The sequence below is a fragment of the Lampetra fluviatilis genome, chromosome 16, assembly GCF_964198595.1.
Source record: "Lampetra fluviatilis chromosome 16, kcLamFluv1.1, whole genome shotgun sequence".
NCBI lineage: Eukaryota > Metazoa > Chordata > Hyperoartia > Petromyzontiformes > Petromyzontidae > Lampetra > Lampetra fluviatilis.
In genome coordinates this window covers 11,879,986-11,982,206 of record NC_136290.1, presented here as the reverse complement: position 1 = coordinate 11,982,206, position 102,221 = coordinate 11,879,986, and the positions used below count along the sequence as shown (strand labels likewise).

The following is a 102,221-nucleotide window of genomic DNA, read 5'->3' as shown; positions in this document are numbered from 1 at the left end:
TGGATTGACATCCATGCAAAACGGAGTCTGTTTATTACAGGGGGAAGTAGCGTGTGACTCCAGAGCCAAATGCGGCTCATTGAGGAATGCGTCATGGCGTTGTTCGCCACGTGCATCACGGCTCTTGAAATATAAAGTTTGTTTTTACCGAATTCGACATTTTTTTTATCTTCTTGATATGTTGTTTTGCCGGCCTCTGGTTTAGTATAGAATATAAACTCGACAGAGAGTTTAATAACTTGTTTCTTCAATAGTTATTTAAAAATACGGACTCTTTTAAATTCCATTCGTGTTTACATTTCTACACACTGTTATTTGCATAAAGTAAACCAAAGCTGTTAATATGTTTTAATGTTCCCGATGTTGCACAATTTCTAACTGGTTAGTATTGGCTCACATCTGATTTGCGGTATTAAGATGCAGGGAGTGTTTAATTTCAGGCGGAACAGTCCGGAACTCTGTTCTGGCAATTATTCTGGCACAACATATCCATCTCGCATTATTTTGTCCTCGTAATATTACTTTGACCTCACAGCATTTTAGAAATATAGTGTACGATCACATAAGTTTATTTTTCATAGACATAACATTGCTTTCGAGTGGTAGTGCCTTCTTACAATAATCCCTACTCGAAGCCAGCCGAGCAGCGTTGCTGGAAAATATTGAATGAAAATATTAAGCCCTGCATGCAGCACAACCTATTCAGTGGCATTCGAGAGGAAATACATGGCTTTGTGAGATTCACACAATTCGCCTGTGGGCAATTGTCAGTTCTTGAGCCATTGACTCAAAAGTGACATCAGTACCATTAAAATGCTTACAATGATTTTTTTCTTGAAGCATTTATCTTAAAATCACGAATAAACATCATAGCAAGATGGCTGTGGAAACTTTTTAAATAGCTACCAAAGTTTTCTGTTAAACATACGATGACATAAACGTGATATGACACGACAAACGTGATATGGCACATCTACAGAACATGAAAATAAATAGGAAGAGTGTCGATAAAACAGACGGTATGTACCCGAAGCTGTGTTGCTCATCGTGGATACTGCTCGTGTTGACTTCTGCTTGAACTTGCCACCCAACGTGGGTATGAACGAACCCGTTGTCTCTTGACACACCGTGTTTTGACAACGCGCGGAAATGCTGGCGCTCCCCAAAAAGTAGTTGAGAGTTCATAATAATTAAAATAATATTTCGTTTTATCTTTCACGTCGTCATCGTTCAATACAAATTGCCTCTCGCGATCGCTAAGGGACCACAGACAAGCTGGTGAGCCAGTGCTAGCAACAGCTGTCCAAGCTCTGCAGTCCTATCTATATTAAGATGTTTTCAGCCAATTAATGAGCGTTTAATACATGTGGGAGAAAAACTCGGAGCACCCGGAGAAAACTGACGCATGCAAGGGGGCAACACTCAATCCCGTACAGAAAGGACAGATTATATTCATCCGCACTTTGTTGTTCCGCCTTCTCAAGGCAAGCTATGATGAGGCACCTCGACGCCCCATAGGTAGGGACTTTCACAAACATCTGTGTGCTTCACCAACCCTCACACCTCCTCCACAGGAGTGGTTAACAGGTGTGCCAACACCGCTCGGCTATCCGCAAAACCAATAACGAGCGGCATTCATTTAAAGCGAGCAGATGCTGAACTGATTTTTCACCCCCTGTGAGTCTCATCAGCCGAGTCAGGTTTGTTAAACAAATGTAAACAAGCAATATTGTAAAAAAAAGAACGTTTTGAATGTCGAATATAAACAGCGAGATGTCTCAATTTGCCCAGCTCATACAACCCCCGGCAGGAGCCATTTGTTGTTTGCAAACGCAGGCGCGCTCTGCGTCGCACGCGGCTATTATTCGTGGAAATGAGACGTACGCCGATTATCCCATAATTTTGTCTATTTTTACTGCATCAGATGCTAGAGCAATTGCGGTTGAACACCCACCCATTGCAATTATGGCCTTGTGCTGTTGTGACACAGGCGCATACACACACTAAGCTTCCTACAGCGGCGATTGTGAACACAGATATATTGCATGCTGGAGTCATTTGTGATGAAGCTGTCAGGACCATCATTCATTTGGGTGTACAATTCGTGGTTAGTTTACATGTGTGACTACGACCATGTCAGTTTGGATGTGTACATCAGTTCTCAGCAGGTCTCGGAAGCTAAGCAGTGATGAGCCTGGATAGTGCTTGGATGGGCGACGACCACACATCAGCACGTGCTCTCGGCTGCGGGGCCATTTGGGTGAGCCCCAAACGGCGGTGCTGCAAAATCTCGGATTGCACTGCACGTCTCTGCTGCCTGCTTTTACCAACCCATACTGACCCGCGCGGTGAAGTATGGGTAAAATGACTCTGCACGACCAACGCGTCATGGGGAGGCCCTCATCCAGCAGTGGATGAACCTCAAGGGGCCTGTACATGCACTTGTACATTCTTAGCACACGTATTGTGTCGTGCTCCTTCATCATTGGCTCGAGACTCTTTGTCGGATGGAACTAGTGGGGTGCTATTCGTGATCGCAGGGGGTAAATCAGTTACACGATGGAGTTGAACCGATGAGTACCTGGGGAGACAAAGGCGGCCGGGCGTGGTGTTGGTCACGCCCATCCGTCACGATTGAGTTGAACCAATGTAACACGTTGCGACTAAAGCGCCCTAAGCAGCCTAAAGGCCTGGCTAGTATTTGGATTGCAGACTGCTTGAGTCTACCCAATCAGCAATGGATTCGAGTTTTGAATGCTTATACATAGGGTTTTCTCCGGGCACTCTGGGGTTTCCCTATACGCTAAATACTCATTAATTGACAGTTACCCTCTAAATAACTCAATTGAGGCTTTCAATTGGAAAGTCAATTACCTTACATGTTGTTTTTTAATTGATTTGATTTACAGCCCTACTCCCATCCACTGTTGGGTAAAGCCCTCTGAACGCTGTGTCAGTCACGTGGTCCTCTGACCATACTTCACTGCGCTGGTCAGTACGGATTGGTGAAGGTTGAGGTGGGGTGCCGATAACCGGTTCAGATATCACTGGCCACTGATGTTAGCCGTGGTCAAGAATCAAACTCAGGTCGCCGGGTTCGTAGCGCAGTGCGCTAACCGCTACTCCACCGCTCTCCACCCCAGCACCCCCCCCCCACCCCCTTATTATTACTCACACAAATTATTGTTGACTCCAACTCTGAACCGTACAAGCACACACCACCGCACGTGACAAACACCCAGCAGCACAAGTCTGGGAGGTCTTGCCAATAGAAATGTGAGAGAGAGAGAGAGAAAAAAAATCCCTGCATTGCTGCCCGCACGGCGTCCTTAATACAGAATGTCATTCATTTCAGTAGTGGACGTGAGGAAATAGGGGGTGGGTGGGGAGGGGGCAATAACAACAAAGATCCCCCGTATAGGCTTAACAAACTGTTGGGGCAAGTGCTGTTAGCGAGCACCTATGAAGGCCGGCACGGTACACGAGGGGGTGGATGGCTAACACCACGCCCGGCCGCCTTTGTCTCCCTAGTGACGATGTTTACACACCACGTACTCATTTGAGGCTGAGTCGACCTAGGGGAGGCCCAGAACCAGTTCATATAATCGTCACTGGTGTTGGGCGTGAGCGGGAATCGAACCCGGGTCGCCAGGTTCGTAGTGCAGCACGCTAACCGCTACACCACCGCTCCCCACTGCAATAACAACGCGCACACACACACACACCGTCCCTCCCGTGTGCGCTCAGGGCCCTATGCTGCAACTGTTACTCAACAAAGGCATCGGCCACCTACACCCCCTTTTTTGGGGGGGGGAGTAAAGCCATCGAGAGAGGTGAATGCGTGAATCAGTGAAGTAGATGCAGAATTACAGACGCTACTTTGACCGTTAAGGAATATTGATGTGCGCACTATTGGTCTTGAAAAAAAAACATAGTCATATGGACTCATTTTATGTTAGAATTTTACGTGGAAATATGAACGGAACGTTTTTTGGTTCTAATGTCATAACTCGTAAACGCCCCGCGCCAACGCAGGACGAGACATTATATTGACTCGGGGAAACGTAAGCGGACTTACGCAAGACACGTCGCTGGAGAGAGAGAGAGAGAGACGGTCGGTGGTCGAGACTAGAGAGGCAGTGGGAGCCACGTCCGTCTGGAACGCTCTTCCTTCTGATATTAGGACGCCACTGGAGCTATGCACTTTTAAATCTAAATTCGAAAACTAATTTCATTAAGAATGCATTTTTGTGTTTAGTTTGTTGTCCTTCTCGCGCACCTCCGATTAGCATGGGTTGGCTATGTACGGCGTGAAAGAAGTTCAACGTACACACAACACAACCACGAGGAAGCCCACTGTGGAGATGGAGCGATGAGATCATCTCATCTCGTGTGCAGGTGCGAGATGGATTATTGCGTCGCACGACCGTGAGAGACGGGGACGGAACAGGGATGTCTTCATCCCCGCAATGGATTAATCAAGGCCGATGATGATACATACACCTGTTTTTTTAGAGGTGATATCGTCAGCATAATATAGTGCAAGCTGGTGATGGTGTCACCAATTTCATATGCTTGCATCAACTCGAATCCTCCTAAGCCTTCACCGCTCTGCTTATAATTATGCTAACTCCTGCAGCCTATGATGACTGACACAGCCACTTTAGCCAAATCCACATTTGCTTTCCTTTATCCATGTCCAGCCCTGTGACCATATGACAAAGGCCACAGATCCATCAGAGTGGCGTAGTTGGCAGGAGTCCTAGCTCCACACCTCGGGCCCTGCCATTTGTGGGCTCCGGCGCAGTTGCACCGCCTGCACACTCTGCAATTATGCCACTGACATCTTACACCTCCATCAGAGTAGCTGGCGCCTTAAACGAGCACGGAGATATGCTCATCCCCCTGTTCACTGTGTTGAACGAGTGGTGGAAATGCCATGTTCCTATGGACGGGAATAAGTCACTCCATGGGACAAACCAAGTAATTACATCTGTTGCCCTTCAAGTACCCAAGAAAGCCTCGCCGAGACACGAGAGGGTTTTTTTTCAGGGTGGTGGGGGGGGGGGTCCTGCTTCAAAATGTTTGGCCAATTAAACTCGTGAGTGGCATGTGGGATGAAACTGGAGTAACCGGAGTAAGCGCACACGTAAGAGGGGATACATCCTCTAAGGTCCAAACAGACAGGTGGAATTACCCACTCGGTTTTGTGAAATCTTCTGGCCACCTCAAACCGCGCAGTGTGTTTGGGGACTTCACCAAATCTGCGCTGGTCCACCAACCCTTGCCTCCAAAGTTCCCCATCACGAGCGTGCAGTCCTCCACGCCTAGCGCTTGCTCCGTTTCGAGGATGACACTCACAGCTCCGCACAGATGGATTCAACGTCCACGTTGCGTCTGGAGTCAGACCCTAGGTGTGGCTACCACGCCTATCGAGTTGACCGGAGAACCGAAATGAAGCGAAAACAAGCAGACCGAGTGTTTCAAACCACGTCCCATTACAGCCGCGTGCTGTGCAGGCGGTGTGGGGGGGGGGCGGTGGGGGGCGGTGGTGGGGGGGGGGTAATAAAACGCGGAGCGGAACTCCATGTTCCCAAGCCGGGACTTTGTGCAATCGCGTCGAGCGCTTACCACGGCCCGCCACCGCCACCGCCGCCGTCACTAACCTCCCTCTGACCCCAACCCTCGTCTCAAGCGGCACGCGCACGCACATTAACGTCACTCGCGCAAATCGGTTTCTTTTTGTTTTGTTTACCACCGACATAACGCAATGCTCCACCGCCGCGTCTGTACACAGTCCCAAAATAATCCGTGGGTTCGTTTCGTTCGACACCCCCAAGCCCCAGCCAACCCCCCCGCCGCCGCCGCCGCCGCGCCAAGCACCTCTAAGTTTGGCCCATGGGCTCATTCTAAATGAGTGGGACGTGTAACGAATCTGTGTGTGGGGGAGGGGGGCATTCCGGTGGAGCTAGCAGCGGGGAACACTCCGCATAAAGCCATCAAGGTGGGCTTAATGCCTTAAGTACAACGTCGTAGCAATGCACAATTTCAGGCAGTCCGGATATTATTTTGGCACGCTACATCCAACTCGCCTGACTTTGTCCTCGTGGTATTAACCCGTTCGTGGGATTCTAGGGATACAGGCAGGTAAAATAATAGAGGATTGTTAGAGACAAGCGTACTTTGTACTCTAGCGGTAGTGCTGTACGCCGATAATTCATACTCCAAGTCAGCCTATAGGAGCGTGCTGGAATACATCGAGTGGGAAATGTAAGCCCAGAATACAGCGTCGCATATGTGACCGTCACACGTATCCACACTGAACTATTAGCCGCAGTATTTGTGCAATGTTTAACCGTCATATGTTTATTTAATAGACGCTCACAAATCCAACCTTTTCACGCCCAGTCGTGTATTCTCAATCTCGCGTGCATTCGCTTAAGTTCAAAGTACAGAAAAGCGTTCGCCCATGTCGAGAGCAGTTGCACTTTGTTTTTTGTCCAGTGACCTACTTACGCACGGTTTAATTGCCGTGTGCTAAAGATGGTCACACCTCTGACGTTTTCGCATTGTCTGGCTATACCTTCAATCGCTAGTGAGTCGGATATGCGACGCTGTACCGCAATAGGAAACGGTCAAACGTGGAGAAGATATGAAGTAGAATGGATCGCGGTCTTTACGTAACAGCAAAATCATGGCCTGCCTTCATGAACTAAACTCGAAGTAAACTATGTTTTATGTTACCAGGTAAGGCCCAGTGGGAAATGTAGCTCTTTTTCAGAAGCGACCTGGCCACAAGTGATAGCCCAGTGAAATGGCTTATCACGTGGAAATGTATATCAGTAAAATACTCTAAACGCGTGTTTCTAAATGTGGAGAGGAAAAAACCGGAGAAACCAGAGAAAAACGCGCGTGTCTACGGGGAGAGAGACACGCAAACTCCAAATATCAGAATCAGAATATTAATTTATTCTGGAGGAATCCGATGAACTATAAAGCTCTCTTTCACACATGTCCAGTCGGGACGGGTAAGAACGTTACAACAGCAAACAGTAAAAAAACACGATAGCAGTGAAAAGTACAAGAAAGGTAAACAAATCACCCAAACACCACAAATACAGCACTCAACCAGCCACATGCTACCAGACAAAGCCCACTGGGGTATTAACTTATTGTTAAAAAGAGACCTGGCCACAAATGATAACTCCACAAAGTGGCGTATCGTTTGGACTTTAATTGAACCTTCTGGCGGGACCCCGGGGTCCCGAATAAACGGAAGTAGAAATCGTAATTAATAAATTAAAATTTGGCGACTCCGTCCCACCGCGCACATAAACGCCGCGACCCACCAGAAATCAATCCTCTCGTTCTTCACCAAGCACCCGTCGTTGCCAAAATTGCCGTAGTCACTAACAAAACTTTGAAACGTTGATTAGCGCATCGTGTAGAGCTCATCGAGAGGAATAGATCGCCGTGTCGTTCGTCTTCAACAGACGTGCAATTACGTCGCAACGCAGTTCATGCGAGAGCCGGGGGGGGGGGGGGGGCTTATGGGACCCCGGGGTCCCGCCATGAGGTTCATTTATAGCAGCAAAATAATCTAAATATACAGCGGGCGTCAGGGTCGGGATTAAACCGTCGCCACCGTGGCACCCCTACATATGTTTGGGACCAACCAACTAACAGGACCTTGTGTATGCAAATGTGATTGTTCAGTTTGTCCGCCATACTCCCCACCTCTCTATGTTGTATCTCATCCGCTCCCTTTTCTCGTCATTTAAAGTCATTAAGCTATTCACTTGTAATCGTTTCTGCCAAGATGCATTGGTAATGGAAGTGATACTAAGAATGCCACGAACGAAGGTATTTTTTTGGGGTACGTTGTTGTTATGTCTGCTATTAATATGGGAATGAGCAGCGGCGCGGTGGTTAGGGTTACCGCGTTCTTGAACCCAGTGACCCGAGTTCAATTCCCAGCCAGGGCCGACGTCAGCGGTGACATCTGAGCCAGACTCTGCCCCCCCCCCCCCAACTTGATCAACTCTCACTGATCGGTGTGCAGGTAAGGTATTGGTGAAATAACCCCCATGGCCAACACCTAGGCCTCGGCAAGGTAAGGTAATTTACCCTTTTTACCGGGTAAAAGGGTAAAGGTAAAGGGTAAAGGTGTCGACATGCCAAGGGGTAAGGGTAAAAGGTAGGGTCAAGGTAGCTCGTTGCTTTTTACACTTTACCTTACCTTGCCGAGGCCTACTAACACTGCATGAGGTCGCCTTTTCCCGGCTGTGGATAGACAAAGGGATATACATTCTTGATGTATTTAGTTGTTATCAATATGTTTAAATAACATTTGACGATCACATTAAACAATTTTCGGGGCCAGTGTTTCGAGTATTCCGCTGTCAGTTTCGTTCTTGCGCAATGCAAGGCATGTTCAGTGGTGAGGACCACGTGATCACAATGCTGATGGCTGAGTGGGGTTTTTTTTTAGACAACTGACGTTTCATGCCCCCTCTTTGTAAATTCATTCGATGCGTGTATGGGGCATTTCTTACGACCATTTTCATTTTCGAGTTGAGTCGGATGCCATTCGATGCCGCTTTTCCTTCCTGTATTATGTTAAAAAATAAACCCACTTTCTCTCTTCATATATAATAGAAATCTCTCGCTGCCTGTCACACCTCTCTCTCTCCCTCCTTCCTCCAGGCGCCCCGTGTAGAGCCGATGTCCTTTCAGAACCGGAGAAATCACCCTCCCCCCCCTCCTACCCACTCCGGACACAGAGAGGCACTTCAACTGTTTGGCAGTCGGGAGTGCCCAGCGAGGGAAAGGGTCTCCCAGTGGATGTTTGCGCGTGTGTGTGTGTCTGTGGGTGTGCCGTGCTGGTCTCCATAGGTGCTCGCTAACAGCACATGCCCCTTCAGCCGTTTAAACGCTATACGGGGATCTTTGTCTTTGTGTGCTGCCTGAATATATGCCCGTGCCGTGTGTGCGTTGTTTGTGCGCGGGATAGTGTTGTGGTTAGCGCAGCTGCATTACGAACCCGGCGATACGAGTTTGATTCCCGCTGGGCCTCATTTAGATCGACCCAGCCTTAAATGAGTACCTGGTGCGGTGTATAAAAAACACACACACAAGGACCGGGAGGGACAAAGGTGACCGAGCGTGGTGCTGACCACCTCACCCCGCCGTGTAACCGCGTTCAATGATCCTCGCAAGCAGCACTTGCCCCAACAGTCTCGGAAGACTATAGGGGGGATCTTTGTCTTTGCGAGTGCGTGTGTGTGTGCAACTTTATGTGTTTCCGAGCCGTATCTAAAACGTTTTTGGGGAGTGACCGGACACAGTGGGGGGGGGGGGACTTTACCTCCTACCCACGGAACGGAGACATCTCACAGACCAAGTTCCGTTCCCCTAAGACAAAAAAGAAAGCGCTGAGGACTATTTCTGGCCAGATTTATCCTCCCACCGTGCCAGAGGGAATCTCCTACCGGCGAGAGAGAAAGTCGCCACTGCAACGTGTTACATCCAGAAGTGGCAGCAATATCATTTGCAGAGAGAAGAATAGAACTCACGTTCGTCGCGATGTTGACATCGGTTCAGAGCGACCTGGCTCCTCGTATCGAGTTGTCGGCGTTGCTGTCGTTGAGAGCATCGCGAGAATATCACGGACGCTGCCGGCGGCGTTAATCTGCATCCGAATATTTTTTTTTATACCGGAGGAAATCCGATGACCTGTAAAGCGCTTTGTCACAGATGTCCAGATGGGGCAGACCATGAGCGCTTCCGCCTTCGTATTGTAGCACTGTGGCCGTGTGGGTTGCGCGGGTGTCAGTCGGAGTTCACGTCGTTTGTTGCTGAGCCTATGGGGAGTATTTAAATAACGATCAAAGTAAAACTAAAATTACGACTGTTTATCTAGCCCGGAAAGTCTCAATACGTACCCTCTGGCAAGAAGGGTCCGGCTACATATGCCGCGGAGTGGTGGCGCAGTGGTTAGCGCACTTGCCAGTCACGGCTAAAATCTGTGACTTCCCCCTCAACCCAACACGCATTGACAAACGTGGTGAAGTATGGTCAAATAACCACCACCAACAACAACACCATCGACACGGCGGCGGGTGGCCTTCATCCGCCGGTGGATTGACAAAGAGCTGTAACATTGCAATCATACCACCTGCTACATTGCAATATTTGGCCAATGCTACGAATGAGTGTTGGCTATGTGGAAGGAAACGGGAGTAGCCGGAGAAAACCCACAACACATACCAGGAGGATGGCAAACGCCGCACACATAGATGCATGTTTTTGCCAACGAGCATGCTCAATGCCGAATGCAGTTAATTTTCCCCTTCACTCTTTGATTTCGCTTTCAGCGCGTTTCACGAGTATCCAGAAACTAGAACAAACTTACCCCTTATGAGTCATGACTGGATGACTCATATCTGTGAGCGGAAAGAGGCACGTGTCCTTCTGACAGACTGTTGCGTGGGTGATGCGTCTGTGTGTATGCGCGCGTGCTTTGATGTGGGGGGGAGCGGTGGAGCAACGGTTAGCACAATGTGTTTTGACCGCGGTGACCTGAGTTCGATTACCGCTCACAGCCAACATCAGTGGCGAATACCCACAACCAGTCCTGGGCCTTCTGTAGGTTGATTCCGGCCTTAAACGAGTAATCGGTGCTGAGTGTTAATGTCGCCACCAGAGAGACAAAGGCGGCCAGGCGTGGTTTAGGCTACATCACCCCTTTGTGCACCGTTTGGGTCTTAATAAGTGCTCGCTAACAGGATCTATACCCCAACAATTGATGCATTTATGGTTGACGTGAGTGGAGTGTGAGGGTGCACTGGTGGTGTGTGCTGTTGTTGATGCTGTGTGCATGTGAATGCGTGGGATATGTCAGGGGGGAGGTGTGGGTCGTGTGTTTGTTATGGCTGCTGTGTGTGTGTGTGAAGTAGTGGGGAGCGGTGGCGCAGCGGTTAGCGCGCTGCACTACCAACCTGGCCACCCGAGTTCGATTCCCGCTCACGGTCAACACCAGTGACGATTATCTGAACCGGTCCTGTGCCTCTCCTAGGTCGACTCTGCCTCAAATGAGTACTTCATGTGGTGTGTAAACATCGTCACTGGGGAGACAAAGGCCGTCGGCCAGTCACCCCCCCCTCCCCTCGTGTGCCGTTCAGCTGCGGTACGTGAAAGGGTTTGCTTAAGTGGTGTCCATGTGAGTAGGGTGAGTTGGGTGTGTACGTGGTTATGCATGGTTGACATATAAATCATGTCAGTGGTGTGTTGATACCACATATTTCTATATGTTGGGACACATCTGAGTGAACACGCTACAGGACACGAATCCAAGTCGTAACCGTATCACGTCTTAAGTGGTGTCATTAGGATGACTCGCAATACCCATTCGCGTAGGTTGTGGAGAGAAAATAAATATCAACATACGTAAGCAGACACATGTCACTGCGTTTCTTACGGAAGCCTTCACCCGCACGGCCTTCGAGGATTGAATCATTTCAGCAGCGTTGACGAGCAAACGACGTGGACCAGTATTCGGCTGCACCGACTGCGTCTCATCAGCAGAGCCAGCCTTGCTTGGCTCAATGTTCGAGTACGGATAGTTCTGTCTGTGCAGTACGGCGCGTCTGTGTGTGTGTGTGCGCCCATCTGCAGCGTGTACTGTGTGGTGTCGCTGGTATGTAAGAACTGTGCGCATGTGGATGATAGGGCAATGTGTGTGTAATTGGAATGTGGTGTGATTCCTCTTGCGGTGTGCGTGGATTGGTGTGGTTGATGTGTGCGCGTGTCTGTCTGTGTGTGAGTGGCGTAGTGTGTGTGTGTGAATTGGTGGCGTGTGCACGTCGGTAGGTAGGTGTGTGTGTGTGCACCGCCTACACGCGTGGTACTACTGATATGCATGTAAGTAGTCATGTACACAGTAGTGCATAGATGAGAGATAAATAACCCCCGTATAGTCTTTCCAAGCAGATGGGGCAAGTGCTGTTAGCGAGACCCTATGAAGGCGCACAAGGGGCTGTGGTGTTATGACTAAGAACCACGCCCGACCGCCTTTGTCTCCCCAGTGGCGATATTTTCACAGACCGCCCAGGTACTCAAATGAGGACATATATTGGGCAGAGGGGAGGGGGGGTCAGGAGTCGTACTTTCCGGAGCGTCTTATAATCCGAATAAAACGGTCACTTGCATGAGGTCAATCGTTGCGTTTCGCATGGCATCCGACATCTGAACTCCGGGGTCCCGCCACAAGGTTCAGTTGTCCGATTGGGGGGGGGGGGTGCCCAGGCTGGCACAGCAGCCGCGGTGAAACATTATCCGGCTGGGCGCGGTCGTACAGAGCGTGCCCACTCCGTACTCGGCGAAGATGAATCATAATTGTCGAGCTGGAGTAACGCCCCCCGAGAATGTTCCTATAGGTCAGCAAAGGGGGTGGCGGGGGTGGGGGTGTTGATGTTTGGCTGAGTGGGACGAGATGGGATTGGTTCAACTTTCGTGTTTAGCCCTCCCTAGAAATTCTCTGAACATCGCGTCCCCCAACCACACGAGCCACCCACCACCGACCCACCCTGCCGGCCTCTCTCGTCGCTACCCCCGCCACCGCCACCATCACCCTCCTACCAACGCCATTCCAGAATCCCCAACCCAATCGCACTAACTAACAACCCCACTCACAACCCACTCTTCTATCAGACTATCACTACCGTACTCTCGGGATTATATTATCAGACGCTCCGGAAAGCCAGACGCGCCTCAAACGTGCGTAGGGTGTCAGCATCGGAAGCTCTATTTATACTGGAGGAATCCGATGAGCAATGAAGCTCTTTTCACGGATGCTCAGTAGGGGCACGAGGTCAGAACGGTACAACAACAAACAGTACAGAAACACGATAGGAGTGCAACGTTTTGGACAGGTAAACAAATCACTTTAAAATAAACAAAAACAGTACAAAAAAATTAACTTACCATGTAAAGCCTACTGAAATACTAATGTGGTCACACCAAAACATACAACATACACATCTAACGGATTATAAGACCCCCCCCCCACCCCCGAAGTTCTGTGCAGAGAATATACTAAAGCCTCCTCGAATTCAACCTTATTATTCTAATTCAGCATTTTTATTCCAATTCAGCCTTATTATCCTCGCTGTTCAGCCACCCAAACAAGCCACCCTCCCAGCCAGCCAGCCAGCCCACCACCCACGGAGCTTCAGTCAACCGCCCGTAGTCCCGTTTCAGTAACTCGAGCTGTCACACCAAAACCTTCACTGCTCTGAGCCCCCCCTCAACCCACTCCCTCTCCCCTCAACCCTACCCCTTCAAACCACCATCGACAACCCACACTAACTCTCCCCCCCCCACCACCACCTCCTCCTCCACGTTCCCATGTTTTGAGCCATTCACACAAATGGCAGCCACAGCAACGGGGGCACGGCGAGTGATGTCGTGACCGCCGCCGTCTCCCGCACGCGGTGCGCTCGGTGCAGCGACGCCACGAGAAGAGCACGGGGCCACTTGTGAAAGAAAGCAGCAGCACCACCTCCCCCCATCACCGCCACCACCACAACAATCACGGAGGAGGCCACGGTGATGTTGATGTCACTGGGACATCATCAGCACCACCACCACCAGCAGCACAAGCAGCAGCACCAGCAGCAGCAGAAGAGAAGTCGGAGAGAGAGAACCACGTTTGCTCCAAACGCCCCCCGGTGAACAACTCGGGGCTTTACTTCGGCAAAAAACATGAACTTGACCAACGTCATCAGTCTGTCGGTGAGATGACGCACACACACACTCACTCACGCTCACACTCACTCGCACACTCACACACTCACACACGCTCACACACACTCACACTCTCACACACACTCTCACGCACACACACACTCACACTCTCACGCACACTCTCACACGCACACACTCTCACTCACACATTCACGCACACACTCACACTCTCACACACACTCTCACGCACACTCACACTCTCACGCACTCTCACACACACTCACGCACACTTTCACACGCACACACTCACACATTCACGCACACTCTCACACACTCTCACACCCTCACACACACTCACACACATACTCACACACTCTCACACTCACGCACACACACTCACACACTCTCACACACTCACACTCTCACACACTCACTCACGCTCACACTCACTCGCACACTCACACACTCACACACGCTCACACACACTCACACTCTCACACACACTCTCACGCACACACACACTCACACTCTCACGCACACTCTCACACGCACACACTCTCACTCACACATTCACGCACACACTCACACTCTCACACACACTCTCACGCACACTCACACTCTCACGCACTCTCACACACACTCACGCACACTTTCACACGCACACACTCACACATTCACGCACACTCTCACACACTCTCACACACACTCACACACTCACACACACTCTCACACACACTCGCACACTCACACACACCGACTCTCTCACACTCACACACACTCTCACGCACAGACTCACACATTCACACACACTCACACACACTCTCTCACACTCTCACGCACACTCACGCACTCTCACACACACTCACGCACTCACACACATTCTCACACACACTCACGCACTCTCACACACACTCACGCACTCACACAGAAACACAAAGATTCCCCCCACACCGTATAGCCTCTACAGACTGTTGGGGCAAGTGCTGCAAGCGAGCAGCCCCTGTGAAGGGACACGATGGTGTGCGGAGGCTGAGCCGACCTAGGGGAGGCGCAGGACCGGTTCAGATATATCGTCACACACGCACGTACGAGAACATACAAAGACTCATCACTCGTATAGCCTACATGTCGACTGCTGTTGGGGGAGAGTACTGCTAGTGAACACAACATAAACATGAACGCACGTGTGCACACACGTAAACATCCACACGTCCACGCACAGGAACAAGTCCAACAACCAAAGACAAAGCTCCCCCGTGTAGCCTTAACAGACGGTTGGGGCAAGTGCTGTTAGCGAGTAGCACCTTTGTAGGCCGGTACGGCACACGAGGGGGTGGGTGGCCAGCTCCACGCCCGGCCGCCTTTGTCTCCCCACACAGACCTGTACCACACACTTCACATGTACACACACAGTCCAACAACCAAACACACCCACACCTACACACACACACAGCCCAACAACCAAACACACCCACACCTATACACACCCACACAGCTCAACAACCAAACACACCCACGCCTACACACACACACAGCTCAACAACCAAACACACCCACACCTACACACACACAGCTCAACAACCAAACACCCCCACACCTACACACACACACAGCTCAACAACCAAACACACCCACCCCTATACACACACTCACACCTATACATACACACACCTATACACACTCACACCTATACACACACCTATACACACACACACCCACACCTACACACACACACAGCTCAACAACCAAACACACCCACACCTACACACACAGCTCAACAACCAAACACACCCACCCTATACACACACTCACACCTATACATACACACACCTATACACACTCACACCTATACACACACACCCACACCTACACACACACACAGCTCAACAACCAAACACACCCACACCTACACACACAGCTCAACAACCAAACACACCCACACCTATACACACACACACTCACACCTATACATACACACACCTACACACACACACCTACACACACAAGCACGCACTTGGGTGACGCGTCAATCGCTTGACGCTGTTGTCGCTAAACGACTTCTCTGTTTAGTGACCGCGAGCTTCGCGCTGTCAAATTTAATTGCCCTTTCGTTGCGTTCTTTGGGTTCAAAATACTGACGCGTGCCTGGGTTAGGCCAACCGAAGTTTGTTGTTCATTTTTTTTTCTTGCGTCGATGGCTAATTGTGACCGATAATAAACACACGCGCGTTGAAGGCGCGTGTGTTTATTTAAGTCGTGCGGTGCGCGGAATACAGGCACCGATGAAGCATGCGTCCGTCCGGTTTTGGATGGGTTATTATTGGAGGCAAGTCAAACGCTGGCAACTTTTGTTTCCAAATAAGCGCACGCGGGTTGTCCAGATCGATAGATGGACTGATGCTGAGATCAACACTGGCACGTCGTTTCGTTAAGCGGTACGTTAGTGGCGTTCGTCGTCATTCACTCTGAATCACGTCACTGGTTTCCGTAGGCCACGTGGGGATCTGAGTTTAACAAGAACACCGACATTTAAATGACGCACATGTGCACGTGAAATGCAAAGATCTCCACGCAGAGCCTTGAGCAGATTGGAGGGGCAAGTGATGTTAGCGAGCACCTATGAAGCCCGGAATAGCACGCGACGGGGTGGGTGGCTAGAACCCACGCCCGGCCGCCTTTGTCTCCCTAGCGGCGATGTTTACACACCACACCAGTTAGTCATATGAGGCTGAGTCGATCTCGGGGAGGCCCAGACACACACATACACAAAAATACACACGTACCACACAAAAACGCGTACGCACACAGCCTAACAACCAACAAACGCTATTTAAATGTGACCAAAAAAACTTACATCAATCATTCCATGAGAATAGATTTCCCCCCTTTTTTCCGGCAACAAAACAGGTGTTAAGATGTCAAAACACCAAACTGAAACCTTTAACAAGGAATCATGTCTGCATTAACCACAATGCTTGTGGTCAGAATGCAATCAAAAGACATACGTCAGAGCATATTTTGGTACCGGCAAAGGAGGTCCCATGATCTATCAATCATTCCAATGCGTGGCACCTGAACTTGAACCACCGCATCGACAGATCGACTGTTGACGTCGTCGCGCTCAACGTCACCGGGGCAATGAGTGACTATTATTAATCCGGCGGTGGCCGTAAGATAAAACGATCTCATTCTAAGCCAGACAAGCCCGAAAAATTTGACGGGGTCGGCTGCCCGTATTTGATTTTTCCGCGTGCTTCCATTCCGTGCCTTTCCTCTGGCCACGTCTTCGTTCCACCGCATCCCGCCACCCATCTCGCATCCTCGGTCTTGCTCCGACTCCTTGCCTCCCAGCTCCGGGTAGCATCTGTTGCAACTAGCTGACACCCCCCCTCCCCCCCCATACTGGACATGTGTGAAAGAGAGCTTCAGAGCTCATCGGATTCCTGCTGCAGTCTAAATAAAGATTCTGATCTCCCATAGCCAGTCATCCTATTGCGTCTCCCATCGCCCTTCTAAGTGCAGAAGACAGGGGGAGGGGGGGGGGTCTTCTATGGTCCGTAGTGGTGCCCGTCTATAAATATTCCCGATGACCGCGACGATGTTTAAAATGGGTTGGCCTGGCTGGGCGGCTCTGCTTACTGGAGCTCTGACGGTGGGTGTCGCAATAACAACAACAAATTAAAGTGAGGAGGCCGCGTGGCATGATAAGGGGGCCTCACGTGCCACTTAGGAAGACACTTGAGCCACCATCGCTGAGATTTATGGGTTCAATCCCAGGTTCCAGCCGCCCGTGGTGGGCAAAGCATGTTTTCTAGTGCGTCTGCATGAAACAGAAAAAAAAGAACCGTCATGTTACATTACATTCGTTGCATAATTTCAGAATTTTCTAGCTCCGTGGATTACATATTTTGGCTTGATTGCTATGCGATGAATACTTTTAGCAGAACGCGTACAAATGTGGACCACCTCGCAAATGTAACATAATTGCATTATTATTATGGTGGAACGGTGGGCGCAGTGGTTAGGGATGAAATGTGGTCAAGCAACTCCCACGATTGAAACAGCCTCAGGAGCCCTTCATCTAGCAGTGGATTGAGATAGGTCTGCAGAGTTAGTTTTAGTGCGTGTATACACACACACGTATAATTTGCGCAAATGTGGCAATTTCCTGATAATGCTGGTTGTAACATATACAGTATCAGCGAAACGTTGAAGCCATTTGTTAAACGTTGTGAGGTCGCTCTCCAACAACACTCCGGTGTGGGGCTGCTGAAGCAGTAATACGTTGGCCACGATTGTTCATCACGTGACAACTTTATCAATTGGCTGTGTCGGGTGGGGGAGGGTTTACGACACACATTTCTGAGCCCTAAAAAAATCCGTTATGAAACACATACAATACTTCTGAGTATGTCTTGACACGTAATACATATTTACAGAGTTTGTATTAATATGCACGGATACAAATACAGTAATATACACAGTATATACTGTAAATGCATGTGTCTGTGCATGCAACCATGAATGACAAAGATCCCCCGTACAGCCTTAAGACTGTTCGGACAAGTGCTGTTAGCGAGCATCTCTGAAAGCCGGCTCGGCACACGAGGGGGTGGGTGGCTAGCACCGCGCCCGTCCGCCTTTGTCTTCCGAGTGGCGATGTTTACACACCGCTACACCAGGCACTCATTTGAGGCTGAGTCGACCTAGGGGAGGCCCAGGACCGGTTCAGATAATCGTCACTGAGGTCTTGACCGTTGATGGAGAAACAAACTCGGGGAGGCCGGGTTCGTAGCGCGACGCGCTCGCCGCTAACACCGCCGCTCCGTGAACACGATGCGACGAAACGCACGTGTCACCCGTACGGTAAATGCAGGACGCGTACGAATGATGTTTTGTTCACGGCGAGGTGCGGAGGTCCCGACTGAGACAACCGTCTCCTTCGTAAGGGAGACCTGCCGCCTTCTCAGGAGGGTTGCTCCGCTGGCAAGCTCGACACGAGGCCGCTAACGATCGCCAAACGTTCGGTGACTTCGGGCTCGAGAGGATGAATCCACCTGCACCCGATACCACCTGGGACTGGGCGAGCTGGGGGGGAGTTCGCAGCTTCCGCGACCCGAATCTAGGAGCCGCCGCCACCACTGCTGCTCACTGCGGTGTCGAGATCGATATAAAAAATCGCCCTCACCATCTTCAAGATTTTAAAGATCCTCCGTGGACTTGCCGCTGCCTACCACTATCCCCCTCATCTCACTCTGCCCCCCTCCACGCACTCTCCTATCTCTCATCTCACTCTACTCCCCTCCACGCAGTCTCCTGCCTCTTATCTCACTCTACTACCCTCCACGCACTTTCCTACCTCTCATCTCACTCTTCTCCCCTCCACGCACTCTCCTACCTCTCCCCTCACTCTACTCCCCTCCACGCGCTCTCCTACCTATCCACTTTCATCTCACTCTACTCCTCTCCACGCACTCTCCTACCTCTCCCCACTCACCTCATTCTACTCCCCTCCACGCGCTCTCCTACCTATCCACTTTCATCTCACTCTACTCCTCTCCACGCACTCTCCCGCCTCTCCCCTCTCACCTCACTCTACTCCCCTCCACGCACTCTCCCACCTCTCCCCTCTCACCTCACTCTACTCCCCTCCACGCACTCTCCCACCTCTCACCTCACTCTACTCCCCTCCACGCGCTCTCCCACCTCTCCCCTCTCACCTCACTCTACTCCCCTCCACGCACTCTCCCACCTCTCCCCTCTCACCTCACTCTACTCCCCTCCACGCGCTCTCCCACCTCTCACCTCACTCTACTCCCCTCCACGCGCTCTCCCACCTCTCATCTCATTCTACTCCCCTTCCACGCACACTCCTAGATTTTCCTCTCATCCCGCTCTTACTCTCCGCTCAAACAACCGAGGCTTTCCGTCAGACCCCCGCGTCGACCTTCGTTCAGCGGGAGGTCGCTTATCCTCCTCCGCCGGAATTTCCCTTCCGCCCGGCCACCCTCGCCGTTGACTTCCTGCCCCTGCTCAAGTCCGAGTTCACGACCCTCCTTCTTTTCCTCTGCCCGCCATCTGCAAACTAAATGTCACCACGTGTTTCTTCGGTTCGGCGGTCTCGCGCTTAGACATCGCGATATGAATCCAAATCGCTTTGCTCGTATTCAGTCCAGGGAGCGGTGGTACAGCGGATAGCGCGCGATACTAAAAACCCGGCCACCCGAGTTTAATTCCGGGGCCATGGCCAGCATCAGTGGCGAGTGACACCTGAACCGGTCCTGGGCCCCCGCCTTCACCAACCCACCGTGACCCAGTGCGATGAATCGTCCCCGCGTGCCTGTGCGTGTCTCTCAGGACGATGTAGCGAGCGCCGACGGAGAGAGCGGATCGCTGGTAGGACTGGGCTCATCCGGATGGGTACGCGTCAACAGCGGGGGGCAAAGCCCCCCTTCACTCCTTCTGGCCGTGCAGAGCCCAGGTGAGCCGTCATCATCATCATCATCATCACGATCCATGAGCAGATACCCCGTAAGGTGTCCACTGCACGTTTCGTCGTTTGTTTCCGCTTTCCTCGAATGTATTTTGCCAACATGCTCCAGTAGTGGCCACATCGTTCTGGCACCAATCACTTACCACGTCGCGCTGAGCCTGGTTAGCTCACGGCTTGAAAGATTGCCGAGCTGTGCCAGGTCTCGTTTGATTGGCCTCCGGGGTGGCCACGAGATGGCAGCAAGGCAATGGATTCTTGAATTCATTGTTGTGAACCTTTGAGTTGATACCTCCTCGTACGTGTGTGTGTGTTTTTTTTTCCCCTCCGGGTACTCCGGTGTCATTCCACACGAAACCAAAATGCGCAGTGTACAGAGCAGCGCGGTTCGCCATGGGCCCTGGTGCAAGGAATTAAATGAGCCTGCTCCCCACACTCTCTGTCCAATTTACCCCAGCTTTGAAGCCGGTGCCTGGGCCTCTCTGTACCGTGGGCCCTGGGGGCAGTTGCACCGCCTACACACTCAATATAGCTACGCCACTGCAAACACTCATCAATGGAATTGGGCAGTGATTGATGAATCTCGATGGATCTCGAGTGAAATTCCATGAATCTAAAGACCACATTCATTCGATCATTCGCATCCTTTATTTGTAATCGGGTTAGGGCCCATTGAAACTAAACATTCCTATTCAAGAGAAACCCGAGGGTTAAACAAGTGCAGCCATATATTATAAAATAAAAGCAGAAAGAAAAGAGACTTCAGAGTAACAGGAAACGGAGGCACACACAAAAAAATCACATGACTCAAATTTCCACGATTAAATAGGAATATCCATACTTGGCGTAAGTGTTTCTTAAAAATATTTTTTACAACACTTAGATTCAGACCATCCAAGTAATTAACGCGGTAGACTTTAAATGGATGAAGAGCGCAGTTCGAAAACAATATATAACTAACTGCCGTAAAAAAACAAGTCGAATCATGCGCGCATTTAGAACTCTTTGTCAACCCACCGCCTGATTGAAGGCCACCCGCACACGTTGTGAACAATGGGGGTTGTTGGACCGTTCCTCACCGTGCAGCCTCAGTGCCGATTGGTGAAGGACGGTTGTGTACCCAGGACTCGTTCAGATGTATCGCTCTCCAATGGTGTGAGCCGCGGCTGGGAATCGAACTCAGGTCGCCGGGTTCGTAGCGCAGTGTGCTGCTAACCTAGATTTGAAGTTTTCGTAACTGCAAGGATTCATACTCTTAGGTTTTTTCGGTAAAGTCACGTAGGACATTTTTATTTTTTTATTTTATTTCTATTATTTCTTCTATTATTTTTTATTATTTTTACCTACGTGACTTTACTGAAAAAACCTAAGACTATGCTGCTAACCTCTCCACCAAATCACGCGTACGTACACGCACGAACGTCATCAGAGGTGAGAGCCCATTAAGGCTCTTATGTACGTTAAACTTATTTCGCCACCGTTCGTAGCCAACTGTGCTCAATCGGAGGCACAAAAGTCTCTCTTTGAAGGGCAACATGAGGTTCGCGCAAGGCATGCGCGGGTACAAAAACAGTATCATGGTGAAGAATATGAGCGCTGCAATTACAAACATCGACAAAGATGAGATGCAAAACAAACTCATGAAAATAATTGAAAATAGTTCGTATGAGGACGACCTGGGTACAGCATTGCTTCTATACGTTCGTGCATATCTACTTGTGTCTAGAATAGCGGCTCGGGTGTATGGAAACTCTGACATGTCTGTTATATAAAGACAAAGATCCACTCTTAATTCTATTAAGGATAATACATCGAGCACCCATTAAGAACAGCAAAGCTGACAAGGGAGTGGTGTGGCCAGCACCACGGCCAGCCACAGGAATCACCAGATTTCGTAGTGCATTGTGCTAACCGTTGCGCCACTACTCCCCCCGCCCTCCACACACACAGTGTGCACGCATACACTCAAGCAGTTGCTGCAGTGTGTAGCTATGCCACAGAGGAATGTTCATCTTGACCTCTGCAGGAAATTATAATGAAATTGCTAACATTTGGCCGCTTTAAATAGCAATGTCTAGCGGCTGTGCGTGAGTGGTGGCGGGCAGTTGTGGGAACGTATACATGAAAGCTGGACCGCATATTTGTCAAAATATACACCTCAATGGGCCACTTCACCAGGGCGGGTGGCAGGGCGGGTAGGAGGGCGGGCAGCAGGACATGCAGCAGGGTAGTGCAGTGCCTCGCCACAAGATGCTCCTGGGTTCAATTCCCGACTCGAGCGCTTATCTGCCTGGAGTTTGTATGTTCTCCTCCTGTTCAGCTTGGGGTTTTGTTTTCCTTCTTCTGGATTCTTCACGGACCTCCCATAGCGAGAAAGAAAACTAACATTTCATCTATGCTGATGATATATCTGCCGGTGATATTGCTGCTGATGATGATGATGGTGGTGATAATGATAATATGGTAATGATATTTAACAAGTCGTGATGATGATTACCTTTAATATATTATGTTGAAGCTGGGAATGTCATTCATAAGGTATTATGGTAATGATTGCATGTAATGCAATGAAGATGATGGTGATAACATTTCAAAGACGACGATAATGATTTATGATGATGACAAGTAGACCCGATTTAATATTTAATTCAAACTTCTATTCCAACAATCGGAATGCTTAATCCCCAACCACCGTCTGAGTGTTATTCCCACCACGCTGTGCAATTAATCCACAATTTGTGGTTGGTTTATCTTCAAAATGCGATCGCATCTCACGATGATGCACAGAAACAAAGTGGGCATATTTATTTTGTAGAGAGAGTGAGAGGCAGTCAGTGATGGGCAGACGAAGAATAAAAAAAGGTCGTGAGCCCGCAATTGAATATGGGCAGGGAGTCGACGATGGCTGGGGGAAGGCACGAACATGAGCAAAAACAACTATTCAGGAAAAACAAACACCAATTCTGATCGTTCAGGCACGGCTGGCGTTACTTAAAGGCTGCCGCAGTATTGTGTGCAATCCCAGCATTCACGTTGCTCCCCCCCCCCCCATTCAACTATTTCAGGGCATTGACCTCGGCAGACATGCCAGGATTTCCCCAGGAGCCGTAAATTCTGCAAGAAAGTGGCTGTGCAGATGACTGACAAAAATTTTCAAATAAATACAAATTTATGAAATTGCCGTTTGCTTTCGGTGACTCCGAAGCGATGCATAATATATACCTGATAAGTACATTATGTCATTGCGTGATTTATTTCTTATGCCGAGTGTAAAATGGGATCGCTGATATTTGTTAACCAACTGATCTGTTTCAAGTCTGTTCGGGGTTTAGAGTCGGGGGGAGAGAGACGATAGTTTAGAGTTGGGGAGTGTCGATTGAGCAATGTCCATTCTTTAGTTCGCGATACGTTCGTCTGTGTGCAGCAACACTGACTTGTCTATGTTGTATCCAATGTATTCATGTGGCATCTGCAGTCACTAGTGGCCACTACGTTGATCACAACGCGAAAAGGTTCATGAATATACGGTTACCTGTTTCTCCATCGAATCGCAGCCCCGATTCGTGACCATTCATCGAATCGCCAGAGAGGTTGGACTGATCGTTACACCGTTAATTTGGAGTCAAATGAAACTAATGATGGGCTTTTCGATTTAAAGCTTTCGTGACTGCAGGGATTCATCTTCTTGGTTCTTTCGGTAAAATCACGTAGAAGGGAAATAATAAAATAATAAAAATAAAACATAATTAAATAAATGTATTTTATTATTTCCCTTCTACGTGACTTTACCGAAAGAACCAAGAAGATAATGATGGGCTGCCAATTTCAACTGTTGTATGCAGCTCTGGTGAACGTGTAAACGCGGAACCTCTGAGATTAATGAGTCCCCATAAATAGTCCAGGTGCGGTTATTCTCGGTCTTTTTTTCCTGGCACGATGAAACGCCGAAATACACCCAGACAGACTTTAGGCGACCACCGGTGGAACCACCCCAACTTTCTTCACTCCTTTTTTAGTTTTTTTCGCCGTTGTGGCGGGTTTTGTTTTTAAACCCCGGACAGGGTTTTCCCGTGACCGAGCGGAGCAAATTGGCCGTGATCTCCGGCGGCACTTATCACGAGACGCTAACGGGAAGAGGTGCCCCGTGTAAACACTGCGGTCTGTCACGAGCGGCTCGACACAAATGTAGAGCCATCTTATAAATAGATTTGCATCTGCCTTGCTCGTGAGGCCAGCGTTGGCTCCGGCTCACGCCCGCCGTTCTCCTGCCCCCCTCCCCTCGTCTCTATCTCTCGTCCACTGCTCTCACTCCCAAGCTTCCCAGCCGCCAACACACACCGACACACTCACCTAGCCACCCACCAACTCACACATGAACGCAGCCACCCACCAACTCACGCACTCACCCTGCCATCATCCATCCACCGAACCACCCATCCAAGAACCCAACCGTTTCGCCACACATCCAAAAACCCACCCATCTTAGCACACACCCAACTACTCACTCATCTAACCACCCAACAACCCACACAGCCACAACCCCACTTAGCCACCCACCCACCAAACTAACCATCGACCCACTCAATTATCCACCCATTCATCCACCAAACCAACCACCCACCAACCCACACAGCCACAAACCCACTTAGCCACCCACCCAACTAACCATCGACCCACTCAACTATCCATCCACCCACGTGCCCCCCCCACACCCAACCCACCCGCACGCAGTCACGCCCAGCCACCAAAATAGCCTGAACGTAAGCAGGTCACTGTGTGCGTTCAGAGGCCCGTGTTTACCCTCGTTATGCTGATTATGGGAGCCCGCTTGGAAAGCCCAAGAACCATTGAACAAAAAAAGGGGGGGGGGGAGTGTGTTGCATAGCTAAAGCCATGTGGCTTAGCGTGCGTGGCCATTCCCAGCGTGTTATTCTCTCCGTGTGAATTATATAGCAGCCAATCGGCATTCGTTGTCCCATTTAGGGCGTTGCCTGCTTGGTTTTCATGCTGGCTTTCGAGCTCGCTGTTTAAAGGCAGCGAACGCGTACCCTTAATTTGACACGATCGCTTCCTTTTCCCATGGGTGTACCCAGCGGTTTATCTCTGGGTCGCTGTCTCAACTCTTACTTGCTGGGCGCCATGGTCGCAATATGTTACGTCCCTCGCCTGGTATACAGTGATGGTCGTGGGTTCGATCCCGTCCCTGACGCCTGCTGTATATTTTGAGTTTTCGTGTCTCTCTCCCCGTGATCGCGTGGATTTTTCTCCGGGTCCTCCGGTTTTTCCGCCCACATTTAGAAACGTGTGTTTAGAGTATTTGTCTGCTATCAATTTCCACGTGATAATCCACTTCATTGAGCAATAATTTGTAGGCTCAGTGCGCCTTATCTGATGAAATAAAAAAAAACATAGTGTAGTTTTTAGTTCAGTTTAACCCGGCCACGTGGCTCGGCTCAGCGCTCGAGTTGAGCGAGTGGCTCGCATTCGGAAGCTTGCGAATTACAATCCTGGCTGGGGGTTGACTCAGCCCATCATCCCTCAGAGGTCGATAAAACGAGTATCACTTTGCGGGGAAGTCAACGGTGGTTATCCTATGGATAGACTCGTCCTCGCCATTAGGAACGTGGAATCTTCCATCACTGGCTCAAGGTTGCAAGCAGTAGATGAGCATCGTCTCAATTCTCATTTGACGTATACGTTTAATATCCAAGTGCTTTTTGGGACAGCGAAACGCATGATGATGATAATCATAAGCAACTCAACAATGTGCCTAACGAAGAGAGTTGCTCAATGCAAGCCTCGCTTACGCGTGCACTCGTTTCACCCGCCACGGTTATGAATGTTCGCGGCAGTGCAGTGACAACGAGCTGTAAATTATTATCGCGTTATTGATCGACGCCGGGAATACGCAGCCCCCGCCTGCCCTTTGAGCTGAGCGCCGCAGAGTGGAGGTCCCTCACTCCCTTTGCACAACTCCGATCAAGGGACAATCGCCAGGTCACAGGCGACAATTTGACTCGGCCCGTCGGGCACCACGCGGGGGAGCGGTGGCGCAGCGGTTAGCGGACTGAGATTTGAAACCGCTTGTCACGCCGAGTTCTCGATTCCCGGTCACGTCAGTGGTGTGTGATAACTGAGCTCGGTCAGGGACTCCCCCCATTTAGCAACCTGCACTTAACCGGCGTGGTGAAGTATGGTCAAACACCCCCCCCCCCCTTCTCCGCGACATGACCGGCACAGCATGAGATGGCCTTCATTGAGCAATGGATAGCAAAGGGTTGTAAAAGAACGATGGAACACCGCGTGCGATTCTTCACCCAAGCAAATCGATTAATTATTGTGATTCGTGGGTCTGCTTTGATATAGGAGTCGCTGTATAAAGCTCATACCACACGCTCGTTGTTTCAACCACAGGCCTCCCCCCTTACAAAAAAAACTTTAGTCTCAATGAGACTTCATTATTTGGTGGTACTGCGTCCGTAGGTAGTGCACAAGCACAAAGAACACAACAGGCTCAACACATTCATCGATAATACGGTGATTTTAAAAAAAAAAGATAAAGTGTGTAATAGGGCAACGTTTCGGGCAGTGGAACTTCTTTACTAGGCCTCAGCAAGGTAAGGTAATTTACCCGTTTTACCGGGTCAAAGGATAAAGGGTAAAGATGTCGACATGCCGAGAGGTAAGGTAAAGGGTCGGGTAAAGGTAGCGTGGAAGAATTACCCGGGAGGGTTAAGGTAGCGCGAAGTATTACCCGGTAAATACCTTGTTTACCGCTCGCTAAAAGCTCCGTGGCGCAGTCCGTGGCCTCCATTTAAAATAGGAATCATCGAGATTATTCTATATGAATAAAGCGCTCTACCTAGCATTTACCTGTTACAAACCTTCTTCATGTGTAGTACCCCAGTAATTACCCTGTAATCGGGTAATTTGTATGGGGTAAGGGTAAAAGGTATGGTAAAGGTAGGCTCGTTGTTTTTGACCTTTTACCTTTTACCTTACCTTGCTAAAGGGTAAAAGGTTAGGGTAGAGTGATTTTGATTTAAAGCTTTCATGACTGCAGGGATTCATATTCTTGGTTCTTTCGGTAAAGTCAGGTATTTTTTATTATTTTATTATTTCCCTTCTACGTGACTTTACTGAAAGAACCAAGAATATGGTAGAGTGATTGTATAGTGGTAAGGTAAAGGTAGGCTCGTTGTTTTTACCTTTTACCTTACCTTGCCGAGGCCTAGCGGTGACCGGGATTCGAACTCTCAAGCTCGTAGCGGCACGTCACCCCGGGGGGGGGGTATCGCTCGCTCCTGGGAGGGTGGCGATGCTCTCCCCCCCCCCCCCCTTTTGCTCTCTATCACCGTCACCGCACGGGGGGTTCCGGTGTTAAGATGCCTATGGGACAGCCAAATTCACACCCCCCCCCCTTTCCCCGCCAGCACCCCAAAATAGGGCCTCGCCGAAAGCATCGCTCACGTAAATAGTAGCGCGGGAGGATTTTGATATCTCACGTCGGCTCCAACTGGAGGTTCAAAAAGTTGTCCGCGCTTTCGGTTCCGCGCGAAGGCGATTCCGACGACGAGGAACCGCACCGCGGTCATGAGGCCGCAGTGCCGTTGGGAACGCAGGGTCATCGCGGCGACCCGCGTGTCACGCAGACGGACGGCGAGAGCCGATGGGATACGAAGCTTTCGAGCTTTCTTGGAAGGGGTGGGGAGGGGGGGGAACGGGGGGAACCCCACATACTAAATCTAAACTTTTTTTTTACCAGGTAAGACTCACTAAGCTTTTACAAAGGCAACTTGACCACAAATGATCACTCAACGAAGTGGCTTATCAGGTGGAAATGTATAGCAGCCAAATACTCTAAATGCGTGATGCTGATTCTAAATGTGGAGGAAAAAAACGGAGGACCCGGAGAAAAATCCACGCGACCACGGGAGAGAGAGAGAGAGAGAGACACACAAACTCCAAATAGACAGCAGCAGGCGTCAGGGTGGAGATCGAACCCACGACCTCCTGCATACCAGGCGAGGGAGTTAACATCTCGACATCGGCGTCCGTTCTCAGTGCGTGGGTGCTTGTGAGGTGTGGAGAGGCGTCGCTCGGCACGGCCACGCATTCACTTTCACACGCTCGGCGGGCGGTTTCACCACTCTGGACACTATTCGTTACTTGACGCCTCGTCTAATGCAAAAGATGAAATGTGTTTTTAGCTTTAGCTGGCCTAACCGGGCGGGGTGGTGGAAGAGGGTCGGCTACCCGGACGGGTAATTGGGGTGGCACACAGAGTTCAGCTGCCAAGGGAGAGACCTTGAAGCCAGTTGGTGGGAGACTGTTAAGAGTAGACCTTGAAGGACAGGTGCCAAACTTACGACAGTTACAGGATCAAGCGCAGGGAAGGGATGGCGAGGTTCGGTGGCAATAAGGGAATTGGCAATGATGACTTATTGACCTTGACCTTAATCCATTGTTGTATGGAGGCTCTTGCACGCCACGTTAATATTGGAGGTTGGTTCACCGTACTTTAACCACGCTGGTCTTGGCGGGTTGGTAGAAGTTGGATGGGGGAGGGAAACGCAATACCGGTGCATAGATCACGCGACCTTAACTGGATGCGGTGCTCGATTTCACCCGGTTCTGCCTTGGTTGGCGGCCCAGGAAAAACATATTTTGTACCAGCACATCACAAACCGCTGGCTCTGGCTCTGGCTACTAATAGTCACGTAGCACCGACTCCAGTCTGCCAACGACATGGAAAACATCCAGTGAAAATGTAAACCCTACCTGGATGGTTTCTAAACTAAACTATACTCAACTATTTTTATTTTACCGGAGGCCCACTGAGCTATACAGTTGTTTTCCTGAAAGGACCAGGCTTTTTAAGTGGACATTTAAAGCAGCCAAATACTCTACATGCATGTTTCCAAATGTGTAGGGGGAAAAAACGGAGGACCCGGAGAAAAATCCACACGACCACGAAAAGACATGCAAACTCCAAATATTCAGGCATCAGGGTTGGGATCGAACCCACGACCTCCTGTATACTAGGTGAGGTAGTTAACGTCTCGCCATCGTGGCACCATGCGATTCACTTGGTGAATGTTTGCCGAACATACTAATATAATGAGCCAAGAATGTCTGTGTATAGCGCACGTGACGTCACTCCACGTCGACCAGCCCCTCTCATTAATAATCATGAACAGGTGGGGTCCTCCACATGAGCCCCCCCCCCCATTAATAACCATGAGCGGGTGGATTGTTACACTCATGCAGGTCGAGCGGAAATACAATTTTTTTCCGCAAATTCGCCTTAAGTTTGACGTTTCTTTATTGAAAGTGATTTAAATAAATAATTGTATGCAGCAACAATGTCCATTTAGTGTCTTTATATATTTTTTCAGCACTTGAAATAAAAGGTAAGTCTAATTTATGCTTCTAACTTATCATAAAAGAGACATTTCTCTGTGATTTTCCATATATTGTATAAAAATCCAATTTATTTCAACCCTAGCGACCGAAAGCAGAAGAGAATAAAGTATCAGAGCAGTGAATTTTAACAAATTGAAGGTCAGTTATATACAGTGCTACAGTAACATGAAGTGAGGTGTTTTATGACCTAGATTTGTGCAAGAATCACAGCCATTAATAGTGCTACAGTGCACTGCAGTGAAGTCTTTGATGACATACTTTCGTGCAAGATTCACTGCCATGAAATTCACACAAGATACAATTATACTCTGCTCAATGTTTTCGTAAACATTACAGCTTCCGTCCAAGGACGGCCAAACAAGCCAGTGTCGTGTGTAGTTGCCGACATTAGGGGGTCAAAGCGCAGTCCTGCAAATGCCTTGCTCGTGCCACTGCTTACGAAAGGGCCTCCACTCGAAAGAGCTCAAACAGGAGCCCCCTCCAGACGCTGTCGGAAAAAAACCATGACAATACCCAGATTCTAGATTTGAGGCTTTCGTGACTGCAAGGATACAGCTGTCGTGGCTGTGACGGTTCCACCTGAAGACGGAAGCTCGTGTTGCCTCCGAAACGTCGTGATTTTTATTTTATTTTACTTTTATTAATTTTAATGTTTTACCTACGTGACTTCACCGAAAAAACCTAAGAATAAGAATACCCAGAGTTTACCCCACGACATGCCACCTGCAGACGGGCTAACCGTGTTGAACCCACGTACTGTTCAGCGGGTTGCTGGACGGAAAGCAGGGGGGGATTGAAGGCAGATCGATGCCTGTGGTTTCAAACTGCCGCGCCAGGAGATCGAGTCGAAGCGTCGATCTCTGGACATTGTGGATGAGTCATCCACCAACCTGCGTCGTCACCGCAGGAATAGTTATATTCATCTATGTGAAGAAAGGTGGGGGAGGGGGGGCAGGGGGGAGGTGTATATTAAAACAAAACAATCCATTTGGACAACGAGAGCAAACAGGAATCATCTGACGAAAATTCACCGTAGATTGGACAATGTGGCAGTGGATGACGACGCGAGGGTAAATGAGATGCGGTTATAATGGGTACGGCGTTGCGTAATGCGAAGCAACAAAAGGCGAGATGGTGGTGGAGGGTTGTTTTTTCTCTCTCTCTCTTCCGTTGTGATGAGCGGTTGTGTGTGTTTTTTTTTGTTCTCGTGGTTTTTCTGCTCGGATGTCAATTAATGTTCATGAACGTCCGTGGCATGAATGGACGAGATGCAGGGACAGCGCGCGCGTGTGCGCGTGTGTGTGCGCGTGTCCAACTTGGCGTAACTTGTCAACAAAACCACGGATCGGCTGCGTTACGAACTGCTGTGTCCTGCTACTGGGAGATGCGCGCGCGTGCACGCGTGGTGTGTGTGTGTGTCTCGTTTTGTAGATGACAAAATGAGAACACCATTCATCTCTATTCATCCATTATCTCAGGATCCGGTATCTCCGCTACTGGGAAAGTCATCGTCTCGCGAGGGCTGGCATTCACCTGTTTCGCACGTGTACATTTACACAGCCATGTTGTTGTCACTCTTGTTTGACCATATTTCACCGCGCTGGTTGGTGTCGGTTGGTGAAGGCAACATATGGCAGCAGCGTGACAAAATCCATTGTTGTTCCGTACGTCTATGCTCCCGTGTCTATGTCTGTGCTCACAGCCTTTACAAACCTGTACTGAGCAGCAGGCCCGTCCATCCATAGGGGGGTGCGAGGCCTGGGGCAAATCCCACAGTGTGCCCCCCCCCTCCCCCCGACGCCTTTAAACTAAACCGGGACTGTTAATCTCACACCGTGACGTCTAAGCACGCGGCCCCCCAAAGTGCGGGGCCCGGGGCGGTGGCTCCGATTCACCGTTACCCTCGGGACGGCTCTGCACAGCGTGCGGGGGAGGCTCAGATTCCGCGGTGAATAGACAATAGGCCTGTGTACGTGTACTGCACGTTGTGGAGACACCGTCTCACCGTTGTCCAGGGCGCCACGGTGGCCAGATGTAAACCACCTCGCCTGGTTTTCAGGAGGTTGTAGGTTTGATCTCAATCTTGATGCTTAACTATATATTTGAAGTTTGCGTGTCTCTCTCTCTCCCCGTGGTCGCGTGGATTTTCCTCCGGGTCCTCCGGAGGATTTGGCTGCTGCTAAACATTTCCACGCGATAAGCCACTTTCGTTGAGCCATCATTTCCGATGGGCAGGTGGCTTCTGGCAAAAAAAAAAAGCGAATAGCTCGGTGGGCCTTACCTGGGTGAAATAAAAAAAATAGTTTAGTTTAGTCGAGTCCACGATTCCTGTGTCACGTATCCCCCTCCCCTCCCACTCCCCCCACTCCACCTGCCCATGACGGGGACCCGGGCAGGCGAGGTTGCGGGCTCGGCAGACGCGGTTTTGCCGGCCGTGGTGGCTCTGGCGTTGGTCGGCGCTCTGCTGTCGGCCTGCGTCTTCCTGCGACTCCGGCGTGCCAAACACCCCAGGTGAGGACGAGGGCCCGGGAGGAGACGCCACTGGAGTTAGCCATGGCTGGGAATCGAACTCGTGTTGCACTTTAAGTGAGACCAATATTCCAAACGCTGCACTGTCCACCCCCGGTGATTCTCGTGCTTAGCGCGAGCAATATTTATCATAAATATATCATTAAAAATAATACTTAGGTAAGAACTCAGTTGCTGCATTCATACAAATATATTTAATCTGAAACTGCATTTGTATGGAAATCACAGTTATTATTATAATTGCTTCGTGAAAACTGATTAGATTCGCGATGTAAAAACACACATCATGAATATTCTTCAATTCCCTCGATTTTATTGACGATAAGCTGTGATGTGTTTGTACTACGTGATGTGTTTATTAAATATAGTACTGACCTTTTGTTTGCTTGTCACCGTATCTGGCTATCTGTCCGCCTGTATCTCTCAGTGTTCCTCTCTGTCTGTCCGTCCATCTGCCCGTTGTGCCACCAAGTGCATTAATACTCCCCCCCCCCCCCCATCTTTTTCCAGGGGCTATGGCTCTGGCTCAGCAGTGACCTTATCTGTGGCCAACGGAGACGGGAAGCTACCCTTTACAAAGTGGGTGATGCCTCGTTTTTGACGCTGTTATGCAATTTGCGTGATGACACCACGAGCGGCGACCGATTGGTAAAGATGCGCTGTGAAGATGCGCTCAAGATGAATACAGTGATGTGCAAAAAGAAAAAAAAAGTCAAAATTTGACCGATCGAATTATGGTTGATGTGTTTGTTTGTTTGTTTGTTTTACTCTCCCGGCCACACACGTCCACAGCGGCGGTGACGCGGCCCAGGAGTAGCGCGTCCGCCCATTTCGTTGCAGGGGTTTCACGGTTCGAACTCCATTGGCCGCCCTGGTTATTACCGCAGTGTGTAGTTACCGTGGTGATGCTGCGCCCGTCCACTTCAAATTGGACGTTAAAGATTCCCCCCCCCCGCTCACCGTGACGGAGTTCGCAAGATCAGGCCATTGCGTGCCTGCGTCGGGGGTCCAAATTAGACAAGTTCTCCCGCAAAGTTCAACAAGATCAACTTGAACGACAATCTCTCCCAGAAATACTTTAGAAAGCAAAGCGTAACGCAAAACAAAACGGCTCTTGTAGATGCACACCTTGGCTGCGTGCCCTGGGCTGTCCAACACGAGTGTGATCCTCCGTTAATGACAACATATAATTGACAACGTTGCACGTTTACTGTGAGGAGTGTTTAGCATATCTCGTCCTCGTGACGTTCTTGCGGTGTGACTGCTGTTGTAACTTGATCTATGTCTACGTAATGTGCAGCAGAGGGCGGTGCGGAAAAATGCATTGTTGTGCTGTACTTCTACGCAGCCCAAATCTATGTTCTCCACCGCCACCAACACGCACTGACCAGCGTGGTGCAGTTTTACCCCCCCCCCCGCCACGATTCGAACGGCATGGGGTAAGCGCCGATCCAGCCGTGGAATGACCAACAGGGCCGTACGTGCGCATGCACATCATAGCTCGCAGCACATTGCGGGAGCCCGTACTACAGCTAGGCCACGAAACGTCGAGCATTGTGGGAGCTGGTCTTGTCAAACCACGAGACATAGAGCATTGTGGGAGCTGGTCTTGTCAAACCACGAGACATAGAGCATTGTGGGAGCTGGTCTTGTCAAACCACGAGACATAGAGCATTGTGGGAGCTGGTCTTGTCAAACCACGAAACATAGAGCATTGTGGGAGCTGGTCTTGTCAAACCACGAAACGTAGAGCATTGTGGGAGCTGGTCTTGTCAAACCACGAAACATAGAGCATTGTGGGAGCTGGTCTTGTCAAACCACGAGACATAGAGCATTGTGGGAGCTGGTCTTGTCAAACCACGAGACATAGAGCATTGTGGGAGCTGGTCTTGTCAAACCACGAGACATAGAGCATTGTGGGAGCTGGTCTTGTCAAACCACGATACGTAGAGCATTTTGGGAGCTGGTCTTGTCAAACCACGATACGTAGCGCATTGTGGGAGCTGGTCTTGTCAAGCCACGAGACATAGAGCATTGTGGGAGCTGGTCTTGTCAAACCACGAAACGTAGAGCATTGTGGGAGCTGGTCTTGTCAAGCCACGATACGTAGAGCATTGTGGGAGCTGGTCTTGTCAAACCACGAGACATAGAGCATTGTGGGAGCTGGTCTTGTCAAACCACGAGACATAGAGCATTGTGGGAGCTGGTCTTGTCAAGCCACGATACGTAGAGCATTGTGGGAGCTAGTCTTGTCAAGCCACGAGACATAGAGCATTGTGGGAGCTGGTCTTGTCAAACCACGAAACATAGAGCATTGTGGGAGCTGGTCTTGTCAAACCACGAGACATAGAGCATTGTGGGAGCTGGTCTTGTCAAACCACGAAACGTAGAGCATTGTGGGAGCTGGTCTTGTCAAGCCACGATACGTAGAGCATTGTGGGAGCTGGTCTTGTCAAGCCACGAGACATAGAGCATTGTGGGAGCTGGTCTTGTCAAACCACGAAACGTAGAGCATTGTGGGAGCTGGTCTTGTCAAACCACGAGACATAGAGCATTGTGGGAGCTGGTCTTGTCAAACCAATGGAGATCAGTGCCTCCGTGGGAATACAAAATCAACCAATGGATGCCGCTCAGTCCGAGCTGCGACTACCCAGTAAACTTGCAACGTTGGCATGCGCTTGGAACCATTGGACGAACGTTGGCCCGACGTTCCATGTTTACTTTGTTGACGGACTTCCAGATGTGAATTGGTAATGTGACACAATCAACTGCAAGCTATCGCATTGCCGTGGGTTCGTGTTTTGCTTTCACAGTAAACGACAGTCAACTCTCAATTATCAGTGGTGACGTGGGGTATGGATGGCCCCAGTAAAATAAACGCACGCGTAAAGCAAGGCGCTTACATACGGCCATAGAAGCATTGTTCTTGTTGACCGACTGACAATATGGGGTGAAGCAACAGAATGTGTCGTCCGTATGCATCGCTTCTTGAAGTAACCGGTTTCATTAGCAACACGTTTTTGGTCATGGGGGTGCCGAGTCATCGAACCTCGACGAGTGAGGAGCGGGTCTAGTAAATCTGACGGAGACGCTTGAAGGCCCGCGCCTCTTTAGCCCGGCTTCCGAGCGTCACTGCTCGTGGTTCCGCCTCGAGTCACGGACATTTACGCCTGCGAAATACTGGGCGTGTTACACATCATCATCATGAAACTGAAATACTGGGCGCATTACACATCATCATCATGAAACCGAAATACTGGGCGCGTTACACATCATCATCATGAAACCGAAATACTGCGCCTGTTACACATTGCATCACCATCAAACCAAAATACTGGGCGCGTTACACATCATCATTATCAAACCAAAATACTGTGCGCATTACACATCATCATCATCATCAAACCGAAATACTGGGCGCGTTACACATCATCATCATCAAACCAAAATACTGTGCGCATTACACATCATCATCATCATCAAACCAAAATACTGTGCGCATTACACATCATCATCATCATCAAACCGAAATACTGGGCGCGTTACACATCATCATCATCAAACCAAAATACTGTGCGCATTACACATCATCATCATCATCAAACCAAAATACTGTGCGCATTACACATCATCATCATCATCAAACCAAAATACTGTGCGCATTACACATCATCATCATCATCAAACCGAAATACTGTGCGCATTACACATCATCATCATCATCAAACCGAAATACTGTGCGCATTACACATCATCATCATCATCAAACCGAAATACTGCGCACGTTACATATTACATCATCATCATCAAACCAAAATGCTGCGCGTGTTACACATTGCATCATCATCAAACCAGGGTGAACGTAAAAGGCGTGGACAAGCGCGGATAGGGTGCACGGTGCCCAGATGTTAAAAATAGGCTAATTCCTCAGTGGGCTTTACCTGGTAAGATAAAACGTTTATATTTTATTTTCTATATTTTTTATCATTTTCTTGCCTTTTCTATACTTTGCACTCCTATCATGTTTTGTACTGTGAAAAAGAGCTTTATAGCTCATCCGATTCCTCCAGTATAAATAAATATTCTGATTCTGAATACCTCGCCTGGAATACAGGAGGTCGTGGGTTCAATTCCGACCCTGACGATGCCTGTATATTTTGCGTTTGCAATGTTTCTCTCCCCGTGGTCACGTGGCTTTTTTCCGGGACCTCTGGTTTCCCCCTCCACAATTATAATCAACATCACGCGTTTTAGAGTATTTGGCTGCTATACATTTCCACACGCTAAGCCACTTTGTTGAGCCATCATTTGTGGCCAGGTCGCCTTTGAAAAATAGCTATAGAGCTCAGTGGGCCTTACCTGGCAAAAATAAGAAAATAGAATAATTGTGCGCGGTTGTGCGTTGCTATAAACGTATCAGGAAACACGCGCGTCACAATTCCTTTCTATCGCTGTCTCTTTTTCGTTTATTCCACTCCCCCCCCCCCCCACAGAGGCAGGAGCTTTGGGAGGCGAAAAAAGCACAAGCAGTAAGTAGTGGCGGCGCGCGGATGAGACCTCGCCGAGACGCGAGACTTACATGACCGCACCATCGCCGACAATCTCTCTCAACGGCGTCAATTCTTAGGCGGGGAAGTCAGATTATTGCCGCTGCAAAGGAGCACCGTCCTCACTTCTCGCATCTACCGGAGTTACGCCCATCAGGGGGAGGCTACAGCCCTGTTGAGAAGTTATTATTGTTCTTGCGTTTCTTCTTCTTCTTTCGTATGGCTGATGTCGATGCAGACAGAGCAACAACTGCAATTTAACATGCAGGGGGTCTAAGCCGGTTAACCGCGTCAGGAGCAGTAGCGGAGTGTATCATCGCCGTGATGTCTCCTTCGTATTTGTGGATCGGGCATCGCGTCGTTCCACGCCCGCCCGTCCACGTGTGAGATGAGCGAGGTGCTTTTTTATTATTACGGAGACTTTCCCGACCAATATTCTCCATGAGAGGTTTTTTTTGGGTTAAATCGCGTAAATATACAAACGTGTCGTTAAAGCCGCCACCACCCGACACAGCCGATTAGGTTTGTCACGGAAACAGAACGTGCCAATTCGTTACTAGTACAGCAACACCGGTGTGTTGGAGAGTAAACCCACAACAATTACAATTTGAGTCGTCAAATAGTTTAACGACATATTTGTATTTGCGTGGTCTAGTACAAAAAAACCCCTCTATTATAGGGGCTTTTATTTTGAAATGTTTTGTGTTTTGTTAGAGGGGAGGGGTGGGGTGTTTTTTTAAATTCACCCCTTGGGCCTTCAAGACGGGGCACTTTAAACAGAGCACCGCACGCGCAAGGCTCAGAATCTAACCAGCTTTTGAGCCCGAATCGTGCTCGGATGGGCGACCACCACACATGCCAGGTGCTGTAGGTGTACAGCCTGCATGGTGGGCAGCAGATGGCAGCGCAACTACATTTCATTGTTTGACACCGCACTCCTCCGCTCCCACACAGAGGCGTAGCTAGGGGGGGGGGGGGGCCGGGGGGTACATGTGTCCCCGGGCGCCAAGGTAAAGGGGCGCCAAGATGAGGCTTACAACGTTACATTGTAACTTATTGCGGTGGGCGCGGCAGCCTGAAACTACTGCACAAATCTACACCTCAACCTAAAAGTTTATATATCCCGCCACACACAGCCTACATGTCATGTAATTACATTTTGGTATGTTATTAAACGGGGGGGGGGCGCCAATTTTATAGTTCGTCCCCGGGCGCAAAATATCCTAGCTACGCCACTGCTCCCACATCCACATGCAGGGAAACCACAGACTCGCCGATTTAACGGCTGGAGCTGTGGCGAATCTTGCGACCCGAGTTCTACGGCCGCCCGCCTTTACCGACCGGCATTAACCAGCGTAGTTGAGTGATGGTCAAGTAACCCCAACCCCCCCCCCCTCCCCCGTGGGGAAGCCCTCATCCAGCAGCGGATCGGCAGAAGGGGGCCGTGCACACGCGCGCACGGCACCGTGTGCGCTGCTCGTGGATGCGTTGTCTCACACCGTCTCTCCTTGCAGCCCAGTACCCATGTCCGAGTTCGGGCAGAACGTCCTCGCCATGTCTCGCGACTCGGGCTACAAGTTCACCGTGGAGTTTGAGGTGGGGGCCCCAGACACGGCTTCGTTTCTTTCTCACCAGTTGCCCCGCGGGCGGTCACCGCTAGACTGGAGGAGGAGGTGGCGGTGCACGACCACGAGTAGCCGAGCTCATAGCGAGAGAGCTGTTCGGGATTTTGGTGTGCGCTGGCTGCGGGAAAACATTTTCAGGGTTGCCGACCCAGACAGATCCTCCTTATAACTCTTCTATTGCTACTAGCATAGTTTATCTTCCGGTGATATTTACTGTAAACTAAACTTACTTTTGTTTTGTAACCAGGTAAGGCCCCCTGAGATATACAGTTATTTTTCAGTGATGACTTGGACACAAATAATAGCTCAACAAAGTGGCTTATCACGTGGAAATCTTTCGCAGCCAAATAATCTGAACGCATGTTTCTAAATGTGGAGGGGAAAATCCACAAAACCACGTGGCGAATATGCAAACTCCAAATATACAGCAGCAGGCGTCACGGTTGGGATGAAACCCACGACCTCCTGTATACCAGGCGAGGGAGTTAACAGCTCGCTGATTCCTTCACCCATGACGAGGACTTGGTCTACACGACTGTTTCGTTACATCCACAGCGTGTCCAGCCGTCACGCTGCAGGTCACAACAACACACACTCACTCACCCACTCATCCACCCACCCATCTACCCCACTCACTCACCACACTGCAGGCCACGATACTTATCTTGCTGCTTCTTCCCTTGCTGCTTCTTCCCTCACGGTGCTCCACTTTGGAATTCCCTCCCATCGTCTGTTCCCCCCCCCCCCCAAAAAAAAAAATATCTTACCACAATAAGCCCGATCAGTTCAAGAAACGCGTTCAGCTCTTTATCCGTTACAGCTTTAAAAAGGTGCCGTTTGTTGCTGGCCGCTTGGCGTGTCTTGGCCTTCGCACCCGTGCTGAGCGACCGGCGACAGCGAGAGAGAAAGAAACAATAACAACGCCACCTCCACGTGTCCCCAGCTGAATGAAGCCCTGGGGGCACAGCAGACGTTCGCTGCTCTGTGTTATTGACATAATCGCCCCGATTGGGCAAGCAGACCCCATCGTGTCAGCCACCCGCTGGCAGGAAAATTGTGTACCCAGAGGCCAGACAGGTCCCGCACCCCCCAACCCCCCAGTTAACCTTGCCGCGAAGCTGTTGAGAGCCAGCAAGGGCAACTGTCCACCCACAAACCAGAGCTCCCAGACCGTGAGTCATTCGTCCAGTCGCCAATTAAAAAACAATCCCACCCGCCCAGTACGAATAATAAACAAGGTTATAATAGACACATTGATATCGTGGCCGTTATCATACGGGGTGGGGTGGCTGGTGGCAGTGGTGACGCTCGCGCCTCACGCCAGGAAGGGCCTGGGTTCGATTACGGCCACGGGCAACTTTCTGTGTGGAGTTTGTTAGTTCTCGCTCTGTCCTGCAGGAGTTTCCCCAGGGTTCTCTGGTTTCCTCCCACAGCAAACTTCCACCCCCCCCCCCCCCCAATAATCTAACTGGTTTTGACTTAACATGCCAATGCTGAGAAATAACCTTCAAATGATTAAAGTTGGATTACATTTTCATACAGATCACACTCAAATATTATTATTCATGCAGGATTCAATCTTTTACCACACTTCCTCTTCTCACAAGTCTGACGTATACGTATTTCAGATGCTATCATACTTCACGCAAATATTAATCGAGCAGCATTGAACCATTTACGGGCGGTCAATCATTTACATCTCTCGCAAAAACTCTACGCAAGTCGTAAGCGACCATTGCCCTTTAGCCCGCGGAGTGAACGAGACCGGACAAAAGAGACGACCACGAACAATACACAACGCGACGGAGACCCAAGAGAATACATCTTAATTTTTTTACTTAAAACTGAGTATCCAATCCGAATAGTGAAACCCGCAACGGTGGCTCGGCGAAGCGTTTACACTCTTGCTCCGGGATCAGGTGACCTGTGTTACAACAACAGCTCTCCGCCCACGTCACGACTGGACAACCTCGTGGGGGGCAGTGGCTTTGCCCTCCGCCACACCTGCCCCCCCTCTCCAGAGACCCCCCGCCCGGCCATGGGGAACGCACACACGTGCGTGTGTGTGCGTGTGTGTGCGCGCGAGGGTTTTGCAAACACAAAGAGTGGTGGGAGCAGTGGTTGTCGCACCTGCGCTACGAACCTGGTTCCCCCAATACATTCCGAGGGCCCGCTGCTAGTAGGTACGGCAAGTGATGTTTGAGCCTGTGTCTGGGAATCTCCTAGGCCGACTCAGCCTCAAATAAGTACCTGGTGTGGTGTGTAAATATCGGCACTCGCGAGAGAGAGGACGTTCGCCCGGCTATGAATGGTGCTGGCCACACCACCTTGTCGTGTGGCGTTCCCAGCCTTAACAGGTGCTCGCAAACAGAACTTACCCCGAGTATCTATAAAGAGGGCACCTCTAAAGTTGAGGTGTATTTGGTTAACCGGGTGAGAACTCACAGAGACGAGGATAGTCTCACAAGCGAGAGTGACCTGGCTCACCAACATGACAAAAGCGAAACAAGTTCAAGCAATTTCGATTTAAAGCTTTCGTGACTGCAGGGATTCATCTTCTTGGTCCTTTCGGTAAAGTCACGTAGAAGGTAAGTAATCAAATAATAAGAATAAAACATAATAAAATAATTCAGTTTTAGTTTTATTATTTTATTACTTCCCTTCTACGTGACTTTACCGAAAGAACCAAGAAGATGAAGTTCAAGCAAGCACAGCAGTGAAGCGAAGTCGTAGCAAAATACAAACAGCCATAACCCATTTAAAACGTAACGTTGAATAATGAATTCTCTGCAGCGCACACGGTGACTCGGGCACATTATTTCGAGACTGACCAGTCTACAATTACAGTCAAGTCACAGAACAACACCGCACGGGAAACGGGTGACGAATGGCGCTAATAATCTCTGCGTGTGGATTCCGCAGGAGCTGCGGTTGATCGGAGCGGAGTTTTCGCACGAAGCCGCGGACCATTTGGCCAATCGGGGCAAAAATCGCTACACCAACATCCTGCCGTGTGAGTCGCTCGCGCACGAGGCGTGCCGAGAGACGCCGATTCGCCCGTCGTGTCTGCGAGGCCGATAAAATAATATCGTGAGAGTTGTTTTTATTTCATCTTGATTTGACGCTTTCGTGACTGCAGGAATCCATACCCTTTGGTTCTTTCGGTAAAGTCACGTAGGTATAAAATAAAATAAATCATTATTTTATTTTGTTATTCTTTTTTACAATGTATACAGCGCCGTAACATGGCAGGGATGCCGAACAAATGACGATGACACTACACGCGACATAACCTCGCTCTATTTAAGACCGTAAACAGGAAGACTTATTAACAATTCTGGAAAATCGCCTGATGAAGCTGGTTGTAATCACCGGCGACAAGTCACAGTACTCAAATTGTTAACGTTGTGGGTTTACTCTCAAACACACCAATCAAGGTTGGAATCGAACCCACTACGCTTGCAAACCAGGCGAGGTCGTTAACATCTCACCACCGTGGTGCCATTGACAAATGAACCTTATGGCGGGGCCCTGGGGTTCCGAATAAACGGAAGTCGAAATCGTAATAAATTGATTTACTTTTGGCGACTCCGTCCCACCGCGCACATAAACGCCGCGACCCACCAGAAATCAATCCTCTCGTTCTTCACCAAGCACCCGTCGTGGCCAAAATTGCCGTAGTCATAAACAAAACTTTGAAACGTTGATGAGCGCATCGTGTAGAGCTCGTCGAGAGGATAAGATCGCCGCGTCGTTCGCCTTCAACAGACGTGAAATGACGTCGCAACGCAGTTTATGCGAGATCCGGGGGCTTGTGGGACCCCGGGGTCCCGCCAAAACGTTCAAATGTGTTGAGTGTTTAGTTACTTGTGCTCGCAGCAGCAGCGTCACCGAGTAACCCGTTTAATTTTAGACCTCGAGACGACCCTTTGAGTGACCCTGGCCGCCGCTGTCACCTGCAGATGACTTCAGCCGCGTCATCCTGTCCAGCATCGAGGGCGAGGAGGGGTCCGACTACATCAACGCCAACTACATCCCCGTAGGTGCCACGCAGCCTCTCGGCTATCGAGTGCGCAGGCGGTGCAACCGCACACCGGGGCCCACGGGCGGGGTCGGAGGAGCCCTGATGCCGGCCGACGAAGAGAGGAGACATTGGACAGGGGAGGGGGGGTCCCGGGGGGGGGGTCCCGTTGTATTACTTGCACCGGGACCCATTCCAAACACGCGAGGCCAGGCCATTGGCTCGGCTGATGCTTTATTTGAATACCAGGATGACGGACAGGATTGATGTGACACTTGCGTGACACTCACCTGACCCTCTTCAGACATCGCCCCAGCATTCACCTGAGCCGGAGTAAACGATATCTGGAGGCACACACACCACACACCGCACACCGCATCACACACACCGCACACCGCATCAAACACACTACACACCGCATCCCGCACACAGCACACCGCATCACACACCACGCACCGCATCACACACACCGCACACCGCATCACACACCGCACACCGCATCAAACACACTACACACCGCATCACGCACACAGCACACCGCATCACACACCACACACCGCATCACACACACCGCACACCGCATCACACACACCGCACAACACATCACGCACACCGTACAACACATCACGGACGCCGCGTGCTGCCCCCCAGGGCCACCGCTCTCCCAAGGAGTACATCGCGGCGCAGGGCCCCCTGCCCAGCACGTGCGACGACTTCTGGCGCATGGTGTGGGAGCAGGACACGCGCGTCGTCGTGATGCTCACGCAGTGCGTGGAGAGAGGACGGGTGAGCCCACGCGCGGGACACGGCACACGAGACACTCTCGCTCGCTCGCTCACGGGTGATCACACGCAGGGTGCTAGACACTCGTGGCGCTCAATCGCTTGCCCATTTGTCCCGTCGCCTGAGCGTTCATTCTCTCGATCGTTCGTTCGCGAACGAACTGGCCAGGAGGCATCGCAGCGCGGCAGCAAACGACGATCGCAATGAGGCGGATTTGCACAACGAGCGTCCCTGCGGGTCGGCTCATGTCCGTGGCTCCGCCCGCAGATCAAGTGCGAGCACTACTGGCCGTTCGACGAGGAGGTGGTGGACTACCGCGGCTTCGTCGTGCACCGCATCTCCGAGTCGGCGCTCGCCGAGTGGACCGTGCGCGAGTTCCAGATCGGTCGGGTACGTTGCAGCCGATGCCCTCCCTCGCACGCGGCGGTGGTGGTGGTGGTGGTGATGCTTGCGACGGTGGTGGTGGTGGTGCTGGTGGAGGTGATATATATGATGGTAATGGTGGTGGTGATGACCGTTGGTGGTGGTGGCGATCATGGCAATTAGGATGGTTGGTTACGTACGGTGCAAAAGAAGTTCAACGTACATATAGTACGTACATGATGGTGGTGATGGTCGTCAATTTGGTGGTGGTGGCGGCGGTGATGGTAGCGACCATGATGGTGGTGTTGGTGGTGAATAATGTGGTGGTTCTGATTGCGGCAGTGGCAATGGCGATGAACGATAATCACGCCGACGGCAGCAGCAGCAGCAGCAGTAGCGACAACAGCGACGGCTTTGGACGTGGCGACGTTGACATTGATCAATGACGACGGACGGGACGAGTGCGCTAACGAACGACGATTGTGCGTCGGCAGGACGGGGAGACGCGCGTGGTGCGGCAGTTCCACTACACGGCGTGGCCCGACCACGACGTGCCGAGCGAGAGCTGCACGCGCCGCGTGCTCGAGTTCGTGCGCACCGTGCGCTGCCACGTGACGCCGGGCTCAGCACCCATCGTCGTTCACTGCAGGTACCCGCGCCGCGCTCGCTCGAATCGATCGATCGCTCGCGCTGCGAACTTTTTTTTCCGTTTTATTTACAGGGTGTTTCAAAATTGATGGACCCAATTTCAAAGCAGTATATTTCACGATGGCAACATGTTCCAATTGCACAAAAAGTGACAAACGGTTTAATGAGTTCAATCTAGATTTGAAGTTTTTTCGTGGCTGCAGGGATACATATTCTTTGGTTCTTTCGGTAAAGTCACGTACCCTCCTACCTCTCCCCTCTCATCTCACTATATTCCCCTCCACGCACTCTCCTACCTCTCCCCTCTCATCTCACTCTACTCCCCTCCACGCACTCTCCTACCTCTCATCTCACTCTACTCACCTCCACGCACTCTCCTACCTCTCCCCTCTCATTTCACTCTACTCCCCTCCACGCACTCTCCTACCTCTCATCTCACTCTACTCCCCTCCACGCACTCTCCTACCTATCCACTTTCATCTCCCTCTATTACCCTACACTCTCACTACTCCAGCAACAGACAACTTTTATTGAAGCCCCCAGTCAACCATCACTCGGTGGGAGGTCGCCCCTTCTCCTGTGCTGCCTTCATGATCACAGACTTCATATCATTCGAGGTGATTTGGTCTTAACAGGTGTTGCCATCTCTCTACCACCCTGAATGTTGGATTTTTATATTGTTTACCTCTTCAAAGTTTCATCCAAATATTATTTTAATCGCCCCGTATTGATCTTGTTGATCGCTCCGTGCCGATCGCTCCATGTCGACCTCGCTGCATTTGATCTCTTTGTGTTGACCGCTCCGCTTTGACCGCTCCATGTTGACCGCTCCGTGTTGACCACTCCATGTTGACCGTTCCTTGTTGATCGCTGCGTATTGATCTCGTCGTATTGACCATTCCATATTGACCACTCTATGTTGAACCGCTCCGCGCTGATCGCTCCACGTTGACCACTCCGTGTTGACCGTTCCTTGTTGATCGCTGCGTATTGATCTCGTCGTGTTGACCATTCCATATTGACCACTCTATGTTGAACCGCTCCGCGTTGATCGCTCCACGTTGACCACTCCGTGTTGACCGTTCCTTGTTGATCGCTGCGTATTGATCTCGTCGTGTTGACCACTCCATATTGAACACTCCATGTTGAACCGCTCCGCGTTGACCGCTCCACATTGACCACTCCATGTTGATCGCTTCGTGTTGACCACCCCGCATTGACCACCCTGCATCGACCACTCCATGGTGACCGCCTCGTGTCGACTGCTCCGCATCGACCACTCCATTTTTACCGCCCCGTGTTAACCGCTCCATGTTGCCCATCCTTGTGTTGACCATCGCTTCTCGACCACCGTCGCAGCGCGGGCGTGGGTCGCACGGGGACGTTCATTGCCCTGGATCGGCTCATCCAGCACCTGCAGGAGCTCGACTTTGTGGACATTCTGGGCCTGGTGGCCGAGCTGCGACTCCACCGCGCGAGCATGGTGCAGACAGAGGCAAGGCACCCGCAGTAGCATCACCACCGTCACTGTCGCTAGCGTCTTCACGGTACGGCGCACGCACCATCGCAGCAGCCATCGGTGCCATCGGCAACGTCATCTTCGTCGTTGTCCTCATTGCCATGCCGTCGTCGTCACTGTTATCTTTGTCGTCTTCAATCTTAATTTTGGAGCTTTCGTGACTGCAGGAATTATTCTTTGTTTTTTTCGGTAAAGTCACGTATAAAGATAAAATAATAAATTAAATAATAGCATACGACGTTTCGATTGCAACACAAGCAATCATCATCAGGTATAGTGAAATAGCGACATAAAATCTAACCAGAAAACTATAGACAGACATATAAGCAGACAGATATCACCAAGATACATAGCGAGAGCAACACAGGTACAGAGAGGGGTGATCGTCTCTGTGGGGTGGCCTTAAATAGATAGAGGGGGGCGGAGGCAGAGAGAGGGAGGGGGTTAGAGAAAAAATTTACATGTCACTGAGTACGAAGGCTTAGAGGGAGAAAGAACACACTAAATTAAATAACTTAGCAAAGTATCGAAATGTTACGTAAAACGACACAGAGAGTCGGTCAACACACAATTAACGCATAGCCTGGTCGATTACGTATTTCAAAGATTGCTAAGTTAGAATTTAAGTGTGAAAATTCCAAAGAAAGACAAAAAAAACAAGAGGAACGGAGACACACAGACAGAGCAGAACCTAAGAACGACAAAAAACGAGTGTAGACAGAAAAAATTACACTAAATATACAGGCAGAGAGAGAACAAAAATAATTTTTTATTTTATCTTTATACGTGACTTTACCGAAAAAACCAAAGAATAATTCCTGCAGTCACGAAAGCTCCAAAATTAAGATTGAACCACTTCTACGGGGAAGTTCCAAGTTTACCTTTTTCTCTCTCTCTGGGTTTTTTTCTCTCTCTCTGCCTGTATATTTAGTGTAAAATTTTCTGTCTACACTCGTTTTTTGTCGTTCTTAGGTTCTGCTCTGTCTGTGTGTCTCCGTTCCTCTTGTTTTTTTATTTTTTGTCTTTCTTTGGAATTTTCACACTTAAATTCTAACTTAGCAATCTTTGAAATACGTAATCGACCAGGCTATGCGTTAATTGTGTGTTGACCGACTCTCTGTGTCGTTTTACGTAACATTTCGATACTTTGCTAAGTTATTTAATTTAGTGTGTTCTTTCTCCCTCTAAGCCTTCGTACTCAGTGACATGTAAATTTTTTCTCTAACCCCCTCCCTCTCTCTACCTCCGCCCCCCTCTATCTATTTAAGGCCACCCCACAGAGACGATCACCCCTCTCTGTACCTGTATTGCTCTCGCTATGTATCTTGGTGATATCTGTCTGCTTATATGTCTGTCTATAGTTTTCTGGTTAGATTTTATGTCGCTATTTCACTATACCTGATGATGATTGCTTGTGTTGCAATCGAAACGTCGTATGCTATTATTTAATTTATTATTTTATCTTTATACGTGACTTTACCGAAAAAAACAAAGAATAATTTGTCGTCTTCATCAATGCCAATTTCATCACCACCACCATCAATCACTGTTATCATTAATGTCAACATTATCATGGTCTTTGTGTCTGTGGGACTATCCATGTGTATATGTGTGTATCATAGGTGCTTGCTAACAGCACTTGCCCCAAAATTCAGTTTCGGCTATATGGGGGAATCTTTGTCTTTGTCTGTGTACGGGTGGCTAATGCATGGTGAGTTGGCACAGTTGAGAGTGCAGTTGGTGCATCTGCCAATCATCTCAGTCAGTCAATCCCATAACACCTGGGTCTATCCTGTGACCTGGCAGCAGAAAGCCTGGCACACGTCAAGCGATGTCATCAACGTGCAACTGGCCTGGCACAAGCGCCACTTAATGGCGAATGGCGGCTGCTGTTGTGTGCACGTGTGTGTAAATATGTACAATACTTGATGGCGTGTGCTCAATGAGTATGTGTGTTTGTGTGCAAGCCCCATGCATGCATATTTACGTGTTCCTGCGTGTCTGTATATCCGCGGTGCTGGCCAACCACCTCATCGTGTACCGTGTCGGCCTTCATAGGTGCTCGCTAATAGCACTTGACCCAAAAGCCTGTTGAGGCTTTAAGGCTTTAAAGGGGACATTTGTCCTTGTGTATCCATGTGTCTGTTCATGTGTGTGTCCCTGGTGGGGAGCGGTGGTGCAGCGGTTAGCGTGCGGCGCTACGAACCCGGTGACCCTAGTAGAATTCCCGCTCAAGGCACAACACCGGTGACGATTATCTAAACCGGTCCTAGGCCTCCCCTAGGGCGACTCAGCCTAAAATGAGTACCCGGTGCGGTGTGTAAACATCGCCACTGGGGAGACAAATGCGGCCGGGCGTGGTGCTGGCCACCCACCCCCTCGTGTGCTGTTCCGGCCTTCATAGGCGCTACTCGCTAACAGCACTTGCCCCCACAGTCTGATGAAGGCTATACGGGGGATCTTTGTCTCTTGTCTTTGCATGGCAGGTGCAGTACGTGTTCATGCGTGTGTCCCTATGTTACGCACGGCAGGTGCAGTACGTGTTCATCCACCTGTGCGTGCTGGAGATGTGGAGGCAGTCTGGCCAGGCGAGCGGGCTGAGCGAGGCTGTGTACGAGAACGTTCGCTCGGGCGCGCTGCTTCACCCGCCCGGTGAGGGTCGAGGAGGGTTCAGAGCAGTGGAAACTATTTTGTGTTCTCACTACTTTTAGTTTTACCAGGTAAAGCCCACTGAGCTATATAGAGCTCTTTTTACAGAAGTGACCCGGCTATCACACAGTGGACAGCGATCGTCATGTGTGTGTGGGGGGGGGACATGCACAGCGAGCCAAACACTCGAAACGCGCGTTCATTCTAAAAGCGGAGGGGGAAATCCGGTGCCAGCCGCGCTAATCCGAGGTACGGCGGTGTGGGGAAGGACCACAAACTAAGCACAAACAAAACGAGATGTGCGTGCGTGTAACTCGGTGGCGTTCTCCGACAGTGCCACCCCCCCCCCCCCTTCTGCACGTCTCACGGCGTCGTTCTTGTCTCCTAGACGTCATCTACTGAACGCCGCGGGGAGGCAAGAGCGCAGCAGGAGCTTTCTCCAAGTCCGCCGAAGGGGGCTTTGCCCTTCGGCGGGTCCCAAGGAGGCGATGATCGTTTCACGAAACAGGAAAATAAAAATACGAAAAGCATCGCCGGAGGTCCCCCCCCCCCCGAACCCTGCCCCCCGAAACTAAATGGAGTTCGCTCCAAGCGAGGAGTTCGCTCAATCGTCGTCGACAAACGAAACGATCGGCAAAAAAACAAAACAACAATTTACGCGAGGCTGAAGATTGACAGCAGAAGATTGTACCGTTATATAAGCGCCCTGCTCCACAAGTCCTGCATATGAATGCGGGTCACCCTGTAACGGTGAAGAAGTCGTCATCCACACGGGAATGCAGACGGGTCGATTGAAACCCGGCCAACTGGAACACGAGCTGCAGCGGTGATCGGATTTTGGACACACAAAAGAGGGCGGCGGTAATGGGGAGGTTGGGTGACCGCCTCATAGACCAGTGGTGGTGGGGGGGGGGGGGCAGGAGGGGGCAGGACACCCTCTTCATTCTGTCCACTCGGTGTAAAACTCCACGAGTGGGACGAGACGTTACGAGTGCAGACCGCGACGGTCCCAACTGCTGCAGGATCTAGTAGCAGGAAGGAAGAGATGGAGGCGTGGTGCCGGGCAGCGAGATGCTCAAACAAACACACAACCAGGAGGTAGGGGCACGAACCTCCCTCTATGCCCCCCCCCCCCCCCCATAAAATCGTCGCCACAGAAGCCCGGATTTCAGCTCTACTCTTCCTCTCTGCATCGTTTGCGCTGCCCTCGGTGGTGGCGGGGGGCACTATCGTGGCAGCAGTCGAGGGCGCAGGCCCTGGGGGTGTCCGAGTGACGCCACACGCGGTGGACTACAACGCACGGGCGCGGGGGAGACGCGGCACCACCGCCCCCCCCCCCCCCCCCTGGTGGAACCCCACGTCCGGGCCGCCACTTCGGAGCGCGCGACCAACAAGAGCCTCGTCACGATGTCTCTCTGGAGAGCGTAAAGCACCACCACCACCACCACGTGTAGCAACCGCAACACCACCACCACCACGTGTATCAATCACAACACCACCACCACCACCACCACGTGTAGCAACCGCAACACCACTACCACCACGTGTAGCAACCACAACACCACCACCACCACGTGTAGCAACCACAACACCACCACCACCACGTGTAGCAACCGCAACACCACCACCACCACGTGTAGCAACCGCAACACCACCACCACGTGTAGCAACCGCAACACCACCACCACCACGTGTAGCAACCGCAACACCACCACCACCACCACGTGTAGCAACCGCAACACCACCACCACCACGTGTAGCAACCGCACCACCACCACCACCACCACCACGTGTAGCAACCGCAACCCCACCAACAGCACGGTGTCCAAGCTCAACACCACCAGCACCACCATCACATGTTCCAGCCTCAACACCATCACCAAGGAGTTCAACCTCAACACCACCATCAATCACATGGTCCAGCCTCAGCAACATCACCATGGGGTCCTACCTCAACATCACCATGACACGTTCCAGCCTCAACACCTCCATGTGTTTCCAGCCTCAACGCCACCATCACGTGTTCCTTACTCCCAAGGCACCTTGATGTTACGCCGGCGAATTCCTGTTGGATCTGGCCGCTGGGTGCCAGCATTGTACATGGCGGTCGGTAATGGGGCGACGAGGGCTGCCTTCACCGACTGGCTGACAGTAGGCAGAGCCACGGGAGAGGATTCTTCTAAACTATAAACTAAAACTGTTTTTATTTAACCAGGTGAGGCCCGCTGAGCTATGAAGATAGTTTCGTGGAAGTGACCTTGCCACGAATGATCGCCCAACGAAGTGGCCTACGGAATGTCAATTTAAAGCAGCAGCGAAATACTCCGAACGCGTGTCGATGCTAAATGTGGAGGGAAAAACCGGAGGACCCGGAGTAAAACCCACGCGAACACGGTTGGAGAGAGAGACACACACGCAAACTCGGGGTCAAATCCAGGACCTCCTGCACACCAGGCGAGGGAGTTAACATCTCGACCGAGGGTGGAGCTGGCTTGACCTCCATCCCCGAACTCGTGAGCACGCAGTGCCTCGCCCGAGCGCTTATTCCACTTGTTTAATAAATAAATTAAGAGCCCCCTGGAATTCAAGAGAGAGAGAGAGAAAAACACTTCTCACCGGTTTTCTCATTACGAAGGAGGGATAAACCGGAACTGGAAACTGTTGAGTTGTAAAGCAACACGTGAGGACATATTTTTGTACATGTGTATATATAAACAAAGACAAAGACCCATCACCTCCTATAGCCTTCACAAACTGTTGGGGCAAGTGCCGTTAGCGAGCACCTATGAAGGCTGGCACAAGCCACGAGGGGGTGGGTGGCCAGCGCCATGCCCGACCGCCTTTGTCTCCTCTCAGTGGCGATGTTTACACACCACACCAGGTACTCATTTCAGGCTGAGTCGACCTAGGCGAGGCCCAATACCGGTTCAGATAATCGTCACTGGCGTTGGCCGCGAGTGGGAATCGAACTGGGGTCCACCGGGTTTGTAGTGCAGCGCGCTAACTGCGACACGAGAACTATACACACGCAGCGCGTTGAGATGTTCGACGTCGTGAAAGTGAAAAAATTAACCCGTAAAAACAAAGTTTTTCACTCTAAATCCTTTATATCCGTGGCGGCTAGAGTCCTCTCGTCCTCTGGCTTGAGATGGCTGCCACCTATGGGTCAGATGATTGCCTGCCACCATTAAGCAATTGGTAATTAAATATAAAAACAAAATTCTAAAAAGTGTACAATTTTGGAAAAAAAATTCACGAAAATACATTGTCACGCACAACGAGTCTGTGTGCAAAATGTCAGCTCGATTGGATCACGGGAAGTGGGTTAAAAAACGACCAAAATATTTGCACGGTCGTAAGCGTGCAAGCAAGCAAGCAAGTGAACTTAATATAAAGGATTTAAAGAAGCACGTGCCGCTCACGACTGTGCCTTAGGCAGACGGCAGAGGGAACGCAGAGGTGACACTGACCGCGTGTGACCGCTGAACGCACGTGACCTCGCGAAACCCAGTGAAGAACCACAGTGCTTGTACGACATTGGACTCTACGCTCCCTCGCCATCGACAGCCGACAAGGAGCAGCACCTGGCGAAGACGAGCTTCGCGCGCTGCACGCCGTGGTGAGAACAACCTCATCCAGCAGTGGATTGACAATAGGGCTGTGAACGAGCTTACGCACAATTACAATTGCTAAACGATGGGGGGGGGGGGGGAGTTTGGGGGGTCGGCCTCTTCCCTTCGACAAGTTGGCACAACAGCGGCCGTGCCAACTTTCACAATCCGGTCATAACATTCTCACCTTTGAAGACTTCGGTGCGAGTCGCGCCGGTGTTGTTTGGGTGTCTGGGGTTGGACTGGTGCCGGTGTTTGGGTGTTGGGGGTTGGAGTCTCACGGGTGTTAGGTTGTTCAAGGCTGGAGGCGGCAATGTTTGCGGCACGAGCGAACACTTGCTGCGTCTGTTGTGTCTCAACTCGCCAAAGCTTCGTCGGCTATCGTCAAAGCCTACGATTGTTATTATTATTATTTGTATTAAACTGTTAAAGCCACTGTAGGTTAGTCAGCAAGGCGGCCGGGCGGCTCAGAGGACCGAACATTTAAGCGCTAAGATTGTGGGTTTCGAATCCGGCTTTCAGCCTCCCCGTGCGACTTATTCTGTGTGTATTAAATCCGGCGAGTTGATGGTCTCGGCCCGCCCACTACTGAGTCCGCGCACACACACACACAAAATAAAACCAAGTGAAATTATTTTTTTCCCACTTAACTTGGCAAAAATATTCCAGCTCTGAGAATGAAGATAAATACATTCATTTCACAGCCATGTGATGGACATTTCTCTACAGCAGGATGCAAAGTGCAGCACCCCGAGTGTGGAGATGTGGTCGCTTGAAGGAATCTCATAAAGAGGTCTGTTACATCTCCTTCCACGTGCTGTTAGCTAACACAGGGGGGGGGGTGATGCACTGCTCGCTGCGATATTTCCGAATCAACACTTCATCCCTTGACATGATGCCGATAGCACAAACGGTACAAAGAATGAGATGGGGGTACCCTCTACACACTCAGTATCTACGCCACCGCTTAGCAAACCAAACGCCCAAGAGCGCGTTTGCTCTGCCACAAAGCCCTGAGTCTCTGCCAGCGTGAGTGCCTTCATAGTTCACAGTTCATCTGGTATGGAAGTGCGCAAGTGCATGAGTGAGTGAGTGCGTGAGTGAATGCTTGAGTGAGTGAGTGCGTGAGTGAGTGAGTGCGTGAGCGAGTGAGTGAGTCCGTGAGTACGTGAGTGAGTGCGTGCGTGAGTGAGTGAGTCCGCGCATGCGTGAGTGAGTGCGTGAGTGAGCGCGTGCATGCGTGCGTGAGTGAGTGCGTGAGTGAGTGAGTGCGTGAGTTATTTCGTGAGTGAGTCCGTGCGTGCGTGAGTGAGTGCGTGAGTGAGTCCATGCGTGCATGAGTGAGTGAGTGGGTGCGTGAGTGAGTGAGTGAGTGGGTGCGTGAGTGAGTGAGTGAGTGGATGCGTGGGCGAGTGAGTGCGTGGGCGAGTGAGTGAGTCCGTGAGTACGTGAGTGCGTGCGTGAGTGCGTGGGCGAGTGAGTGCGTGAGTGAGTCCGCGCATGCGTGAGTGAGTGCGTGAGTGAGCGCGTGCATGCGTGAGTGATTGAGTGAGTGCGTGAGTGAGTGCGAGACGAATGGCCTGGGCACCCGAGGGGACACAAGTGGGCCTCGCTTCGCCGGCGTCACCTGCCGACCGGCGCACCGCTGCGTCTTTGTCGGACTCCCTTGAGGAGCGTGTCCGAGGCCTCTTCACAGACAGCGCCGTTGTCACACGCGGCCGCGGAGAGCTCCGGCGAGGGTTGCTGTCGAGTGTACAGGCGGTGCAACTGCACCGGGGGGGGTCAACACGGGCTGGAGGGTTACGAAGAGAGGAGATGGAGAGAGGGTCGCATTTTTTACACCGGAGACCCATGCCAGCCACGTGGTAGAACCGTACAAAGCCCTATATGGTTTCGAGAGGGAGAAAGTGGCACCGGTTGGGATTTTGGAACGCCAGGCGTGTTGTGCATTGTACGACGCCGCGTGCCTGCGTGCACAGAGGCACATGTAGCGAGGGTCGTGGTTCGCTCCTCAAGTTGGCCACACTGCTCAAACGAACAAATGCATTGGCATTGCACACGCATCCATACCTGCACACGCACAATGTGACACACGTACGTACGTACATACATGCAAGCATACTGATACTGTAATCATACATACATACATTCGTGTATTCGTGCATTGACCTAAAGTGTAATGTAAAATGTACATACATTTGTCAATAAGACTGCAGCCAATGTATATGCTCCTATTATGAGTCGCATGATGAACGTACGAATGAGGTGAACGCCGTGGCCCGGTGGCACGGTGGTTAACGCGCAGCGCAACGAACCCGTCGGGCCGAGTTCGATTCCTGGCCGTGGCGGTCGATTCTGAACCGGTCCTGCGGGCCACCTTCCCCCAGAACAGTGGCTAAATAATAGCCACGACTCGCAATGGAGTTTAAGGCTAAGTCGACCTACTGGACGTCAAGTACCCGTTCAGATATTTGTCACTTTTAATTGGTCGTGCAAATCAAGCTCTGGTCGCTGGGTTCGTTACACACTGCGCTAACCACTACACTACCGCTCCCCATATAAAGCAACACACACACACACACCTGCACAGTCAAACCTCACCGAAAGTGCCAATGACTCAATGACTCGCAGGGACGTGAGTCACGCATATAGCAAGCACCCCGAGGTGTCACCGTACCACATGGAGGAGGACAAAGACAAAAATCCCCCGTATAGCCTCAACAGACTGTTAGGGCAAGCGCTGTTAGCGTGCACCTATGAAGGCCGGCACTGTGGCACACGAGGTGGTGGGTGGCCAGCACCACGCCCCACTGCCTTTGTCGCCACAGTGGTGATGTTTTTACACACAGCACCAGGTACTCATTTGAGGCTGAGTCGACCTAGGGGAGGTCCAGGACCGGTTTCAGATAATGGTCACCGGTGATGGCCGTGAGCGGGAATCCAACTCGGGTCACCGGGTTCGCAGCGCAGCGTGCGAAACGCTACATTACCGTTTGCCTACCAGCGCCACACCAGGTGCTCAGTCTCGTGTCTACAACCTGACCCAAGTTGGAAGTTCGGCTTAGAAATCTGAGCAGTTGTCGTTTTGAACGCAAGCGATAGTGGCATTCGTCATTTTCGTTGTCATTTAAATTTCCGTAGATAATTGTATAGTGACGGCCGCTCTGTGTATGAATGTATTTATTGCCATTGTAAGCTATTGATTTGTGCTGGACCAACCAACCAGACAGAATTATGGGCATGATCATGATGAATGTGTTTCCTTGGGAATACTTTTTTTGTAAGTAGAGAAAATTTTTTTTTTTGTAATATAAAGAAAATAACAACTAAGTTTGATTCTCCGCCACGGTCAGTGGGTGAGGGATGCCCGAACTGGGTGCCCGTCCTTCGACACGCGTGGAGCTCACGTGGAGTTGTGTGATCAAGAAACCGCCACGGCCAACAAGCCGCGGAAGAGGCCTTAATCCAGCAGTGGCTCGAAAAAAAAGTGCTGTAAATTATTCCTATTGATACCAATATCATAACAAAACATTATGGTTAGGTTCATGTTCACATTATTATTGTTACGACTGTTTACCTCGCGAAAAGCCTTACTGAATCTCGTGACTATTTTTCAGGAGGGTCCTGCCAAGTGTTCACAGTAACGGGGGGGGGGGGGGCGGGGGGGGGGCGGGTGTAGAGGGGCAATGATTGTTGTGTATATTGTATATCTCAGCTCCGTAATTCGCCGTGTAATTTTCTTCGCAAAATAAAAATTTGACTAACTTGTGACCGTGATGACACCGCCTGCACACAATTCGCCGACGCTTGCGAAAGGCGTCGTGGGATCATTGACGTCGTCCAGATTGCAAAGCGGACGTCCCGTAGCATCGCGTTATTGCAACCACCTCCTGCCCGGCCCCGCAGCGATAACCAGGACGGCCGCTGGATTCTAAACCGCGAGCTCCTGCAACGAGCCGCAATCACGGTCCCCCCCCCCTTCCCCGGCAATCAGCGCCCTACATCACCGACACTATCCGGACTATAAGACGCTCCGGAAAGTCGCATCCCAAACGTGTGCCTGATGTCAATAAAGTGATGTCAAATCCGGGTGACACACACACACGCGCGCGCATCTACCGTATTACAAGATGTAACCCCACTCACCCCCCCCCCTCCCGTAACATTTGCTTTAAGATACGCGGCGCGTGGAGCGGTGTGCAGTGCGTCATGACCCAGAGAATACGGTAAATGTCATCCGCTAGTGATCATTTGAAGCGTGTCGGTCACGTTACAACTCTTTAACAGACGTGCCTTACTTTGCCAGATGGTCCAGATGTCTTGTGACACCCCCCCCCGCCCCCTATTTTAAGTCTCTAAAACGTAATATCCTTGCATACCAATGGGTGTGAAAACATAAAGGAATGAGCGAAGGCAGGGAAAAAAATGTTAAGGGTCAATTATTTGGGCGGGGGGGGGGGCACAAGACATCTAGACCACGCTGAACACTGCGCCCGGTCAAATCTGTCCAGCGGAAGCGCCGCTGTTGTGATTCCACATTCACATGGCACCGCGAAAGGGGAAGACAATGTCTGCATTTACGTTTCGCACAGCACACAACGAACGGCGACCGTGTTTAGGAAGAGCCGCGATTCGGCCTCTCTCCATGTGCATTACACGAGAGAACCACCAGCAAATTCCCAAACAAGAAGTGCATTTGCGTGCCCTCTCTCGTCTTGGGTCACCATCAGAGTTGAGCGAGTGTGACCAACTGGCGGGGCGGCAGTGATTCGCAGAGATAGAAAACCAGTGGGAGGCTGCCTTCGAGCGGTTTCCGTTCAACAACATCTGTTTCCATCTGTATGGCGCAGGGTAACTCGTTGCCCTCTCTAGCGCGTGCGTTTTTCTCCGGGTCCTCCGGTTTAACTCTACCCCCCCCCCCGTGAATGAATGATAATCAGTAATTGGCTGGAATAATCTTTAATACACACACAGACACGCGCGCCTCCGAAATTTGCGGTTTTTAGTATGCACTCATCAGAACAGTGTGAGTCACTGCTGCACAAACATTAGATTACACCGAGCGTTTATCGTTTACAGTCGGCTGCAGGCTTAATGAAGTCCTAAATAACGGGGTTGTTTTTTAGGGTTAGATAGCACAAATGTGTCGTTAAACTCGCCACCACCCGACACACATTACGCGATCTCACCCAAAACAAAAAAAACGTTATTATGGATATTGGTCACCAAAGCCCACGTGCAAAACAAGAATAAATTCGGCCAGAGAGAGCCACGGCTGCTGCCAAGCAAGCGCGAGGCCGCGTCTCTCCCCCCGGGGCGGCTCTGTCGGGGTGTGGGAGGGGGCGGCTTTGGGCAGCACCGTGCGAACCACGTGGGGTGGCAGCAGCAGCAGCAGGCGGTCAGCCGCAGGCCTCCTCCTCCTCGTCCCGCACGAGGGAGGTCAACTTGGCCCAGCGAGTTCCACGAACGGACGACTCCCCCACTCACTCCTCCCCACCCCCGACGGGGCCATTGGGAGCGGACAGCCCGATGCATAAATCAGCAGCTCGGTCAACATGTGAAGAAAAATAACGCTTACGTGTGAGATTATGTAAACGTGTGAGATTATGTAAGGCACTTCAGCATGCGTTTGTTTTTTCGGAAATGTTTAAACTCGAGGTATGGAAAGCGACAGGTGGCTGTCCGGGGACCAAAAAAAACCACCACGCGTTTGTCAATTTGCAGTTGGTTCTCGTTTGCTGTCAGAATCAGAATGTTGATTTATCCTGCAGGAATCCGATGAGCTATGAAGCTCTTTTATACGTCACACATGTCCAGTGCGGGCGGGTCAGAAAGTTACCACAACAAACAATCCTCGGATAAATTCGGGCAATTTCCAAGCGGGTGGGTTATTTTTGCGAAAAGCAACACGACTTTATGCGAAAGTATCATTCATATTGGATCATCTTCAGTTCAGTCAGAGAGTTGCCAACATGCCAATTCCACGAAACCAGGCAGCAGCTGCATCTACTTTTATAATTGGCAACGCGGCCCACGAAACCGAACAGGTCTTACCTGCAAGTATGCAACACTCATGTCGAGCCCATTTTGTCAGTCCACTGTTGGATGAAGGCCTCCTCCAGTCGAGAGGAGTTGTCTAAATAAAGATTATAAACATTCTCCTTTCCTGGGCAAATAAGTAAACATTATTGTTATTGATATGGGATGTTGCCTCTGCATCTGGTGCTGAAAAGGAAAATGGAATTTTATATACCGACAAAAGAAAGAAAAATCATGCCTATCATTTAATGTTATTTTTGTGACTGGGTCTGGGGTTGATTATTCCGGTTTTAGCCGAACGAGCTGTCCAATTACAGCAACGGGGGAATCCGAACATTCCATTGGCGTTCGGGCACGTGTCACGAGACCGATGTGCCGCCACTCGTATTTACGACGCCAAATCGGGTTCGCGATGTCCTGCAGTCAGATGCCAACAACACGTGGGGCAACTGTCATCCCACGTTGAGAAAGAAGAGTTTTGACGTCACACACAAAGACAAAGATCCCCCCCATCCCCATATAGCCTGAACACAATTCTTGGGGCAAGTGCTGCTAGCGAGCACCTATGAAGGGTCGACACAGCACACGAAGGGGTGGGTGGCCAGCACCACGCCCGGCCTCCTTTGTCTCCCGAGTGACAACATTTACACACCGCACCAGATACTTATTTGAGGCTGATTCAACCTAGGGGAGGCCCAGGACTCGTTGAAATAATCGTCACTCGTGCCCAATGTTGGCCGGGAGCCGGAATTGAATTCTGGTCGCCGGGGTCGTAGCACAGATAATTATATAATCACACATCTGAGATTAGCACAGCACGCAGCGCACTAATCACCCTGCCACCGCTCCCCATACACACACACACTCGCGCTGGGCTGTGTAACAGCGAACGACTTCTCGGACATGTTGTCAACATGCCAGCGTCACGCTACGCTGCACATGACGTGGCGCGCCGGTGGCATGATGGGATGATGTGACGCCTCGCATATCTCGCATTACATTCAGATCCATTTGCTCGTCGGCCGATTTGCGAGTTTACGTTCCGTGGCATTCGAGGGTCGCCCACGGGACGAACGACCCGTGATTTTGCTCCCACGTGCGCGGTCGATGTCGTTACCTAACGTAGCCCCAAAAGGGGACCGTGTTTAAATATACACCATGACATTTGAACCATGGAGATGCCTCGTCTCATTTTCCCCATCCATGAAGCGCCATGACCAAAGTCACCGCCCTCTGCACCCGATCTTGTCGGATGTTGCGAGCCATGCCGAGTGGCGCCTGGTAACTGCTCGGATGGGTAATCAACTCGAGGGCTTTCTGGGTGGCCAGATGGCAGTGTTGAAATTTGCACCCCCCCACCGCCCCCTCCTCGTATGCGTGGTGGGGTTTCTCCGCTCTCCCTGGTTTGTCCTGCCACGTGAAGCCAAACACGAGTGAATGGAATTGCCCAAACATCACACTGCAGGAGACCCCCGCCACCCCCTGCTGAAAGCGTCTCAAGACTCAAGGGAAGCTTCGTCGATTTGATTCCTGGCCCCCCCACCCACCCCTCCCTCATTCACCAACCTGCATTGACCAACAAGGTGAAGTATGGTCAACCAACCCCCCACGAGGGCCTTTATCCAGCAGTGTTTGGACAAATAATCTGCACATTTCCCCAATATCTTTGAAGTACACTCTGTTCTATAGCGCTGTAGGAGTAGTTGTGTTCCTGAAGAACAACAGCGCGTTCTTGGAAAACTGGCGTTATAATGAACAATATATAATATAGGATAAAGCACAGTCCGCTACAACACGTGAGATGTGTACGCAGACCGAACAAAGACTGAGGCGCGTGGGTAGTAGTTTCTAGAATAATCCAGCAGCATCCCGCTGCCCTGTGTGACGCTACGACCGCTTATTCCTACTCGCGCTGCAAATCAGTTCTGTTCATTCTAGATTTGAAGCTTTCGTGACTGCAAGGATTCATATTCTTAGGTTTTTTTCCGGTAAAGTCACGTAGGTAAAAATTTTAAATTAATAAAAGTAAAATAAAAATAAAAAATAAAAATCACGACGTTTCGGAGGCAACACAAGCTTCCGTCTTCAGGTGGAACCGTCACAGCCCGACAGCTGTCTTCAGGTGGAACCGTCACAGCCCGACAGCTGTCGGGCTGTGACGGTTCCACCTGAAGACGGAAGCTTGTGTTGCCTCCGAAACGTCGTGATTTTTATTTTTTATTTTATTTTTTATTTTACTTTTATTAATTTAAATTTTTTACAGAGTCTAGACAGAGTCTACTTGACGGAGGCTACTTGACGGACCTGTTCTCCACCTGAGGACGGCTGCTTGCGTTGTGGCCGAAACGTCGTGAGAATTATTTTATTATGTTTTATTTTTATTATTTTATTACTTCCCTTCTACGTGACGTTACCGAAAGAACCAAGAAGATGAATCCCTGCAGTCACGAAAGCTTTAAATCGAAACTCTTACACTTACTTTCGAGAGGGAGTCCTTCACAAAAATTGCATGCGCGTGACCAGTGCTGGGTGTTGAACTTATAGATGGCAAGGGGAGTGTCCAAACTCGGGCAGGAGGGGAAGGGGGTCAGAAGTAAATCCACATGAGCAGCAATTTTTATAAAATAAATTACTGTTGGTTCCGCATTGTTTACTTCCTTGGGCTTTTTTTTATTGCTGTAATTATGAGCAATGTAGAACATTGTGTGCATTTTGGAGCCTGCAGTTCATACAAAAATAATTGTCAAAGGTCGGATTTGAATTTTTTTTTACAATATAAAATACAATCGGAAATAGCTCGGAATGTTTATTGCCGTTGTCGTTGTTGCTAAACTTCAACTATAATTGCGTGAAAGTAGATGGGAGTCATAACATGTGTGCAAGACTTGCATTTTAACAATGTTCTAAACGCAATGATTACACATTTTTTCCCTTCCTCCAGAAAAGGTTATCACAGCATAGACAAGATTAGGTTATCTTAACCCAAATAAGATTATCTTAACCCATATAAGATTATCACAGCATCGAGCACTTTGAAAACCGAAGATTAAGCTCAATCGTTTTTGTTTTCTTCTGTACACTCGAGTATCGTTATACTGTACATCGTGCAAACAAGTGGACATGAATGAAATCGTTGAGAGTTAAGTCCGTGTCACAGCACCGAGGGCAAGAAACACACAACTCAAACGTCGCGTCATCACAGTTAAACATTGCTACATTGCGCTGCGGGGTTTGTTTGCAGGCTTGTTCGTGCAGTGTCGCCACAATGCATTGCGAAGCATGTGGACTAGGGAAGCCGCATACAAACACAGTTCTTATTCTTGGTTCTTTCGGTAAAGTCACGTAGAAGGGAAATAATAAAATAAAAAAAACATAATAAAATAATAAAATTCTCACGACGTTTCGGCCACAACGCAAGCAGCCGTCCCTCAGGTGAAGAAACAGGGCTGTTGGAAAGACAGCGTCCTAATGAACACTGCTAAGCTTGGCAGCGTATTTTTAAGCTGAGTCGGAAGAGGAGAGAGCTTTGACAAAGGAGTTTACATATCAAGGCGCTCTCCTCCTCATTAGGACGCTGTTTTTCCGACAGCCCTGTTCTTCACCTGAGGACGGCTGCTTACGTTGTGGCCGAAACGTCGTGAGAATTGTATTATTTTATTATGTTTTATTATTATTTACCTTCTACGTAACTTTACCGAAAGAACCAAAAATATGAATCCCTGCAGTCACGAAAGCTTTAAATCGAAAAGCACAGTTCTGATACACGAAACACAACTCTTCATACATTACACGGGGAGTGGGGGCCGGGGGAGGTGCAGAGACAAAGAATAACTTTTTTTCGGATATAAGCACACACACAGGGCTTAGTTTCTCGCTCCATATTTTTCAGAACGCTGCTACAAGCTGGCTTTTGAGTAAGAATGATTGGCACAAGGCACTATCCCTTATTCCTATGAATGGGTTCATGCGAATGTAGGGACACATTGGGGACGTGAGTGGAGATGCACTGCCGTGGCTGTCATTAACGCGTGGACATCAGCGCAGCTGTACTTACTCCCAAGGCTCTTGCCGTATCCCGCTTCTGATGCTGCTGCTGTGTGCGTTGCGTTGCATTGTGTTGTGCCGCCGCTGTTGTGCCGTGTAGGGTCCAGGCGTGTAACGATTCCCGTACCTCCGATTAGCACGATTGGCTATGTGCGGTGCGAAAGACGTTCAACATATATATACATACATTCAATTCAACAATCTATTGATTTTTTTTAAACATTGTGATCATCAATGGTAACGCATTTAGTGGATGCATGGGTCATGTGATTGATGGATCGATGGAACTTATTTTTTCCAAGTCAGAACCCAGCGGGGGTTGGAGCGGTGGAATAGTGGTTAGCGCACAGCATTATTAATTCCTGGCCATGGCTAACATCGATGATTGATCATCCGAACCGGTCCCACGTAACCCTTCACCAACCCACACTTGACCAGCGTGAAGTATGATCAACCCCCCCCCACGAATGACACAATCTGGGAAGGCCTTCATCTAGCAGTGACAAACCCAGCAAAACTTCAAGTATTTATTTGTGTTGTTGTTGCAAGGTCGACCCATGCGTGCCATAGAAAGTATATCAATCGAACAAACCAAATTCTTGCGCACGTAATACTTCCCATACCGAGTGATTACGAGACGACGTTGGTCGACAAATTGGTACACCTCCAGGCAGATTGCACGGCGCTACGATGATCAGAGGCGAAAGTGATGGAGCGTGGCAAAGCAACACACAGTGATACCAAGCCCGATTGCAAAACACACATGCAGCCCACAGTACCCCCTCCATCCACCATAACTCAACCCAGACCGCCTTAGTTAATCAATCTGCAATTTCCGGAACGCTGCAAGGTTGCCATGACAATAGGGGTTATCGGCGTAAGGCACTACTACCAGGAGTAGAAGATACGCCTATCCTTAAGAACCCTATATTATCGCACTAAATATTCCTACAATTCTACAAACAGGCGTAGGACAAACTGAAGCGAGATGGATGTGGCGTGACCAAATTAAACAGCGTACTGTTCCGGCCGACGTCAAACACTGGCTCGTTCCCCCTAACACTAAATCCCGAGTCCCATTTCTCTCGCCTTGACCCCCAGCTCCATTGCCCCAATGTTCACGTGGTCCTTCCACGAATTGCAGGCCAACGTACGGCCACGTGTGGGGAGCACGGCGGCTCACGGGGCCCCCTTTGTGCTCGTTCTTCATTCCCCGGCATCGCGAGAACGGCCGCGGCGTGTCCAGCCGCTCCTCACGGATCGTAGAGTCTCTCCTGTTGCCGCTTCATGATAGCGGCCAGCTCCGACTCCTTCTCCTGTCGTTTGTACACAGCAAGACAAAGATCCCCCGTAAAGCCTTAACAGACTGCTTTGGGCAAGTGCTGTTGTTGACGAGTAGCACCTATGAAGGCCGGCACGGCACACGAGGGGGTGGGTGGCCAACACCACGCCCGGCCGCCTTAGTCTCCCCAGTGGTGATGTGTACACACCACACCAGGTACTCATTTGAGGCTGAGTCGACCTAGGGGAGGCCCAGTACCGGTTCAGATAAACCTCGCTGATGTTGGCCGTGAGTGGGAATCGAACCCGGGACTCCAGGTTCGCAGCGTAGCGCGCTAACCACTGCACTACCGCTCCCCACCGCTCCACGCACGTACGCACACACAAGTAGTACACGCGCACACGCGCGCGCGCGCACTCGCGCAAACACATTCCAAGAACGTGAGCTCATCGTCATGAACTGTCTGGGGCAAAGAGCTACGTCAATGTTGGTAATGCACCGCTAGTGAGCTGTGTAGCCAATTGCCACGGCTCGCCTCCTTTGTCTCTCCACTGCTGATATTGACACACGCGCACCAACACATTCCAAAATGTCAGATCAACCTAATCATCTGTTGGGGCATATAGAGTTAAATCTAGACTTGAAGTTTTCGTGACTGCAGGGATCCATACTCTTTGGTTCTTTCGGTAAAGTCACGTAGGTTATAAAATAAATTAAATCACGACGTTTCAATTTCAACACAAGCAATCATCATCAGGTGGGAAAACCACAGCAAGAATTATATTTTTTCAAAGAGCATACAGAGTTACTTTAAGGGTTGGTACTGCACCTCTAGCGGGCTGCATAGTCAACGCCACACGGTGTGTATGTATGCTGAACTCCTTTCACACCCAGCCACCACTGATATAATAAACAAATCTTGCAGAAGATTCACATTTTGTTGGGCTGATTCGACACAGGGTAGAGTCAAGCCAGTTTTTGACATTTGTGGCATGGAAACATAGATGTCCCCATTGTAGCCATATAGACTGTCGGAGCAAGTGCAGTTAGCGAGCATCTGCTATTTGGACCGACACAAGATATCACAGGGGACGGTGTAGCCAATGCTATGCCTAGCCACGTTTGTCTCCCCGGTTATGATGTTTTACCCAATGTAACAGATGCAAAGACTGGGCCGGCCTAGGGAAGAACCAGAACAGGTTCTGATATCAGTGCCAAGTCACAATCCCCATGGTCAGGAATCGAACCCAGTCCAACGTCACACAACACGGGCATCAGGGTCACTGCGTGAATCACTGAGCCACCGCTCCCCACACACGCGACGCTGATGATCCATGATGATGTTGAGAGTGATTATGATGATTGCGATGATGGCGGTGTGATGAAAATAATGACGGACACAACGACCATTACAATGATGGCATTTACCGTAGCGGCGATGATGATGATGACGGCAGTGATAATGACCGTGACAATGATGACGATGATGATAACGATAATGATGATGGTGATAACGTTGACGGCAGTTGCAATCAATGATTGTGACATTGATCACGACGACGATGATAACGATAATGATGATGGCGAAAATACTGACGACAGTTACGATGATTGTGACAATGATGACGACGACGACGATGACGATGACAGCAATGGAGGAGGTGGGGAGAACCCAGCCACTCACGTTGAGCAGGGACTTCTGGATGGTGATCTGGCTGTAGACGCGGGAGGCGTCCCTGTTGCACACCATGCGGATCTCATCCTTGGTGAGCGCGAACAGCTGCTCACCCGACAGCACCCCGAGCGTCTCCACCGTGCTGCATACCAGAGGGGCATGGGTGACGAGAGTGACACGGTGAGCGGGTGAAGGGTGAGTGGGTCGGGATGACAGGGTGAGTGGGTGACAGGGTGAGCGGGCGAGGGGAGGGTGAGCGGGTGAAGGGTGAGTGGGTCAGGGTGAGTGGGTCAGGGTGAGTGGGTCAGGGTGAGCGGGTCAGGGTGAGCGGGTCAGGGTGAGTGGGTCAGGGTGAGCGGGTCAGGGTGAGCGGGTCAGGGTGAGTGGGTCAGGGTGAGTGGGTCAGGGTGAGTGGGTCAGGGTGAGCGGGTCAGGGTGAGCGGGTCAGGGTGAGTGGGTCAGGGTGAGCGGGTGAGGGTGACAGGGTGAGCGGGTGAAGGGTGAGTGGGTCAGGGTGAGTGGGTCAGGGTGAGCGGGTCAGGGTGAGCGGGTGAGGGTGACAGGGTGAGCGGGTGAAGGGTGAGTGGGTGAAGGGTGAAGGGTGAGTGGGTGAGGGTGACAGGGTGAGTGGGTGAGTGGGTGAAGGGTGAGTGGGTGAAGGGTGAGTGGGTCAGGGTGAGTGGGTCAGGGTGAGTGGGTCAGGGTGAGCGGGTGAGGGTGAGTGGGTCAGGGTGAGCGGGTCAGGGTGAGTGGGTCAGGGTGAGTGGGTCAGGGTGAGTGGGTCAGGGTGAGCGGGTCAGGGTGAGTGGGTCAGGGTGAGCGGGTGAAGGGTGAGTGGGTCAGGGTGGACGGGTAAGGGTGGACGGGTTAATAGGAAAGGGTGACAGGGTGAGGGTGAGTGAGTGAGTGAGGGTGATGATGAACAGGTCAAGGGAGAGTGGGTGAAGGGTGGGTGAAGGGTGAGCGGGCAAGAGTGGACGGGTTAATGGGTAAAGGTGACAGGGTGAGGGTGAGCGAGTGAGGGTGAAGAGTGAGTCGATATGGGTGAGTAGGTGAGCGGGTAAGGATGATCGGGTGAGGGTGAGCGCGTGAGGGAGAGAGGGTGAGGGTTGAAGGGTGAGCGGGTGACGGTGGAGGTGAGGGGTGATCACCAGGGGGTGGAGCGAGGTATTTAATAATTATGGTACAGGAGCGACCCCTCGTGGCTGGCAGGGTCGCGTGCGTAAAAATCGACTGCGTTTTTTTTTAATAGCCGACGACAAACACTGACATTAAACTATTTTATTTGATAAAAATTGTATCGTTATTTTACCAGGTAAGGGCCACTGAGCTGTATAGCTCTTTTAGAGAAGTGACCTGGCCACAAATGATAGCTCAACGAAGTGGCTTATCACGTAGAAATGTATAGCATCCAAATACTCGAAACGCACGTTTCTAAATGTGGGGGGGGAAAACCCGGAGGACCCGGAGAAAAATCTACGCGACCACGGGGAGAGAGACACACAAACTCCAAATATACAGCAGGGGTCAAGATCGGGATCGAACCCACGACCTCCTGCATACCAGGCGAGGGAGTTAACATCTTCTAGCCACCGTGATGATGATGATGAGAGAGACACGCAAACTCCAAATATACAGCAGGCGTCAGGGTCGGGATCAAACCCACGACCTCCTGTATACCAGGCGAGGGAGTTAACGTCTCACCACCGTGGCGCCCCATTGACACAGCAGACAGAGTGAAACAGTGCGCACATCAGCATGAGCATCTGCAACACAGCAGCCCACGATGCGTGGTGGCCACGTGATGAGCACGTTCACCGCGGAGGTGGAGCGATGCAATCGGCTCAGGCGGAGGCACTATATGGATTTTTACATGATGATAATGAGAGTAGGAATAACAGCAAGACGATGGGAAGCCTTCATCCAGCAGTGGATCGATGACGGCTAATGTTGATCATAACAAGGATAGGTTAGGGAGGCCTTCATTCAGCAGTGGAGTGATTACAGCCGGCGATGAGGAACAACTAAAAGACGACGACGTGTGGGAGCGAGGCCTTCATCCATCCCGCAGCAGCACGTCGCTGGTGGCCGTCCCGATGATCGACGGGTCGTCGAGCGGGGGGGCGGGGCGGGGCGGATGGGCGGAGGGGTCAAGGTCACGGGGCGGCACCACTCACAGCTCGGAGAAGCCCTTGGACTGGAGGAAGTTGTAGACGTCGCGTGGCCGCGACTCGTTGGTGATGCTCAGCTGCTGCTCGACGGTGCTGGGGCGCACGCGGGGCCGCACGGCGTTGGCGCTGCGCCCCAGGGTGAGACGTGACACCAGCTCGCTCTGCATGATCTCCATCTGCGAGTCTGAGGCATCGGATGTCGCCGTTAGGGGAACCTCCCCCAGTGCCCCAACCCCCCCCCCCCCCCGGATGCATGACAGCGACGTGCTCGGGTTGCACAAAAATAAAACAAGGTCGAGAAAAGTAAAAAAAATGAACTCAGCGCCTGCGATTGGCGCGATTGGCTGCGTACGGTGCGAAAGAAGTTCCACATGCACACAACACTTTGGCCTTGAAACTAAAACGGGTATTGTAGGCAAACGTTTTGGCAATGGTCGTTTTTCGCAGGGCCATTGCCCAAAACATCGCCCGTTCTATACCAACACTTTAAAGACCGCACACGCTGCGATTGATGCTTGTGTTTATTTGTCAATGGTGCTCGTGCACAACTTCCAACGCAGCGGCAGCCGCATCACCGGAGAATGATCTGTTCCTATGATGATTCCGAATCTGGACCTCGCCACGACCAGAAGGGACGATGGCCAACGATCAAGAAGAATAATAGAGGAGTGGCAGTCAAGGAACGGAACGCGTCCTACAGCACGTCCACCAGGGAGACGGAGGGATGAAATCAGTTCTTGTGCAGGTGCTAGGTGGATAGTCACGTCGCAGGATCGTCAGCGGTGGTGGTGGCATGCGGAGGCCTTCATCCAGCAGCGCGTTGACCATGGCTGATGATGATGATGATGAAGTGTTTATTTTAATCAACAATGACCGAGCTATTGCTGCTGATGCAGGTGACGAAGATAACGCTCCTTGCTCCAGCTCATGGTGATACCACTCATGTTGCTACGCCTGCTGACGATGCCGCTGCTGCTCATTATTATGACGACTTCAGCGCCGCCGTGGAGAGGCAGAGAGGGTCGTGTGGAGGAGAAGAATCGCGTCACGTAGAAATGGCAGCAATCGGCTCAACAAAATATCCCGACTTGAGAGCCGTGGCCATTACGAGCTCTCGTTCCGCTCTCGGTTTTTTTTTGTATTTTTAGCGCCAGCGTTAAAGTCTGCGACCATATAATCCAAACAACTTCTCCATCAAGGGCGCGCGCCTATCTATTTTTAACTCTCGCCGTGTCTCTGAAAGCAGAGATGGAGATTTGCGTACCGTCACCGAGCCTCCACTAAACTTTGCGTTTTATTGTCCGAATTTGCATTTTAACTCCAGGGCACTGGTAAATCGCAACGCGAGCCCTGGTCCTCCTGTATTTTCCACGCGTCCGCATTACTTAGAAGCTCAGTATTGTTTTTTATTGCCCCTACCCTCAGGCCCCGCAATAAAATCACGCCGGACGTGGGGAACCCCCGGCTCGAACCGACTTCGGAAGCGACAGGCGAGCGCTGGCGCGTTTCACTGCGCGCAGAGCGAGCGGGCTCGCTGCCGTAAAGGTCGCGAGTTCAAATCCATCATCCTGCCGGGGGTAGATATATATTTAAAAGTGCCACTTCGTGGGGGAAAAGTCAAACAGTGGTTGTTCTATGGCAGTGGTTCTCAGAGCGTGGCCCCCGGTAACACCGCTGGTATGCGACACTCCTCCGGGTGCTCCGCGGGGCTGTTATGCAAACGCCGGTTGATCCGGACAATCATATTTCGGACATTAATTAATATTTTCCACTTGATATACATTTTTTTTTAACTAAGTTTAACTACCCTGACTAAACTACCCCTAACCCGAACATCTAAATGTCCCCCCCCCCCCTCATAAAAAATATTATAGTTGCGTAAACAAAAAAATCCGGTCATGTGAGTTCTTTAGTACGACTGGTATTTAGAGAGTTGAGTGAATGCGTTTTGTCAGCAGGGGTGGAGGTGGAGGGGTGGCTGTGTGGGCCTCGGCAATGTTGGCATCGGCCGAGTGGTCGCTGGGCCACACGACGAGCGAGAGGCCACTGCTCCAGACGGTGCTGCTCTGGCCTCCACCAAGCCCGCCACTCAGTGGAGGCGGCCATTCCACAAGCAGTGGCACCAGCAAGCGCTGCCAGGGATGGGCCTCTGCCTTTCTTAAGTACCACTCTGTGGGGAAGTCAACGGCGGCTGCCCTGTGGATAGGGCTCGCCGCCGCTGGAGGGACACGCGAGTTCCACCACTGGCTCAGACCCCTCGATGCTCACCACCGCTTGCGTGGGTGGCCGGCAGGGCTCACCAGGTGAGGAGGGAGAACGTGGCGAACTTTGAGGTGCGACGGCATCAATCAGCAGCACTGACCAAGATGCCTGTGGCGTATAGCCTTGCTTATTTTCATATGAGGACTACAGTCAACCTGCTGTCTTCTTCTTGGTTCTTTTGGTAAAGTCACGTAGAAGGGAAATAATAAAATAATAAAAATAAAACATAATTAGAAAAAACCAAGAAGATGAATCCCTGCAGTCACGAAAGCTTTAAATCGAAATTTAACCTGCTGTCTGTTTAATGTTGAATGTTTCTGCCGCTCAGTTTGGTCATTTGCGCTCTGATCAATCTCGCGGTAATTTGCACCGAGCGGATTTGCGCTGCTGGGATTTTTATATTTAGCTTCGATTAAAAATGGATCAATGTTTGCAATATTTAGCATTATTCGCGTGCTACCAGTTATTTTATGTTTTTGGTCTGATTTCTATTTACTTCATTGCTGTACTTTGTTTTATTTGTTTTTCGTTTGTCATTGTGGTGAACCAGATCGCTCATCCTGGTCTCTTGAGTCCTCGTCCGGCTAAACACCAAAATCAACTTGAAAGCCTGACCTCTTGAACTTCACCCTGATGCACGGCGCGTTTAGACGAATCCGCTATCAATCTCCGACATCTATGACTTCATGTCTCTTGGGGGCGAGGTACTCACGTTCCTTCGGCGCTTGGTTGGCAGAGGAGGAGGACGCGGCAGAGGTGGAGGAGGCGAGGGTGGAGGACTTCCCGTGGCCCTCGTTTTCCCGAAGGCCCACGCCGTTGGGGGTGGAAAGCGCTGGCGAGAAGGACGGTGGTGGTGGTGCTGGCGCTCGCGGGAAGGAGTGTGGCATGAAGCCCCGCGATGGAGCAGGCGCCAGGCCCTGCGCAGCGACAGATACCGGCGTGACTAAAAAAATAAACAATTTTTTTGTTTGACCAGGTTAGGCCCAGAAGCGACCTGGCCACGTGCTTCTCTTTTTGCTGCTCAATAATGATCCAAAGCGCGCGTCACGCTCAGTGGTTCTTTGTGGAACTTTTCAGCTTATGTTTCACGTTCTAATTTAATGTATATGCTTCTGATCCATCCGTCATAGCGGACCGTATATGCACCTGAAACTAAAAACTTAACTTTTTATTTTAACCAGGTAAGTAAGGCCCGCTAGCTCTTTTCAATAGCGACTTGACCACAAATGAAAGCTCAACAAAGTGGCTTATCGTGTGGAAATTGACAGCAGCGAAATACTCTAAACGCGTGTTTCTTAATGTGGAGGGAGAAACCAGAGGAGCCGGAAACATACAAACTCTAAATATACAACAGGCGTCCTAGAGGGGATCGAACCCATGACTGTGTGTATACCAGGCGAGGTAGTTAACATGTCGCTATATAACGTCACGAAGCAATCCTTCTAGAGCAGCGTGCAGCTCCAGAGCTGCAGTTTGCCGACCCCTGGCTTAGGGAGCGAGAGAGGAAAGACAGAGAAGGGAGGGAGAGAGGGGGGGGAAGGAGAGATGGACTGAAGCAAGACGGACGCAGAGAGAGGGGCGAGAGGCAGGGTAGCCACTTGCCATGGCGCTGGGTGCGTAGGTCGTGTGCAGCGGTGCCCGGGCTCCGTGCTGCACGTGGGGCAGCACCGGTTCGTACACCGTGGGCGCGCTGTAGTCGGAGGGCGGCAGCGAGGGCTGCCCAGGAGGAGCACCGCCAAACCCAAACGGCTGATGATGCTGCTGCTGCTGCTGATGATGATGCTGCTGCTGCTGATGCTGATGCGGTCCCACGTCCATGCCGTTGGCGAACCCGGCCGGGTACATCGCCTGCGGTCGCACCACCTCGTTCCGCGAGGATGCATACCACGGCTGCTGGCGGGCGCCGTAAAAATCGGCGAAGTTGGCCGGCTCGTCGTGAGAGAGGTGAGCTCGCAGCTGCTGCTGCTGGTGCAGCTGCTGGTGCACCTGTTGGTGCAGCTGCTGGTGCTGCTGCACGTGCGGAAAGACCCCGAGCGGGCTGGGTGCGCCGCCCGGCGCCTGCTCCAGCGGCAGCATGATGTTGGAGGGCACGTGGCCCAGCTCTCCGCTCTGGTTGCGCACCTTCCACCACTGGCGGGTGTCGTTCAGCACCTGGGGGGAGGCGGTCGCGGACCGTCGCTCGTGAAAGGAAAAGCACACGGACCGCGGCGCTGTGGAGGCGGCGAGGGGTTTGGTGGACCGCACGCGCTCGTGAAGCCGCCACGCTACCCGTGGGCGGTCGAGCTAGCCGTCACCTGACTTGCCACGTGATGGCAGAGCAGCAAGTGGATTCATATCCATTTGTAGTCCATCCATACGGGGATTGAGTGTTACCACACCCTTGCACGTGTGGGGTTTCTCAGGGCATTCCGATTTTTATTACCGCATGCGTAAACACTCATTAATGGAGTTGGCCAACCATAACGATAAAGGAACGCAGAGCTTGGACAATTGTCCTCTAAATCATTCTCTCTCAAAAATTGAACAATGTCCGCGAGTCCGGTCCATGGTGACAGACACCGCACTCCTGAGTCAACCGTTCAACAAGACCAAATGAGAGGCAGCACTAACCTCCAGGATGTCGTCCTTCTCCACCGAGATCTCGTTCTTGTTGCGTGCAGTGAACTTGTACGAAGCCCTGGCCATCCTCTTGCTGTGAGCATCGTCATCTCTACGGGGACACAAAGACAAAAATCCCACCCGTGTAGCCTTAACAAACTGTTGGGGCAATTGCTGTTAAACGAGCACCTATGAAGGTCGGCACGGCACACGAGGGGGTAGATGGCCAGCACCACGCCCGGCCGCCTTTGTCTCCCCAGTGGCGATGTTTACATATCGCAGCAGGTACTCATTTGAAGGCTGAGTAGACCTAGAGGAAGCCCAGGACCAGTTCAGATAATCGTCACCCGGGGTTGGCCGTGAGCGGGAATCGAACTCAGGTTGCCGGGTTCATAGTGCAGTGCGCTAACCGCCACACTACCGCTCCCCACACACCCACACGCGGGACTTGCAAGCCACAGGTGGCTGGTTCGATTCAGTTGGGACGAAAGTTTCTTAAATCCCCGCCGTGCTGCCTCTGTCCACCCAGTGGTGCATCACTAGCGTTTGGCATTGCTGCTGCGTTGGGGTGCTTGGCTTTATTGGTACTGTTGCTGCTTTGTTGTAGCCCCCCCTCCCGCGCGCATTCTCAGCTCTCTCAGCCTCCCACTCCCCCCGTCCAGGTTCACGTCTCCCTCTCCTCGCGTCCACGCAACGCTCCCCTCCCCCTACCCCCCTCCCTTGCTCCTCCCCCCTCTCTTACCTATACAACCTCTTACCACGGTATCTCTCTCCCACTTCAGCAAAAACATTTTATTGCTGTGGTTTTCCCACCTGATGATGAGTGCTTGTGTTGCGATCGAAACGTCGTGATTTTATTTATTTTATTTTATACCTACGTGACTTTAGCGAAACAACCAAAGAGTATGGGTTCGACGATCGCTAGATCGTGTGTGGTGGGGTAAAGTTTGGGTACTCCCAGCTCACTCAAGATATCCAACCAGCATAGAGGAGTAGGCCAAAACATCCCACGAGAGGGGCTGTCTAGAGCTCCCCCTAGTGGAGGCTCTTCTGCAAGCGGTGGCGTGAGCAAGACATTGTAGGCCTGCTCCTGGACTGACGCAAGTCAGACCATTGTAAAATAAAATATACACACAGAATATACTTCTGCTGAAGATTTATTGCCCAGGAACAAATATCCGGCATTTCCAAACAGAAGTAATATTTGGGAATATTGGTTCCCAAAATGCATGCATTAGTTTGTGACTGTGGGAATCTTTGTTATTTACAATGTGTGTCATCTCTCTGCATCATATGTTAACCTTGCATTGAGGCCACTGGTCCAAACAAAACTTGCCCAGACGAGAGACAATGCAAACGGGAGGGTACAAACGAGACAGACAATAAGATGATCGTGGCCAAGCGCATCGAATCGTTTGGAGGGGGAATAATCGGCAACGGCCGTGAAAACAACTCACCTGAAACCCGGAGGAGTCTCCACATTTTCACGTTCCTGGCGGGAGACAAACAAACTCCGCGTCAATTTAACCCTCGCCCCACCGTGACAGCGACCAGCTCGTGTCCCTTAAACGTGCAGACACACACGTCTCCAATAGGTCAATCGAAGGGCCTGAAGCTCATTGGTCTCACAGGTGGCGCAGTCGGCGGTTGCTATTGATATGCCTCAGGTGGCTATGGGACTTTATCACAGGAAGTCACGGGCCCTCTCCGGCTCAGGGGCTGTAGGTTCTCGACCCCTGGCGTCGAGGAGAAGGGGCAATGCGGGACCATCGTGGGGGTGACGAAGGAAGTGAGGGGTTGATGGAGGACGACGGGGCGATTCAAAGGTATGACAAGAGAGATTCAGCGGATGATGGAGGGATTGAGAGGGATGTTGGATGGATCGAGTGGATGATGGAGAGATCGAGGCGACGATGGATGGATCGAGGGGATGACAGAGGGATGGAGTGAGTGGATGACGGCAGGGTGGATTAAGCGGATGATGGACGGATCGAGTGGATGACGGAGGCAGCGAGGTGTTGACGAGGCGATGAAGGGTACCGTGATGGGGAGTTGGGTCTCCGGAGCGATCCTGCGTGGCGAGGAGGGCACGGGGCCGGCGTCGGGGGAGTCGTGCGCGTGGGCCATGGGAGGGACATTGAAACGCTCCGGCTCCCAGTTGGGGAAGCGTGGGATGTAGGACGGCAGGGGCTTGTCTGCCGGCCACTCTGCCCTGCATGGATCAACATCATCACCATTCAAGTCTGCCGGCCACTCTGCCCTGCATGGATCAACATCATCACCATTCAAGTCTGCCGGCCACTCTGCCCTGCATGGATCAACATCATCACCATTCAAGTCTGCCGGCCACTCTGCCCTGCATGGATCAACATCATCACCATTCAAGTCTGCCGGCCACTCTGCCCTGCATGGATCAACATCATCACCATTCAAGTCTGCCGGCCACTCTGCCCTGCATGGATCAACATCATCACCATTCAAGTCGTCGTCGTCGTCGTCATCACCTATTAAATGTAATTATCATCAGCAGGAGCGGCAGCAGCAGCAGCAGCATCAGTTGCTGTCGTTATAATCACAACTGCCACCGAACCGAATCGCGTTTTGCTGGTGACTACAAGCGGCTTCTTCAGCAGCCAATCGAAGATGGCTGTAGTAATCGACGGCGAAACGTCGTTCTCGAATTGTGAACGTCGTGGGTTTACTCTCCAACACAGCGGCGTGCCGAAGTAGTAACTAACTCGCACGTTTTGTTTACGTGACGAACCCCTTACTAATTGGCTGTGTCGGTTGGGTGGCGGGTTGAACGACGCGTTTATATCCGCGCGATCTAACCCTTACACAAAAAGAACCTCTATTATGAGTGCAGTACAACGGCGCTAAGCCTCTCTAAATAACGCCGAGCCGCTTGTGGGCACGTGCCGAGCTTCAGAGGTGAACGGGACACCACCCTGCAACTTGCAGACGTTTCGGAACGGGAAAGGGTTCGTTGGCCGCGTCGGGTGGAGGAGGGGTGTACGAAACAACATTGTACATTTGGTGTTTGAACATCTTAACACCTGTTTTATTGCCAGAAAGGGTCAAACCTATTCTTATCTTTCATAATTTTGGATACTGTCTAAAAGGTCCCCATGATGTAGCTGCTCACAGCGAGCTACAAATGTCGTGATAGTGGCGTTGTCTTTGTACTGTTCGAATTTTGGCGTTCTTTGGCCTAACACTGGTGGTGAGACGAGGCCATAAAGAAGGCTGCGAGTCTCACCACCGGTGTTAGGCCAGAGAACGTCAAAAGTCGAACAGCACAAAGACAATGCCACTATTAGGGCATTTATAGCTCGGGGTGAGTAGCTACAAAATTGGACATTTTTTGCCACATACTGCCAAAAAATGTCCAATTTTGAGATTAATTATATCGATTCTGCCCATTCCATACCATAATAACATCAAAATACCGGGTTAATCATAATTTGCGATTGAATTACTGTGCCAATCCATTGCTGATCGATCCACGGATCGAGTACTGATTTGGCAGCCCCCCCCCCCACCCCTTCATTTTGATTGGCTAACATCAGCAGGTGCGGTGATTCCGTCGCAAGTCCCGCTGTCATTGTCACCACAGGTGCGCCTCTCACCTGGTGACGCTCCAGGCGTTGCCCAACGAGAGCCACAGCTTGCGCTGCTCGGGGTTGGGGCTCGTGTTGAGGATGTCGATGGCCTGGCGCGTGAGCAGAGGGCTCGCCACGGAGCGAACCAGATCCAGGCCGCCGCACGCGTGCAGTATCTGCGCTCGTGCCATCGGGAAAGGAGTTCGTTTCGTTAAATGCGTTCGTTTGTAAGCGTGAACTGACCGTTCACATACCCATCAACCCCTTATCAGTGCCTACCTTGTTACAGACCAATACAGACCTTATTGGTCATCCCGTGCCCTTATACATCTCAACGTTCATCCTATACACTATACACTAAACTATGCACTCCACTATACAATACACTATACACTACACTACTATGCACTACACTATACACTATTATACACATACCCGTCAACCCCTTATCAGTGCCTACCTTGTTACAGACCAATTCAGACCTTATTAGTCATCCCGTGCCCTTATACATCTCAACGTTCATCCTATACACTACACTATACACTAAACTATGCACTCCACTATACAATACACTATACACTACACTACTATGCACTACACTATACACTACTATACACATACCCATCAACCCCTTATCAGTGCCTACCTTGTTACAGACCAATTCAGACCTTATTGGTCATTCCGTGCCCTTATAAATATCAACGTTCATCCTAGAAAGTCCCATCGCAAGGGAGAAACACAAGCAGACAATACATTTGTTTTGCCCGTATTGAAATGGCTGTACGCCGTATGGACCTGAAAACTCAAATTCCCTGTACAGGATAATGGGTAATCCGTATGGGTTGACAGGTATGCGTTCAACAGTTTGCTTGTTCGTCACTGATATCTATATCTATCTGTGCATTCATTCATTCACTCATTTGTCTTAGCTGGTGTTTTAGCCCTGGTGCCATTCACAACCGTGGCGGTTGCAAGTTGCGTCGTAAATATATGATGTAAAAACATATATATACCTGTGACAAACCGGCACATGGCTAAGGAATAAAAATCAAGGCATAGAATTGACGCTCACACAAGCGACAGAGTGTCTTTCATTGGGTTTTCAATTTTATCATCCCGTAATGAGTAACACAGTCGCACACACAGATACAAAGATAAATGCACACAGACACAGACCCACAGGGACAAAGTCTGAGTTTTATACAACCAGGAGGGCTGTTGACCGAGCCTCATGCCAGTGCGTTTTCCTCCCCTGCAGACCACGTGTCTATTGGTATAGCAATTTCCTGGTGATTCATGCCGCAGTAAACACATTAGCGGCGGGCCAAACAATGCATCGAACATTTGCGACTGACCGCGAGCTGCGTGCGATAACCGATACCGCCGATGCCTGGCAATTAAAAAAAACCCGTGAAAAATTAAAATTGACGAGGTTAATCTGTAATGCGGCGGTTATTGCCCCATCACACGCCGGCTTTTCTTTACCCCAAAAAAATGTGGTGCCTGTTCTGTATCTCACGACGGATTGCCTATGCCTAATCTCAGACAAAACTGTGCAGAACAATGTTCCGGTAATAGTTTTGGCACGTCACATCCATGTCGGGTTCATAGGAATATAGGGTACAATAATATGTATATGCACAGTTTTACAAGGATACTAATATAGGTTTGTTATGGACAGGCGAATTCATTGTGTGCCAAAGCAGCGAGTCCAGCAGGGTCCTGGAATGTGGAGTCAGGACTTGGTTATTGCAATCGGGTGACGTGAATGCACAGAGCAATGGGGGAGGCTGGATTCATTCAAAAGTTGGGACTGGCATCTCCCCAGTTGGCTGAAAGTGGCTCTCGTCTCTTAATAACAATACACATCCATTAGTCGATCAGTCCCGTGGAGCGGCACGGTTGTAAATATAATGAGCACAGTGCTAACTAGAGAAAACCCTATTTTTTTTCAGAAGCTACCTAGCCACAGATCATAGCTCAACGAAGCAGCTTATCACGTAGAAATGTATAGCGGCCAAATACTCTAAACGCGTGACGTTGATTCAAAATGTGGAGGGAAAAAGCGGAGGACTTGGAGAAAAATCCACTCGACCACGGGGAGAATATGCAAACTCCAAATATACAGATGTCAGGGTCGGGATCGAACCCACGACCTCCTGTATACCAGGCGAGGTAGTTAACATCTCGTGACCGTGGCACCGTAACCAACCACCGAGGCAACCGCCACAACCATAACTACCCCGAAACTGCAACCCAGTAACGAGCTCACAATCATATGCACGTATGCACACGGGCACGCACACACGCACACACGCACACATACACACACATACACACACACGCACACACGCACACGTGTACACACACACCCACGAAGCCCCCTGCGTAGCCTCTAACAGACCATTGGAGCAAGTGCTGTTGACGAGCACCTACAAAGGACAGCATGGGCTCAAGGCGGTGGCGTGCTCAGCCAGCACTACGCACGGCCACTTTTGACTCCCCTTTGCCAGTGTTTACACACCGCAACAGGTACTCGTTTGAGGCTGAGTCGACCTAGGGGGAGGCCCCAGGACCGGTTCAAATATCCGTCAATGATGTTGGCCTTGGGCGAGTGTCGAACTCAGGTCGACAGGTTGGTAGCGCAGCGCGCTAATCGCTGCACGACCACGCACTGGTACGCGCACGCTCGCACGCAAGCGGCTTTACAGTATCCAAACATCATTTCCAAGGACTTTAGCCCGATGCTTTTCATGACTCACCATCTGCAGCGGTGGGAAGAGGCTGGTTATCAGGTCCTCTGCGCTTGGATTTTCAATGATTCCCTTTAGTCGGGCCTGCACGCACAACATCATTCAGTCAGAGGTTCACCCGTCACGGTTTCAATCGGTGTAAATCACCCGCCGCGAGACGTACACATCAGAAATGTGATCGTTGGTGAAGTAAACGGAACGGAAGCTCGCAGCGCGTGGGGTGAAGCGTCGGACAAACGATGCCGCGGTCCACCTCGAATAACACGACCGAAGTGCCGTGCAGCACAACAACCGCGCAAACCTACGTAGGTGTGAAGCTCAAATGCTTGGGCTTACAATGAGAAGCAAAATGAAGGAGCACGTGGTTCAGACATAATGTGCAGGTTAGATCCATCATCGTATTGAGCGTAAAAAAATATGGCCTGAAGCAGGACGATGAGAGCACACCCGTGAGCACAACCACTGCAGAGATGGAGCGTCGCCTTTGGCTCGTGCGCAGCTGCACGGCGAAACAATGCACGGCGAAACAATGCACGGCGAAACAATGCACGGCGAAACAATGCACGGCGAAACAATGCACGGCGAAACAATGCACGGCGAAACAATGCACGGCGAAACAATGCACGGCGAAACAATGCACGGCGAAACAATGCACGGCGAAACAATGCACGGCGAAACAATGCACGGCGAAACAATGCACGGCGAAACAATGCACGGCGAAACAATGCACGGCGAAACAATGCACGGCGAAACAATGCACGGCGAAACAATGCGTCGCGAGACCGTGAGAGATGGGAACGGCACGGGGCAGGCCTTTATACAGCAGTGGGTAGATCGTGGCTGATGATGATGATCACAATGACGCTGCTGATGATGAAAATATCTAAATGTGCGATTTCAAAATAACTGATTCACACATCCACGAGTCGACGTAGTTTGAAACGGCAACCGGGTCAGAGGCAAGTAGGGGGTGCCGATTTTTGGGAAAATAAAAAAAACTGGTGGGGGGGGGGGAAGGGGCCCGGCGGTTCACTCACCAGCAGGTTGAACCCGTACTTGAACTTCTGGAAGATGTCAACAAAGTCTTCGTGCGGAGGGGGCTTGGAGCGCAGCGTCAGGATTCCGTCTGTCCCACACAAGGAGGGAAGAGTAGGGAGATGATCGTTGTGGATAGGGGGGGAGGCGGGGAGTGGGCAGGAGGTGGACAGGAGGCAGCTAGGCCCAGGGCCAGTTACTGTTTGTCAGGTTGGATGGTGATCCCAGGGCTGTAATTTTTTTTTTCAAATTCAAGTCCTTCCCTTGACTGTTTCACCACCGCCCGTGCCCAATGTCAAACAACTAACACTGCTTTAAACATTGAGTTATTGCAGTTATGCGTTTGAAAGGCGATTTTACGAGTTTGTAAAGCTAAATAAAAGTTAAAAACGAATAAAACTGGTATTCATTTCAGTGTGCAGCCCGTGGCAATGCACACATTCATGCAATGGCTTTGATTACCAAATAACACGATAGGATTTGACGTAGGATTACAGTATTCCATTTCACCCATTTATAAAGCAGAAGATATACTTGTGAACTGCTCAATATCGGAGGCTGTGGCCCTGCAACTATGGTCACCTACCTGTCCAGGTTTTGACCTGTCCAGTTTTTGACTTGTCGAGGTCCAGGTCAAAACCAGTCAGATAAATTACATCTGAAATCTGCGTTTCGGGTGGCAGGAATTGATAAGCACTGAGATCTGGCACGGGTTATTGCGCTGAAGCGGATCGCAGTGTAGCTGCCCGGTTTCGATAACAGACCTCTTGCTGACTGAGACATCTGCTCGGCTTTCGTAGACAGTCGGTAGCTCCCTAAAGCGCCCGCGTAAATCGAACACTAGCCGGGTGCACCGCTCCATCTCCTTTGAAGTGGCGCCGTCCCTTCTTGTTGTCTCAGGGCACAATAAAGGGACGTAAAGCTGCCTGCCAGATGTAAAATAATTATGGTTGAAATATAAAACGAAGTGACGGTAAAATTGCACCGTAAATCAGTTTAGGAACCGCGTAGCACTTCCCCTTTGGCTGGTGTTCCAGGAAGTCTAAACTAGCTGAGCTGTGTTCTACTCACTTCCTGTCAATTATTGATTTGTTAGTAAAAATCATCATCATTGTCATTAACGTCATGGTCATCGTTATCAACAATGGATCACCAATGCCGTCTTTGTTGTCGTCCTCACTGTCATCAGTATCAGCAGCAACCTTGTCATCTTCATCATTATTACGAACAACACTATCATCATCGTTGTTATCATCATCACTGTCATCATCATCATCATCATCGTGACCATCTCTACGCTCAACAATTGGCACCACCGCCAATGTGTGTAGAGTCTCTGGGTGGTGGCGACAATAACGATGACGGTGATGACTATGGCTGCTGTCAGCGGTCTTTGCGCCTGACCTCCATTCTTCTTCTTCTTGCTGCGCTTCTGCTTCTTGCGTTTGCCCAGCTCGTCGAACGCCTGCGCCGCCTTCTGCAGCTTCGCTACGAAGCCCTCGATCTCGTCGAAGAGGTGGTTCAGCATCTCCTACTCGATCGCCAGTGACATGCACCGCCGAGGGTAGAGGGGGCGGTGGGGGGACAGAGACGACGGATATCAACACAGAATCGTTTAAGTTAAAGGAGCAGCCTGGCAATTACTTTCTCACGCCAACCGCTAGCGAGAGGGCCTCCATTCGAGAAAGCTCCATAGAGAGTCGGACAGTGTTCTTCATGGCAAGGCCCACGGGCCCTGGCTGCCCCTGGTGGCGTTTAGTGCGGCCCCTGACGTGCAGCCTCCGACAATACACATCATCGTGCTGTCAAACCTCCAATGGTTTCAAATGTGTAGTGGCCCATACCCTTAAGATGTCTTAATTAGTGAAGAACGCTGGGGTAGGAGGACTCCCCCCTCCTTAAAAATGAGTGCTGAGGCTCCTCCCAGACATCAATATAAAACACAATCCTGGTGGGTTTTTTTTATCGCCATTGATTTGTCGTTACCGTATCTCGCTGCACACGTTTTTGCCTAAACTCCGGCACGTCCTCCAGCTCTTGCTCAAGATCCAGACTGTCCCTGTCTCCTGCGGGGTGGGGGAGAAGGCGGCGGCCACATTACTTCTGGATGCAGCCACATTTGCAAATGTGGTTTGTAACTTTGATCATTACCTGCTGTGTATCGATAGTTCAATGTTAACGTACCATTTTATTCAGGGGCTACTTACTGCGTGGTGTTATCTTGGTGTGGTCTAGGACTGTTTTGCTGTTGTTTTTGTTTTCATGGCCAATTATGATACATCGAACTCATATAACGAAATAATTCATTATTTATTCATATTTAGTGGCTTGCTTAACATTTTTCTCTTTTTTTGCACTCCTATCATGGTGTTTGTATTGTTTGCTGTTGTAACTTGCTGACCTGCCCATACTGGGACATCTATAAAAAAAGAGCTTCATAGCTCATCGGATTCCTCCTCCAGGCTAAATAAAGATTCTGATTGTGATGGGGACCCAGGGCTGTTATGGAACTGCGGGGCCCCTCTTTTCATATTCAATTCCTTCCGTTTGACCGTTTCATCACCGCTTATGCCCAAAAAACAATCCTTACTGTACATTGATTTTCACCTTGGTTATTGTAGTTATGTTTTTTACATGATAGACGAATTGTAAAGCTAAGTCAAAGTTAAAATATCTATGGGACCTGTTTACCAGCAACCAAAATGATGACAAATAAGAATAGGTTTTACCCTTTCTGGCAATATTAAAGTTAAAAATATTAATTTCAGCACATAGCCGGCGGCAATACACACAGTGATGCAATGAAACCACGTCGCACCTTGATCATTCGGGAACATGTTCCAGATGGCCACCTTGCTGCGCGAGTCCACCTGGGTGAGCGTGGGGGGCGGCCGGGGGGCTGGCTCACTCGTCATCATCGTCGGGCTGGGGGGGGCCTGCTTTTGGGACATTTCCGGTTCTCCGTGCGGCTCCCTGGGCCTGCGAGAGGAGCGGACGTGGGGTGAAGGGGGGAATGGGGGGGACGCCGACCGGCGAGCTCGCCACAGGAACTACAATGCGATGATTGAGACAGACGCAATTCGGATTTTGTACAGAGGGTTTAAAAATGTGGCCGTTATCTCAAGACGGTTTACAGAGACAGTGAGATATTGTTTGATAGAAGCACTCGGTCATAGGTCTTCTATATGTGTGTGAGTTTGGAGATATATGGATCACTTTGTGAGTCTGTGAGTCCCTGTGTGAGTATATGGATCACTCTGTGAGTCTGTGGGTCCCTGTGTGAGTATATGGATCACTCTGTGAGTCTGTGGGTGCATCACTCTGTGAGTCTGTGGGTCCCTGTGCGGGTATACAAGTCTCTTTGTACGAATATGGATCTCTGTTAGTCTTTCGGTATTCATGTTAGTTTATAGGTCTTGGTGCAAGTTGATAAAATGTGGACTTATACGAAGTCTAAATGCAGCTGTATCTCAAGATATTGTTCAAAATCTGCGGTCATATGATTATTATTATATAGAGAGAGGCAGTCAGTCTCAATGTGGGTTACAAACTCACTTGTTCATTGGAGAGCGCGGGGAGCCAGACAACACGTGGTCCACGTGCTTCTGTATGGCCATGCCCTGGCAGGGAAACACACAGACGACCATTCGTTTCCTTCACAGTAGTTGTCTAAGCCATTTGAGTGTATGCTAGTCTGAAGGAATCTACCTAAACTACTCACCCATCGATCCGTGGAAAATCCTAGTTTTTCACGAGTAGTTACTCTCTGTTATCCACGCTCGCCCGCTGTTAAGGGGAGTTATCCAAATGTGGTGGCATAAAATTCCCAATCGTCTGCGTCTTTCAGTGGACGAGAGTCATGTGGAAAAGTTATCCTGGAATGGATACAACTCGTCCCACTGCTTTCGGCTTGCACGCATGAGAGGAGCGACCCACAAGTGGTGGGAAATTTATCAAATTATCCGCGTTCATCCACGGATAACCGTGAGTATAATAGGAGACAAATCCACAGACAGCCTATCGCATAGCGCTTTCCCCACACCTCACATCTCCGCCGTGGATAAGAGCATTTTCACTCGACAACAAACACAACAACAACAATAATGTCAATATATGTGCCGTCTAAATGCAACCGCAGCTCAAGACGCTTTACAAAGAAGCTGCATGAGGGTGGGAGGGGAGTTGCAGTGAGATGTTCTGAATAATAAATAATAAAAATCTAATTTATATCGTGCTAATTTGGGGCAACATCTCTAAACACGGACACTAACAGTTGATTAAAAGAATACCATAGATTAAGCTCTGTAAGGCAATGTGAGATTCTCTGAAATATTTCTAAAGTTTCAGACTTCCTGCCTTTAACTCGCGCTCGTCCCGTAGAGACGTACGGGTTGCTGGCTTCTCACCTGCACGCGCCCGCACTGGAACAGGTAGAGCTCGGCACACGGCTCTGAGGGATCGTGGCAGATGAGCGACAGAATGGGGTCTTCCGACGACATGCCGGCCATCGCCAGGCAGCGCTGGATCGTCTGGGTGGGGAAGTTCTCCAGTTCCTCCTGGATGTTTTTTTTGTCATTCCCGCACACAATCACGGGGGATCACGCGGTTGCCCATCGACGGAGGATTTACAGGCGGTGACGAATGCGGTTGACGTCTGAGAGAGAGTGCTTTTGGCATTGGCTATCACTAGATTTGAAGCTTTCGTGACTGCAACGATTCATATTCTTAGGTTTTTTCGGTAAAGTCACGTAGGTAAAAAATTTTAATTAAAATTAATAAAAGTAAAATAAATATAAATTAAAATCAAAATTAATAAAAGTAAAATAAATATATATATTTTTTTACCTTTTATTAATTTAAATTTTTTACCTACGTGACTTTACCGAAATGACCTAAGAATATTGGCTATCACGCTCGCCTAAGGCTCGTTTGGAGGAGGGCCTAAGGCCCGTTTGTTGTCCGTTAGGAGCAAGCATGAGATGTTTAAGGGCATTTCCACTAATTAGGTGACCTCACAGTCAAAATTTCAAAATTACCATCGCGATGCTTACCGTGTACTTTTGAAGGTAATTACCTATAGATAGTACAACATGTGTCTTAATCGTGGGATAAGTCAGTGGTTAACACACACACGGAGTGAAAACACCATCACCGTCCCAGCGTGGGTGAGTCAGTTACGCCCTGCCCTTTCACTTCCCTGACATGCCCTTACCTGCCAATGCCCCTTGTCTTCCCTGCACAGCTGTTCTACCGCCCCGAGGCCACGCCCCCGTGCCCTTTCCGTGCTCCGCACTCACCTTGGTGTCCTGGTCAAGAAGCTGAATGCCCTCGGCCGCCACGCGGAGGCTCACGTCCTGCGACCACAGGTGCCCGGTGGCGGCCAGGCGCCGCATGCGCTGCACGCCCTCCTCCGGGGAGCGCACGCCCTCGGGGCCGCCCATGGGCAGCGACACCAGGTGCTGCCCACGTCGCCGGGCGGAGGGGGCAGCAGCGGGGGTGCGGGAGGGGGGGAGGAGGGAGAAGAGGGTAGCGGGGAAGAAGGAAGGGAGGTAACCAATTAATTTAATACGATGATGATGATAGCGCGAGGCTATCGCGAAGGCAGCTGTGTTTCACAGGAGGAGAGATTCTGTCGGTAAGGGCTGATTTTAAATTCGGTAATTTGGGGGATAAATTTAAAATTGGTAAAATTTTACGGAAATAACTTTGAAGCGGACAGCGTGCGGTGTTTATGGGTCATGCCCTGCGGCTCCATGGATTGCTGCATTGTAGGGCCACGACGGACAGCAAGGGTTTTTGGGGAGACCATCTAGCGATGGATAGATCACGGCTAGCGACAACAAAGCATCCGTATATGCACACACACGAGAAGCAGTTAGTATAGTGGTTAGCACGCTGCGCTGAAAACACGGTGACCCGAGTTCCTTCCAGCAGTGGATAGATGACATACGATGAAGATGATGATGTAGATGTAGATGCAGAGCAACAACGACGATTTCAGATGCAGGTGGTCAAGCCAGACAACAGCGTCAGGAGCAGTGGAGTGGATCGCTGTGATGCCTCCTTCGTATTTGTGGATCGGGCATGATGTTAATGACGACAGATATCATCATCCACCTGCTCTGGTTATACACATGTCAACACCACGGTTTATTAGAGTGCCTTGAGATGCTGTCTCAGTTTAACATTTTATGGGCCATCACGACCAGGTTGAGGTCGATCTTGTAAAAAAATCCCGTGTGGGCTCCAGGTTTTATCTGATAAAAACGAACTCTCTTCCCCTCCCCTCCGATGCATACTTCTTCTTCTAAAACCCACTGCTGAGCACACACCCCGAAGGTCCAAAGCATCACGCGGCCAGCAACAAACGGCACCGTCGACGGCCGTAAAATAACAGCGTGAGTTCACGCGCGCGTTTCCACCGAGGAAGGATGTGCGTTTGGACGTTATGCAAATCCACATCGTATTGCGATTGCAAGTTCAACCCGGTGCAGTGGGGGGAAACGCGTGGCTTCAAAGTCGGTGGGCTTTTACCGTCCACTGTCATTCCCCTGCACCCCGAACCTCGTGCCAAGTGACGATGGCTCACCTCCACGCGGTACTCCGCCACCTCCGCCTGCGCGCCCGACCCACGAGAGTACTGTTTGCGCTGCTCTGTACACGCACAGTGGGGCACACACACAAAGACAAAGGTCCCCGTAGAGCATGAGCAGGTTTGTTGGGGCAAGTGCTGTTAAGCGAGCACCGATTAAGGCCGGTATGGCACACGACAGGATGGTTGGCCAGCACCGTCCCCCAGGGCGAAGGGTTACACACCGTACCAGGTACTCATTTGAGGCTGAGTCGACTGAGGGGAGGCCCAGGGCCGGTTCATTGGTGTTGGCCGTGAGCGGGAATCGTCGGGTCTGTAGCGCACTGCGCTAGCCACAGGACAACCACTGCCCGATTAATAAAACGCACATAAATATGTACAAACACAGATGCATATGAATAGAAATATCTCTCTTGAATACATTCATTGTGACTAAATATATCTCAACAATCATGGGTGAGGAAAGAGCTCACCAAGATGATGAAAACACGACAGTTGGAAAAGCATCGTAGAGGTGACATCTTATCCATCGTTATTTCAAGAGCTCTATGTAGCCTCTTACACACTTTTGGGGCGAGTTCTGTTAGCGAGCACCTATTAAGGCTGGCACGGTGCAAAGTCGTTTGGTGTGAACCAGCACTATGCCCGGCTGGACACGTACACTACCCGCATACGTTAGACACTCATTAAATGTAAACATGTAAACGATTTATTCGTTTTTTTTTGTCATGCACAAAGATCGCCACAATGCACAAACACAAACAGGCATGCAAATTGAGGGAAACGTATTTAACCATAGTCATAATGTCCATTAGATACTGCCAATGCGTTTATTTTATGCTTATTTATTTGATGCACGGATGATGGTCGCGTTTAGTCAGTTGCCCAGCTATTTTACTAAACTATAAACTAAACTATTTTTTTTTATTTTACCAGGTAAGGCCCACTGAGCTGTAGATCTCTTTATCAGCAGCGACCTGGCCGCAAATGATAGCTCAACAAAGCAGCTTATCATCACGTATAGATTTGTAGTGTTGTGGATTCAGGAGACGTTGGAGACGGTTCTTGGAGGCAACACTCTTTAGTAAACCACCTCGCTCGGCAGTGCAGTCCCAGAACACTCAGGGTCACTGTCCTTCTGTACCACTGTCTGGGGAGGCACTGCCTCCGGGCTAACGTGCCATAACACAGGACTATTCTCAGGGTCCTCCGGCTATGGGTACCTAGGGAGAGGCTATTCTAACTCGCCCTAACCAGGGTGCGAGTTTCGACCACGGACCCGCTGGATTCGGCCCTTACAAGGACGTCGTGCCAGGGGTTCCCAGGGTCTCACCACTGAGCCGCACAGAGTCCCGGCCCTGACAAAGGCAGCGGGGATAAGAGTCTCAGGGTCCTATCTAGCGGGTCTTCGGCTTCTGTCTTCGACTGGTCCCCAGCCTGGAGAGAGGTCTGCCTTTAATCCACCTCCCAACCGAGGGGCGGGGTCCCAGGGGATCCTAGGACAGCCCCCACCCGTTGGGAGGAGCCCCGGGGGATCTCAGGACACCCCACAACCCCCTCCCCCCGGGAAGGGCCTCGGGTGATCCCAGGACACCCACACAGCCCATTTACGCCCCTCCAGATTTATATCAGACAAATACTCTAAACGCGCGTTGAACGGCCGGAAACAACACGGGCATCATCATCATTGGTCATGATTTATCCACTGCTGGATGAAGGCCACGCCAAGCTGTCGCAAGCCCTATGAACGGTCTTGCGATGCAATAATCCATACAGCTCTTGCATTCAAGCTGATTTCACTGCTCCGTCTCCACGGGATCACGTCAAGTTGTTACACTCTGACCCTGATGCCTCCTGTATATTTGGAGTTTGCGTGTCTCTCTCCCCGTGTTCACGTGGATTTTTCTCCAGGTCCTCCAAGTTGTCCCTCCACATGTGAAAACACGCGTTTAGAGTTTTTGGCTGCTTTGAATGTCCACCTGAAAAGCCACTTTGTTTATCTATTAAGTGTGGCCAGGTCGCTTCTGAAAAAGAGCTATATAGCTCAGTGGGCCTTACTTGGTAAAATACAAAAAAAATAGTTTAATCTTATCTCCCCTTGGAGGCCGCCGTTGTTGCTCAAGCGTGTCGAGGGCTATTTCTCTTGGTGGAACGGGACTGACTCACCAAAAAAGTGTAAGGTTCATCTCACTGCCATCACGCTTGGGCAAATACGCTCGCTTGCTCACTCACTCACCCAATCGCTCTTGGGCAACAGTGACACTTTGCGCAACGGCGCTGCGGTGTCGCTAAGGGCACGCTCACCCGCGTGTGTGCGGTACCGGGGTCTGTCCGATGACCTCCTGACAGCGGGCGTTCGACACTTCACGTGGCCTCAAAGTGAACATAGCCTGGCACAAGTACCGTGGTGACACCGGGGTCTGTCCGATGACCTCCTGACAGCGGGCGTGCGAAACTTCACGTGGCCTCAAAGTGAACATAGCCTGGCACAAGCACCGTGGTGACGTCGCCACCACTTGTATGTTTGTTGAACTTCTTTCGAACCCTAAGCAGCAAACCGTGCTAATCGGAGGCGCGGGGGAAGGTCTAAAAACTAAAGACAAAAAGAAGTTACAAAGAAATTCTTTTCAATCTAGATGATAAAAAAATGCATAGCTCCAGTAGCTTCTTAATATTGGAAGGAAGAGCATTCCAGACGGCTGCAGATGTGCATCTGAAAGGGCGCGATGCCCTTGGTGGAAAATGGTGGCTGTTGTTGTCATCATCGTCATTGTCGTCGTCCTTGTCATCGTCGTTGTTGTCGTCGTGGTGATTGTCGTTGTCGTAATTGTCGTCGTTTTTGTCATTGTTGTGGTCGTCGTTGTCGGCGTCATCGTTGTGCGTGTGTGTGTGCGCAAGCTCTCTTCCTCACCGTAAAGCTCCCTGGCGCTCTTGGCCGGCGGTCCGCCCTCCGTGGGTCCAAGGCCACTGGCAGAGGGTCCAACAATGGCATTGATTAGTCGCAGCAAATCACAGGTTAAGCCAGATAATTAATCGATTAGGTACGAGTGGTGTTGACCACATCATCTCCGTGTTTTGGTGGGGGATCGAGTGGTGGGGAGCGGCGGGGTAATCGGCCCTGGGGAGAGGTTCAGATGTCAGTCGTAGCCGGGGCTATGGGTTCCACAGTGCGATGCAGCGTGCGATAACCACTGCGCCAAACAGAATGTGAAAATGTAAAAAGAAAACAGGGGTTGTAATAACGTATCGAGTCGTCGACTAAGCTCAGGGTTGTCGCGATATAATCTTTCACGATATTGACGATTAGCACGATACATCAGCTGACGGTGGTGGCAAAGCACAAGAAGGAAAAGAGGCGTCAGCGATGCCAGTCTCCTGTAACTGTGCTCAGCGATTGTGTTGCTGAAATGCTTTTGTGTATCTTCTTGGTTCTTTCGGTAAAGTCACGTAGAAGGGAAATAATAAAATAATAAAAATAAAACATAATAAAATAATTCTCACGACGTTTCGGCCAAACGCAAGCAGCCGTCCTCAGGTGAAGACCAGGTCTGTCGGGGAGACGCAGTCGTGAGAATTATTTTATTATGTTTTCTTTTCATTATTTTATTATCTCCCTTCTACGTGACTTTACCGAAAGAACCAAGAAGATGAATCCCTGCAGTCACGAAAGCTTTAAATCGAAAAATGCTTTTGTGTAGTTTCTGTTCTTTGCTGACCTTCCGGTCCAAATAAAGATGATATAAAGTGCAGTTCACTCAACATAAACCTGCCATGAAAACCTGAAATCACTGTAACTTTCAATCTGTAAAGTTTATAACTTACAATGCAACCTGAGAAAAGTCTCTGAAATTACCTCCAAAAATGCCAACGTTACAACGTTACATACCACCATCCCCTTCAATCACATTGGGACATCCGTGTGTTTTTTTGTTGCAAGACACGAAATTCTAGATTTGAAGTTTTTGTGACTGCTGGGGTCCATACTCTTTGATAAAGTTTTACCTATGTGACTTTACCGAAAAAACCAAAGAGTAAAGAAACGAAATGTATGGGTACAATCTATTTGGAACTACAATCATTGTCCCTTTGTATTATGTCGCGAAGACTGGCTTGCAAAATGAACTAAAAAACGATTTTGTCCCCATCCACTTGTACTCTCATCACAAACCTGCCTCCTCTTGGACAACGATTAGCACGCGGTTGCCTGCGTACGGTGCGAAAGAAGCTCGACATACTGTGAGATGTTGTGGGTTATCATTGTTTGTTTTCGAGGACACATCTCTCAACGGGTCGATGTGTGGAGACGGGCACAAGTTGTGAGAGCTATTGTCCTTACTTGGCACGTGGTGGGCCCATGGCCGCGTGCTCCGCCGTGGGTTGGACGTACTGCGGCTGCGCGCCGTGATAGTTCATGCTCGCTGTGTTTTCCCTTGCCTGGAAAGCACCGTCGTCACACGTTCAACCTACAACAGAAGGTCAGAGACGTGCGAGGGTTGGGAAACTGTCAGGGAATCTTCCCGGCAAAGACTGCCCGGCTTGAACTCCGACTGCTGCGAATGTTCGGTGCGTTATGCATCATTAAGTCAGTGGATATTTTCAATCATTTGGTCCATCGGTCATTAACTCGATCCAGTTTGCTCGGTGAGCGAAATTCTAATTGTGTGTGCTGGTCGTGTTATTACACCGAGTGAATTCTGAAAATGTGCTGAGTTAAACGCTTCTAATAAAATGTAACCAAAATTATTAATTAATAAAAACCTGAATATGGGTCAACTCCACCTAGCAACATCATTTATTCATGACCCTTCAATCCATTGCTGCATGAAAGCCTCCCCCCATGGCAGGGTGGTTGTATGGTGTGTTTAACCATACCTCACCACACTGGTCAGTGCAGGTTGGTGAAGGATGGGGCCAGGAACAGTTCAGAAATCGTTAGCCACTGATGTCAGCCATGGCCGAGGATTTAGCTCAGAAAGCACGGTTCACTAACTCCCGTGCCAATGCACCACCAACATCGTTAACTTCGACCAGACCGCCCTAGAATGCGCCCAAGCTAATTGTATCTCAGATGCTAAGCAGCATTGAACCTGGTTATTATGAGGATGAGAGACTGCCTGGGAAAACCAGATGTTATAGGCTTGGCCTTTGAGGTGGCCAGGAGATGTCAGTGAAAATATTTATTCGTGAATCTATTTGTGTGGAGATTTACCCCTCACTCTGTTTTCCTCCCACACAAAGTCAACAACTCTCACGCAGAATTTGGAAGCCAGATCAAGGCAAAGGACTCTGTGGAGCCATGTGGGTTAAAGGGCATTATTATTAAAATGATTGAAACCTGATCAATTATATGATGGTTGAAGACGGGATAAATTTACAAAGCAAGCGAGACATGGCCAGAGGAGAAGAGGAACGTTTTGGGAACCTTCCGAGAAAGCTCACACTTATCTTTTCCTCATAACTTTTGAACAACTTATGGGACACAGTAATATCAACCAACACTACAAACACAAATGTTTGGCAATGAACAGACACACACGGACAAAACGTTGTAACCTTTGAGACAACCACAGTTTAGCCACAATAAAATGACACCGACACGGGGAAATTCATGTTAACCGCTGCTATGTTTGCCTCCTGTACGAGAACCAACTCGGTGCTTGAAATTATATTGAATGTCTTCTTGGTTCTTTCGGTAAAGTCACGTAGAATGGAAATAATAAAATAATACAAATAAAACATAATAAAATAATTCTCACGATGTTTCGGCCACAACGCAAGCAGCCGTCCTCAGGTGAAGAACAGGTCTGTCGAGACGACAGAGTCTGACAGACCTGTTCTTCACCTGAGGATGGCTGCTTGCATTGTGGCCGAAACGTCGTGATAATTATTTTATTATGTTTTATTTGTATTATTTTATTGTTTCCATTCTACGTGACTTTACCGAAAGAACCAAGAAGTTGAATCCCTGCAGTCACGAAAGCTTTAAATCGTAATATATTGAATGTGTTCACCTATCTGTGAGATATGACCGCGTACGAACATTGATGCAATCTACACCCCCACACGTATAGTGACGTGTCCATAAGGGCAATATCCACGTGTGTGTGTGGCTTTTTACGAGGCTGCTCAACTCACACCCCAGTTTGTTTGCCATTCGTCATGCGGCTGGCAAGACATTGTGTGCCCCATGGCACACGATTACAACTGTCGGCTGTGTAGAGAGAGAAAAGCGTCGATTTTAGAACCCGCGATCGTTCCACCGTAAGGGTAACACGAAACAGGATCGTCTCTAGGCTGGGGGGGGGGGCCCTGTGCCAAATCACAACCGACGCCTTCAAACTAAACCGTCACAGCCCCCGAAGCGCGGGGCCCGGGGCGATCGACATGATTTTCCGTGCACCCTAGAGGACAGCTCTGGGAAGTTCATAGATGGTGTACGGCGTCTGTTTTGTATGTCTTTCCCCCCCCGCCTGCCCCACACAATTGTGTCCCGAAATGCGCTATCGGTGTCATCGTGTTTTCAAACAAAGTATCCATCAGATCTCTTGCACAACAGCAGACGTTCCTCTTGTAGAGGACAGCCCACACGTAAGTGGACATTGCAGAGCTGCCTCTGAAATCAACTAAAGCTCTGGCCCTTTCAGTCGAGGAGAGCACATGTCCCACCGACTCTGCCAATGAGAGTGATGTTGGAGCCATGGCAGACAAACGAACATTTTTAATTCCCAGAGCTGGAATTTGGCCAAATTTAACTCAGAACAAAACATGTCATTTGTTGGGTTTTTTGTTGATGTTGTTGTTGTGCAGTCGTCGGTGACCGGCCTGAGGCCATCAACTAGCTAGACTTGAGAACCTGGTCTCATCGCGAGGCAACGGCTAAAACCCAGTTTCGAACCGAGGATCTTCTTCGGCGGTGCCAGCTCAGCTCTCTGACCGTTTGAGCTAGAATCTGTATTTATACTGGAGGAATCCGATGCGCTACAAATCTCTTGTTCACAGGCGTTCAGTGCTTTTCATAGATGTCCAGTAAAGCTACATCGTGCTATGCCTGGTGAACTTGTCTGACTACACTAGAGATGCTTTCCGACACAAGGTGATGATGCGCTGCAAGCTGCACAGTTTCTGAATATAAGTGTCTCCCAATAACACGACGCAGATAATCACAATGAAGTTGAAAAAAAACTTAAATAATAATATAGTCCCGATGAATATCGAACAATCATTACATTTCCATAGGATTATCGAAATATATGGTACAATAATACTGCAAAAGAATTAGTGTGCATCGGCACTCGAGAGCCTATACTCTGCTGGAAGTGCCTTACGCCAATTATAAACTCCAGGCCGGCGTAGCAGCGCTCCTGGAAAATATCGGGTGAGAAATGAAGTCCCGGATGTAAGGCACACCTTTTCGCGCGGTTGCAACTTACTCTGCTCATCTTCTTGGTTCTTTCGGTAAAGTCACGTAGAATGGAAATAATAAAATAAAAAAAATAAAACATAATAAAACAATTTTATTTTTATTATTTTCATGTTTCCAGTCTACGTGACTTTACCGAAAGAACCAAGAAGATTAATCCCTGCAGTCACGAAAGCTTTACATCGAAATTTACTCTGCTCAGTCGGTGTTGGTCCGCCGAGGTCGCGACGGGTTTCTCTCTGCTGTCGCTCAATGTCCCCTGCGCTGCTCCCGCCCCACTGTAATGTTCACCGATGCCCCCACCATATGTTGAGGGGGTGATAATTGGCACGTAAAGAATAAATAAAGATTGACCTGCCCGCTCTTGCTCTCAAGGGGCTGTGCCTATATCCTTCTTCTGTTGCGATGCACCACCCTTGAGAAGCAAGGCAGACCCCACCTGGTTTATTGTGTGTTTTTTTTTGTGTGTGCCTGTTTATTTTTCCCAGATGAAGTCTGCGCTTGGGCTTGAAGCCAGAGCTGTAGAGGTGCTGGCTTAGTAACTTAGAGATGTGAGCCCGGCTGGTCCGCCTCGCGTGTGTTGATTAGCCGGGTAAACTTGCCACCCAGCCTCTGTGAGGTCACGCACTCACCACCTGCGTGGGAAATTTTTGTTTTCTTACGCTGCGATATTTAACTTCGCGGTTATCGATGAAAAACCCCAAGAGCCGGATGCGTCATCGCCATCGCATGGGTTTTGTGGATTTACGATGACACATTGAACCTTCCGATTTACCCCATCTCTGCACTTTAAGAGTCTTTATCAAGTTCGGTAACCTTTTGCCGCTGACTGGCTCGAGAGTACGCAGCAACATTGGTGCAACGTTAATTGCTCAGTTTGCGAACGACTTTACTGTGGCTATGCCGTTGATACGGCGCGCGGTGGGAGGGCCTCGACTTGAGGCGGGTTGGGGGGCTGTGCCGAGCAGTGCGGTGAAGTATGGTCAGATAACGCCAATAATAACAACCTCTATTTTGTGAAGCGCCTTTCGTAGTGAAGTATCTCAAAGCGCTGTATGGAAAAAAAGATAAAACTACACTTAAAGGTATAGTTAACATCCACGCAAAATATCTGATAATAAGAAAATCTAAATTCCAATGAAATCAAGAACTATGATGAAAGCGAATAATAATGACAGAGTAATCCACAAAGGACAACAAAATTGATTCTTAAATCTTAAGTTACAGGGAAAGCCTGTATAAATATGTGAGTTTTTTAAAGACGTGATTTAAAAAAAGTGAAACAGACTCAGAATCCCTCATGGACCTAAACCACGGTCCCCAGCAGGGCATCCATGGGGGGCCCGTGGCAAACCCCGCCGTGTGGGCCCCCCGACGCCTTCAAACTAAACCGGAAGCATTAACATGTGACACTGTGACGGTGAAGCGCAGAGCCCCCCCCCCCCAAATGCAGGGCCCAGGGCGGTCGCCCAGAGTCTCCGTGCACCCTAGGCACGGCTCTGGCCCCCAGCCACCAGCAGCTCTGGATCAAGCGGCCGTGGCGTTGTCTGGGCAGGTGAGGGAGCGGGGAGTGGGGGGTAAGAATCGCCCGGGCACGAACTGTTGTGTGGAATCACTACATGCAACTTGTGACTGCAAACCTTGTCGGAATGAGGAAGGAAAATGTTAAAATTAAGCTTTGAAGGCATTGTTTAACTCGGTGAGGTGGGTAGAAAAGGACATCATTCAATAGTGACAACAATGTCCCACAATAGAGCCAGACGACACCGCAATGCACTCCAGACACAGAATTATCGAACGAAGAGAGGAAGTCTATGCTGGCCGCTATAGCAACAAAATTAAACGTATATACAGCCCAATATTACGGAGACCAAAACTAAATGGCGAACAGAATAAGGGACAATCTAGAGACCAACCGACCGAATCACAGCATGCCGGACTCAGACCTGGGATTTCTGCCATTGACCACGGATGTACGTACGATCAATCAGATCTGAGAAAAGTCAAATTAATTTCAAATCGTATCATTCTCGAATTTCGTAGGTGGGCCTATGAAGGCGACGTTGTTAGAAGGGATTACGGCCAGTGGACAAGACTGGTGACGGAACGGCAGCCAAAGGATGGATCACGCCCCCGAGAGGAGATGGAGCTGTGAGCTCGGCTCATGTTCGGGAGCAGTGGGGATCGTGTCCTCGCAGTACAGCGTGGGATGAAGGACATCGTGAAGAGGCTTCACCCAGCAGTGGATTGACCATGACTGCTACAGATGTCGATGATGAAAGGGCCAAAGGTCCGTTCCGTGGAGGCTTCTGGACGCTCTTTGACTCATCAAGATGTTCAACAACTGATTTTGGGTGATAGCACAGGTGCTGGGAATTTGCACCAGCCATAACCCGCGGATTAGACGTTTATAGCTTGCCTTTCCATTGCTTCTGTAATCTCCTCACGAGACAAGATCACAGTTCAACCGCACTATCACTCGCAACTTTACGCAAAGCTCTCCCCTCTGTAGCGCCATGCCGTGACGTTGCGTCAGACAGAAGATGGAAGTGAGCAAGTGGCCCAGAATAAGGGGACAGGGCCAGCGCTGCTGTAGGGCCTGGGTTCGAATCCAGGATTCGGTCTTCCGTGATCAAACCAGCGTCTCACGTGTGGTGAGTGAGTTGCTTATCTAAGCCACGCAAACCAATGCCTGCAATAAAAAATAATTCACCGCTAAATTTGTTTTTTGGTCTCCCTATCGCTTAGGCTCCGAAAACTTTAAAATGTCATTTTGATTTCATGAAGAAATAAAACGCTAAATAAACTTATTTCGGCAAAACTCCATCAGTGACAGTACAAAAAAATAAACAATTTGAATGCCGTGCAACGAACATTTCGCCGTGCAATGCTGGTGCAGTTCCCCTCGTGTGGATAAAGGCGGTCAATCAAAGGGATCTCAGAAGTAGTTCTGCGATAACTCCTTCCGCCGGCCGTTCTTTAACACACAGGATGACGCTGCTCTGTGCAAGATCCGGTCGGACACTTCATCTCGTGAGATGACGTCGATAGCGGAGTCAGAATGAAGCCGGGAAAAGGTCAAAAACTCGATCACGTTGCTCCATCATTGGCGACCTCAAATCAGATCTCACCAAAAACTGGATCTTTCCGGCTGTGTTCCCAGCCCAATATAAACCTTGCCGACCATTATTGCTGCTCAAGTTCAAAGCCTTGCCAGCGTTCTGTTACCAACATGGTTTGACCCCCCACAACTATGCTAATGACTGCAGCAACCTTCAGTAACTGTACCTCCTGAAAGGCGGCCTCGGTAACTCTCTCTCTCTATCCCAATTCCTTTTGGAGAACACTTTGCCGTGTTGTGGATATTTGCACAGCCAGTAAAATGGGTTGGCTCTGCTGCTTGTTGTTTCTCTGGGTTAATTATTGCTCGCGCCTTGATGTAAAGCACGGCCCGTGCCCAGCCAGCGTCTTCATTTTATTACCAATAAATAGGGCGCCCTCTGCTCTGTGCTACCGGATCCACATTGTATTACATATTCAAATAAATAAGTAGACATGATGTCTCCTTAACATACCGCCTCTCGACATATCACCCCCCCCCCCCCCGAAAATAATTTCTGACATACTCTTTGTTTTTTTCGGTAAAGTCACGTAGGTAAAAAATAAATAAATGAAAACAACTCAATTAAATCACGACGTTTCGGGCGCAACACAAGCGTCCGTCTTCAGGTGGGGACAACGCGGCGAAAGCACAACCGCTTAAGTGTGTGCTCCTCCTTCACGAAAACTTCAAATCTAGAATTATTTCTGACACAGACCATCAGTCACAGGGCCTTCTGGGAGTGCCTAATTTCAGCAGCGTCGTTTCAAGACGAGCAAACGATCTGTATCGGTTTTCAAAGCGCAGCGTCTCGTCCGCAGAGGCAGGCTTGCCTGAACGAAATGTTGTTGGATTTGTTAACGACGCTTCGAGTAATCGATTACCGCTGATTCTCTCTGTCGTAAACAACCAACTTGTGGTACCGCTTTGGCAGCGGTGCACAGTCATGAAACGCTAAAACTCGACAACGCTGAACGGGAGTTCGAGGCTTGGTTGTCACCTGGTCTAACAAAGTCTTAGATCAGCAGCCTGCGCGAGGAGGAGGCCGGGAGATAGGGAGAGAAATATTAGGGATGAGAAATAGAGGGATGGCAAATAGAGGGATGAGAAATAGAGGGAGCTGAATTGGGAAGCGATGGAAGGCCGTAAAGCCCTTTGCCGCATGTAGGTCAATTTGTTTTTCAGGGTTTTTCTGTGTTCCGATGAGCGATAACGCCCCTTTTTCCACAGATGTCCAGTGGGGGCGGACCAGAAAACAACACAGAAACACGATAGGAGTGCAAGAGTACAGGAAATGTAAGCAAATCACGAAAAAAAACACCCTAATTTTTATTTGACCATGTAAAAACCCACTGAGTTATTAGCTTCTTTTTTTAGAACAGGGGAGATAACATCTCGCCAGCAGCCAGCCACCCTCCCCGTCGCTGCCGACTCTCGATCTGCTTCACGTCGTCCTTCAAGCGCCGAGAAGAGCCACTCCAATGGCCAGTGGAGAAACGTTTCCGCTTCCAGTAGGAGGGTTACCGCCGTGTGGAAATGAGTGGCAATCCAGCGGGGTTAATGATTGCGGCGCATTGTGTAGCCATAACTGGTAGCGCGGTTATTATTTCTGCGTTGCCTGTTGGCCTGTGGACGACTTTGTAATGCGTGTGCACGCTCAAGGTGACGGTCACACGTATCCTGCACGCGACATAGTTGAAGTCTCTTTACAAGGTGTGATTTGGAACCCGATATGCCGTCTCTTTGGACTCTCTCCTGATAAAGGAGTGACTAACTTACCGACTCATATATATTTTATTGCACATACTATGCACACGTGTTAATCATATACGTGTATAGACACACACGCATACCCTAGAACTTTGCATATGGTAAAAATCAACCGGAATACCCCAAATTGCATCAGATTTTGGAAGCTAATTAGCTTTGAGCCTGGCTAGTGCTTGGGTGGGCGACCACGATGCACATCAGGTTGTTAAAAGCTCCTACGGGGCTATGCATTCGACAGCAGAGGGCAGGGAAGCTTTTTTGTTTTTGTTGTTGTTGTACTATACTTCTGGGCTTCCACTTGTATGCTCCCCGCCTTCACCAACCCACACGGACGCACGCACACATGAGCTCAATCCAAGAAGCATATTCACTTGTATCAATTAGATCTTCGATTGTGCTGCTTGTTGCTGGGCTGCCTGGCGTTTTGGGATTTCGGACCTGTGCTCGGCAACCGTTATAATAGTGATAACACCCACGTGCTCGCATTCTAACACACGCGCACTAATTGCATTGATACAAACTGTAAAGTAAAAAACACTGTTTTTAAAGAAGGTTTTTTAAAACCTTACGTAAAAAAAGGACAGATCTGGCCAATTGGTATTTGTGAGCTGCGCGGCGAGTTGCATAACGATTAATACGTTTAGGGGTTATGTCCTTTGTGTGGAAATGAGAAGTGTTCTTGGACATGAAGAGATGGACAGACCAAATATTCCCCAGGCATGGCAGTCGATTGCCCAATTATACCCTTTAAAAAGACATCAAACGTAAATATTGACTTAAAGCTTTCGTGACTGCAGGTTCTTTGAACCTATCTACGTGACTTTACCATAAGACCCAAAGAATATGACATCAAACATGTCACGGACATTGTTCAAAGTTCCCCTTCGATAAAATTCCTGAATGTGACCTTTTGCTCTGCCTTACCAGATACGTCAACCACATCAAATCAACGTTCTTATAACCACCGATTACCACTAAGAATTGCAAACATGACTGGGGCAATACCCCAGGAGTACATTCCAGTCATATATTAACGTGCACAATTAGTTTGCTCTCTGACATCTGTCGGTAGAACATTGTTCGTATAACAACTGTGGCTACGAATGTTAATCCTTTTCAATGATTCACCTAAAATGATTTATCTATTCATGCCACAAGACGCATCTATCCCCCTCCGTCCCTCTGTGCTAAAGGGCCGTTCGTTGACAATTTCGCTTTAATATTGACATTTTCTGCTTTAAGGCCGTGTTTTTCATTAACGACAAAACAGAACTATAGTAAACTATGGTTGGATACTCATTGTGCGAAAGAAGTTTTGTTTCTACCTACGTGACTTTACCGAAAGAACCAAAGAGTGTGTAGAACTATAGTATTTACATCTTGACTTTGAACGCCAGGGCCAATGAGGTTCCTTCAGCGTCACCATCATCACCGCTCATTATCAATCTACTGCTGGATGAATACATTTCTTGTGGTCCTGCAACATAACAATCCATCTGGCACCTGCACGCGAGCTGCAAGATCCGACCGTGTCCGTCCGGTGCTAGCTGAGCTGCGTTGGTTTCAGGTTGCCCAACGAATACATCATGAGGTCGAACTCATTACACACGAAGTGCTTGCCACAAATGAACCACAATACCTCGCTGATCTCGTCAAGGAGCATAAAATGTCACGGGAACTCCGGTCATTCTTGCAGCAGCGGCTTTGGCTAGCCATCGAACACGGTCACCGCATCATCGCGCGCTTTCAGATGCGCTTCTGCGGCCGTCTGGAATGCTCCTCCTTCCGACATCAGGAAAGCTACAGGAGCTATGTACTTTTAGATCTGGATTGAAAAGTAATTTCTTGAGAACTGCTTTTTGTGTTTAGTTTATTGTCCTTGCCCGGCACCTAAGATTAGCACGGTTGGCTACTTATGATGCGAAAGAAGTTCAACATGCATGAAAGCATCGCTCCATCTCTGTGGTGGCGGTCCTCCACAGGTGCTTTCTCTCCGTTGGCTGCCACTCCGTTATGAGTCTCGACCACTCGGCCCTCACCCCTTCGAGTGACGTTTGCTGCTCAAGCCAACTTACTTTTGTGAATGAAATATATACGGTTATTCACGTGCGTATGTTCTCGAATCCATGTGTTCCTGTCTGTCAGTGTAACTCCAAGCAATGTATCTCCCCCACGCTTCTCTGCACAAGTTTTAAGCTCTTGTTCTACTGTCTTGGTAAACGTTTGTGTCTCTCATCCCTGTCATAGCAGGTGATTTACACTCATGAACGTGTTTATTCTTTCGGCACATTGACATATATAGTCCCGTGTCTTTTATATATGTAAAAAAAGCCCGATTAAGTAAAACGTTGCCCTGATTCAACACAATTTAAACATTAACACGGCACTTTTTTTATACACTGCACGCAAGGGTGAACAGCAGTGGACACGCACAGCGGGTGAACTGCGGCTGTTTTCACACGCGTGAACACATGCCAGTTTTTACACAAGCGTTCCACCGAAACATTACATTTTTTAAAAAACCACACCGACCTCCTTCGCGTTTGCCTAATATTTTCAGCCTTTTGAGCAGCAAAATATCGACCTTCAATATGGCTTTTACACGTACAACGGCTAGACATGAACATCGACCAAGACAGTTGTACATTTTACACGCAAGAAAACAGTTTTAGCTGAGTCGGTTGTGCCAAACCAGCGACTTTCTCTTCGCGTCAAACAAGGGGTTGTCGGCTGGCGTGAATTACACAGCAACAGAAATGGGGGGGATACGATTTTCCGAACATCACAACCGCGCCAGCGGCACAAAACGGGATCTTACCGCACAAGACGCTCCAACGTGAACCGCACGACTGGGCCGTTTAAAGAGTCCAGCACGCAGTGCCTGCGACACGCAGGGAGTGAACCCCTCCGGGTGCCCGAAAAGCGGTCGGGTGCGTCCGCTGCACTCAGAGGCGGGAGCCGCTTTGCTCTCTGCCACTGCTCCCTCTCTCTCGCTCTCTTTCACTGCAACAACAAAAAAAGAATAGCACACTCGCATCGATTGCAAGACACTTAACTTTGGTGGCCAGGGGCGGCGGGGAGGGGGGTGCGTTGCGTGCAATCTCAAAGGTCGCCACGGAAGGCTTTTATTGCTCAGATATCACGTGCCTCCGTCTGCCAGGCCCTCTCTCTCGCTCTCACGCACACACACACACTTACTTTGCGGAATAGAATTGTTCCCATCCTGTGTTGTTCGGAGGTAGGGGCACAGCCAACAAAACCACGTGACGTTGTCAGGACACCTTGGAGAGTTTTCTTTTGACACGGTCAAGAGTTCCTGACAAAACTTTGGACAGAAATAAGAGTATTTTGAGCCTAAATCTGTTTTTTAGATATATAGAGTGGCACCGGTGTTGTCATTTTGTATTCGGCCATTGTACGTCATGTCATAGGCCATTTAAAAAAAGTTTCATACTAAATGCAACTCACGCATTCAGTAATGGGCGTTTCATCTTAAATAAAAAGCCAAAGACAAAGTTAGGAAAGCTTAGTTCAGACGTTCCTGAAGATATTTTTTTAGCTCCTCTTGGCAGGAAAAAAGAAATTGCCCATATCTGAAGTCTTCAGCTGTGTGCGCTGCTGATGCTATCCGTGTCTCTCATGGGACACAAAATACGTGACCGGTTTTTTGTTTATTTATTGTCAGGTGCGTCAGATTCGCCAACTCATACCGCCCTCGACCTATGCGTTACTGCTACCCGGCGTGGCACAAGACTTGGCAGTTACTGGCAACAACTCCCGTTGCTCGATCCAGGCACAACTGGCTGCGGCAGCTCGAGACGGATTTCGGTGCCTCGACTGACGGCACTTTGACGTCTTAGTTCTTTCGGTAATGTCACGTAGGTAAAAAAAATGAAATTAAAAATAAAACAGCTAATCTGG

General features: G+C 50.0%; 2 protein-coding genes across 2 annotated transcripts; one reads left to right on the top strand and one right to left on the bottom strand.

Annotated features, from left to right (window-relative positions):
• Window positions 1–12,629: 12,629 nt before the first annotated feature.
• Window positions 12,630–49,482, top strand: LOC144936542 (receptor-type tyrosine-protein phosphatase O-like). The gene is made up of 14 exons (XM_078863734.1): window positions 12,630–13,794; window positions 20,104–20,227; window positions 32,059–32,173; window positions 32,702–32,770; window positions 36,685–36,720; window positions 38,253–38,334; window positions 41,286–41,376; window positions 42,326–42,402; window positions 43,036–43,170; window positions 43,435–43,557; window positions 44,025–44,179; window positions 45,538–45,673; window positions 48,229–48,349; window positions 48,735–49,482. Exons 1-14 carry the CDS (start codon window positions 13,765–13,767, stop codon window positions 48,746–48,748), a joined length of 1,308 nt encoding a protein of 435 aa, XP_078719860.1. The 5' UTR covers window positions 12,630–13,764; the 3' UTR covers window positions 48,749–49,482.
• Window positions 49,483–61,591: 12,109 nt separating this feature from the next.
• On the bottom strand, window positions 61,592–90,423 carry LOC144936416 (epidermal growth factor receptor kinase substrate 8-like). Its single transcript, XM_078863465.1, has 20 exons — window positions 90,347–90,423; window positions 88,922–88,977; window positions 86,008–86,072; window positions 84,716–84,877; window positions 83,825–83,974; window positions 82,974–83,038; window positions 82,237–82,397; window positions 81,405–81,484; window positions 80,823–80,949; window positions 79,421–79,509; window positions 78,393–78,467; window positions 75,658–75,806; window positions 74,069–74,240; window positions 73,486–73,520; window positions 72,041–72,140; window positions 71,033–71,581; window positions 70,143–70,347; window positions 67,175–67,352; window positions 65,007–65,139; window positions 61,592–63,356 (listed from the first exon to the last, which is right to left on the bottom strand). The coding sequence occupies exons 1-20, from the start codon at window positions 90,421–90,423 to the stop codon at window positions 63,294–63,296; spliced, it is 2,691 nt and encodes an 896-aa protein (XP_078719591.1). The 3' UTR covers window positions 61,592–63,293.
• Window positions 90,424–102,221: the final 11,798 nt, after the last annotated feature.

Excerpts from the sequence above, each read along its gene's own strand:
- LOC144936416 (XM_078863465.1), bottom strand. The coding sequence starts at position 90,423 with ATGAACTATCACGGCGCGCAGCCGCAGTACGTCCAACCCACGGCGGAG. Across the intron at positions 88,978-90,346 it reads ATGGGCCCACCACGTGCCAA|TGGCCTTGGACCCACGGAGG; the intron begins GTAAGGACAATA and ends ACCCTCTGCCAG. Across the intron at positions 71,582-72,040 it reads AGAAGGACGACATCCTGGAG|GTGCTGAACGACACCCGCCA; the intron begins GTTAGTGCTGCC and ends GCCTCCCCCCAG.
- LOC144936542 (XM_078863734.1), top strand. The coding sequence starts at position 13,765 with ATGAACTTGACCAACGTCATCAGTCTGTCG. Across the intron at positions 20,228-32,058 it reads TCTGGCCGTGCAGAGCCCAG|GCGAGGTTGCGGGCTCGGCA; the intron begins GTGAGCCGTCAT and ends GGACCCGGGCAG. Across the intron at positions 32,174-32,701 it reads CGGCGTGCCAAACACCCCAG|GGGCTATGGCTCTGGCTCAG; the intron begins GTGAGGACGAGG and ends ATCTTTTTCCAG.